The 144,179-nt window shown below is 33.4% G+C and overlaps 9 protein-coding genes and 1 pseudogene across 9 annotated transcripts; 7 read left to right on the top strand and 3 right to left on the bottom strand.

Moving 5' to 3' along the window:
* Positions 1-32,871: 32,871 nt before the first annotated feature.
* Positions 32,872-34,598, bottom strand: LOC145568540 (UDP-glycosyltransferase 89B2-like). Its single transcript, XM_081627961.1, has one exon. The coding sequence runs from the start codon at positions 34,464-34,466 to the stop codon at positions 32,979-32,981; it is 1,488 nt and encodes a 495-aa protein (XP_081484087.1). The 5' UTR covers positions 34,467-34,598; the 3' UTR covers positions 32,872-32,978.
* A 21,153-nt stretch (positions 34,599-55,751) lies between these two features.
* LOC145566262 (putative serine/threonine-protein kinase WNK4) lies at positions 55,752-56,942 on the top strand. Its single transcript, XM_081625734.1, has one exon. It carries the CDS (start codon positions 55,752-55,754, stop codon positions 56,940-56,942), a length of 1,191 nt encoding a protein of 396 aa, XP_081481860.1.
* A 1,824-nt stretch (positions 56,943-58,766) lies between these two features.
* LOC145566261 (putative serine/threonine-protein kinase WNK7) lies at positions 58,767-59,747 on the top strand. Its single transcript, XM_081625733.1, has 2 exons — positions 58,767-59,492; positions 59,607-59,747. Exons 1-2 carry the CDS (start codon positions 58,767-58,769, stop codon positions 59,745-59,747), a joined length of 867 nt encoding a protein of 288 aa, XP_081481859.1.
* Positions 59,748-61,117: 1,370 nt separating this feature from the next.
* LOC145566260 (putative F-box protein At3g24700) lies at positions 61,118-62,170 on the bottom strand. The gene has a single exon (XM_081625732.1). It carries the CDS (start codon positions 62,168-62,170, stop codon positions 61,118-61,120), a length of 1,053 nt encoding a protein of 350 aa, XP_081481858.1.
* A 947-nt stretch (positions 62,171-63,117) lies between these two features.
* On the top strand, positions 63,118-63,657 carry LOC145566259 (uncharacterized). The gene has a single exon (XM_081625731.1). The coding sequence runs from the start codon at positions 63,118-63,120 to the stop codon at positions 63,655-63,657; it is 540 nt and encodes a 179-aa protein (XP_081481857.1).
* Positions 63,658-63,750: 93 nt separating this feature from the next.
* Positions 63,751-66,368, top strand: LOC145566258 (uncharacterized). Its single transcript, XM_081625730.1, has 3 exons — positions 63,751-64,365; positions 64,558-65,964; positions 66,009-66,368. Exons 1-3 carry the CDS (start codon positions 63,751-63,753, stop codon positions 66,366-66,368), a joined length of 2,382 nt encoding a protein of 793 aa, XP_081481856.1.
* A 26,942-nt stretch (positions 66,369-93,310) lies between these two features.
* Positions 93,311-93,763, top strand: LOC145566256 (putative serine/threonine-protein kinase WNK6 pseudogene; annotated as a pseudogene).
* A 4,170-nt stretch (positions 93,764-97,933) lies between these two features.
* LOC145566255 (uncharacterized) lies at positions 97,934-98,335 on the bottom strand. The gene has a single exon (XM_081625729.1). It carries the CDS (start codon positions 98,333-98,335, stop codon positions 97,934-97,936), a length of 402 nt encoding a protein of 133 aa, XP_081481855.1.
* A 3,099-nt stretch (positions 98,336-101,434) lies between these two features.
* Positions 101,435-103,964, top strand: LOC145566254 (putative serine/threonine-protein kinase WNK11). Its single transcript, XM_081625728.1, has 3 exons — positions 101,435-101,466; positions 102,249-102,311; positions 103,028-103,964. The coding sequence occupies exons 1-3, from the start codon at positions 101,435-101,437 to the stop codon at positions 103,962-103,964; spliced, it is 1,032 nt and encodes a 343-aa protein (XP_081481854.1).
* A 13,058-nt stretch (positions 103,965-117,022) lies between these two features.
* Positions 117,023-122,745, top strand: LOC145566252 (transcription factor LHW-like). The gene is made up of 10 exons (XM_081625727.1): positions 117,023-117,358; positions 117,819-118,043; positions 118,830-118,917; positions 119,019-119,060; positions 119,517-119,576; positions 120,309-121,628; positions 121,709-121,810; positions 122,188-122,277; positions 122,400-122,522; positions 122,611-122,745. The coding sequence occupies exons 1-10, from the start codon at positions 117,258-117,260 to the stop codon at positions 122,704-122,706; spliced, it is 2,247 nt and encodes a 748-aa protein (XP_081481853.1). The 5' UTR covers positions 117,023-117,257; the 3' UTR covers positions 122,707-122,745.
* Positions 122,746-144,179: the final 21,434 nt, after the last annotated feature.

Genomic DNA, 144,179 nt, shown 5'->3' with positions numbered 1-144,179 from the left:
ACAACCTGAGGGTTTTGAAGATCCAGAAAATCCTAGAAAGGTATGCAAGCTTGAGAAATCCATTTATGGATTGAAGCAGGCATCCAGGAGTTGGAATCTTCGTTTTGATGAAGCAATCAAAAGGTTTGATTTTGTCAAGAGCGAAGAGGAACCTTGTGTATACAAGAAGTCTAGTGGGAGCAGCGTGGTTTTCTTAGTCTTGTATGTGGATGACATAAATCTCATGGGAAATGACATACCAATGCTTGAGTCAGTCAAGGAATGGTTGAAGAGTTGTTTTTCCATGAAAGACTTAGGTGAAGCCGAGTACATTTTGGGAATCAAGATCCATAGAGACAGGTCTCGAAGGATGATTGGACTAAGTCAAGAGACTTATATTGATAAGGTTCTTGACAGGTTTGAGATGACAAACTCCAAGAGAGGTTTTCTCCCCATGTCCCATGGCATTACGCTCAGTAAATCTCAATGACCGGTTATGCCAGATGAGATGAGACGTATGGCTATCATTCCTTATGCTTCTGCAATAGGATCGATTATGTATGCCATGATTTGTACAAGGCCGGATGTTGCATATGCTCTAAGCATGTGCAGCAGGTTTCAAGCAAATCCAGGTGAAGCACACTGGACAGCTGCCAAGAACATCCTTAAGTACTTGAGAAGGACGAAAGGAATTTTTCTAGTATATGGTGGCGAAGATGAGTTGGTTGTCAAAGGTTATACGGATGCGAGTTTCCAAACAGACAGGGATGACTTCAGATCTCAATCTGGATACATTTTCTGTCTGAATGGAGGAGCAGTGAGCTGGAAGAGTTCGAAGCAAAGCACTGTCGCAGACTCTACGACAGAATCAGAGTATTTGGCTGTTATTGAAGCAGCTAAGGAAGCTGTTTGGATAAAGAAGTTCCTAACTGAGCTGGATATCGTACCAAGTGCTCAAAAGGGAATCGAGGTATACTGTGACAATAATGGAGCCATTGCTCAATCGAAGGAAGCTAGGTCACACTTCAAATCCAAACATGTTGAGAGGAAGTTTCACCTCATTCGAGAGATCGTTGACAGAGGAGATGTCAAGATGAGCAAAATTCACACGGATGAGAACATCGCTGATCCACTTACTAAACCCCTTCCAATGCCTAAGCATAAGAAGCATACTAGTGCAACTGGATTGAAGCGAATGGTGTAATTAGGAGTTGTTATTTGTTTTGAGAAAATAAATTACATATGTAATACATTCATTTGCAGAATTATGTTTAATCAGAAATTATCATTTCTCTTATTTAATTGTGGTTTCAATATTAAATAAAATGTCCAAAATAATTATGAATTGATGGGCTCACTAGGTTAATGACCTTTTGAATGAAACCCCACAGGTGAACAAAATTCATATATTATTAAGTTCCTAGTTCGGAATCATTAAAGTGGACATAAATGATTTCTTAAACTGGACTAGCATGTTAAGATTTATTGGATAGCGCAGCTTCATGGGCTATAGGAGCGTAGTGATGCTCGGTCAATCACATGGATATGCATGAATGATGCATGATCGAACTATAGACCAACTTTGAAGTTCAAGTATAGAGCTTCCGGATATATTAGTGGATTCCTTTGACATGAGTGGAACATTGGTCTCATTCAATGGATGATATAACTGTGGTACATTCAAACGTCTTCCCGTAACTGGAGATTATAAAGGGTGTTTCCTGGTTATTTCAGAAGTTGAGTGGGAGCTTTGGTTGCCACAGGATTGGATAGAGTCTTCCTATTTATTTAGGAGTGTGTCATGTTTTGGCCTCTTGAAGAGGGAGAATTCAGAAAATGCATGGCCGTGGTCAAATGTGTTACATAGTAACCATTTGTTTTGTAATTCTAACTCAGATTTCAAGAAATGATTTGAAGATTAATATTGATTACATAAGATGCAATCATATTATCAAATCGACACAAAATGACTTAAGGAATTTGGATATTGCGCACTTGTCTCAGACAAGTGGGAGATTGAAGGAATTGTGTCTTCGATAAGTGCAATTACTAGATATATCAAGGATCACTATTATGGAGATAATAAGTTCATTCTATTGGGGCGTCATCCTCTGTTGCTAGGCTATGAGAGATGATCTTTGGGCTAGTCAAATAGCCCAAAGCCCTTTAGAATGGATCCTATATTGGTCACACACAAGGGTAATGGGTTAAGCAAGTTAGAGGCCCATTAATGGGCTTCATGAGCAATTAATTAGTCATAAGTATGATTGGGCTAAGTATAGTTTGAGTGGGATTAGGAATTGGGCTTGGATTTGGACTTGGATTATTATTTAGAGATATGATCTATAAATAATAGTCATGCCTAGGGTTGATGATTAAGACACAATTAACATACAGTGAATTGTGAATCTAGCAACCACCATCCAAAAGCCCTCACCCTCTCTCTCTCACACGCACGCCCCTCACTCTCCCCTCTCACTCACGGCCGGCCACCTCTAGTGGCCACGTGGTGTTGCGCGGTGGTTCTTGGCTAGTTGACCGTTCGTTCATCTCCGTAGAAGGTCGATAGAAGGGTTCTTTCGCGACTAACTAGCATTAGTGGAGGTCTTAATCTGTGCCCGTGGACCAAGTAGAGGAATCACGTTTGAGGTTCTTTATCTCCCCATTGTTCTTGCTCGATCACCGTGGAATCACGCTTCAAAGGTATAATTCTTACTTCTTTATGTGTTATGCATGAGATCCTTGGTTTGGTGCTATGTGAATATGATTCATGTTATTTCCGCATTTAGTACCTATAATCTCCTGCATCAAAAACACCAGAAGTGCGCGAAAACTAGCTTCAAAGGTATACGGGATAATATTTGTATGAAAAGAGTAGAAGAAAAGTATGAAAAGGTTTAGGGAAAAGAAGAATAAGAGAGAAGAAGAGAATTGGGTTTTTGGTGTGAAGAATGTGAGCGGTATGAAGGGGTATTTATAGGCTAGCTCATGTAAGAATTATGGCAAGTAGGGTTTAAGGGATTACTTGGAGAAGTGAGTAAAAGAATTAAGGAAGGTTTTGATATTAAGGTGATTGTGTATAATTAAATATGGAAGGTATGTTTGTCATGAAAAATAATAAGGAAATTGGAATTACTTGGGGGATAATTAAGAAGAATAAAAGGCAAAAAAAATTTGATGATCAAATATTAAAAAGATGGAGAAATAGAATTAAGGAAAATAAGAGATTTTGGGAGATAATTAAAAATACAATTTTACCAAAATAAATTCCCCTAAAATAATTAGAGAGGGCTGAAAATCTTAAGCTTCCCATAGCTCAGATTTTCGGATTTCTCTAGGATTATTTAGGAAGATTTTGCTCGGTTTTAAGGAATAAAATAATTGAATAAATTATATAGAATAAATAATTGAATAATTAATTAATTAAATACCAATTATTCACCAATAAATAACCAAGAAAAATTAGATTTTCCATACATGGAAAATCCGAAATCCCTAGCTAAATATTGGGAATTTTCGGCCATCTAAAATAATTAATAAAATATTATTTTGCTTTAATTAAAATATCCAAAATATATAAATAATCCGGTTTTTAAAATAAGATAAATGGATAATAAATCTTATCCAAAATAATAATTAGATTTCAAAATACTTTTGGCGCTAAAATTCAAATATCATTTTGGCTCTAAATAATAAATTTACTAAAATACCCTTTTATAAAATAATTCCTAATTAATTAATTAGAAAATACGTTTCAAAAATATTGGGTATTACACTAATTGTCGAATCCAAGCAACAAAAGTGTGGAGATGCGTTCTCCAACATATACAAGGGAGTTGGTTCTTGCCAACAATAGTAGGGGTGGAAGGTTAAGGTCGCGTTGGGTTTGCGACGGCGATAGGGGTGGGGGATGGGAGGGGACGAAAATAGGGGTGGATTCGGGGAGAGGGGTGATTTCGATGAGTAGGTAGTGGGGAAGGGGATTCTAGTTGTGGGGGATGAAGAGAAGGGATGCCAGAAGGTGAGGGGATATAAAGGGGCCTCCTGGAAAATGGGGAAGGGGGGGTGGTGGTAGGTTTGTCGTGGTTGAGGGTGGGATAGGATGACTTGTTTTTTTTAAAAAAGTTTTTTAATTATTTTTTATTTTTTCAACCAATCACGGCGTGACACGTATACCTTAAACAAAAATAATTACCTCTATAGCAGGTTACCGGTCATTAGGGACCGTTACAAGTTAATGACCCTCAAAGTTCGGATTATTAATTATAATAGCCAGTGGCGGATATTGAAATTTTTTCTTTTCGGGGCCGATCAAAACTAAACATGTTACATATAAATACAAAGTGTAGAATTTGAGTAATAAAAACAAATAATATTAATATTATCAAATATATTAAAAAATCGCTATAATTATTAAATTAAAAGGTAATTAAATAAGATAAAAATCCCTAAATAACAAGTATCTCAATCCCATTCTCAAACCAACAACTAAAGTAATGCATGTCGCGCTTTTTATAATCTAAAATCATCAATAATAGACTTTGTACTTAATACATCATAAAAAATCATCAATAATAGAAATTGCAAATATCAATATATTAATAAAAAAAAGCACATTATGCATGCACACATAAATAAAACACTTAAATTTACCTTTGGTCTTTGGAGTCTTAGTTTATTTAGTGCGTAAATGCAACGTAGCCTTATAACTGCTCATCAAATCCCAATAATCAAATTGATGATAGTTATAGTTTGCAAGTTTAATTTGTTATTGTACTTCCTATAGATTACAGAGTAATAAGGTTTATTTAAAAAATTAGGGAAAAAAAAATAAGCCTCTAGGGAAGGAATCTAGGAGGGTAGGAGATAAAGTAGGTAGAAAGTCAGTAATAATAGGGAGTAGATATTTCCAATTACACGGTTAAAGGCTTAAAGCAATATACAATTTGGGCCTACATCTATTACTGCTCATTGATAATAGTACGCAAGTGTCAATATGTTATCCTTTTCAAATGGATTTATAAAAAAATGGACATTATGCATAAAACTACCTTTTAATTTTATTTTTTATTTTTTTATTTTTTTGCATATAACTACCTTTAAAAAAAATTGTTGCAAAAGAACACTACTTTTAAACATGTTGTTGCAACTCATATATTAGATTGTAAAATTAATACGAGAAACAAAATATGATAATTATGATTATTTTATCGATACGCATATTTACACATACATATAGTTTTATGTAATTTGTTAATTATATTAATAATTTTAATATAATCAATTAACTATTACTAAAATATAATATGCTGAGTATATATATATATATATATTTGTACAATGTGCATAATTCTTAAATAGATTTTGTATAAAGCATCACACGAGTTCTAACCTAGTTTTTTAATATTATACGACAAACCAAGATTTTTCTTTTAAGAAAAATTGTCAAAAATAATACAAACTTTGAGCGGTCCGTTAAAAATAAGTCAATCTTTTAATTATTTCTAAATAATACAAACTTTGAAAGATATCCGCCTTAAACAAGCTATTTTACCTACGACTTATTTAGTTGGTTAATTTTTTTATTTATCTAATGCAGATGTTTAATAATTTTTAAAAAATAGTACAATGTCACGTGTTCCATATAACCTGTTCATGAGGTAACTAATCGGTTTAACTTGTTTAAAGCAGATACTCTCAAAGTTTGTATTATTCATAAATAATTAAAAGTTTAACTTGTTTTTGACGGATTACTCAAAATTTGTATTATTTTTGACAAATTTTCCATTCTTTTATTTGAATATGGGAACTTTGGTAGCAACAGTTTATCATGACATTTTATGTATTGTTCTGGCTGAAAATGACGGTCAAGAGGGTGTTGGACAAGTAACAAATTATGCTTCTTGGGAATTATGGGTCAGTTCATCCAACACTGGATTTAAGTTTGTATCTGAAATCGAATTAGGTGATGGACAAAACATCTAAACAATTTATTTCTCATTTTCCTATTTACTAACATAGTTAAGAAACTGAAGTGAAGCCACTTGTACTGTTTGAAAATGCAAGTGTGAAAGAATTTGGGTAAGATTATTTTTTATTTTATTTTTTTATTTTTTTACCAGCATTTGTGTTTTTGTAAGTCCTCCCTAATTTGGTAACAAACTAAAAATTTTCTATGTTTTGATTAATATAGGATCGAAATGTCGTCACCTTAAATGAAAAAAACTTTGAATCAAAGGAAAAAGAGTACATTTATCAGGAAACTTAAAAATTTCTGTACATGAGCAATACGATTATTTTATCGATACATATAATTACATATACATATAGTTTCACGTAATTTGTTAATTATATTAATAATAAATATAATTTTTTCATGTTAATTGAACCCACTAATAAAAAATGGTAGTAGCTCAGCTCATATCATCGATTTTCTGTTATACAACTATTCTTAATAATTTAGAACCTCAAATCATAAGTGCAACTCCTATCCTTGATTTTACGGCTTACAATTGTGAAAAATATTTCTACCCACGATCAACCAATTTGTACCGAATTTGGTTGATTGGAGGAATTTCGATGCGGTCGAAAATCGTGTTCAATAAGGTGGAATCCATGAGAGTGAGGCTTCATAAACAATGTTGAAATTTTTTTACTTATTATTTTCATTTTATTTTTCACCGAATATTTACATGTTTTATTTATTTATTTATTTTTTTTTACAGATGATTGCTGTGTTATAGTTCCTTTTCATAACCTCCAAACATATAATAAATTAATCAACACAGTTTTTGGAGAGGATCTCGAAAATCTCATGTGATCATCAGACAAATTTTTAGGAAATTTTGCCAACAACTACCAGTCTACCATTTAAATGACCATTTCTAAGAACAAATACCATTTAAAATTTTCTTTTAAAAAAACTACCACAAAGTCATAAAAACTTTAAGTAGCACTACCACGTTTAATTTTTCAGTAAAAATTTCCGATTGAGAGAGTCTAGTTTATTAATTTCAATCAATTGTGGTATATAAAACAAGAGATTTCGATAATCAAACACAATAATAGGTCAATTATTTTTAATTTCGCATTATAGTTGATTTAATTTCTCAATTAAATCTTAAAATTAGGGTTTATGGTCAAAAAATTGAATTAAGGGCTTCACAAAATTGGAGAATTTGACACAATTGAAGTGTATTATCCAATTTAGAGTTAATGTAGAGAAATTTTGTCATTTAATTTGGGTTTTTAGAGGGAAATTTTATAAAATATGCCCCCAAAACGGAAATTCTTGCCGAAAACAATAAATGTGGTAGTGCTACTCAAATTTTTTGTGTTTTTGTGGTAGTTTTTTCAAAAAAAAATAAAAAATTAATGGTAGTTTTTCTCAAAAGTGGTCATTTAAATGGTAGCTGTTGGCAAAATTTTCAAATTTTTATGATGCTAAAAAACACATTGGATGCTTGTCTACCTATGCTTTACAATATTGCATGAAAAAGAGGTTTTTAGCCCTAGATATATAAGTGATAATTTTAAGTCAATAGGTGAAAAAATACCATTCTCTAGATATATAAAGGTTCATGCTCAGGACATCACAGCATCATGTTATAGTGGAATATATAGGGGTTGGGGAAAATTTCCTCAATTATGAGGGGGTATGATTTTGTTTTCTTTGTTTTATAAAAAATAATTCCTATAAATTTTTATTTTTATTTGGATTTTACATTTTGCATATGTAGGGGGTTCACATAGTATTGGGTGCGGCAAGCCGCACCCAATGTTTCATCAGTCGAGACTCAAGAAAGTAACAGATCATCGTCATCTTCTTGAGATGAAGAATAAGTTTCCAATCGATGACAAGTTGGTGGTGGTTATGGTGAAGAAGAGGAACGAGGTCATCCATGATGGAAGAGAGAGAAAGCTTGAGATTCTCGAATTTTTTGAAAAATGCCCAAAAATCGAATTGGGGCTTTCTTATGTGATGTATAATTGTTGAAATTGATTGTCCCATATGATTGTATGTTGAATTGTGAGCATTTTGATAACATATGCATGTATTTTGGTTGAGAAATGAGCAAGTTATGTTATACCCATGACCTTTAGTACGGGCACTTCAATGGAATTTCCACCATTGTTATACATATTATCATACAAATTATACATATCCTCAAACAAGTTATACATATCCTCAATTGGCTGGATGATATTCTATATTAGCTATATGATATCATTTATGATTGTGTCTATGATATCCTTTGTTGGTTGGATGATATCCTCTATTAGCTATATGATATCATTTATGATTGTGTCTATGATATCCTTTGTTGGTTGGATGATATCCTTTGTTGGCTATATGATATCATCCAGCCATGATATCATATAGCCAATAGAGGATATCATCTAGCTATTAGAAATATCATCCAGCCAATAAAGGATATTATATAGCTAATAGAGGATATCATCCAACCAATAGAGGATATCATCTAGCAAGTAGAAATATCATCCAGCCAATAGAGGATAACATATAGCCAATAAAGGATATCATCCAGTTAGTAGAGGATATCATCCAGCCAATAAAGGATATTATCCTGCCAATAGAGGATATCATCCCGCAAATTGAGGATATCAAAATCTGCATTTTGTCAATCCGGATTGACACAATACCTTCTCATAGGGGTTATACCATGGGGAGGAAAAAATATTACAGTACTACATTATCACTCTTTTAATTGCATTGTTTATGGTGATGACTATTTTCTCTTACAAAATAGTTGGGGAAATGATTGGGGTGAGGATGGGTGCATTAAAGTTTCAAGAGAAGGACTTTATGCTATTTAGAAATTACATTCCTCATATGATTAATCACGCAACTCTTTTCAATGAATATTTGGCAAACACTTCACAAATTATCTCTGATTTAATCATTTATACAATCTAACTTAATAATTTAGATATTTATTGGGATGAAATTTGGGGTGGAAGATCTCGGTTCATTTTTTCCTACCGATCGAGATTTCGTTGCCAAGAATTATCACGCTTATTCGAAAGAATATCTTAAGTATTTTTATTCATTTTAGAATTCCATCTTTGAGAATTTGGGACCAATTTTGACAATTTGTTTTTCTGTAGCTATTATAAGATACCGCAATGAGGTTCAGATTAATGATTTTGGTGATACAAGGAGGACAAGACACTTTGGTGACAATACTATATTTAGTAAAATTGTGATCCTGTAAAATAAAAGAAAAAGAAGTAAAATTGTAGTTGGTATAATGGCCTCAAATCGGTGACAAGGTTTTTTTTTTTTTTTTTTTCTCTCTCGAGAATTAACATTGTAATGTAATTTTCATATTTTAAAAAAATTTAACTAAATTTTGGTTTATAATAAAAAATGATTGGTTGTGATTCAATGTGTTAAAAATTACCGGTGTGGATTAGATTTAGTTAACATAGCTATAATTTTATCGTAGCTATTGCAAAATTTTCCTTAATGGAAGAAAATGTAAATGAAAGAACATAGTGAATTCATTTCATACAAAACTAGATCTGAATTGGATTTTCGTGTTCCAAAAATAAACTCTATTCCAATCTAATCAAAATCCTAATTGCTAGCTTGGACAAGATCAAATAATAAATACTTAATGGCTGGTTTTAAATAACTCATCCCTCTATTGTCTCGTTAACATAACATACATCAACTGTCAACGTAAAAATTTGTTTGATGTTCAATACAACTATAGATAAAAAAAAAGCTAGACAAGGATCTAGCAAAATTATTGTGGGATTTAAACTCAAAGCATCACATGTATACACAACCACATAGGTTTCCTACATAAAACAATACAAAAAGAACGGTAATTAAGCAATGATGGAAGATTGCGAGGTAAGTTGGACCCAAACGAACTCTCCTTTGGAAGGTGGATTTCCTTCACAAGAGTCTACATAGGTGTACACCACAATTGTAGCCCAATCCAGCGAGTTGACATCCAAAATTTGTTATCAGCTAAAACTAGATTGTTGGAAAAAAAAATATTGTCTAAGCATGAGAATTTCTTGGCTAGTTAAAGGTGAATGTCATCAAACCTGTAATACAAATTTTGTTGTGCCACCACAGGAAGAGCACTTTGGTATATCTTCTTTAGATGGCTGGCCACTTGATGTAGGCCACAAAGGCTTGGTCGCTTCATCTCTAGAGTATCGATCTATTTTTCAGCAAACAGATGAGAATAAAAACATCTGAATGAAAATTCTATAGTGGTCGTAGAAAATATTGTTAAGATATATATGTAAATATATTTATGTTATGTTAAGTAAATATTCATGTATAGCTTTTCCTAATTAATAGCCTTAGGTTATGCCTTATATATGTATATCTTTTCCAAATTTATGGCCTTAGCTTTTCCTAATTCAGGCGGTGGATCCAGCGGCGTAGGATGCGGTTCCGGCGGCGACAAAGCTGGTCAGGGGACCGGTGGTGCAGGTCGTGGTTCAGCCGGGCAGCAGTCTCCACCCCAATTCTGGCAGCAGCAGTATTCGCCTTGGGGGTGGATGCCTCAAGGGTGGCCCATTCCACCATGCCCTTATCCAACTCAGGGATGGGCCAGGCCTTCTTTTGGGTAGCAAAGGTAGCTAGGATTCTTGGGCCCACGTTCACAACAAAGTCAGCCGACCTATGCAGCTTCCTCTACTGGCCGGGCAGCCCGGGTCTTATTCTCCTTATGTTCCAACATATATCGAGTCTGCAATGCATACTATGACTCTTTCTCAACCCGATCCGTCGTGGTACATGGACACTGGAGCAACTTCTCATATGACCTCCTCTCCCGGTAATTTCTCGTCTTATTTTAATTTGAGCACTCATCCTAATAATGGCATTGTTGTTGGTAATGGAAATATTATTCCTATACTCGGTTATGGTGACACTGATTTGCTTTCCCCTACTACTCCCCTTGCTTTGAAAAATGTTCTTCATGCTCCTAAAATCATCAAAAATCTCATTTCTGTTAGAAAATTTACCACCGATAATTCTGTGACAGTTGAGTTTGATCCTTTTGGGTTTTCTGTGAAGGATTTTCGGACGGGGATGCCCATCATGAGGTGTGATAGCCATGGGGACCTTTATCCTTTTACCAACAATCAAGCTTATTCTTCTACCTTCGCCGCCATCTCTCCTTAGTTTTGGCATGATCGGTTGGGTCATCCGGGTGCTCCTATCTTAGATGTTCTTAGGCATAATAAAAGCATTGATTGTAATAAACATTCTAATTCTGATTTGCGATTCTTGTGTTTATGGCAAACATGTTAAATTGTCTTTCGTTTCATCTACTTCCAACACTCTTATGCCATTTGATATTATTCATAGTGACTTATGGACATCATTATTACATTGTATTATTGGATGATTTTTTGAAATATTTATAGACTTTTCCTATAGCCAAGAAATCGGATATTTATGACACTTTTTTAGCTTTTAAAGCCCATATCCTTACACAATTTGAACGAAACATAAAATATTCAATGTGATAATGGGAGAGAGTTTGATAATGGTTCATTTTGGGATTTTTGCAAACGTAATGGCCTATCTTTTCGTCTTTCTTGTCCCCATACTTCTCAAAATGGGAAAGCTGAACGAAAAATTAGAACTATTAATAATGTCACTAGAACCCTTCTTGCTCATGCATCCCTACCACCTTCTTTTTGGCATCATGCTTTGTAAATGGCCACATACCTCCTTAATATTCTTTCGAGTAAGTTGTTGGGTAATAAGTCTCCTTTAGAGATCCTTTATCAACGGGTTCCCTCTTTTTTGCACTTACGGGTTTTTAAGTGTCTATGCTATTGTAGGTGTCGCTCGAAATGCGCCTACCTTAAAGCATGTTGTGAATATGCTTGGCACTCATAGGAAGTGGGAATTGACATTATACGATTAGGGACTAATAAAGTAGGGAGCCGCCAACAAGTTTTTAAGGAACTTGTAAACCGTTCACGGATCATAAAAGGCAACCACGATAAGGGACAACGATAGGCAACAACGATTGAACCGTGAAGGTTACACCCCATTCATAATCTATGAGATTACTATATCCATATGGTTCAGAACCACGAAAGGAGGATCGGGGATGATGGTACGAAGTGAGTCATGGAGTCACGTTCGCCCGTATTGGCCTCTACTCGATTCTTATAGTGAAAAGTGATTCCTGCAATCTCAAAGGCAAGCAAACAAAGATTCAATTTGCTCCAAACTATAATTAGGCTAAATTGGTTGAATATTAATGCAACACATAATCCTAAAATATTTGTGATCACTTGAATTAATAACAAGATTAAAAAGGAACCTAAATAGGTCGTCTAAATTATCTTATTAGGCGTGATTTTCAATTACATATTCCCTTTAACATGCAATATGGTGATTAGAAATAATAATAGAACAAACATTAATATTTGAAGCAATTTAACAATAATAGCATTAGTCAAATCGAATATAAAATAACCTAATCATGATACTAGCAATATTAAAATAAAATAGGAGTAGCTAAATTAATTAATTACTCACATTCCGCGCGTTCCTTTAAATTGCTACATCATGAATAAACTGTTAGTAACTTCAATAAATAATAAATCAAATGGAAATTAAATTAAATAAATGTAGATTTGAATTTGTCCAAACCCTCAGTTATTTGTACCTTTCACGCCTTGGTTTAAGGACGGAACCTCGGGTTAAGTATGGACTTCTTGGAGTGCTTAAGGGAAGAATGATGTAATTAGGAATATAGGTTTAAGGCTTAGAATATGGGAGAGAGAGAATAGAATGATTTTTGGTGTAAAAGAGAGGAAGAGAGAATGATTTTTTGCCCTGAACTGCAGAAAGGAGGGGGGTATTTATAGGGAAAATGAGTAGAGGGAACACACGGAACCCTAAAAAGATAAAAACCCTAAAAAATAACACCGTGACACGGTAGTGAACACCGTGACATGGCGCCAGGCACCGTCAGACGGGGGAAAATCCCGTGACGCGGGAAAAATTGGAGTGACGCGAGACATATTTGACCTACGGGAAGTGAAAACGCGTGAAGGGTTTACGCGAAAAAGACACGAGAAAATTTCGTGACACGGCACACGTACCGTGACACGGCAGTGTCCACCGTGGCATGGTACAGTACACCATGTCACGGTATGGGAAAACGCGAAAATTACACGGAAAAAGCACCGTGACACGGTGAGAAATACCGTGTCACGGCAACAGGTATCGTGTAACGGCGTCAGGTACCGTGCCACGGTGGATTTTCACGCGAAAAAGCTTCGAAAATAGCACCGTGACACGATGTAAACTACAGTGTCATGGCACCAGGCATCGTGCCACGTCAGCAGGCGCCGTGACACGGTGCTTTTACACCGTGCGTGGTAATTCCAGTTTTTTACACGTTTTTAAAATCATCATAACTTTTGATCCGTAACTCGGAATAAAGCATATAATATATCATTGGAAAGATTATCAAGTCTACGTTCCAACCAAATTAGAATCAGGTCAAAATGATTTGTAAATTTTAATATATGGCCGTTTTAGTGGAAGGGTGTCGGTTTTGGGCCGAGTTTAGTGTTTTGCTCATATCTTTTTCGTTATAGCTCGGAATTGGGATTATGATATATGGTTGGAAAGATTATTTCAAGGTCTATCCAACCAAGTAATAATTTTATCAAAATTATAAGACCAAAAAATCAGTTTCTCTCGGTTTTGCGATGTGGACACGAAAAGAGGAAAACAAGTTATGATTTAGGGAAATGAGCTAGGAAATGAATTGGTTTATGAAATGTATTGAATAGAACATGGATTTAAGCACTCCAAAGATTAAATACTCAACCCAACCAATAATGGCGGTGAAAGGTGTTCATCATCGGGTTTGGTTTTGGGGAGACATTTTTAGGTGTCTACAGTTATCCTCTTATTCCATCCACCACCATTAATAAGTTACAACCAAGGTCTACTCCTTGTGTGTTTTTGGGTTTTCCTCCGAATCATCGTGGCTACAAATGTTTTGATTTATCGTCTAATAAAATCATTATTTGTCGCCATGTCTTGTTTAATGAGAATGTGTTCCCTTTTGCTAAATTTCATACTCCAACTACTACCTCGTATGATTTTTTGAGTGATGGATTGCATCCTTCTGTTATTCAGCACTTAACCCAAGCATGTAATACACTTCCTCGGGCCCAGCCCAATTCTCTTCCTCCCTCACCTTTGGCCCAACCCTACTGCCCACCCTCACCTGCTGCCAATTCTCCTTTGGGTACTCAAGAGGCGTATGGGCCACCTTCTCCCTCGGCCCAGCTACAAAACAACCCACCTGCGCCTACTCCTACCCACATTCAAATCTAACATCCTACCATTGTGACTCGTAGTCAGAATGACATTTTTAAGCCAAATAAAATTTTTTTTTTCCAATGTTGCTGTCACGAGGTCTCCTTTACCTCGTAATCCGGTCGCGGCTTTACGTGATCCTAATTGAAAAATGGCCATGGATGATGAATATAATGCTCTTATTAAAAATAAGACGTGGGAGTTGGTGCCCTGTCCGCCTGATGTGAATGTTATTAGATCTATGTGGATTTTTACTCATAAAGTCAAGTCTAACGGTGATTTTGAGAGGCATAAAGCCCGTCTTGTAGGTGATGGTAAAACTCAGCAGGTTGACATTGATTGTGGCGAGACATTTAGTCTGGTTGTAAAACCAGCTACGATTCGTACTGTTCTTACTCTTTTATTATCGAAGGCATGGCCTATCCACCAGTTGGATGTCAAAAATACTTTCTTACATGGTGAGCTGCAGGAAACAGTTTATATGCATCAACCACTTGGTTATAGAGATCGGGTTCATCCAGATTATGTTTGTCTATTGCGTAAGTCACTTTATGGACTTAGCAGGCACCTCGGGCTTGGTATAAGCGCTTTGCTGATTATGTGTTGTCTCTTGGATTTACTAACAGCGGGATGGATAACTCTTTGTTTATCTACCGCAAAGGGTCTGATATGGATGGCTTATATTTTATTATATGTTGATGATATTATTCTGACAGCCTCTTTTGATGCTCTCTGACACTCTATCATGTCTCTTCTTAGCTCTAAGTTTGCTATAAAGGACCTTGGTCCTCTGAATTATTTTTTGGGTATTGTTGTGACTCGACATAAGGGTGGATTGTTTCTCTCACAGCGCAAATATGCCGAGGAAATAATTGAACGTGCAGGGATGGCATCGTGTAAACCGTCTCAGACACCGGTTGACACGAAGTCCAAGGTAGACGCTACTACTAGTGCTAATTTTTATGACCCATCTTTGTATAGGATCCTTACATGGGCTCTACAATATCTTACATTCACCAGACCAGATATTTCTTATGCTGTTCAGTAGATTTGTCTTCATATGCACGACCCCAGAGTTGATCATATGTCTGCTCTCAAACGGATTATTCGGTATGTACAGGGTACTCTTGATTATGGCCTGCATTTATATCCTACTTCTATTTCTTCTCTAGTCGCATATACTGATGCAGATTGGGGGGGTAGGGTGCCTTGATACAAGACGCTCGACGTCTGGTTATTGTGTTTTTTTGGGTGATAATTTGATCTCTTGGTCATCCAAACGCCAACCCACATTGTCAAAATCTAGTGCAGAGGACGAATATCGTGGGGTGGCAAATGTTGTCTCCGAATCATGTTGGATTCAAAATCTTCTCTTGGAGTTACATTGTCCGATTAAAAAGGCTACAATTGTTTATTGTGACAATGTTAGTGCTATTTATTTATCAGGAAATCCGATTCAATATCAACGTACAAAACACATCGAAATGGATATTCATTTTGTCCGAGAGAAGGTTGCACGTGGAGAAGTTCGAGTTCTACATGTGCCTTCTAGATATCAGATGGCGGAAATCTTTACTAAGGGTCTTTTGCGAGTTTTGTTTGAGGATTTTCGGGACAGTCTTAGCGTACGTGGACCTCTCGCTTCGACTGTGGGGGTGTGTTAAGATATATATGTAAATATATTTCTATTATGTTAAGTAAATATTCATGTATAGCTTTTCCTAATTTATAGCCTTAGGTTATGCCTTGTATATGGTTATATATACTGTACACAGTGAATGAAAATCTTTTGAGGAAAATATTCCATAAACTCTTTCAAATATAACTATCATAATATTTTAATGACTATATAGTTCATAATTAACGTATTTTTATGAATTTAACTTAACGTGATAACATTGATGATAAAAACACGGTAATTAGAGTCGCACCACCAAGAAGGCATTTGAATTCTAGACCTCTAGCTAGATCTGTATGTAATAGGGTGTCAATCGTTGTTGTCAATTTTTTATCTCAACACTTCCATTTAACTACTCATTATTCTCATTTTGTTTGTTATGTGAACATTTTGGACATTAAAATGCGAAAAGACACGTAAAAATGTCTCATAAACTGTTGGATTACGGGAAAATTCCTCAGATTGGAGTGTGTACCATTGAATAATATATATAGTGTTACAACGCTAGGCCTAATCTTGTTAGGAAACCTAGTACGATAAGAATACAAACTATATCACACAAATATACAAATATATCCTAGCTCTGCGAAAAATATTATTGTATTCCGATAATATCTATCACACCCCCGCAGTCGTAGCGGGAGGAGGTCGAACGCTAAGATTGGACCTAAAATCCAGAAATAATTCTCGTGGAAGGCATTTTGTGAAAATGTCCGCAAACTGATATCTAGAAGGAACATGCAACAGCCGAACTTGACCCAAAGCAACCTTTTCTCGAACAAAATGAATATCCATCTCTACATGTTTGGTGCGTTGGTGTTTAACCGGGTTGCCAGAGAGGCAGATAACACTGACATTATCATAATAAACAATAGTAGCCTGCCTTAGAGGGCAATGTAACTCAAGTAAAAGATTACGGAGCCAACACGCCTCAGAGACAACATTTGCGACGCCTCGATATTCTGCTTCTGCACTCGATTTGGATAAAGTAGGTTGACGCTTGGATGACCAAGACACGAGGTTGTCCCCAAGGAAACAACAATAGCCCGATGTAGATCGTCGGGTGTCGGGACAACCTCCCCAGTCAGCGTCGGTGTAAGTAATCAATCGATGAGAAACAGTCGGATATAAATGTAAGCCGTGATCAATGGTACCCTGAACATAACGCAGAATGCGTTTCAATGCCTCACAATGAGGTTCCCGTGGATCATGCATAAATAAACATACCTCTTGTACCACATAGGCAATATCTGGCCTGGTGAAAGTGAGATACTGAAGAGCACCTGCTAAACTACGATACAAAGTAGGATCCCGAAAAGGTGGTCCTGCATCTGCACTAAGCTTGAACTTAGTGTCAACTGGAGTAGATGCAGGTTTACAAGAGGCCATACCCGCTCGCTCTAAAATCTCCTTTGCATACTTTTCCTGTGAAAGTAGCAAATAAGAAGGAGTACGGGTTACCGCAATCCCTAAGAAATAACTAAGAGGCCCTAAATCAGACATAGGAAATTCAGTTTGTAACTGAGAGATGATCCCTGTACGCAACCAGTCAGATGAGGTAGTTAGAATAATATCATCAACATATAGAAGTAAATATGCCATATCATCACCCTGCCGGAAGGTAAAAAGAGAGGTGTCACTTTTAGCAATGAATAAACCCAATTTAATCAGAAAATTTGCAAAACGCTGGTACCAAGCTCTGGGAGCTTGTTTTAAACCATATAGGGCCTTTCGAAGCCTGCAAACATGTAAGGGAACTTTCCGATCAATAAAGCCCGGGGGTTGATGCATATAAACAGTTTCCTGCAAATCACCATGTAAAAAGGCATTTTTCACATCTAATTGATGAATCGACCACGTTTTATCCATGGCTAAACTGAGAACAGTACGAATAGTGGCCGGTTTAACTACCGGACTGAAAGACTCATCACAGTCCACACCGATTTCCTACGACCTGCCATAACATACAAGACGAGCTTTGTGCCTTTCAAGGTCACCATTAGACTTGTATTTATGCTTAAACAACCACATACAATTAACAATATTCACCCCCGCAGGCCTAGGCACCAATTCCCATGTCCCTATTTTAATTAAAGTACTATACTCATCATGCATCGCCGCATTCCAATTATGGTCATTTAAAGCTTGTTTATATGATTTTGGAAGAGGTGACTTTAGGTGAGGTGGACCCAAGTATTGAACGGTGAGGTTACAATACTTGGGATTAGGCTTAAAAACACCCCGTTGACTACGGGTGACTCGGGGAGAGGGAGGTGGTGGACGAGTGGGCTGCAGTGGGGGGATTCCACGCAAAGGTGGTGGTGTGTAAGGTGGTGTGTTTGGGCTGTGAGGCTAGGCGGGCAGGGGGGTCCGTGGGCTGCCTGTGGCTGGGATAGGAGTACCACAGGTGGGGTGAGGTGAGGCGTGGCCTGCCTGGGCTGCTGGAGAATCAGCGCACGCTTGCCCAGCTAGCTGGTCCGTGTGGGCTTGCGAGTTTAGGAAAGTTGTGTTTAGTGTTGGATTTGTGAGGTGATTTCGAAGGTAGGGATGGGTAAGCAATGGAGATTGGTCATCAAAGCCTAAGAAATCATAATCTGAGAGTTTGTATTTAGTCAAATTTTTATATGGGAAAGTTGACTCATCGAACACCACATGGCTAGAAAGAATAACTTTATTAGTGGTAAAATCTAGACACTTATAGCCACGGTGATTGGAAGGATAGCCTAGGAAGACACATGGAGTGGATTTAGGAGCTAGCTTATGAGGAGCGGTAGCGGCTAAATTTGGGAAACAAAGACAACCAAAAACTCTTAAGTGATCATAAGATGGGTTTTTGCGAAAGAGAGCTTGAGCTGGGGTCAAATTGTTTTAGGACTTGGTTGGCAAAATATTAAGAAGATATGTAGCGGTTTCTAAAGCATGAGCCCAAAAGATCGGGGGAAGAGAGGCATGGAATAGTAAAGTGCATTTGACATTATTTATGCGAATCATACGTTCGGCTTTGCCATTTTGGGAAGAAGTGTGAGGGCAAGAAAATCTAAACACCATTCCATTATCTAGACAAAATTTTTTCAACGGATCATTGTCAAATTCACGACCATGATCACTTTGAAAGCATTTAACGGGTCTTTCAAATTGAGTTTGCACATATTGTCTAAAATGAAGGAAAGATTGGAAGGCTTGAGATTTAGAAGCTAAAGGAATTGCCCAAACATAATGAGTAAAATCATCAAGAAGAACCAAATAATATTTGTGACCATTACTACTACGAATAGGAGATGTCCACAAATCGGCATGAACAATATCAAAAGCACAAAAATTTTAATATTCGAATTATAAAAAGGAAGTCTAACATGTTTCCCTATTGAACAAGAATTACAAAAATCGGAGTGATGCGCCTTATTGTAATTAATGAAATTATTGCTCCTAAGAAAGCTTAAAGAAGGTGCTCCTGGATGTCCTAGGCGATCATGCCAAGTGGCGGAAGCGACTGTGGTGAGAGATGTGGCAAGGCAAGCACTCGGATCATTGGTGGTGATAGGATAGAGGTCCCCGGAACTATTGCATCTGGTGATTACCCTCCCCGTTTGTAGGTCCTTCACAGAAAAACCATTAGGGTCAAACTCAATAGAAACCATATTGTCAGAAGTAAATTTACGAACAGAAATAAGGTTATTAATGATTTGAGGGGCGAGGTGTACATCTTTTAGAGCTAAAGGTTTGTTCGGGAATTTAGTGTGACCATAACCAGTGATTGGAATACGATGACCATTGCCAACTAAAATATGATTATTAGTGCTTAAATTAAATAGGGGAAGAAGATTACCGGAAGTATGAGTCATGTGAGAGGTGGCTCCCGAATCCATATACCATCCATTATCCGGTGTAGAAAGCCCCGGTGAAGAATAAGCACTGCCAAGTTCCGTTGGAGCCATGGGCGGACCATGCATTGGTGATCCAATGTAATAGGACTGCTGTTGTGGACTTGGTGCAGTGGGCCGCTGCTGAAATTGGCCTGAAATAGGGAATGGTGCTGGTGGGACAACCCATTGATTTGGCCAATAGAATTGTTGTTGGGGCCAGACCCAATTCTGGCCAATTGGGCCATGTTGTTGCTGAGGAGCTGAAACTTGCGAAGGGGCCTGCTGCTGGGATGATTTGCCTCAGCCTTGAGCTTGGCCACCACGACCTTGGCCTTTCCCTCTGCCACGGCCACCCTTCCCACCACCGCGGCCGCGACCTAACCCACTACCTCGACCACCGCCAGTGACTGGCGATTGTTCGGCCGGCGTTGGGGTGCCTTGTTGTGCGACGAACGAAGAGGGAGGGGTGGTGTTTTCGGCGTTGCGCCGAGACTCCTCTAGAAGAAGCCTTGACCGAGCAGTATTGAAGGAGGGCAGGGGGTCTGTTTGGGCGATCATTGTTGCGACGGTATCGTAATCAGTTTTGTAGAGTCCGGCCACCATACGAAGGACTAACTTTTGATCGGAGATAGGTTGGTCGACGTTCGGAAGTTGATCAGCAATGCTTTTGAGTTGTTGGCAGAATGCGGTGACGTTCTGGAAGCCGTCGAGGTGAATTGCATTCAATTGAGTTTCAAGATATACCACCCTCGTGCTTTTGTTATCTTGAAAGATGTCCTTGATACGGTCCCAAGTCTCTTGAGCAGTAGACTTTGTACCAAGAATAGTTTCAAGAAGGTCCTTTGATATGGTGCCATAGATCCATTGTTTGACGATTACGTCAAGGCGATTCCACAAGGTGTCCGAAATATAGGCAGGACGTGGAGTTTTAGGGCCAATGTGATCTAAGACGTCATAGGCGCAAACGTGATTCTCAAATAATTTGACCCAGTTCGAATATTGAACTTTCTCATAATCAAGGGTAAGGGGGATTGGATTTTTGATGTTTGTCACGGTGAGTGCGGGGTGAAACTCAGGTGTAAGAGGTGGAGGAGGTGGTGTGTCATCATCCTTAGCCATTAGAGAAGGTTGTTGACAGAATTAGGGGAAATCGGAAGCAACAAAAAAAGGAATAATTTTTAGAGAAAAAATTAATCAAGATCTAAAACCTAAAGCTGTGATACCATGTTGGATTACGGAAAAACTCCTCAAATTGGAGTGTGTACCATTGAATAATATATATGGTGTTACAACGCTAGGCCTAATCTTATTAGAAAACCTAGTACGATAAGAATACAACCTATATCACATAAATATACAAATATATCCTATCTCTGCGACAAATATTATCGTATTCCGATAACATCTATCATAAACCAATTTAATTGCCTTTGTCCTAGCCTCTCACAACTTGGTAGTATCTAAGTTTATGATGGTATAATCTATGGTCTTTATCATAAAATTATTTATATATACCCTATTTCATATGGTCTATGGATTAGTGTATATGTGTCTGTCTTGGAAACTTATCATCCACATGCGGCAAAATTTTAAGTAGTATTTTTAATTAAGGGTGAAGTTTATTACTAGTAACTAGCCTTTTGGTCCGTTCAATGCACGGGTTCTTATCTAGGTTATTTCATATGTAGGTATTTTTTCAATAGTTGAAACTTTTGATATGAAATACGAAGTAATTGTTTCATTGCTAAAACTTAAAAGGAAAAAAAAGAATGAGGATAGAACTGTGGAAAAAGATAAAAAAATTTATTAGATACATATATATACATGAAGATTTTAGGATATAAAATGACATATTGGTTTAAGTTATATTTTAAGTCTATTAGTTGAAAAGACAACTTTTATATAATTCAATTCATATGTTTATGTGATGTATATTAATTGGTTCAACTTTATTTTATTATGATGGAAATGAAACACTTCATTTTCTTAATTGAATTTACAAGTTATAGAATGTATAAAGACTTAAACAAAAAGATCAAAAGGGGTGACATGTGTCATATGTGGTAGTGAGTGACTTGTAATGACATGTGTCATATGAAAAATTATGGTTTGTGTTTTTAAATACTAAGTATAGAAGTATAGATTAGTATAATCATTTGACTGTTAGTGTTAGAAATAAGACGAATAGAAACCGACTAATCTTGAACAGTTGTTTACACAATTCTCTAAAAGTACCCACTGCTTTCATGTTGGATTGCTCGTCCTCGTGTTCTTAGCTAACCTAATTTAGTTAGTAACTATAACTAAATTAGTATGCTTAGTACTCTGTTTTGATTATGCTTCTTTATATTTTTATACTTAATATAATATTTTATACAGTAATATTGACTTTTAATTTGACAATATATAGATTATGGTTTTGTTGTTTTGCTAAAATTAAAGACGAAATACAAATTATTATTATTTTCTTGTAATTATGATAAATGTAATAATTTTTTTTAGAGTCATATTCACTAGGGCAAGTGAATGAGTTATTAGAATCGATCACATAATCACCTGAAATCGAAAACTGCTACTACAAATTATTATGGTTTTGTTGTTTTGCTAAAATTAAAGACGGAATACAAATTATTATTATTTTCTTGTAATTATGATAAATGTAATAATTTTTTTTAGAGTCACAATATTCACCAGGGCAAGTGAATGAGTTATTAGAATCGATCACATAATCACCTGAAATCAGAAACTGCTACTACTAACGATGATCTTGTAGTATGAAAAATTAGTAAAATAATCGAGATAGTGGCAAATTGACCAAACTAAGGTTTCTATTCTAATATATGCTTTTCATGTTTTATAACATGTTTTTTGCTGCCGCATCTTCCCCCTCCTTTCGCCAGAGAGGCAAATCCCCAAGTTTGTTTTTATTACTTTATTTTTTCAGATATTTTCTTTTTGTTGCGGCATAATTGTATATAATTAATTATTTTAAATACGTACCGTAGTACTAGTTTAAATATCATTATGATAATTGAGAATTTGAGTATTTGAGAATATTGATAGTACTATAAGGGCTGTAACCACTTACAACTATACGTACAAGCTCGTTTAGGGTTTATCTAAAACTAGTTAACTGATTCGTAATAGGTTGAATTAATAGGTCGAAAAGAAATGATTTTACATGTGTCCATAGTAAATAATCTAAATATACTCCGTACTTGTTAAAGACATATAAATGTGATGAGTGATTCCTAAAAATAAAAATACAACTTCATATATGTGATGAGTGAAGTACTAAAATGTAGGTAGGTGTGTGTTTTTGAGCTACAAACTTTATCTTTATATACTGAGTTTTTATTTTTCATAAAATAAGTAAAAATAAGATGAACAAATCATGGCCTTAATATAGCCCTTTTTTTTGTGACAAATAAAGCCTTAATATAGCCTTAACGAAGGTATATCGATAATTATTAATTAGGTCACACTTTCCTAAGCATACATTATGTTCTTGCAATCTTGCATGAGATCAAGATTAGTTCCTCTTGTGAAATTATATGATTAGTTCCCAACTAAGCAAATCATGTGCATACATGATATACCTAATAAGTACATACTAAATTAAAGAATTTGCCGTGAAATATATATATTGATTACCCATTTACATAATTTACCTGCATGTATGGATCATTATTATTAGACCTTATTAGAATTATTTAAGTTATAAATTGAGCTTGGTGACCCTCATATATAATTAATCTTATTAGAATAGTTTTTTCACCATATACCCCCGAGTTTTTTGTTTATTCATCATATACCCTTGAACTTTTTTTAATTCATCATATACCTCTGAGTTTCACAAAAATACACCATATACCTTTGATGACTAATGATTGTCAACTTCGTCAGTTATTATGATTAATTATGACCCGAAACCATCCTAAATACATTCCCCTACCCCCTTAAACCACCCACATTACTTTTTACCACCCACAAAACCACCTCAAATTTCATTTTCTCATCCACTAAATCAATCATACTCACAAATTTGGAGTGGTTTTGGGGGTTAAAAAAAGGAGAAGCGTGGTTTTGGAGATGGGGGAGAGATCTAAGGTATTTTCAATGTATAATTAAACAAATTTCACTCATATTGCTGTCATTAGGAGCATATAGTGAATTTTTGTAACAACTCAAGTATATATGGTGAATTTGAAAAATTTTAGGGGTATATAGTTAATAAACAAAAAACTCAGGGGTATGTGGTGAAGAAACCGTTATTAGAACTATTTTTGCTAAAATATGTGAAAATTAAGTTAACAAAACTGAGACTTATTTTATGGAGTACAAATAGTCTAATATGCAATTCTCTTATGTGCCTTTTTTTTTTTAGGGTTCTAATGTATTCTAATTAAGCAATAAGCATAATACTCACATAATTTAAAGGGTTAATCATGGACCAATGATTATATGCCAAGATGATAATTGTCTCTTCCTTGAACGCCAATCACAATATGCCAGAATATTCAGCATTAATCAGATTTTAAACTGACCATTTTGTCAGAAAATCAGGTTTTTTGCATGTACAAAATTGTTTGTGATTTATGAATAAAGAGCCATATGCCAAACCTAATCTGATTTTTTTCAAGTACTGACCTTATTTCGGCAAATTGGTTTGTTATACAACAATAATTTTTTTTTTTTTTTTTTTTTGAATAAACAACAATTATTTATTATTTTATTAGTAGAACTCTTTCACCAATAACTTTTTTTAAACTCGATCACTTGTAATTGTTGGTGTCACATGCTTTGAAGCATGCAATGTGGACATGTTACCCTTAGTCAAACAGTAAATGTTTTGGTAAATTAGTCAAATAATAGTGTTAAGTAAAGATGGTAAAAGAAGCAATTCCAAAGTTATTACAACCTAAAAGTGGGCTTCTTGTTTCACACTTCAAAAGTAAAATTGAACTTTTTCACTATATGGTTTGATCTTCCAACTTAGTTCATGCTTTCAAGTTTCCATACAATTTATGTTCACAAAGTTTGAACTTGTAGTTAGGCCTCTTTAATTAGGAAATATTTGAGCTTGTAACTTTGTAAGAGTGATTTTTTTAATCCTCTTGCATTGTTGCATAATTGAGCATGAATCTAGACGTATATATACACACTCATGTATAATAATGAATCATTATTCTTAACATTGTCTTAATAATATTCATAGTATGTATAGTAACATCTAGTTAATTACGACATTTATATCCATTCTTTAAATTATTATAATTATGGTTGCTTGGATTTTAACATAGAGGTTGGTAGAGGGGCAATAACATGGAGCATGCATAAAAAATGACAATTCAAAGTATGGACAACTCAATGATATAACAAAGTACATTTACAAGACATGACATTATATATAACACTATCATATGAGACATACACGTTACCATATATCAATATCTCATCTTACAGTATAACCTTCACGTTTTGTCGAATCTTGTATGACTTCAAAACACAATTCTGCGCTCTGAATAATTTGTTGACCAATATAGGAATATAGGATGTGAATGGAACTACAAAAGTGTACATCTATGGTCAAAGCTTGGCTACCCAAAAACATACCCTACGAACTCTTTCACCTCGGAGCATGCATGACGGAAAGCAAACAAGTGCAAAAGTGAAAACAACCCCGTATCTTCCGTTCCACGCTGTTATTAACATTTTAAAACCCCATTATATTACTAATTCTCATTTCACCACCATTAGACAAAGCTTTGATTTCTGAGCTATACATGCATAAATTACTGATACATGTTAAGCATATAATAACCACCATATTATTATTTTATAGTAACATAGTAACAACTAGTTTATATAATTTATCAACTGAAACTGACCAATTATCCTTGGAATTGCAGCTTTGACTTACATTATTTCTGTTTGATCGATCACTTCAAATAGTTTAATCATCCTATATGTATAAATTAAAGCCCTAATACATAACTTCTTTCACTTGAAAGCTTATTACTTCATTCCTCTTTCTTGTGTAATTTTCCCTATCAAATTAAATTTAAGCAAGAAAAGAACAACTAACTAATAACACAAAGTAGAAATACAAGACAAATAATGGTTCCCATAAGGTTGAGTTGCTTTATATTTATGCTCATGTTTACTTTGCTTGAAGCTAGAGACTCCATTTTTAAGCACCACCCTCTTTTTCATCAAGGTATGTATGTCACTTAATTATTGCTTTGTTTTCTCGAGGATCTTCGATCTTTAATCTCAAATTATGATATTAATTCATCATTTTTAATTACATATTTAATTTTGCAGTGATCTTGGAGGCGAAAATTACAAGAAATGAAATTGTAGAAGCTAAAGAGAGTCATCAAACCATAGCCACCAAGGTAGAAATTTACCTCTATATATACATACTCATAATTAATAAATCTCCTATATCATCACATCATTAAGTAGTCATAGTTAATCTCCAAGATTTGTGAATAGTTCAAATCATACCCCCCACAAAAATCTCCCAAAACCCTTTTTTCAACCTCTCCAAAACCCCCTATCAATTTAGAAAATTTACATGAAATGCCACTGAAATATAACACTATAACGACTATATTGACAAAATTAATCTTAATCTCTTGATTTTTCACTCGAATTTTTTGGAAGTAAGCTCTCTTAAATTAATTGCCAATTCTACATTTTTTGCAAGTAATCTTAATCATCACATCATATAACACTTGTCTTGTTAAATTAATTGTCAATTCTACATTTCTAATTCAGTCCCCCCATATTTTTTTTTGAATAGGTAAGAAAAAATTAGAAACCCACGAGGAGAAATCTAATTCCCTTAATTGCATTGTCAATAATTGTTTTAGTATTACCTAATTTATATCATTTATACTTAGTGAAAACATCGTTTCATATATTTTGAACTAAAATTATGTACAACTTCCAGGAAATCAAGCCCAGACCTATCATTCCAGAGGAAGAAGGCAATAAAATGGTGTCAAATGGAAGGAAATTGGCGTCGAAAGATGAGGTCGAGAAAGAGAAGGCGAACACGAAAGAAAAGGAGCTAGCTAAGATGGCAATGGATAGTAGGAGTTCAAAGATCTCAGGTGCAACACCTTCTTCATGGAAATCATCATGTAACAATAAAGGGAAGAAGAGAAGGAAAATGGATGTAATATGTAATCAAAGTGTTAGAAATATTCCTAAGAAGAAGGCCAAGTTTCCTGCTGGTTTTGTAGCATTAAGTGCTGATTATCACTTTCCAAATTCTCATCCACCTAGGCATAATTGAGATTAGTGTTACTATCATTAAGAAGTTAGCAAACTTATATTTGCTACTTCAAATTTTGTCCAAAAAAAAAAACAAATTTTTCATAGGCTTCGGTAGAAAAAAATGTTAGTTAGAGCAGATAGATTCTCATACAAATTGTATTTATTCATTACAATATAGAGATTCATTAATGTTCAAAGGAATTTTTCATTTTTTTTTTCATATATATATGATATTGGAGCAAATATTATACATGTAAATACTTGCAAATTTTCAATTCATTATTATTTCTAGTGTGTTATGACTTGTATTTGCCTATTCTTAATCCATTTATTTGTTACTTATTTGCTTGGAATTTACATGCAAACTAAGTTAAGAATTGAAGAAATGTTTTATGGATCAATTAAACTTCTCATTGTTTTGTTTCAGGAAGGAACATCAGTCCATCTAGAAGCCCAGAACAAAAACTTGAGGTACATAACTATCCCCTTGTTTTGTGAGGGCAATTATCAATGGTCACGTAATAGATTCTATTATACACCCGATTGTACATAAAAAGAGCGTGGTACACTCCTAGTTTATGTTTTTGCTCATTTGAACTAGATTATTTGATTACTTCCCAGCATGTTTCTGTTGAAACAGTACAAAAATTCCAAGGAGGTAATAGATGAAGAGATAAGCAATACTCGGAAACAAAAAGGAAAAAGTGTAGGAACAACAAATGAAAGCTTTCAGAAGCTAAAATCCCATGACCTTGAAGCTGCTAATGAGGATTGGACGACTTTGATGAACAAAGACTACCCCGGAAACGGTGGCGGTCGCCGTAACCCTCCCACCAACAACCGTTAGTTTCTGAGTTTTGCAACTTATAGGACCGGGGAGTATATGATCAAGATATACTTATATATATACCATAATTTTTCAATTTTATTTTTATCTAGGCAGTTTTGAGTTTAGTAGTGTCTGCTTTTTTTTGGCTCAAATTTTGTTCTTGTATAAGCATGGCCTGGAAAAATGAGAGTGATACACACAATGGGAAGTTTTTCAAGGTTGGATTTTATATTGCTTACATAGTTACATGGTATGTTGCCTATATAGTATGTATGCTCTTTACAATATACATTCATCCATTAAAAATTAGATGACACATTTTGCTAAGTTAATAGGTTGGATGTTATATCACTTATATGCTTCTTTGTATGTAGTATGCACGCTCTTTACAAATACAACGTACTTCATGCATCCAAATTAGATGACATATTTTATATAAATTTCACCATAGGTATCTCTAATTATTAATAAATAAAAACTATATATATAAAAAATATTAATCTGTTCTATAGAAGCCATCTAGGGCCTGGCCTAGTACAAGCCCAAGTAAATTTTTACATTTATTACTCAGTAAAGTCAGCCCAAAGTAAATGCTTAAAAAGAATATGATAGCCCAGATGAGTTCGCAAGGGCCACATCTCTTTCATTATTTTGATTTTATTTTTATTTTTTTTCTTTTATCTGATTTTTTGGCATTTAAGGTTTAAATAACGGCCCACATCATAATATCAATATTTATTTTATTTTTTTGGAAACTTCATGACATCAAGCTACGAAAATACTTTGAAAGTTGTATGAAGTATAACCTAATAATCTATTATATAGTACATACTAACATACCAATATACCATTATATAACAAAATACCATTACATATTCAAAACTTGCTTCATCTTCCTTGTAATCAACAAAATAATAGCTAATTGTCCCAAAGTAGAATAATACAATACAAAAAAAAAAATGATGTCCTTAAGGCTAAGTAGTCTTATCTTTGTGCTCATGTTTACTTTGCTTGAAGCTAGAGACTCCATTTTTAAGCACCATCACCCTCTTTATCATCAAGGTATTTATCCACACTTATTTGTATTGCTTTAATTTGTTTTTTCGATCTTTGATCTTTAATCTTTCTGGAATTATTTGTGAATTTTCTTTACCTATATTGCAGGGACTTTGGAAGCAAAATTCCATCCGCGATATGAGACTATAGAAGCTAAAGGCATTCATCAAACCATAACTCCCAAGGTAGAACTTAAAATTACTTCTAACACACTCACTAAAACTCTTGCATCATCACATCACGAAATAGTCTTTGTTAGTTTTGGAGACTTGTAAATATGTATTTCGAATCATACCTCACATACATGTCCAAATTCCACTTATAAGTTTGGAATATTAACCAAAATTCCACTGAAATATAACAATATAATGACTATTTCTGTATCGTTCCAATTTTATCAGATGTCTCTGAAGAGACACAATATAATGACTATTTTGACAAATCTAACTTCTCATTTTTCACTTCGAGTTTATGATATAAAAAAAAAAAAAAAAAATGATGAGTTTAAGACAATTGATTTAGTTTTTTTGGAGTGTGGTTGTGTTCTCTGATCAGATCTAAAAATCTGATATATTTTAGTTTAATAAGATTTGATCGGTTTTTTAGATTGGACTATTGGTGCATTATGTTTTGAAAAAAAAAAAAAAACTGTAACAATTATCAAATGAAATGTCATTAAGTTGGTATTAATTTTACTAGTGAATTTCCATATGAAGATCTTATCTTTGGTTGAAAGTTTGAAACAATCAAACAAGTAGAATAAGTTGAAATTCATAGAAGTTTTAATTTTCCTGTGTATTTTTCCTGTGTACTTTTGTTACAGGGTAAAAAAGGCAAGGAGGTGACTTGGTTAAGCAATGCCAAGAAACAGAAAGTAAAAAGTGTAGGAACAACGATTGATAGCATTCATAAGCTAAAATCCTATGACAATGAAGCTGCTAATAATGAGGATTGGTTTACTTTGATGCACAAGGACTACTCTGGAAGCGGTCGCCATCGCCCTCCTGTTTAAGTAAAGTTCGCCGAGGCAGTGACGCCTGGGTCGATCAAGTGCGCAATGTCACGCTCAATCGCTCGAGGCTTGCCCCGTGGACTAGGCGCCGATGGAGTCTAATATTAGTTGTAACTTTGGATAATATTTATGAGAGATAAAATATTTCATAGTTACAACTAATATGTAACAGAGGTATTATATCATTGCTTGATTATGGAGGGTTTCAAGAAGCCTCTACATCGATCTCCATCACAATTTATGTATTGATGCATTTCTCTTTTTTCTCTGTAATATGTTACGTACGACTTTTTTTGGGATGATTATTCGATTAATGTTCATATGAACAACAGTTGTCTCCATGTTTTCTCTAACCAACCCTATATTGTAGGGGGTGTTTGCAAATAGCTTTTGGGCAATTTTTTTCATTAATTTTTGGCTTTTTATTTTGGTTAAATAAAAAGAAAAAAGTGTTTGATAAATGACTTTTTAGTCCGCTGAGAAACCGACTTGGCTTTTCCAACACAAATTAAAAGTTGGTCTTACACTAGCTTTTTTAATATTGTGTTTTGATTTTTCACCTTTGAAGTAGTTTTCTTTCCTTAATTTTCACTAATTATGAATAATTAATGGAGTATTTAATAATTATTAATTAATAATCAATTATGCATAATCAATAATCAATAATAATTAATGATCAATAATTCATAATTAACAATTTAATAATTTTTTTATACTATTCACATGATCCAGGAGGATCAAGTTGATGATTTATACATAAGAAAAAGTATAGTCATGTGGGCATTTGTACGTTATACTATATACTTACCTCCGTTTTTTATTAGTTGACACGTATTCCTTTTTAGGAAGTTTTTTTAGTTGACACGTTTTCTTTTTGGGTAAGTTTTATACCTTGCTTTTTAAGTGTACCCCACTTGCTTTATCATTCTCTCTCACTCTCTCTTCTCTCCTTAATATGTGTGCCTAAATTGAACGTGTCAACTAAATAGAAACGGAGGAAGTACTTATTTAGAGTTCAATAAAAGGTTTCAAAATATAAATGCATTATGCTTGTGAAGATTAAGGATGTAAAAGTATATACTCCTTTCGTCCCTTATTGATAGTCTCTTTTGGCTAAATTTTAGTCCCAAAATGATAGTCTCATTTGTTTTTTCTAACAACCATTAATATTGATTTTTTTTACCAAAATTCCCTTCAATTTGCAACAATATTTGTGCAAATGTAACTTTTCAATGTAAATTTTGTTTTTCCATGTACTTTTATTACTTTCTCTTTCTATTTTTTTACATACTCAATGTAAATTTATCTTTCCAATGTATTGTACTACTTTTTATATATTTACGTTTATTAATTCCTGTGAAAATTGCCCATAAGGGACTATCAATAAGGGACGGAAGGAGTATAAATAAAAGGGTTATGTATACCATTAAAAACACTCTTGAAAAATTGTATAAAATTAGGAATTCATGACAAAAACATGTGTAGATCAGTGCAATTAGTGTGTTTTTGTCATGATTTTCTAAATTTAAACAATTTTCAAGAGTGTTTTTTAATGCTTATATGTAGCCTAAGGGTTATGTATAACATTTTCCATAAATAAATAAGAAAATCCTTCTTTTTCTAATAACAATAACAACAACAACAACAACAATTATTATTATTATTATAAAATATACTATTTATTATAAAATAATAAAATATATCAATGTCTTTAAAGGTCATTTTTGTATAAAATAGCTAGCAGCCAATATTGGAACCAAACTCCCACCTAAGATTGCATTTGTGTGTGGAGTGTCATGTTAATATTAGAGAACTAATACAATATAGCTCCCTAATTGCACCAAGTATAATCGTATTCAAGTCAATGCCTCAATGTTCCTTCATTCAATTTATTGTTCATAATTTTTTCGTATTGTTAATATTGTATCCTTGTAAACACCTTCCACCAACATTGTTGGTTTTCTTGGTTTATACGAGTTTCAATAATAGAGAAACTAGGAATATTTAGTAGTTAGTACTATATGTCTATATGAGATATTTAGTAGTTAGTACTAGGAGGGAGTATTATGTATTAGATTAATCATATTAGTATTACATGTATACATTAGAAATTACATGGAGTACTACTAAAATACAATCAAATATATTAGTACTCAAAAAAAAAAACAATCAAATTCATTAAAGAAATTAAAATTACCATAAAAATTGTTAAATTCAATAAATTTAATGTGAATCCGCCTTTTACAAGTCTTTATGAAAGTCTTCTCAAATAAGGACATAAAAAAACGTAATGTTATTTGAAAGAATGAACATCCAAAACATTGAATGTTGACTGTTCAATAGATTGAATTTCTTGGATGTTTACTGTTTAGGGCCCAACAGATCTTATACTACTAGTAGGGTCCAACAAGAAAAACGACCAGCCACTGCATTTTTCAAGCACATAGATTTATTAACGTTTTAAATTTTGCTAGGGTTTTTTTTCTTTGTTTTTTTAATTGACTTTTGTATCATTATCATTACAATAAAAAATAAATAAAGACCAAATGAATAGTCTAGAAAGTCAATAGACTAACACATACCTAATTAAAATATAATGTTTATAATCATCGTTTCAGTACATAAAATATTTTGTTAAATTTATCTCTAACGCCAACAACTTTGAATAAAATGAATAGGATTATCTTATACGAGTAGCTTTTTTTTTTTTCTTTTTTTTTGGGGGGGGGGGGAGGAAGAAAAGAAATAAGATTATTTCACCAAAAAAAAATTGTCAATTAAAAAATTATTATATAAAGTAATTTATTATTAATTTTTTTTACGTATGATTATGAATCTAAATGCATAACTTCAACCAACTAACTTACATCATCACATAAATATAAAATACATAATACAACCATTAAGCATTCAAATCATTCAACGAGATTGTTATGAGAAATGATGTGACTTTTAGGCCTAGTCTTTAGCTCACATAACTTGTTAACAAACCTAGATAAGGCTTTGGAAGAACTTCCAGTCTCACTTAAAGCCTCTAATGCATTATTTTGTAATTTGATGATCTTTTGTCTACTAGCTTCATCTTGATTAGCCGAGTTGGCTAAGATTTGAGCCAAGTCACATGGATTAGGAATCGTGTTAGATCCCTCACAAACTCTAACACCAACTTTCAAGTAGTCCACTAGCAATGTTGCATTTGAAAATTGATCGGCACCAAATGGCCAAGCAAGCAACATTACACTAGCCATGATCCCCTCAAGGATCGAGTTCCACCCACAATGAGTTAAGAATGTGCCAACTGCTGGATGCCTTAAAATCAGAACTTGTGGAGCCCACCCTCTTATGACAATCCCTCGGCCTGCCATACGTTCCTCAAAACCGGTCATGACCGTCTCACAGTCTACTTCCATTTGCTTAGCCGTGATATGGTCCCTTATTGGCCAAATAAATCTAACACCACTTCTTTCTAGTCCTTCAGCGATCACCTCAATTTGTTGACTTGTTAGTATAGCCTGGGTTCCAAACGATACATACACCACCTCATTATCTCGACACGTGTCAAGCCAAGCCAACATCTTATCCACCTCAATCGAACTAGCTCCACCTCGATCCTTGTACCCCTTAGCGGGAACCAACGGGCCCACATCCCAAACCCGATCATCATAACCCATACTACCTCTCAAATGGTCCAAATAAACTCTTTCCAACCCATCAAAAGAGTTAACCACAATCCCCCAACTAGCAATATTATCCCAAAACCCATCCTTAATCAACTCCGAATCCGGGTCCCCTTCCACGTAAGACCTATAAACCGGGGACAGCTGCCACCAAGGGTATTTCGGACAATTCGGCACATCCTCAAACAAAACGTCACCGTTTTGATCCCCTCCTTTAGGCATATTCTTCCAAAGGGAGTAAATCACGGATAAAGCCATACCCCCAGAAGGAGAAAAAACGACGCGTTTAACCCCCATTTCAACCGCAAAACGATGCGTCCAACCAAGAAACATATCCGAAATAATCGCAACAGGAGGACTCGGATGGGATTTGAACCAGTGACCTAACGGATCCCGCAATCTCGCCAGAGCGGGTATAATCTGCCGGAAACTCGCCGGCGGCAAGTCCTTGGTATTCTCTTTACCGGCGGGAATTCCGGGAGCCGAAGGAAAGGGTAATACAAGAGGGGTAATATTAGAAGGAAAAAGAGTAAGCAGAGGAGACAAAAGAGGAAGGTTCATAGGGGTGGTTACGACGGTGATGGTAAGGCGGCGCGTGGATAGAAGGTGGTGCGTGAGATCTAACAATGGTATCATATGACCTTGTGCTGGGTATGGGATCACTAAGATATGAGTTGTTTCAGTTTCGGTATCGGTTTCGGTTCCGGTTACGATTTCGGGTGCCATTTGATGGTTACGTAATAGAGGAAAATGGGAGAGGAATGAATGAATAATAATGGTGAATAGAAAATAGGTGATTGAGTGAATGAATGGTGGGTATTTTTGTAGGGTAGCAGAAGAATAATAATGAATGAATGAATGGATGAATATAAAGCGTTTCAAAAAAGGTTGGAAAGTTTGATGAAAATGATGAATTATTGGTTGAAATGGATCGTGATTCATGAATGGTGTTTAATAGTCAGTCAGTGGTTATTCCAAATAAAATAAAGTGAATGATGTACGTAATAAAGTTCGTACTGTAGTAGTCTATCTAGTAGACGTCTTTTTATATGTGGGATCCGTTGATTATGGTCGTCTATGAAAATCTTAGTTTAACTTAGAAATTATAGATTTTGTTGAGCGGTATATTTGAATAATTTAGAGTATAATCATAGATTAAGATACCACCAGTCCACCACTTTCACCGAGCAATTTGATGGAGTTGGTGATGTGATGGTTTAGTATGGATTTTTATCTTATTACTCCCTAAAAAGAAAAAAAAAAATGACACTTTTTTTTTCGTATTTAAATAATACTTTGTATAGTTTTATTTGTCTTTTATAGAAGTACAATTTTAATATGTTTCCTTCGTTCTTTTTTATTGCCCCACGAGGGATTTCACGCTTGCCAATGCATTACTTTAGTTATCAATATCTTCAATTATATTTTTGTAAAAATTATAAAAATTTGATATTTGAAAAGTAGAGTTCGATACGAATCTAACTAGATCTTACATGACTATATTTTTCCTAATGTATAAATCACAAATGATGGTCAAAGAACATTAAGTGAATAATGTAAAAGTGCTAATGGTGCAATAAAATAAAAAAGGAGGAAGTAGTTTAAAAAAAGGGATTTGATTGATTAATTAAATTTTAATACTTCGTATAAATATAAAATGAACTGGTATGAGTTAGTGCTAATGTATGGAATTGCCAACCATATTGTTAATTCTATCACCCTTAGAGCCTGTTCACTTCACTTTAATTTCAGTTCAGTTCACTTTAGCTCCAATCAGTTCAGTTTAATTCAGTTCAGCTTAATTCAGCAAATGTGAACAAGCTCTTAGAGCAATAATGAAGAATTGGATTTTTCTATTATTTTATTTTCTATTGATGATCTGACAAAAAGGACAATGATATGAGAATTTCATTTTGATTTTATTATTGTATCCATTCTAATGAAGGAAATCTACATCATTATTTTAGATAAGAAAAGCTATATTATGCATAGAAATATATACTTTGTTGTTTGTTAGACTTGTTTAAAATTTGGAGTGGTTAACCTACAATTTAAAATTTGTTTGTTAGACTTGTTCCACTATATGTATTGTGCTTAATAAGTTGTAAATTAAACCAATTGAAAATAATAATAATAATAATAATAATAATATAATAATAATAATAATAATTTATTATTATTATTATAATATAATAATAATAATAAAATTATTATTGTTATTATTATTATATTATTATTATTTTGACGCACAATTGAAAATAATAATTATTTTTGCTCACAATTTTTAGCATCTACTAATAAGGTCTTGGTTTAGTTTAAGAATAAGGCCCAACTTACAATATGTTGAATTTGCGCTCCTTTGTAATTTGTACTAGATGAAACCCGTGCGATGCACAGTTTGTTTGAATTTTTTTAAATATTATATATATATATATATATATATATATATATATATATAGAAATGGGATCATATGATACCACATCCCTTATGTGAGAACCCTATTATATGTGAGGACTCATTATAACCGTTGGACCAATTACATCCAACGGCCGCAATTAAATCCTGGTCAAACAAAACTCCTGCGTTTTTTCTCTCTCCTCCTTCCTCTTTCACGCGCTATTTTCTCTCTCCTCACTCAATTTCTCTGTTTTGTACTCTCTTTCTCTCTGCTATTCTCTCTGATTTTTCATCACTACTTCTTCAATCTTCATCAATTCTTTGTCAAGGTGAGTTTATTGTTTATATTTTTCTGTTTTTCAATTAATTTTAGGTCACATTCAGTTACATTCATCATTGATTTTCGTTTTGATTTTCGTTTGATTTTCGCTGATTTCAGCTCACATTGTTTAACAATTTGTGTCGATAATGTTTTACTTTGTTTTTTTCATTGATTTTAGTTTTATTTTCGTTTTTTTTGAGTAGTTATCAAGTTGATTTTGCCTTATTTTCGTTATTGTCCAGTTTTTTCGTTTTTTTGGAAACCTAGAAATCACTGATAATTTGTGCTATTATGTTGATTTTAGCTTGATTTTAGGTATTTTAATTATTTTGTGTATTTTAATTTGATTTTCGGTTTACTTTAATTCTCAATTATGTTTTATTTTCTGGTTTTATCTTATTTTTTGTTTGATTATAGCTTTATTTGAGTAATTATTAGTTGATTTTAGTTTTAATTTTGCTTCATTTGAGTAATTATCTTACATTTTCTTTGTTTTTTTTTTGGAAACCTAAAAGTAATTGCTATGGATTCTGCAAATGCAAATGTTCCTCAAGAAAATACAATGTATGTGTTTCTACTCATTTTATTTTTATTATTTGAGTTATTATTATTTTTGTTGTTGTTGTAGATTAGTTGATGAGTTGTATTACTTGTATGGGAGTTCTTGTAGATTAGTTGATAACTTGTTCATTTTATGTTTTGTTGTTCATTTATGAAATATTAGCTTTTTAATTGACAATTTACTGTGTGCTTTAATGGTGATGGCATCACATCATCTATTTACATTGTGTATACATTGAAGGCGCGTTTATATAGAGATAATATAAGATTCCTTTTCTTGATAAGATGTTTGTAGATGTTGGTTAATTGATTGCTGTTAATGCTGGTGTTTGCAGACATTTCTCAAAAGAGCACATTCACTTAGTTTATAACATGGTAAGTGTGACACAGTACTTCTTATTTGGTGTATAGTGTGTTTATTAATTGATGTTTACCAGAAGGCATGGTCATTAGTTTATAACATAATAATTTAAAGTGTACCACTGTAAAGAATAACAATTTTATATAAGAGAAATTTCCACTAGCACAAGAATTCTTTGAAGTTTTGGCTCAAGAGAGTATTGAAAGAAGGTGCTACGACACTGTTTCAGGAAAATAGATTATTGAGTCTAATTTGTAAGAGTACCTCCGAAATTTCCACAACTTACAAGCAATAAAAAGTTGTAGATTATGTTGGGAAGTAATTTTCAATACATCTAAAACTGCCACAGGTTAATACTTGTATGTGAAAGAAAATAGGAAAAAAACTATTTAAGATGGGAGTACAGGGCTCTCATCTCTTTTGTTTGTCTTAGAAATTCTCACAATCAAAATTCCCTGTGCAATGTTATTACTATAGTCACCACAAAGCTACCAACTTCGTCCTGTACTTAGTTCAGCTTTTCACATCAGAAGCCAAGAAGCTGATAGTTTGAAGGCGTTTTACTGTTCGGCTTTTCACATCAGAAGCCTAGAAGTTAGTTCATTATGTTGCACATCAGGTCTTAAAGTAGATATCAGTGAGAAAGAATTTGAGTTTAAGAACAAGTTCTCTAACTTCTTCACAGCTTTAAAAGTAGTTGATAACTTGTTCATTTTAGCACTAAGTATTTGCTCATTTGACAAATGAGCATTTAACTATTTGCTTATTTGAGAAATGAGCAATTAACTATTTGCTCATTTGAGAAATGAGCATTTAAGTTTTTGTTCATTTTGTTAAATTAGTAGCTAAGTATTTTCTCATTTGACATCAAGGATACCTATTTTGTTGAGCAGGACATCTGTTGAGACAGATTCTGCTGTTAATGTTGGTGAGCAAGATGCAGCAGGGGCAGGACAGTTAGGAGTTATTGGTGGTGACCAAGATGCAGCAGGGGCAGCACAGTTAAGAGTTGGTGGTGACCAAGATGCAGCAGGGGCATCACAATTAGGAGTTGTTGGTGGTGACGAAGATGCAGCAAGGGCAGCCGTTGTTGGTGGTGACCAAGATGCAGCAGGGCCAGCACAATTAGGAGTTGTTGGTGGTTCTACACAGCCACAATTTAAAGGAAGGAGTTTCAAGACAAGATCTTCTAATGACAAAGGAAAAAGGGTTTTAAAGGACACATTAAAGAAAGAAAAACAGATGATTAAGGTAGTGGAGATGAAATCCAGCAATGAATTGCAAGGTTTGAAGTCAGGCAATGAAGTGGAAGGTTTGAAGTCTCATATTCATGGGACATTGCATAGTCGGATGTCACCCTCATCCATTGTTCAAGTTATGGAATTAGTTTTACTTTCACAAAATCAGTTGAAAGCAGTTAGAGATATAGGATTTGGGTCGATGGAGTTTTTGAAGTGACCCAACTGCCTTTGCGGTTGGGTTTATGGTTGGTGCAACACTTTGATGCTAAGACGTGCTCATTAAATATTCCTGATTCTGATCCTTTCCGTATTACTGAAGACCATGTGCATGAAGTTCTTGGGTTGCCAATAGGGGGCATAGAGATTGATAAAAATAATTTTTCCAGAAATAAAAAAGTCATTCAGCAATGAAAAAAGCAATTCCAAAGCAACTCACTCTCTATCAAAATAGGGGAGCTTAAAGAGTTTTTGAAGAAGCATAAGTCAGCTAGTGCTATGTTCAAACGGAACTTTGTAGTTCTTTGTGTGTCTACACTGATGGATGGTAGTCTTCTTATTTTTATTATGCTCATTTTACTTTCAATTTGCTCATTTTCAATTTAGTTTGCTCATTTCTATTTTATTTTGCTCATTTAAATTTCTATTTGCTCATTTCTCTTTTGTTTTGCTCATTTTTTGTCAGGGAAACAAAACATGAATATTAATTCTGATATTCTTACATTTCTTTCTGATGTTGATAAAATCAAGGACTTGAATTGGTCAAAGTATATCCTTGATTCTGTCGTGAAGGGCAAGCTTTTCTGGGAAGAACGTCCAACTCGTTCTTTTCCTGGGTCTTTATTGTTTCTTATGGTATTACTATAATTTTTGTTTATTTTTAATGTAGTATTTCTTACTTATTTGTTGATTTTTAATTTACTAATTTTTCTTTTCTTACTTGTTTGTAGTTATTATATGTTGATCTTTGTACTTGAGGAAGTTCGAGCTGCACGTGAAATTCCAATTTTGAAAGGGTGGACAACAGCTATGTTGTCAACACGTGAGAAATTGGAACTCTTTAAATGGAGGCTTGGAAATATTCGTGCTAAAAAGCTTGATGCTGGTTCTTCTAGCATGACACAGCCTAAAATGGTGTTTAACTATAATTTTCTGTTTTATTCTTTTCCTTTTTATCCTACATTTTTAACTTTTTTGTTTTTTATTTAGGAAAAATTCATTCCTTCTGAAGTGGAAACTCAAGTAGTTGCCAATAAGGTAATCATATATACTGTAATATTCTTTGTTCTTTTTGGAAATGACCAACTAATTTTTGCTCATTTGTCTAATGAGCAAGCAATTACTTGCTCATTTTTTAAATGAGCAAATAATTTTTTGCTCATTTGACAGATGAGCAAATTATGCAATTGGTTATGTGTTATAAGTAAGCTTGGTTTATATTTGTTAGGATATTTGCTTTCAACTTGTTCTAACTTTCTTTTTCTTTTTTTTTTTGTTTTGTTTTTGTTTGATTTTAGGAACAATCTGATCTAATTCGTACAAAAAATGAAGAAAGTGAACAAGATCCAAAGAAGGTATTTATATGAGTTTTCTGGAAACCAATATTAATTCTTTGTTCATTTTTAGACATTGTTTGAACAAGAGTATTGATCCCTTCTAATTCTGCACTCTCCCCCTCCTCCACCTCTTAAACACACACACAAACACACACAATTATTCTTGTTTATTTGTCATTCTTCAATCATAATCTGAATCAATTTTTTGCTCATTTGTGAAATGAGCAATTAATTTTTTGCTCTTGGACCGGCCGTGGAATGTGAAGAGCACATAAAGCCTGAGAATAAAAAAAAAAGAATTGAAAAATTAAATTTTAAAGAAAAAAAGAAGCCAGATCTAATAAAAAGGGAACATATTATATTCTTGAAATTACCATCAACAACAGAAAGAAGCAAGTGAGAAAAAAAATGAAGAAGTGGAAGGATTAATACTTTTTTCTGCTCTAGTACTATTGCTTCTAGTTATTTTGTATCAGCTTTATTGTCTTCTTAGATCTTAGTGCATGGTCATTAGGCAACTTCTACCCGAATTCCTGTTTCTTGGTGCTGTCAGCCTAGTAGTCTGTCAAGGTCATCCTGCTTTCTCTGTTTTGTTTGTTTGGTTTTTTTTTTTTATATATATTTTAAACCTCTGCTTTCTCTGTTGATTATGTTTGACCTAATTTCAACACATATAGGTTATATGGCTGTGTTAACACTCTGAACTCCATCTGACTTTCTTAACGGCCTAGGGAACACAATATACTAGTTTATGTGCATATAGTGTGAAGCAGTTAGTTTTTGTGGGAACACATTATCGTAAAGGGAGCTTTGACGAGGGTAATGTGTTTCTTCTCATCAGTTTGCAAGACTCATTAATTGAAGTGGAGTTGTAGTATGTTGAGCAGATCTTAGTTTCAAGTTTTGGGAAGAGGAATGGGGTGACTTGGCATTGTAGTTTGTAGAGTTCTTCTCAGTATGATGCATAGAGGCAAGTGGCCATATGTGTGCTTTTGCATTACTCATATGCATCTCATGAATATAGAAAAAGTATTTTATGTAAATGTTGGTCTTTGGTTACTGCAATCTTGTGAAACTCATTTATGATAAATATGTGGATATTTCTTGTAAGCAGGAGCATTATAGTTCTTAATTTTTTTGCTCATTTGTCAAATGAGCAATTAATTTTTTGCTCATTTGTCAAATGAGCAAAAACTTCAATGCTCATATAAAGTTCAATTTGCTCATTTTTATATGACTTTGCTCATTTCATATCCACTTTGCTCATTTCATATTTACTCTTCTCATTTATATTTATCTTATTTATGTTTTTTTTATACATAAATGCCTTATGGAGCTTGCAACAGCATCTACAAACCTGGTCTTGGCATACATGGATTTCAGTCAAAAACATGAAGCTGCCATCAAGTATTTTCCAAACAACGAGAAGATACAAAAGTTGAAGGAAGATGCCATGGGCATTTGTGATGAGCATAAGATGAGCTCCAAAACTTTGATTGAAGATAATACTCTTTCATTTAGCCAAGATGAAGAGTATTGGCAAGATCCGGCAGTAATTGAAGCTTGGGATAGGTTTTCTAAGATTTCAAGCAACAAAAAGCATGCTGAATCTTTAATCAATGCAATGGTTGTTCATCCAAATGAATCGGAACCCATTGATGTTACTAAGATTGCTTCTGAAAGTGTTCAGATAGCAAGTTGTATTCCTGATGTTGGATGTTCAGATAGGGATGCTAAAAATGTGTTCAAAAAACTTGGAGATTCAAGTTTAAATCTGCTTCAGGATGTTCACTTGCCAAAGGATCTGGAACTCCTACATTCAATTTAGGAGTCTTTTCTCAAGAAACTGATTCTCCCCCTAGTAATACGCCTACTTAACCTGTAGTTGCTTCTGTCAGTGCACAAGTTGGTGTTTCTGTTGCTGATGCTTCTCAAGCTGTTGGTGATGCTCTGAATGCTAATCCTCAAGATCTCATTTCTGATGCTCAAGAAGCTGTAATTGTGCATAAGAGAAAAGGTGATACTGAAAAGAAGAGTTTTATTCCAAAGAAACGCAAACCTCAGCCATCAGTGCTTCTTAGATCACCTTTTAAGTCCCGCATTATGATAATTTACAATCCATTATCACCAGTTCAGATGAGCGTCTTGAGAGCAATGTTTGCTGATGATAAAAATCGTTTGTAAGTATTTTTTTTTATCTATAGAATTTATTATCTTGTACATTAACTTCCATTTGTTTTAGTCATACTAACTTTCTTTATTCTTTTTATGCAGTGAACCAGTATTTAATGGAGAGAATGGTCTTGAAATTTTGAGATGACATCTTGAGAAGCTTTATAATAAAAATAAAGTTGATACAAAGATCATTAATGCTTGGTGTAGCATTCTGAATTATAATGAGCATTTTAGAGATCCAAATTCTCCTGCTCGTTTCTTTTTTGACCTTAGTGCTACTGTAAGTTCAAATTCTTTCATTTATTTTGTTTTATTGAATTATTTTTTTTTTTGTTGTAATTAATTTTTTTTCTTTAACATGTAGGACTGTTTATTCACTATGAGATAGATTCTGTTGCCCATCGAAATAAGATGTTTTTTGAGGTTGCTGAGAATTTGTACATGAAATCAGTTGTACCACACAAGGATATTCAGCTTTTTTTCTTCCCAGTTTATGAAGAAGATCATTACTATTTGGTATGTTTTAACACTACCACACTGAATGGTAATATCGAGCTTTTTGATTATAACGAAGATGCTGGAGATCATAAACAGCTTTTAAAACATTTGGTATGGCTTAAAAGTTAATCTCTATTCACATTATGTTTGTTTCTTTTACTTGAATTATCAGATTTTATTATGTTTGCTTATTTGATGTTTTTATTTTTAGAGAACTGCTTTTTCAAACTTTATTCAATGTGAAGGAAATGTACAAAGTTCTATTTTGGCAAATGATATCAAGCGGATGGAAATTTCTGTGATTAATGGTTCATGGAAGTCTTCGGATAAAAATCATTTGCATTGTGGAGTTGCAGTGATGAGACTCATGGAAACATACATGGGTTGTGCAAAGTGGGATCCTGGTTTGAAGAAAAATAATGTAAGTCTTTCAGATTAGTCTCATTAATAATAAGATGTTTTGGTCTATTTGCTTACTTGTTCATTTCATAAATGAACAAAGAAATGTTTGCTCATTTCACAAATGAGCAACTAATTCTTTGCTCATTTAAGAAATGAGCAATTAACTTTTTGATTATTTGCTAAATGAGCAAGAAATTACTTGCTCATTTATCAAATGAGCAAAGAAATGTTTGCTCATTTGACAAATGAGCAAGGATTTACTTGTTCATTTCATAAATGAGCAAGGATTCCTATCAAATGTTTACTTTAATTTTGAGGTCTATGGTCCATTAATCTAGCAATACCTTAGGCCATTGCCTTACAAGTTACAACTGCAACTTGTGGTGTTACTTTTACTGGTCACTGAGGAAACTTGTGATTAGGTTGTTGGACCTTACGCAGTTACGCAACTTGATTGATTTTAAATACTTAACGGGTTCATATTTCTGCTATTGTATATGGTTTGGCTCATCAGAGAATGATGATTTACATCTGAATTATGGAAAACTTGATGCTTTATTGCTCGAGGGTGTTGTTTGTTAGTGACATTAATGGTTTGGGCATGCACTTTTGTAGAAAAACTTGAACCCCTTTGCACTGTAGTTTCTGGAGAAGTTTTTCTTGCCCAGAAAACAGTTTTGCAATAGATTGCAAAACAGAACCTATTTTCATAGTTTTTGACTTCAGTGCCTTCAAATAACTAACAAAATCTTTGTACTCCGACTCATTAAGTTTCTGTTGGACCTGCAAGGTCAAGAAAAAGCATTTGCAGTGAGCATTTATTCCATCTTACATTTCTTTCTGATGTTGATAAAATCAAGGGCTTGAATTGGTCAAAGTATATCCTTGATTCTGTCGTGAAGGGCAAGCTTTTCTGGGAAGAACATCCAACTCGTTCTTTTCCTGGGTCTTTATTGTTTCTTATGGTATTACTATAATTTTTGTTTATTTTTAATGTAGTATTTCTTACTTATTTGTTGATTTTTAATTTACTAATTTTTCTTTTCTTACTTGTTTGTAGTTATTATATGTTGATCTTTGTACTTGAGGAAGTTCGAGCTGCACGTGAAATTCCAATTTTGAAAGGGTGGACAACAGCTATGTTGTCAACACGTGAGAAATTGGAACTCTTTAAATGGAGGCTTGGAAATATTCGTGCTAAAAAGCTTGATGCTGGTTCTTCTAGCATGACACAGCCTAAAATGGTGTTTAACTATAATTTTCTGTTTTATTCTTTTCCTTTTTATCCTACATTTTTAACTTTTTTGTTTTTTATTTAGGAAAAATTCATTCCTTCTGAAGTGGAAACTCAAGTAGTTGCCAATAAGGTAATCATATATACTGTAATATTCTTTGTTCTTTTTGGAAATGACCAACTAATTTTTGCTCATTTGTCTAATGAGCAAGCAATTACTTGCTCATTTTTTAAATGAGCAAATAATTTTTTGCTCATTTGACAGATGAGCAAATTATGCAATTGGTTATGTGTTATAAGTAAGCTTGGTTTATATTTGTTAGGATATTTGCTTTCAACTTGTTCTAACTTTCTTTTTCTTTTTTTTTTTGTTTTGTTTTTGTTTGATTTTAGGAACAATCTGATCTAATTCGTACAAAAAATGAAGAAAGTGAACAAGATCCAAAGAAGGTATTTATATGAGTTTTCTGGAAACCAATATTAATTCTTTGTTCATTTTTAGACATTGTTTGAACAAGAGTATTGATCCCTTCTAATTCTGCACTCTCCCCCTCCTCCACCTCTTAAACACACACACAAACACACACAATTATTCTTGTTTATTTGTCATTCTTCAATCATAATCTGAATCAATTTTTTGCTCATTTGTGAAATGAGCAATTAATTTTTTGCTCTTGGACCGGCCGTGGAATGTGAAGAGCACATAAAGCCTGAGAATAAAAAAAAAAGAATTGAAAAATTAAATTTTAAAGAAAAAAAGAAGCCAGATCTAATAAAAAGGGAACATATTATATTCTTGAAATTACCATCAACAACAGAAAGAAGCAAGTGAGAAAAAAAATGAAGAAGTGGAAGGATTAATACTTTTTTCTGCTCTAGTACTATTGCTTCTAGTTATTTTGTATCAGCTTTATTGTCTTCTTAGATCTTAGTGCATGGTCATTAGGCAACTTCTACCCGAATTCCTGTTTCTTGGTGCTGTCAGCCTAGTAGTCTGTCAAGGTCATCCTGCTTTCTCTGTTTTGTTTGTTTGGTTTTTTTTTTTATATATATTTTAAACCTCTGCTTTCTCTGTTGATTATGTTTGACCTAATTTCAACACATATAGGTTATATGGCTGTGTTAACACTCTGAACTCCATCTGACTTTCTTAACGGCCTAGGGAACACAATATACTAGTTTATGTGCATATAGTGTGAAGCAGTTAGTTTTTGTGGGAACACATTATCGTAAAGGGAGCTTTGACGAGGGTAATGTGTTTCTTCTCATCAGTTTGCAAGACTCATTAATTGAAGTGGAGTTGTAGTATGTTGAGCAGATCTTAGTTTCAAGTTTTGGGAAGAGGAATGGGGTGACTTGGCATTGTAGTTTGTAGAGTTCTTCTCAGTATGATGCATAGAGGCAAGTGGCCATATGTGTGCTTTTGCATTACTCATATGCATCTCATGAATATAGAAAAAGTATTTTATGTAAATGTTGGTCTTTGGTTACTGCAATCTTGTGAAACTCATTTATGATAAATATGTGGATATTTCTTGTAAGCAGGAGCATTATAGTTCTTAATTTTTTTGCTCATTTGTCAAATGAGCAATTAATTTTTTGCTCATTTGTCAAATGAGAAAAAACTTCAGTGCTCATATAAAGTTCAATTTGCTCATTTTTATATGACTTTGCTCATTCCATATCCACTTTGCTCATTTCATATCCACTTTGCTCATTTCATATTTACTCTTCTCATTTATATTTATCTTATTTATGTTTTTTTTATACATAAATGCCTTATGGAGCTTGCAACAGCATCTACAAACCTGGTCTTGGCATACATGGATTTCAGTCAAAAACATGAAGCTGCCATCAAGTATTTTCCAAACAACGAGAAGATACAAAAGTTGAAGGAAGATGCCATGGGCATTTGTGATGAGCATAAGATGAGCTCCAAAACTTTGATTGAAGATAATACTCTTTCATTTAGCCAAGATGAAGAGTATTGGCAAGATCCGGCAGTAATTGAAGCTTGGGATAGGTTTTCTAAGATTTCAAGCAACAAAAAGCATGCTGAATCTTTAATCAATGCAATGGTTGTTCATCCAAATGAATCGGAACCCATTGATGTTACTAAGATTGCTTCTGAAAGTGTTCAGATAGCAAGTTGTATTCCTGATGTTGGATGTTCAGATAGGGATGCTAAAAATGTGTTCAAAAAACTTGGAGATTCAAGTTTAAATCTGCTTCAGGATGTTCACTTGCCAAAGGATCTGGAACTCCTACATTCAATTTAGGAGTCTTTTCTCAAGAAACTGATTCTCCCCCTAGTAATACGCCTACTTAACCTGTAGTTGCTTCTGTCAGTGCACAAGTTGGTGTTTCTGTTGCTGATGCTTCTCAAGCTGTTGGTGATGCTCTGAATGCTAATCCTCAAGATCTCATTTCTGATGCTCAAGAAGCTGTAATTGTGCATAAGAGAAAAGGTGATACTGAAAAGAAGAGTTTTATTCCAAAGAAACGCAAACCTCAGCCATCAGTGCTTCTTAGATCACCTTTTAAGTCCCGCATTATGATAATTTACAATCCATTATCACCAGTTCAGATGAGCGTCTTGAGAGCAATGTTTGCTGATGATAAAAATCGTTTGTAAGTATTTTTTTTTATCTATAGAATTTATTATCTTGTACATTAACTTCCATTTGTTTTAGTCATACTAACTTTCTTTATTCTTTTTATGCAGTGAACCAGTATTTAATGGAGAGAATGGTCTTGAAATTTTGAGATGACATCTTGAGAAGCTTTATAATAAAAATAAAGTTGATACAAAGATCATTAATGCTTGGTGTAGCATTCTGAATTATAATGAGCATTTTAGAGATCCAAATTCTCCTGCTCGTTTCTTTTTTGACCTTAGTGCTACTGTAAGTTCAAATTCTTTCATTTATTTTGTTTTATTGAATTATTTTTTTTTTTGTTGTAATTAATTTTTTTTCTTTAACATGTAGGACTGTTTATTCACTATGAGATAGATTCTGTTGCCCATCGAAATAAGATGTTTTTTGAGGTTGCTGAGAATTTGTACATGAAATCAGTTGTACCACACAAGGATATTCAGCTTTTTTTCTTCCCAGTTTATGAAGAAGATCATTACTATTTGGTATGTTTTAACACTACCACACTGAATGGTAATATCGAGCTTTTTGATTATAACGAAGATGCTGGAGATCATAAACAGCTTTTAAAACATTTGGTATGGCTTAAAAGTTAATCTCTATTCACATTATGTTTGTTTCTTTTACTTGAATTATCAGATTTTATTATGTTTGCTTATTTGATGTTTTTATTTTTAGAGAACTGCTTTTTCAAACTTTATTCAATGTGAAGGAAATGTACAAAGTTCTATTTTGGCAAATGATATCAAGCGGATGGAAATTTCTGTGATTAATGGTTCATGGAAGTCTTCGGATAAAAATCATTTGCATTGTGGAGTTGCAGTGATGAGACTCATGGAAACATACATGGGTTGTGCAAAGTGGGATCCTGGTTTGAAGAAAAATAATGTAAGTCTTTCAGATTAGTCTCATTAATAATAAGATGTTTTGGTCTATTTGCTTACTTGTTCATTTCATAAATGAACAAAGAAATGTTTGCTCATTTCACAAATGAGCAACTAATTCTTTGCTCATTTAAGAAATGAGCAATTAACTTTTTGATTATTTGCTAAATGAGCAAGAAATTACTTGCTCATTTATCAAATGAGCAAAGAAATGTTTGCTCATTTGACAAATGAGCAAGGATTTACTTGTTCATTTCATAAATGAGCAAGGATTCCTATCAAATGTTTACTTTAATTTTGAGGTCTATGGTCCATTAATCTAGCAATACCTTAGGCCATTGCCTTACAAGTTACAACTGCAACTTGTGGTGTTACTTTTACTGGTCACTGAGGAAACTTGTGATTAGGTTGTTGGACCTTACGCAGTTACGCAACTTGATTGATTTTAAATACTTAACGGGTTCATATTTCTGCTATTGTATATGGTTTGGCTCATCAGAGAATGATGATTTACATCTGAATTATGGAAAACTTGATGCTTTATTGCTCGAGGGTGTTGTTTGTTAGTGACATTAATGGTTTGGGCATGCACTTTTGTAGAAAAACTTGAACCCCTTTGCACTGTAGTTTCTGGAGAAGTTTTTCTTGCCCAGAAAACAGTTTTGCAATAGATTGCAAAACAGAACCTATTTTCATAGTTTTTGACTTCAGTGCCTTCAAATAACTAACAAAATCTTTGTACTCCGACTCATTAAGTTTCTGTTGGACCTGCAAGGTCAAGAGAAAGCATTTGCAGTGAGCATTTATTCCATCTTAGATCATAAACCAAATTGCTCTGGGCCCATTTGTTGTGTAGAGAAAACATGAGAATTCCTGGATATTACCAATGGTTAGCTTGGCCTGCAATAAAGCATGATAAACGATACAAAGCAAACAGGAAATCATCCTTTTCATTGCTGAACTTTCAAAATGCAAGCCTAAAAAACTACACTATTGCTCATTGTTGTGGGTTAATTGAAATTAGTTTGAGCCCTTAATCCTTTCAGTTACTGTCTTATAAATGTTAATTGAAATAAATGTTTGCTCATGTTATTGAAATCTCCTTAATTGTATAGGGTGATTATGTTATTTGTTTTGCAGCTGATAATCTTGGCTAAACTTCGTGAAAAGTACATCCTGGGAATAATTACAAGTGAAGTGAACACTATTCAATCTGTTAAAGAAATTCCTCAGAAGAAGAAAAAGCAAAGTAAAGTTTCTGTTGCTGACAAAGAAGAAAATGCTGAAAAAGAAGAGCTTGAAGAAGAAAAAGTTCAAGCAAGAAAGAGCAAAAGAATGAAGAAAGCCGAATGTTAGGGAATTAAATAGTTAGTAGTGATGATTTGTCTTTTTTGGTTTAGGGAATTGGGTAAATTAAGATTTTATCTACTTTTAAGTAGTCTTTGAATGATGTAAAACCGATTTATAAACAGATTTTACCAACAGAAGCCTACCTTTTTTTTTATTATAGTGATGATTATATTTGAATTAAAATTCAATCTTTTATTTGTTTTTACTTCACATACCTTGTTATATACAGCCAGTGTTCATTTGAAATATTCGTTCATTTGTTAAATGAGCAAACAGATGCTTGCTCATTAAATGATAGATCAATGAATTCTTGCTCATTTGATAAATGTTCAAAGAATTTCTTGCTCATTTGATAAATGAGTAAAGAAATGTTTGCTCATTTCACAAATAAGCAACTATTTTTGCTCATTTAAGAAATGAGCATTTACCTTTTTGATTATTTGCTAAATGAGCAAGGAATTACTTGCTCGTTTGATGATTGAGAAAAGATATGTTTGCTCATTTGACTTGAGGAGAGCTGATTTTGGACTGGGAGATGAAACAGGAGTGCAATTGTTCCAAGTTCATATAATAGCTAATTTGCTCACTTGCCAAATGAGCAAATAATTATTTGCTCACTTTCCAAATGAGCAAATAATTATTTGCTCATTTGACAAAATGAGTAGTTAACTATTTGCTCATTTGATAAATGAGCAAGGAATTATTGCTCATTTGAGAAATGAACAAATATTTAGTCACTCATTTGAATATGTTCTATTTTCAATTCAACAATATTTGCAAAGCATTAAACTATGATTAGTACAAAATTAATAATATATTATTAAATATAAAAATTCAACAAAATCTTATATGTATATAAAAGTACCATTACACTTTTTTTTGGACAATTTCTAATATCATGATGACTCAATTCACCACAACCTCTACATAATCTCTTCTTTTTTTGGTTTTGTTCTACAACTTTTTCTTTTTCTCCCTTAAGCCTTTTTGCACTTCTACCTCTTGTTTCAACATTTGACACATCAATCTCAGTCGCTTTCTTTTTTGAAGTCTCTTCATTTGATACATGAACTCCAGTCCCTTTATTCTTTGAAACTTTTGGAGGTTTGACAATTATTTCAGTTGGCACACTAGCTCCAATCAATAGCTCAATGTCTCGCTCTTTGTTTTTTGCACTTCCAGTTGTTGTTTCATTATTTCTTGCAATCCTCTTTGCTTCCAAATCCTTTCTTATTCCTTGAAGATTTATCACAAGGTCTTGAATATCTTCATCTTTGCCTTCTGCCAAACTTACACAAGTGTGTATCTCTGACCATAAATCATTTAACAATTTTTTCTTGTCTATTATATTAGCACATTGCTCCAACAGGTTTCCTCCCAAGTCAAAAATTGGTTTCTTTAATGCCATAGTAGTCCACTTGTGTAGCATATACTGCTCAGGAATGGTTTCAAACCTTTTTGCTTTTCAAACCCAAATCATATGTCTACATGGAATTCCTTGCCTATAAAATAGCTTGCAAGAACATGTGGTGTCATAGTTAGTTGGATTAAACACAACATCAAATGTTCTAGTCCGATTTCCTTCACTTACTGTTGCAACTTCCAATTCATTTTCTTTCTTCAATTCATCAACACCACAAGAAAAACAAGCAATTTCAACCTCGTATTGAAATTCATAAAAGACAGAGTTAGTATATAAATGTGAGGCATGCTTTTCTATCCCTAGTGGTGTTTTGCACTCAGGATATTTGTGCTTTGAATCATTATCATTCTGACCTTGAGTGTGTCTCTGGGCATCAATTGCAGCTTCATATCTCAAGTAAAACTCAACAAGTGACACATGAGGATTGATAAAGGAGCAGAAAAAGTTGTTTTCACTTTCGGATCTTGATGTTGTACGCATTATTCCTTTAAGGAACACATCTCTGAAATAGGCCGGAATCCACTTGTCTCTTATCTTGTATATATAACCTAACCACTCATGTTGTTCCAAGTGGTATTCAATCATCACCTTGTTCCACCTTTCTTCAAACTCAGCGGGTTCAATTTCAAGGTGCCAAACGCAAGCACATAATTTTTTTAGGAAACCAGTTTCTTCTTGCATGATTGATTTCTCCACCTTATCTGGTAACTTTTCATTATGTGCCACATACAGAACCGATGTTCAGTCTTCTTAAACACACTTCTAACAGCAATTTTCATTGCTGGATCCTGATTTGTGATCATACAATTAGGTTCATTCCCACCCATTGCCTTGAGGAATGATCTGAACAGCCATTCAAATGACACGATATCTTCCTTTGCTATGAAACCAACAGCAAAATTAATGCAATTCTTATGATGGTCAACCCCTGTAAATGGAGTAAACACCATGCTGTACCTGTTTACACAAACAAAATAAAGTTTAAATGAGCAAATAATTTAATACACATTTGAAAAATTATCAAATAATCGATTGCTCATTTGTCAAATGAGCAAATAACTCAATGCTTATTTGTGAAATAAGCAAACAATTCTTTGCTCTTTTGTCAAATGTGCAAATAATTGAATGCTAATTTGTCATATGAGCAAATAACTCAATGCTCATTTGTGAAATGAGCAAACAATTCAATGCTCATTTATCAAATGAGCAAATAATTCAATGCTCATTTGTCAAATGAACATGCAATTCAATGCCCATATACATACTCTTATCAAAGAATATTAGAATTATGGGGATATTTAATTTTCACATAGAAGTAATGAGCAATTAAAACTAATTTTATTTAAAACAAAGTCATTAATTTAAGCCATAGCTAGTAATAACACATAAATGAATTACCTATTGGTTTGGTATGTGGTATCAAAGGATACCATATCACCAAATAGAGCATAACTTTTTTTACAAAGGGGGTCTGCCCACAATGCTCTACAAAGGCAATAATCTTCATCCATCTCAAAATCACAGAAAAAAGTGCTCCACATTAGCTTTTTGTTGGTAAAATTATCCACGAACATTTGAGCATCGCTTCCTTGAATGTATGCTTTTAAATCTCTATGAAATTTTTTGAAATCTTCCTTAGATGCACCAATGTTTTCATATCCTCCAACAATTTCCTTCATCATTCGAAAAGTTGTAACAGGACCAATATTCACCTATTTAAAGAACAAAACAGTTTGTCACATGAGCAAATAATTCAATGCTCATTTTTAAAATGAGCAAACAATTTAATGCTCATTTGTCAAATGAGAAAAAAATTATTTGCCCATTTGTCAAATGAGCAAACAACTTTTATTAGAACATACAGAGAATTCATGAAACACAAGATAATTTGAAACATAAGAGAATTCATGAAACAATTCAATGCTCATTTGGCAAATGAGCAAAAAATTATTTGCTCATTTGTCAAATGAGCAAACAACTTTTATTAGAACATACATAGAATTCATGAAACATAAGAGAATTTGAAAGTGTTACCTTAGAATTATTCACAATTATTTTTTTGTGTAAAATGTTCATTTTCCTTCCTTCTTTTTGGAATAGATTGCAGCTAGGTGTATAAAGTGCATGAGTATGTCCCTCATGAAATTGTGTCACTATGAATGTGTTATCATCACAATGCTTTAGGACAATATGTGCCTTGCACCCAACACGAGTAACGAGTCTCTTCCTTTTGATTGAAGCTTTTTCTTCATTGTTTTCCCCTTCCTTGTTATTTAAATCTTTTTCTACAGTAGTCTTTCTTTTCTCTTTGTATCCTTCCTTATTGCACAAGATATACTGATATTTCAATTCTTTGCTTCTTCTTTGTCTTTTAGTTGTAGACTTCCTTGTATTGAAACCAGAAGCAAATGCATAGCCTTTATAAAATTCAAGGCCCTCTTCAAGATTATTAAACTTCATCCCTATAGCTGGTTTCAACTCATTGGGGCATATTGGATGCCATTCTTTTGTTCCTCCAGGAGTGATAAAAGGTGCTACTTTAGGAGAAACTACTATTGTAGGAGTAGTTGGCACATTTGTGATGGTACTTGATTGACTCTCAACTTGTTCGTTGTTGCTCATCATTTGTGAATATGCACCTCCTTAAACACACTTAAACACACACACACACACATACACTCTCAATAATTAGAACTGAAATCAGATTCTTAAACAAACTTACACACACACAGACATAGATACACACTTACACACACACACAAACACACACACACACACATACACACACACACAATAATTTCAGAATCTATAATTAGAACTGAAATCAGTTTCTGAAATCAGAATTGCAAGCAGAAAGAGGAGGGGGCAGGGGGGGATAGGTTTGCTCATTTGTCAAATGAACATGCAATTCAATGCCCACATACATAAACTCTTACACTCACTCACACTCACACTCACACTCACACACAGACACACTGTTACACTCACTCACACTCACACACACTCACACACACACACATACATACACAATTCTGTATACTGAGTGTTTTTACCCGAAACACTGAGTACTTATAGATCCTTGAATTACTTATGAATGTCATTAATATTTGCTCATTTTCATTGTAGTTACCTCATTTTAAATGTTCTATTATACATATTTAGGTTTGTTCATTTTAATTTATTTGCTCATTTTAAATTTGATTGAAAATAAGAACATAATAACAGCATTCAATTGAAAATAAAAACCTACTAACAACATAATAAGAGCATTCAATTGGAAATTTCAGAACATTTTTTATCATAAGTTTAATATGACGTCATTACAATCACTATCAAGTTTAATCTGATATTATTAAAATCTCTATCAAATTAATCAAACCTAAATAATTGATTCAATTCAATCAAATAATTGATGCAATTAAACAGTCAATTCGATTAATGTAATTCGAAAATTAACATGTAATTCAATTCGAAAATTAACATGCAATTCCAAAATTTTCAGAGATGTAAAATCAAAATATTTTGAACATTCAGATTAACATGCAATTCAAAATTAAAAGTACGAACAAACCTCAATGATGGATGAAATTGCGACCGTTGAAATTTGCAAAAAGTAACCGTTGAAATTTGCAGAAAGAAACCGTTGAAATTTGCCGAAAGAAGAGCATACTCAGTGAATCGCCATTGATAAGTAAATCGCCATTGATGAGCTTTGATTTGTAGACAGAATAAAGGAGAGAGATAAAGTAGAGGCTGAAGGTTAGTTTGTTAGGCAGGCTTATAATCTCAGCGGTTGGATTTCATCTAATCTAGCGGCTGAGATTTGTCCTCACATAAGGTGTGGGTTCTCACATAAAAGGTGATTCTCACCGGATCCTGACCCTATATATATATATATGCTAAAATTTGTTATATATTTAGATAAAATTCCTGATATCAAAAGATAATATTTTATATTTAATTAGTTTAAACTAAAAAATCTCATTCGCCAATTTTGCTTACGTGTCATTTAAATTATTTAATTGGCTACCACTAAAGTTTATTATCCTATGTGGCGCGCTGAAAAAATTAAATTCTATATGGCTCTCTAAAAACTCAGGAAAAAACTCTACCTTATATATATATATATATATATATATATATATATATATATATATATATATATATATATATATATATATATATATATATATATATATATATATATATATATATATTAGATTGTCCTTGTGTTTTAATCGGACAAAATACAATTTTAAATATCTATTATTATTATACGTTCTCCATTCCCTTTAAATTGTAACACTTTGTTTTTACGTTTATTTTATCAATGCATAATATCAACCTATTTTATTTAGGGGGTGTTTGCGGTTTGGTTAGAGGCATAACTCAAATCAAATCATAAAAATACAGTTGACATTTTCTCGAACCAACCCAAACGGTATAAACGTCAAACTGGACAATCTTCTCTGTAAAGAGCATCTCAACTTGTTGGATAGTACATATTCAAAGAAAAAAGAAATATCATACTTATAGAGTTATAGGCTTCAATTAAACAAAGTAGTAGAGGCATCATTTTTTTTAGATATTAGTAGAGGCATCATAATAAAGATTCATTTCATCATAATTAAAAAATCATAATCAAGAAAGGGCATTTTCTATTTCTTGATCTTGATAACTAACTTAACTAACTACAACAAATGGATAAATTGAATATTAATCAGTTTGTATATATTATGGTTTGGTTATAAGTAACAACCAAATACTAACCATTATAAATACCCTTTTACACAACCATTCTAATTCATTTCATCATCAACTCATTCAATTTCCACGTACTACTCCAAATATTCCTTCTGTTTTTTCCTTCAAACACAACAAAAAATTCCATCCATTAGAATCAACTTGATTCACCAACTTAAGTTCTGTTTTGCTGTTGTTATTAACTAGTAATGGCGGCTTCGAGTTCACATGGAGACGATGGTACGATAAGGCAATACACAAAGTACGATAACACCATTGAAGAAGACGTATCAAAAGTGGTTTACAAGGGGTTAGACAGAGTTAATAACAGAGTTATTGCTTGGATTAAGAAGAATATAACAGAGGAAAATTATGATGGTTTGATGGATGAAGCTCAAGATTTGATGGATTCTGACCATTCTAGTATACTGAAATGCTACGATTATTGGGTTGATCCAAACTCGAACACGGTTGACATGATTACTGAGTTATATTCTTGTAATTTGAGAGTTTTTATCAGGAATAATCGCTTGATTTTGGACAGTACTGCATTGCCTACAATCAAGATTTGGTGTCGACAGATTCTTGAAGGGTTACATTATCTTCACGAACGAAATCCGGCGATTATTCATCATAGTATCAGGTGTGAAAACATTGTTGTTGGAGAAACAGGTGCAGTTAAGATAAGAGATCTGAATGAAGCCGCGATTATGGGTTGGGATGCACCACTTACTCCTGAAGCTAGTGCTGATCTTTTTGATGTTTCGCGGTCTGAGATATACTATTTTGGGATGACCGTGTTACAGATGTTGACTAAGGAAGATGTGGAGAGGAGACCGGTAGGGCCGTGTGTAATGCCTGCTGAACTAAAAAGAGTGAAAGATCAGCAGCTTAAGAAGTTCATTCGGAGGTGTCTGATTCCTACAACTGTTGTGACTACTGTAACTGATCTCTTGAATGATCCGTTTCTTGCACCGAGTGATCCGAATGTGAGTGTTCCTGTGGATGATCAGATGGATGTATTGCTGCTGCCGTCTGCTAGGGACATTGACAGAGGGCGTGGGAGATTCACATTAGGAGGACAAATAGTGGGACTAAGGGGCGGTGCAATGATAGTTGGGTTTGTTACGATAAGGTATATTAGTGATAATTTTGTGTTTACAGTCAATCATGATACAGTTCAGCGAGTCATGGAGGTTTTAAGACGAGCACTTAATCTGTCTGATGTAGAGGCCGCATCGATTTCTGAGAGTATGGAGCTACTGATAGCAAAACTTGTGGCTGAATATGATGGCAATGACAGTTACATGGTTTATATCTTTGACAGTGTTTCATCTCTTCGGATTTCATCTACTGAGAGAATTGTTGTGAATCATCAGGCAGTGCTCCCCCTTTCATAATGCCACACAACCAAGACGCGGAGCAGGAACAGCAGCAGCAGCAGCAGCAACAGCATGAGCATGAGCATGAGCATGGAATGCCTGACAACAATAATGTAGCTGCATCTGATGAAGTGGTCCAACAGAACCAAGACGCACAGCAGGATCAGCAACAGCAGCAGCAGGAGCATGGAATGCCTGAGTCGCCTGACAGCTAATGCAGTGGGTCTGGAAAATCCGGAAACACTCGCAAGGTGAATCGTCTGAATGGTCTGGTCGAAGTAGTTACAAGGGAGAAAGGCACAATATGTAGTTGCATCAGAAGGCTGTTATTTCTTGGCAGTAGCTTATTCTAGGCTCATCAGTTTAATTGATTTTTTAGTACACAATTAGACTTTGGTTTATGTCATAGTACAGAAATTTTCTGAATAATTTTAGGAATTTTAGTGATACTTTAGGGAGTCAATAATAAGTATGATTTCTCTGTTTTAGGTCAAACTGAGATTTATATCTTTCGTATGTTCATTGTCATTTGTTGGTATGTGATTTAAATATATGAACATTGGTGTGTTAGTTATAAGATTTTAATAAAATGTGAGACTATGCAATTTGATTTTCTTACTGTGTAATTAGTCATTGGTGTCTTTCCACATACAATTTCCTTACTTTTCAATCCTCTCATCTCGTTACTCTATAACTTAATTACTATTTAAGTGTCTTAAGCAAGGGCAAAAAAATTTCATCACTAGAGGTCTCAAATAAAGTGTTCAATTCTTGAGCCAGATAAGTTAGTATGACAATTAGAGCTGACTAGTGCATGGTATAATCGTGTAGGGTCTTTAATGAGGCTAACTAAATCATTTATCTCTAGCTAGCTAAGTAAATTTTTGTCTATTTCAGTATAACCTGTACTTAGCTTCAAAATAATACTTCATATAAGATAAATGCGACTAATGAACAATATGTGAATCACTAATAATATTTCTAACCCCCACCATTTTAGACTACTACAGTACTACTACTATATAGGTAGGGCATAGAGCCACTTTAATTTGAAACAAATGTTTTTAACTAGACCCACCAATAGTTTAGTTGAATAATGCTTACTCGGAGTAAAATATTAAAATCACCTGTTATTGTAACGCTTCGATACTTTAACGATCAAGGAATAAAAATTCATTTAATATTTTTACCCGTCATCAACAAAATGTGAAATTATGAACACCAATTTTATTAAATAATAAAATAAAATTATTGATTAATAGACAATTTAAAAAATTAAAGAATTTTTTTTTATTATAATTTGAAAATAAATTGAGTGTTTTATTAGCTTTCTCTCTAAAGATTCTGATTAAACAATAATTATAATCATACTCGTAATACGTAGTATAAGTGTTCACCAAAAAACGATTTTGTTACTAGTAGACTAGTAGTACTGTAGTAGCAGTTACTATTCACTTTTAAGAAATAGGATAAGATATATCTCTTACATAAAATTAAAAAGAATATAATATTAAAAAAAAGGGGAAATTAAAGATTTTTTTTTAAACAACAATAAATAAATCAAGAAAGGGTATTTTCTAATTCTTGATCTTGATAACCGACTTAACTAACTACAACTGGATAAAATCGGTTTGGATATAAGTAACAACCTAAACACTTGCCATTATAAATACCATTCTAAATTTCTAATTCATTTCATCATCAACCCATTATTTCAAACATTCTGTTTTTTCTCCTAATAACCCAACAAAAATTCCATTAATCCGTAGAAATCAACTTCATTAGCTTGATTCCATTGCAAATCTTTCTTTAGTTCTGTTTTGCTGTTATTCTTAACTAGTAATGGCGGGTTCGAGTTCAAGCGGAGGAGACGAAGATTATACGGTTATGGAGACGGATCCTACAGGGCAATACACAAGGTACAGTAAGCTGATTGATGAAGGCGATCTTAAAAAAGTTTATTTGGGATATGATGAGACTAATGGCAGAGAAGTAGCTTGGTGTAAGAAATTTGTATTACTTAATAATCTTGTTGATTTGCTGAGAGAAGCTATGTCTTTAAAGAGATTTGATCATGAAAATGTAATCAAATGCTACCATTATTGGCCTTTTGGATTAGGAAACAAAGTTGAGTTTAACATGATTACTGAGCTTTATTCTGGGAATTTGAAGGATTACACTCAGAAACATCAGGTTAAAGAAAACAGTCCAGTAATCAAGAAATGGTGTCAACAGATTCTGTCAGGGCTTGGTTTTCTTCACAGTCAAGATGAATCGATTATTCACGATGATTTAAAGTGCAAAAACATCTTTGTTGTTGGAAACTCAGGCAAGATTAAGCTAGGAGATTTGAGTGTCGCGACGACTGTTGATAGTCCTGAGTATAATGCTGTTATTACTCGAAGGATAGAGCGGTCTGAAATATACTGTGTTGGGTTGTGTGCGCTACAGATGGTGAATAAGGATGCTGCAGACAGCACATCGCGAAAAATGGATTTTAGCCTGTTAAAAAAAGTACAAGACCAAGGGCTTAAGAGCTTCATTCAGATGTGTGTGTTTCCTGAAGATGTCGGAACTACAATAACTCAACTCCTGGAACACCCATTTCTTGCACCGAGGACTGCGCCTTCTGGCAGCACATCAGTACTATATCCCTGGCCCTTGCCTACAATTCAACTGTAGCCTGCCACCATCACTAGTGCAGCTGCAGAGCCTGAGGGTGATGTCGACGACAGTAACACAGCTGCTGCTTCTGAAAATGCCCCACTGATGGCAGAAACACTCGCAGGGCGGGAAGGTGAAATGTCTAATGGGAGTGATTAAGATGAGGAAAGTGGCAACATACAGGAAGACAGAGTATAGTTGCTTCAGAATTCTGTTATTTCTTGGCATGTCAGTAGCTGAATTCTAGACTCATTAGTTTGATTGTTTAGTATAAAATTAGACTTTGGTTTAAGTCATAGTACAGAAATGTTCTGAATAATTCTTGGTATGTTAGTGTGTCAATAAGTATGATTTCTCAGTATTAGGTCCAACTGAGATTTATTGTTTCGTTTCTTGATTAATTTTCATTGACATTTGAACATTGTTACATTGGTGTGTTAGTTATAAGATCTTAATAAAAACAGAGGCTGCAATTTGTTTTTCTTTCTTTATAATTAGTAGCTTCTATCTCCATTTTCTTCTACTTTTCAACCTTCCATCTCTTTACTACTATAAACACGGCCGGCTAAAAATTTATGTCACTAGATTACTTTAAATAAAGTGTTCAACTTGAAGACGGATCAAGTTAGTATGACCAATTAAAGTTAATTGAAGAATTCTTTGATCAAAGTGTTCAACTTAAGCCGGATCAAGTAGAGTTAGTCAAGAAGTGTCATATCGTATCATCTTGAGTATAATTAATGTATGATGTATCTTAACCTGCAACACACAACACTACAAATAAAATCGATATTATATCAGATCAACTGAATCAATTGGACTTAATGGTGCTTTTACTTTTGGTTTTTATACAAATTTAAATTATTGTGTTTTGTGATGTACTTCTAATGGCTTGATTTTTACTAATTAAACTGAATTAGTTTTACTATATTAAAATTAAATTATTTTGCGAAGAAATATTATTTTACTTCAAATAAAAAGAACATGGCCTAAGCCCTAAGGTGACATGATGAGTAACCATGCTTTTGGGTAAAAAATAATCTTTATAATTTGCTATGACTTTGTTCCACTAGTAATTTGTAATGGCACATATTGACATTAGACAAGCCGTTTGATTATCAAATATTCATTTGCTTCAAAATAATCACATTAGTAGGTGTTTTATCTTATGTATATGTAAATTGGTGAACTAACATTAACATGAGAATCAAGGACGAATTAGATTTATAATAAATTAAACATACATCAATTTCATGTTCCTATGAGGCTATGACAGAACCATTATTCTTCAAAGTAAAGACGATGAACAAGCAACATAACACTTCACATTAAGTCGTGAATTAACATTAGTATGAAAATTAAGGGTGAAATAGATTTAAACCATGTTAAACATGCAGCAATTTCGTATTACATAACCATTACTTAAAGTAAAGATGAAGAACAAGCAACATAAAACTTAACAGTTCACACTCATCCATCCTCTTTTCTAATAACACATGAAACTTCTTCAAGAAAACATCAACAAAATTTTACGGATCTTCTTCAATATTCAGCCGTCTTGTCAAAACCCTTATTTTTTTATGCAGTACTAAACTCTCTTTAAAAGTCACAAAAAATTTACGACCATCATTATAATTTTCCACATGTTGTATGTGGTGACTTTTATAATTATAAGAATACAATCTCTCATCATCAAATACGAAAAATGTATTCTTCTCAACATTGAAAATCCCCGTACAAATACTTCTTGTAAGAAACCCAAGAGCTTTTACATCCCATATGGAGGTACAATCCGAAGACATACCAAAAACTGCTATAGACTCACCGAGGACAAAACTAATTTTAATAACGAGCCCCGTTTGTTTAAGAGCATCAGGCAAATCCACTAAGTTAAATTCCTCGGAATCAAAATCGAACCACCCAAGCTGAGTATGTAAGCCACGAGGTTTGTCCGGATCATATCCAAACCAATACACACCACCCTTAACATAAAATTTATCTCCATCTTTAAAACTAAGGCCTCGAACGTGTGCATCCGACCTATCTTCGATCCTCCAACGGCGATCATTTAATGAATAAACCGCGATTGAAAACTCGGGAAACTTAGGACTAACACACCCGTAAGCAAGCAACTTATAATCCTTACTAGACGGAGCAAAACCAAGCCAATAACCTATTCTATATCCCATCGAAATAAAAGGACAAGGTGGAATAACAACGGACTTTCGAATGCAAGGATTATAAATCATCATCTGAATGTTTTTATACGCTAAGGAATACATCAAAACCAATCCATTACAGCTCCCTATAACAGCGCAACTATCAGGAGTTTTGGAAAAAACATCAATTTTCATGAATGTATCGATACTATAAATGCTATATTCACCGAGTTTTCTTGCTATCACATACATGTGTTTGTTGTTGTTGTAAATTTGATGATGCAAAAGAATGAAATCAGAAGAATCAATTAAAGAACACCAGGTTTTACTAACGCACCTGAATCTCATTAGGGTTTTCGCGGGCAGCCTTGCTAAGATCTCCGTCCACAAATCCATGGATAAATCCGGCAATTTGTCCGCCATTGTATAAGAACAGGATTTGAAGGGAGAAATTGGAACTTAAATTATAATAGGGTTTACAAATTACTAATCGCATGTATTTGTACTAGATTTAAGGGTCTTCATGTATATCTTATACTCGATAATATTCAAAATTTATTGGTTTATCTTATAAATATTAACTAGGTTAATTTTCAATGACCATTATTAATTAAGCTTATCATTATAATTAGTTTCTTTATAAAAATATTAGAGTCAGTTTGGTGTATTTATGTTAATATTGTATTTATGTTGAGTTTATCTTGTTAGGAGTTTTAGGCAAGTTAGGTTTCATATTGTATTTTACATATATATGTGGTTATTATCAATACAAAGCTTAAGCTGTTTTCTCCACAATATTATTGAGTTTAACATGGTATCAGGCCTCTCTAATTTCTAGAGATTTAATTCGATCTTGGTTACTTCTTGTTTTAATTTCGTGATTTAATTATTTGTTTGTGAGATTTAGGCTTCAATTTTTTTTTTTTAATCACACAAATTTTGTTTGATGGAAATTAGGGCTCACAAACCCTAATTTATTTTTTGATTTGGTCCGATTTTTTTTCTAGTTTATGCGCATCTCTTGTGCGTACTGAGTTATGGTGCTTCGAGTGAGGTGTTGTGGTTGTGCGTGTTGTGTAGTTGGTGTGGTGCGCTGCCCAGGGTTGTGTGCTGGTTTGTGGTGCTCGGTGCTATGCGCATAGTGTGTGTGTGTGGCAGTGTGTGGGTGCTGAGTGTGTGTGGTGTGGTGCGCGCAAGTGTGTGTGTGCTGCTGTGTTAAGAGTGTTGTGGTGTGGCGCAGTGCGAGTGTGTTGTGTGTGTGGCGACAACAAGGCAGCAAGGTGTGGTGTGCTTGTTTTGTTGTTGCTTGTGTTGCGGTGCTAGTGTAGTGTGCCGTGTTTGTTAGTTTGTTGTACTCGTGATTTGGTGCGATGGCTGGCGACGATAACACTCCTCCTCCTCCTCCTCCAAAGTACGAGCCTTTCACTGATTATTACCTTCATCCGAGTGAAGGTTCTCAGTTGGTGATTTGTCTTGTGTTGCTTACCGTCGACAACTATAAAGAGTGGTCGAGATCGATTCGCAACAATCTTCGGTCTAAGAGCAAGCTCGGGTTTGTTGATGGTTCTATTGTTCAACCCGATCCCAAGCACGCGGATTATCGTCAGTGGGGTATTGTTAATTCTACTGTTGTTTCTTGGATTTATAATACTCTTGATGTTAGTATTCGTTCTACTGTTATTATTCCTAATGATGCTAAAACTTTGTGGGATGATTTGCGTGATCATTATTCTCTTGGTAACGGTCCTCGTATTTTTGAATTGAAACATGATATCGCTGATTGTAAGCAAAGGGGTCGTTCTGTTGCATTTTATTATGGTGAATTGAATAAATTGCAGAATTTGTTGTCTAATTATGTGAAATTGCCTGCTTGTACTTGTTCCGCTGCGAAAGAATATGCTAGTGCATGAGAATGAGTTGTTGCATCAGTTTTGTCTTGGTTTGGAACCTAAGAAGTTTGGTTCTGTTGTCTCTAATTGTTGATGAAGGATCCTTAGCCTTTTATGAATGCTGCTTATGCTAAAGTTGTTGCTGAGGAGCGTAAGCAAACTGTGTCTGAGGCACATGAGACCTCTTCTTCTTCTGCGACTGTTGGTTTTAATGCAACAGGTACGGATTCCGGTCGGACTTCCGAACGGATAGAGTGCACTTATTGTAAGAAGTCTGGTCATGATAAGGACCATTGTTATGAGCTTCATGGCTTCCCGGGTGGGGGGCGTGGAGGTCGAGATGGTCATGGAGGTCGGGGTGGTCGGTCGTCTGGTAAAGGCAAGGGTGAGTTTGCTGATGCTGCTGGTAGCTCTCATGGTAATAATGAGCTGGTTTCTAATTCTGATCGTGGGAGTGTTCCTACGATTTCTGATGCTCAATGGAAGGAACTCATTTCTGCTGTAAAGGGTGCCAAGTTTGGTTCTTCGTCAGATGGCAACAAACTTGGTACGTATAATTCCATTGATTGGCTTATTGACACTGGAGCTTCAAATCATATGTCTGGTAATATTGATCTTTTCACTGATTTACATGACATCTATTCGCCTGTTGGTTTGCCCAATGGGAAGAGCACGACAGCAACGAAGGAAGGAAGAGTTATTTTGTCTAATAATTTAACTCTTGATAATGTTTTATATGTTCTTGCTCTTAAATGAAACTTGTTATCTGTGTCTCAATTGTTAGAAAAACAATGCTATTTTATTATGTTCACTGACAAGCTATGCATTATTCATGACCACAGTTTGAGGAACCTGATTGGAGCGGGGGTCCAATGTGATGGGGTCTATATTTTTCGTCCAGTTCGTGCTTAGAATTTGCAGGCGAACAAAGTGGATATTTCAGATGCAAGTTTGTTGTGGCATAGGCGTCTCGGGCATCCGTCAATGCAAGTTGTGAACTCTCTTCCGGGAGTTTCTAGTAGTCGTAGTACTCATAGTAGCAACTCTGTTTGTTCTTTTGATTGTTCTATTGGTTTTATGGGGAAGCAACCCCGAAACTCTTTTCCGTTAAGTATGAATAAAGCATCTGGAATTTTTGATTTAGTTCATTGTGATATTTGGGGTCCGAATAAGATTGTTTCTAGTTGTGATGCTCGTTATTTCCTAACCATTGTTGATGATTTTTCACGTGCAACTTGGGTGTTTTTGATGGTTGGTAAATATCAGGCTTCTCAGTTGGTTCGTGAATTCTGTGCTATGGTTAAGACTCAATTTGGTCGAAAGGTGAAGGTGGTTCGTAGTGACAATGGTCAAAAGTTTCTCAGTTTGGGGTCGTTCTTTGCGAAGAAGGGCATTCTGCATCAAACATCGTGTGTTAACACGGCTCAGCAGAATGGTAGAGTTGAATGTAAACATCGTCACATTTTAAATGTGGCTCGTGCTCTTCGATTTCAGGCAAAGTTGCCTAAGTATTTTTGGGGTGAGTGTGTTATGACTGCGGTGCATCTCATTAATCGCACTCCTAATCCAGTTTTGAAAGGTAAAACCCCTCATGATCTTTTATTTGGTCAGTCACCTTCATATGATAGTTTGCGGGTCTTTGGTTCTCTTGCTTATGCTGCGAATCGTCCTCGAGTTAAGGACAAGTTTGATTCTCGAAGTCGGAGGTGTATTTTTGTTGGTTATCCTCATGGAAAGAAAGGTTGGCGTCTTTATGATTTAGAGACGAATGAATTTTTTGTAAGTCGGGATGTTCAGTTTTTTGAAGATAAATTCCTGTATCTTGAGTCTCTTTCGGATGAACGGCGATTATTGTGGGAAAAATATTTTTCGAATCTACCAGTTTGGGATGAGGATACCGAATTTTTTGGGGAATTGTTTGATGTGCAAGGGGGAGGAGCCGCGGCCGAAACAACCCGCACCGGAACCCTGCCGCGGCAGCTGCTGCCCAGCCACAGCCAGGCTGCGGCACAGCCTGTTCGCACCCAGTTGCCCCCCCACTTTTCTGCTCAACCCGATGGAAATCCATTGGGTGATGGCATCTTGGCTGGGCATCACAGCCAGCAAGCTGCCCAGCCCGATGGAAATCCCTCGGGCGCTGGCCTGCAGCAGCAAGGCAAAAGACAGAAGCGGCAGGGCAGCAACAGCAAGGCCACTACCCAGCAACAGCGAGGCCTCACGCCACGCCCTGCCCAGCAGCAGCTGCGGCAGCCTGTACCGCCACCTACACATTCATCTCGGGTGGCTGCCTCGCCGGAACAGTCGTCTATCTCACCGGAAAAAATTCCGGTAAGGTTGGTGATCATGGTTTTAGCTCGGGAGTTGTTCTATAGCGTGAATTGGACGGTGAAAATATTTTTATTTCGCTGGATTACTTGAGGGGGAGTTCGTCGGATAATTTGGGTCGCGGTCATTGTGAAAAACGACTTCCTTCGTGGCATCGAAATTATGTTACTCATACAATCATCACTGAAAATATAGACCCCGCTACATCAGTTGTCGACCCTCCTCAATCACATTCCTCGGGTAAACCTTTCCCTATAGCTTGTCATGTTGAATATAATAGTTTTTCTATGAGACACATGTGTTTTTTGGCGACAATCACTAAGGGAAATGAACCGTCTTCATTCAAAGAGGCGGTTAAAGACGTCGGTTGGCGTAAGGCTATGCAAGATGAGATTGATGCTCTATAACGCAATGGCACATGGACCGTTGAGGATCTTCCTCCCGACAAAAGAGCGATTGGTAGCGGTTGGGTATACAAAATCAAGTACACCGACATGTCAAAGGTGGAACGTCTCAAGGCTCATTTGGTTGTTCATGGTAACCGTCAGGTTGAAGGTGTTGATTACAATGAGACGTTCACTCCTGTTGCAAAGATGGGTACGATACGTATTTTATTAGCTGTTGTTGTGTCATTAAATTGGGAGTTACATCAGATGGATGTTCATAATGCATTTCTTCATGGTGATTTGGATGAAGAAGTGTATATGTAGTTTCCTCTAGGGTACGGTACTCCGACACCTGGCAAAGTTTGCAGGTTGTGGAAGTCTTTATATGGCTTGAAACAAGCCCCGAGACAGTGGTTTTCAAAGTTGTTCAGTGCTTTGCGAGGTTTTGGGTTTAAGAACACATATGCTGATTACTCTCTTTTTAGCTATGTACAAGGCAGTGTCTCTTTGCATGTTCTTGTCTATGTCGATGATTTGATTATTGCAGGCTCTTCTCATGATGCTATTGTTCGATTTAAAGCCTATTTGTGCAAATGCTTCTATATGAAGGATTTGGGTCTGCTTAAGTATTTCTTAGGTATTGAGGTTGCTCGGAGTTCGGAGGGCATCTTTCTTTCACAATGAAAGTATGCTCTAGATATTTTGACTGAGGCAGGAATGTTGGGTTGTAAACCCATTGACACTCCGATGGAACAGAATCATCGTCTTGCACATGCTTCCGGTGAGCCGTTTGCTCAACCGGAACAGTATCGTCGTTTGGTTGGATAGTTGGTCTATTTGTCGATCACTCGACCAGAGTTGAGTTATTCAATGCATGTTTTGGCATAGTTTTTGAGTGTTCCACGGGTTTCTCATTAGGATGCGGTGTAACACTCCCAAAATTTGAACTCTTTTTATAATAACTAAAACCATATTTTTATTGGAAATCGTCATTTAAACTATGGGAGTGTTACTAAGAGGCATATGAAAGTTTGATAAAAATAAACATTAAACTATTATACCATAGCTAGGTGGTCTAAAACAAGTATAACTTATTACAACCCAAAACTTAACATAAAACTTAAACCAAAAGTATATTAAGTGACGACAAAGACAAATATTGTTATTCTATGATACGTCCTCACTCAAACCAACCCGTCTTACCAACCTGCAAAATAAATAGGAAACACAAGTAGAAACTTCAAAATCAGATAAACTGAGTAATTACGACTCCATCTCGTAAAATAAATAATTTGGTTTTGAAACATTTTTGTACATGAAATAATAAAATAAAGTAATATAATCAAGTTAAGCACTCGCACAGGTAACAAATGACATAACCACGCAAATTTACTTATAACTTATATTTAAGAAAGGGAAAGAGAACGCTAGTAGGCCAGGACTAATCCCAGAGTAATCACCTACTTACAAGGGTTGCGCATCACCCTGTGTTGGCCAAGTATATGTCAACATAATGTCCCTAGTGTGCACACCCCTCACTAATCTAATGGGTAATCACAATTTACCGCGCACCAAAAGTATTAGGAGGAAGACTCATGAAAGGTAAGCGATAGAAAGTGTAGTACCAAACCTACTAGAAGCCTATTGGGTATCCACATATGTGCACCAATAGAACAACATCTAGTAGGGAAGCCTATTATTCACCCTTTTGGGGGTTTCATTTCCCTTCTTAAAATTATTATATTTTAAATTCTTGCAAATAAACACTTAGTCATAAAATTCACTTATAATCCAAGATTATACTTATAAAAAAAATTATCGTGCCCAAGTCACTTTTAAAAGAAATCAAATATCATCGTATATTGTATAAAATCGTCGCATCAAACATCATATTCGAAACAACATTCTCAAAGTATCAATACCAAAAAGAAATCAATATTATCATAAACGTATATACTACTAGTAGTAAAAGTATAATCATTCACTTTAATGAAAACCATTTATAAAGTTTATAGAATAAACTACATACTCATAATTTATTCATGGAACACGTCTACCACATAATCACATCAAAACGGTTTCCTAACGGGATTCTAAGTTCTTGATGGACATCGAAAATTACCTTGATAGCACGTAATTTCGTTCTACTAATTTCCCGAGCGATCACCTATGTAGCCTTCGTCTATCAACAAGCGGATATATGAAAAAAACCTAAGTTAGTATGACCAATATATTAGCTCGATCTTATACACAATCTTAATGCAAAGGTAAGGAAAAGTAGGATGATGATAATAATAATAATAATAATAATAATAATAATAATAATAATACTAATAATAATAATAATAATAATAATAATAATAATAAAAATAAAAATAAAAATAAAAATAAAAATAAAAAAGAAGAAGGAAACAAGTACGTACAAGTTCTCAAAGCCAAAGAAAAAGAAAGAACAAAAATAGAAAAAAAAACAAAAGAGGAGCTTTTATACTCCATTTTCACGAAAAAAATTAGAGCACTTAACCCAAAGTTTTTTTTTATTATTTTTTTAACAAAATAAAAAGATACATAATAAAATCCCATGAAAACTTTGAGTTGCAGACTTAATTGAGAAAGAAGAGGAGTATGGAGAAAGAATTAGAAGAACAATAACAATAGCTTCAACAATGGATATGGCGACCTCGCAGAATTACGGCTCCAATGTCAACCTTTTCCTTAATTAATTTTTTTTTATTCGAATTTTAGGCTGAAAGTAGGAAGGACTGATAGATTCTTACCAAGAATACGAGATCAGAACCCAGAATTGGGAGAAATTGAAAGTTTGATGTTGATGATAGAATAGGGGAGTATATATATATATATCAATGTAGAGGGGTTAGTGAAGAGTTTAGAGTTAATGCTTGCTAATTTGATACATTGTAACTGATGAATGTAAAGAGTCATTCCTTCATAGGGGTGATTGAATTGTTAACAATCACTTGATGAGGGGAATAGCAAAGGTTGAGGATGATGACCGTAATTTTTATTTATTTTTTTATTGTTATTATTTTTTTTAATAATAAGTGTTAAAAACATGTAAGAGATAATATTAATAAAATCAGCTTAAGAAATAACTTTAAAGGCAAAGATAATAGTATTATTGATAGTACTTATGTCGTATGAAATGTCTTGTTATGAACACAAAATACATATATGTAAATAATTTTTAAAATAATATATGTATATATATATATATATATATATATATATATATATATATATATATATATATATATATATATATATATATATATATATATATATATATATATATATATATATATATATATATATATATATATATATATATATATATATATATATATATATATATATATATATATATATATATATATATATATATATATATATATTACATGCGGCCATTCGTGTCTTGCGCTATCTTAAGGGTAGTCCGGGACAAGGTATTTTGTTGCGACCTATGAAGTATTTACGCTTGACGGCGTTTTGTGACAGTGATTGGACGGCATGCCCGTTGACTCGGCGTTCCTTGACAGGTTATTTTGTGTTCTTAGGTCGCTCCCCTGTTTCTTGGAAGACTAAGAAACAGCCTACCGTATCCACATCCTCACCAGAAGCCGAATATCGGTTTATGGCTTTCACTACATGAGAGTTGAAATGGTTGAAGCAGTTGTTGTTTGTTCTTGGTGTTAAGCATTCAAAGCCTATGCATTTATTTTGTGATAGTCAGTCAGCTTTGCATATTGCTAAGAATCCGGTGTTTCATGAACGTACGAAACATATAGAGGTAGATTGTCATTTTGGTCGTGATGAGTTGTTAAATGGTAATATTTCTACCTCATATGTTACGACTGGTCATCAGTTGGCAGATATTCTCACCAAGGCTCTTAGACGTCAACATTTTGGTTTTCTATTACGCAAGTTGGGCATTCGCGATTTGCATGCTCCAACTTGAGGGGGAGTATTAGAGTCGGTTTGTTGTATTTATGTTAATATTGTATTTATGTTAAGTTTATCTTGTTAGGAGTTTTAGGTAAGTTAGGTTTCATATTGTATTGTGTATATATATGTGGTTATTATCAATAGAAAGCTTAAGCCGTTTTCTCCACAATATTATTGAGTTTAACAAAAAAGCCGTTTTCTCCACAATATTATTGAGTTTAACAAAAAAAAAAAAAAGGTATAATTGACAAATTTTATCAAAATAAAAGATTACAAAATATATGTTAGATATAAAATGATTTTATCAAAATTATGTTATGAATGTTTCTTTATAAATCTATTAAATATTTGTGTTAAAGATATGTCAAATTCTTTTTATTTTAAGTAATCATATGATGAATTTGTCAACAACTACATTTTAAATTACCATTTTTCTATCAACAACTACCTTTTACTTTATCTTTGCGAATAACTACCTTATATTGAGTTTTGTTTTGGTAGCACTAGCATTTGATGGATTCCATCAAAATTTCCGTTAGTGGAACCTACGTTCAATGATTTCAAACAAAATCAACCCTAAATACATAGATTAGATCCTATTACAACCTATTTTAAGTCTAAACAAATTTGTCTATAATATATTTGTTTATTTGACATTATACATGTCATACCAATGTATAATTTCTGTTAATATTATTGTATTAGTAATAAGTTGATATTATATACTTGCTCTTTTTAAATACTTGCAATGATTCTCTTATATGAAAATGTCACAATACTTGCACCACGCTATAATCGAAAAGATTTTTGTTTTTAATGTTGTATATTACTCTTCTTTGAAGCTCATGACCCAATATTATACTCCTAACAGTCTCTCACCCCCCATTATAAGTGTATAATAAATCATGTGAGACCCAGTTATCTTATATACCAAGAAAAAATATGTTTTGCAATTATTAAAAGAAACATAGGAAGTATAATCTCAATCTACTATGCTTGAATTAATTGGTCATTTAACAATTATATATGTAAAAATATTAGTTATATGATAAAAAAAAAAAATATGCCACCATTATTAATATTATGATCGACAAATGATGATATAAAATATCAAAATGATATTAGATTGTGAAGTATATTATTTCAATCGATTAAAATATTTATAAATGGATGTTGTTTTTTTAAAAAAATAAATGTAGATACCTAATAAACAATATATAAATGTTGTTTTGAACTACCTCCTTCGCTCCCAAACAAAATTGCAACACTTTTGCTAAAAATGTGATAGATTTTTTGGAAAAATGTAGCAATATTTATGAATCTGAGAAAGTACTATACATTTTAAAAATACTTTACTGATGCAAAAACAACAAATTAATAAGATATTAATAATTGAAAGTTTATCGAAAATAGATGTAAAAATGTCTCGAGCCCTGGCTAATTATACGACTTAAGTTTTGTAGTATATTGACTTGACTAATCGTACAACTTTATGTTTTTAATAATGATTGAAATATTTTTTTTTTAAGTCGCTTATTAAAATAAATTCATAAATGGATTTATTTTGAATTAAAGAATATTATGATACGGAGTAAAAAATAATAAATTTATAATTATTGATAGAATTCAATACTAGTTTTGTGTCTCGTGTGATGCCCGGATTGTTTATTAAATTTTAAGATAAGTTTTTGATCCATACGCCAAATTTTTAAATATATCATTGATACAAATTAGTTAGGAATTGATGTGATTTTGTGACAATTTAAACTATATATGTAGTAGGCATGTAATGACTAATAATAATATTTGTGAAAATGTTATACATTAAAAAAAAATAGCAAAGTAAGCATGAAATATTAGAAATTTCTAAAAATTAGAAAAATAAAGTAAATATGTAATACTCCGTATTTTTATTATACTTTTATACATAGAAATTAATTATTTTATTTAATTAATTTATTAAAATGATTTAATTCATTTTAAAAAGAAATTATTTATTTAAATAAATTATAAGTGTGTACAAATAAAATGGATCATGAATTGAGGCAACAAAAGTATTTTTAATTTGGTCAATCCTATTGAAATGAGTAGACCAACTTATTGGGAATTTAGGGGCCCTATAAGTTGGCCCAAGTGAGAATTTGAAGGGGAGTAGGAATTAGTAATGGCAAAGTTGTAAATATGAGTTTTATTTTTAAAAGGAGAGTATAAATAATTTAAAAGCTAAAGATTTTCCACACAAGTTCATAATTATCAGATTTCACAAAAATTCAAAGGTTTTCTCTTTATTTTCTCTCTCTCTTCTTTTTCCCTTATTTTTCTTTTCCTTTTCTTCTTCTTTTCCTTCCCTTATTTAAAATCTAAACACGCCTCTCTCTCTCTCTCTCTCTCTCTCTCTCTCTCTCTCTCTCTCTCTCTCTCTCTCTCTCTCCTTCTCCCTCCTTTTGCGTGGCCAACACACCGGTGCCACCACCACCACCACCACCGTCGGCAGCCAGCCGGCCGACGCACTCCCTCTCCTCCTTCTCTCCTCTTTTCGGTTGTGTGTAAAAAAAATTATCTTTTAATTTTAAAATTAATTCTATTGATTGATTGTTTTAAAGGCATGTTTTTTTTTTATATTATGATTTGGTATTGATTTTGGGATTTTAATGTTGCTAATTTATTAACATAAATTTCAGATTTTTATTTAATTAAAAACCCCAAATTATAAAACCTAGAAATTGGGGGTTTTGTATAATTGATTAGGAATTGAGGCTAGGTTGTTGTTATTGATTAATTCATGGTCTAATAATGTTTTTTTAATGAGTTTAAAGCCTTCAATTTAATGCTGGAATTTATTTATACACACTACTTTTTTATTATTGAGTTAGGGTTTGATTACCCATGAAAGGGAAAAAGGTTTTAATGATTTATATATGATTTCCTAGTTTAAAAGTGATGTTTTATAATAAATAAGTATGCTGGAATTTTATTTAAGTCATGAAAATCAAGTCTTTTTGAAACGATTTAAAGTACCCACTTACAGAAAAGGTTCTATGGCTTTATTGTCATTAAAAGGGGTTGATTAGTATGATTTATATAATATTATAGTTGCTGGAAATTTGTGAGAATAGTGGATTAATTATGGTTATGTAATTTAATTTTAGGAAGTTTCGAGCTAAGTGATTTCTAGCGAGTGTGTTCGATTTATTAAGGCGTTATTCAAGGTACGTATGTGCACAAGAATATTTGTGTATGCGTAGTATCATTCTAGGATTGTGAATTATAATTGAAGTGATGAATTAGAAGCATGTTTGGTTGATTATATGTTTGGAATTAATGTTGGTTGAACATAAATTATTATGCAAGCATGTGAATATGATATTTGAAGCATGATACAAGTTGAATATATGTGAATCATGGAAGTATGTTTTATTTTTGAGTATCAAGGAAGCATGAAATTAATAAGCAAGAGTTATATATGTTTAAAAGAGCTATAATTAGAATTATTGAACATGATTCATGAATTTTATTCTCACCCATTTATTATTGGTGTTGAGTCAAGGAAGTTAGTTTATTTAATTGTTCACTCAAGTAAATTGAGATTGAGTCAAGGAAGTTTATTAGTGCATTCTATGCACCAAGGTAGTAATCGTGCAATTTTGTGCACAAAACTAGGCAAGGAACCTTAATTAAAATAAATAGTATGTGCTCACTAGTTAATTCAAGAATTAATTGGAAGGGAGTGTTGATTATTGTTATGTTTATTCTTGATTGATTGGTCGGAGTCTTCACATGTTAAATTGATAAATCACGTAAAGTGTAAAAGGATACAGACCAAAACTCTTGGAACGTATATACCTTGAGTATGAACATATAGGGGGAGTTATGGGGTTTTATATTTAACCATAACTTCTACAGGGGTACATGACGCTGTACGTTCTTTTATTATTATTTATGCGTTGGAATTGCGTCACCAAGGTGTGACATAGTAGGTGCCAATTGGGGTAGCTCCCTGATTGGAAGCTCCATTTTAATGGCTATATTGTTAAGGAAGGAAACCCATTCGATGCGTAATCCAAAGCTATTATTTACTAACTAATATTACTAGTTATGAGTCAAAGGTAATTTGATTGTGATTATATGGCAAGTATGTTTTATTATTATTTTTATTGATAGGATATTCATGCTAGTGTGGTGTATATTTACTCAGCTTTTGCTGATTCGTAATTTTATGTTTGTGTTTGGCTTTCCTTTGGTTGGCCCTACTATGACCCATTTGTATGGTGAGTAGAGGGTTGAAATAAAAAGGTGTTCATTTTAAGTTGGAATTTTACAAAGGGCCATGTTTGGATTGGTTCCAACTTGTGATTTAATTATTTCTATTTTGTTTTGAGATTGTGAACTCAAGTTTTATTTTGAAAGTTGGTTTTTATTTTAGACTTCCGCTGTGTGACTTTGAAAAATAGCCTTAGCAGTTATCACGGTGGCGGTAATATTTTGGATATTTCCTTAAAATAGTTTTAATTAGAGTAAAAAGAGTATTTTAAAATAAGGGAATTTCCGGGGTATTACAAAATCAAAATTCGAAATGACTCGTGATCCAACTCGATTGGCATTCATAAAATCACATTATATTGTGAATTATATTATTTTAATCGATTAGAATATATTATAAAGGGATGTTTTACGTTTTGAACTATTTCTTTCGCTAAAAAAAATAATGATATAAAAAAAATTTATATAATAATTATTTTGAGTTATAATCTAAAATTTATAAAATAAAATTATTATTCAATTTGTACATATGAAACATTGGTATTTTATCATAGATAACACTCAACTAACAATTTTATCCTAAAATTCTATCCTATTCAAATTTGATTGAAAATAAAATTCTAAACTAACTTTTTTATCATACGAGGTCTATGTAAATCTATTTAACATGGCGCGACACTTGGCGAAAATTTGAAATGCCAAGTGTCGATGTCTCATGGCCTGGCTAAAAGTTTAGCATTATTTATTAGTTACTAGTTTTATGCCCGGGCGATGTCCCGGATTGTTCGTAAAATTTTAGGATAAACTTTTTTTACTTGAATGTTAATACGGTCATCTAATCCCTTTTGATAATGCAGAATAATTAGACATATGATATCATATCACTTATTTATATAATAATGTACTTTTATAGTTTTTTTTTGTAAATAAATATCTACTTTGTATGTTATTATTATTGAACTTAAATTATTTAAAGTGAACATAAAGTATTTTTACCAAACAAACTAAAATTAATTTTACTGGTCAAAACTTATTTTCATTAATTCTCTATTTTTTTAATAAATTAAATATATTATAAATAGTTCTTATTTTAAAGAACTTTTTAAAACTAATTTTATGATGGAAATAGATCGAATTATATGATATTTATTAAGAGTTATGATAAATTTTGTATATATGAAATATTAGAAGTATATCGATAATAATACTCTATACAACATTTTATCTCAAAAAATCTATCCAAAATTTGCTTATTTGACATCATATATATGTGTCACAATAATACCTATTTGTCACATACATACGTAGCTCGACACTTAGTGAAAAACTGAAATGTTAAGTGTTGTTGTCTTATGGTATGGTTGCGAAAGGCTTCGGAATCGACTTTATTTTTTAGTGATATGATATGGTAGTGACAAAGTAAATAAGATAAGTTCAACATTGCCTTTAAAAAAAACAATCCAAAGCAAATACAATCATCATTTGTAATGAAAAATTAATCACACATTAGATGTGGGTTATTATAGGGAAGCATATCTTTGATATCTTGATAGATAATAATCTAGGAGGATAATATTTTTGAAATTATTATAATGTGATTTAGGAGGATATATATCATTTACATAATAACTTTTTAATCTTAAAAAAAATCTATCTAAAATTCATTTACATGTCATAAAAATATCTATTTGTCGCCTATGCGTGGCAAGACACTTGGCAAAAAACTGAAATGCCAAGTGTCGATGTTTTGTGGCCAGCTTTATATATTAGCAACCTCTAAGGGACTAATTTGATTTACTGAATTGAGCTGAACTAAACTGATTAGAGCTGAAATGAACTGCACTGAACAGAACTGAATATTTTATGAGAGAAGGAAATTAGGAGCTGAATTAAACTGAGCTGAACTAATTTGAACTGATTGGAGCTGAACTAAACTAAAATTAAGCTGAAAAGAGCAGGCCCTAACACCAACTAAGTAACCATATCTATAACACTGACCAAGTAACCCCTATAGCAATAACGAAGTAACTCTTGTAATAGTTGGTGACATGGTTTGGCCAACTACGTATAAAAGTTTGTGATTAAATATATTATAAATGGATCTTATTTTAATAAACTTTTTAAAACGAATTTGATGATGGAAATAGAGCGGATTTATAGGATATTTATAAAAAATTTTGATTAATTTTGTATACATGAAATATTACTGTGGAATTATATCGATGATAAAACTCTATACAATAATCTATACTTAGTATTTAAAAAAGCAAACCAAAAAAGACATATGTCATCATTCTATTACACTTCCCTATCTTCTTCTTCAACTCAATGTGCCACATGTCGTTTTATATTTTTAATTTTTAATTATACAATTCTTCTTAACTCTTTCATTAAACACTTTATCTTAATCTCCCCTCTTTAATTCAACATTTTATTTTCTCTCTTTCATTTTAGTCCCTCCATCTTCTTTCTATTAAGTCTCATTTCAAACTAAAGTCCTAAAATTTTTATTTCTTTAATAATGTTTTCAGTTACATATTACACTCATAATTATTTATTGGTATTTCCTCACTCATCTCTCAATGCAGTTTTCTATGAACAAGCCGTGCATTGCACGGGCCAGAAGGCTAGTTTTATCTTAAAAAATCTATCCAAAAATCGCTTACTTAGTAATATATGTTTTAAAATATATAATACCTATTTTCGCCTACGTGGCGCGACACTTGGCAAAAAACTGGAATGTCAAGTGTCGTTATCTCGTGGCCTGGCTGCGAGACCGACTTTATGTATTTAGTGATATAACTAGCCTTTTGGCCCTTTCGATGCATGGGTTGTTACTTGGATTAATTATTTTCATATATAGGTATGCTTTTCAAAAGTTGAAACCTTTGATATAATATACGAAGTAATTGTTGCATTGCTAAAACTTAAAAGATAAAAAAAAGTCAGAATAGAACTGTGAAAGAAGACGAAGAAATTTGGTTAGGTTTACCGTAAACACATGAAGATTGTGGGATATGAAATAATATATTAACTTAAGTTATACTTTCCTCTGTTTTTTTAGTTGACACCTTTCTATTATCACACTTGCCAATGCATGTTTTTGACGATTAATATCTCTAATATCAACATTGTAAAATTATAAAAAGTGGATATTAATAAAATATACATTGAAGCGATTCAAACAAGATCCCACATAAATATGTTTTATCGTATATATAAACAACAAGTCAAAGCATGTTGTGTGAATAGTGTAAAAGTCAAATAGTGTCAACTAAAAAAACGGAGGAAGTATTTTAAGTCTAGGAGATGAAAAGACAATTTTTATTAATTAATTTATATGTTTATGTAATGTGTACTTATTATGGTGGAAATGAAAACTTCATTTTCTTCCTTGAATTTGCAAGTTATAGAATGCATAAAGACTTAAACAAAAATAATAAGGGAGGTGAAATGTGGGATATGGGGTAATGAGTGACTTGTGATGACATGTGTCATGTGAAAAATTTGTGGTTTGTGTTTTTAAATACTAAGTATAGTCGTATAGATAAGATTTTTGGATACATTTATAATTTAATTTCTACACATGAAATATTGGTATTTTATTGAAAATAAAATTCTAAATCAACACTTTTTTCCTAAATATATATCCTAATTTTATTGAAAACAAAATTCCAAAGTAACTTTTTTATTCTACCAAATCTATCCAAATCTACCCAACTTTTTTTATCTTACAAAAAATCAATTATTGTTGCTTATATTACGCGACACTTGGTGAAAAATTAGTATTCTAAGTGTCGTTGTCTCGTGCCCTGACTAAAAGTTTAGCTTTATATATTAGTTATATGATATGAAGGTTTGATTATAAGTAATAACCAAACACTAACCATTATAAATACCCTTCTACACTACCATTCTAATTTGTTTCATCATCAACCCATTATTTCAAACAATTTTTTTTTCTACTAATAACCCAACAAAAATTAGCTTGTTATTCCATTGCATATCTTTCTTTAGTTTTGTATTGTTGTATTTATTAACTAGTAATGGCGTCGGTATGCTAAGATTATTGAAAAATTACCCTCAAAATTAGTTTATTGTGGGTTTGATAGACAAAAGGATGAGGAAATTGCCTGGATTAAGTCATTAACCAGTAAAGGCGTCGGTATGCTAAGATTATTGAAAACTATTAGTAAAAAAAAGGTTTAATGTTTTGACAATCGAATCCATTATGCTATCAAGATTCAATTTTGATCATATACTAAAAAAGATTAAATCTTGGATTGATTTACCTAACGGGGTTGCCACACTTAATGTGATTACTGAGTTTTACTTTGATAATTTGGCTGGGTACTGTAAGAATCATCAGATGCAGGAAAAAAGAAATTTTATTGCACATTAGGCTAAACTTTTTTTTTGGTGTTTAGAGAGCCACAAGGCGGATGATGAGAATCGTTTCTAGGATCTTGAGGTATTAGTTTTAAGGTTTTTGCACTCCCAAGATCCTGAAACTGTCCACTATAACCTTAGTATTGAGAACATAACCATCATGGGACCTTCAACTGTTATTAAGATAGCAAATTTGACTTTTGTAAAGTTTTTTTCTAAGTGTGATGGTCAACTAGAGAATGATATTGAAATCAGAAAATGTTAGATTTTGGGAAAACACCTCAAATTGGATTATGTGCCACTGCTCAATATACATAGCGTTTACAATATTAGATCTAAATACGTTACGATGAGGATACAAAATATGCACAAAATCTATCCTAATCCGCAAAAAATATTTTCGTAAATATAATATCTATCACACACTGCAAGAAAACACGACATTTTCGATGGAATCATTTCGATGGCCACCTAAAACCGTCGGAAAATACATATTTTCCGATGGTTTTATAAGCCATCGGAAATTTCCGATGGTGTAGACATCTACTTTTGGCCTCTTGTCCCGACCGGAAGTGCTATAACAATAAATAAAACTTCTTTGTGTTGGATCAACGTGAAGAATGCTTATGGACAACTCATTAAGCCACGAGAATACAAAACAACTAGCCTAACCCAAAACAAAATGAATTAAATTCCAATTAACTAAGCCCGATCAATAATTAGGCTTAAACCCGAAGTTAAAACCTAATTTTGACGGACTTAGAGGCGCCTAGGTTAAAAACTAAAGCTGCCGCAGGAAAACCTACACACATCTCAATGAGTCGCGCTGGTCTGGCGCGCGCAACTCACAAGGTTGCGTGTGAGACCCAGCGCAACCTCTAGTGATGCGCTCGCGGAAGATTCAGAATTTCATGAGAATATAAAATCGAATCTTACCATAATGTCGTGCGCAAGACATTCAGTTACGTTGCCCATAGCAGCGCACTTAAATCACTTGCACTGAGCAGGCGCCCACAACTCATTCAGATGTGCGCGACACTTGTTGCGGCAGAATACTCAAAACCCTAAATGCATCCATTCCCTATAAATAGGGGCTTAATACGAAGCTTAAACACACAGAAATTAACCCGAAATACTGACAAAAACTTTGTGAACTTGTGTACTATCAACCCTCTTGTCCTAAACACTCACCCCTCTTATTACTTGTTACTACGGTGGAGGTTCCCGAACAAGAAGGAGTCCATAAGTGTTCTAAACGAAGATCTAGCAAGGAAAAGTGGTAAATTCTCGAGTACTTAGATCAATCACCTTTTCTTTTCTTGTTTAAACATCCTTTAATCGATTAATTAGTGTTGTTTGATCACCTAAAATAAAATTTTAATTAATTAATTCCACATAGTATTCTTTCGTTAATCAAAGACTAGGAATTGAATAATTAATTGTTGTTTGATCACTTAAGTCAAGCCAAATCTTGTTTATTTATTGTTCTTTTCACGAATTTGATTAAATAAGAATAACGATTTTGCAATGTAATTCCTACGTGATCAATGCTTGTAAATGTAGACACCCAAATGTGTCTCCCCAAAACCAAACCCAGTGATGAATACCTTTCACGTCTCTTGATTATCGAATGAAATGAAAGTGTGAAAAGTCTTGTGATGTGGTTGTTTTTAGTAAAAATGCTTCTTTCTGTTTTTGAAAATATTCCTTTTCGTACCCTATTTATGAAAAACGTCCAATCCATTTTAGTTTGGTTTATGATAAGGGTCCAATAATGGTGTAGTTGGATGGGGCTTGAAAAGTCCTTTCCAACGATATATTATAAGCCCAATTCCGATGAATAATGAGGAAGTTATGGCCAAAATATTAAACTGGCACTAGTAGAAAAAACCAATTGGGCAGCCATAAATTGGAAGCGGTTAATGAAATCCGCTTCTAAAAACCCACCTTAGCAAAAGAATTAAATGAAAGGGGCAAATGGCCAGCGTTTTAGAGACGGAACCGCTTCCCTTTTTTTATTTTTTTGTTTTTATTTTTATTTTCTCACATGGGTACCCTCACACACTCTCTTGCATCCTCTCTCTCCTCATTTCATTCTGTTCTCTTGACTCCCTGCTCCCTTACCCACTCATCCTCTCTCTATCTCTTTGCTCCCATAACTCTCTATCTCTCATTCTCTTTCATTCTGAACTTAACCACTGCATTCTTCACCGCTGGCCCACTCTCACCTTTCTTCTCTCTCCTTATTCACCAGTGGTTACGATGGCTACAATGGTCCTTCGATTTTTAGGGTTGCAGTTTATTTTTCTTGGGTATGATGAGTTTATTCAAATACCCATCCTTTTTTTATTATATATGCAATATTTAGATCTTAGTTGCCTTTTTTTTGGGTTCATCCAAGTATACGAGTTGTGAAGAGTGTGGATCTGGGCTTGCACAGTTGCTCCTCCTCCAACAGTAGCGGCGACTTCCACTCCTCCAACAGAAGCAGTGCCTACCACCTCCTCCTACAACCGCAGCGCTTCCACCTCCTCCAATCGCGGCTTACCTCCCTCTAATTTCGTTTGAGCATTTGTGCATGCTAAGGTTAGAGATTCAGTGTTTTTTACCCAAATTATTTTTACCTAATTTAGTGATTTATAAATTTTAGGTTTTTTAATACGAAGTAATTGATTTATTCTTAACTAGAGTACTTAATTTCTGATTGTATTTTCTGTGTTCCATAAATTGGGTTTATAAGATTTGAGGAATACCCAGTTCAATATTTGATGATTTACACTGTTTTTTGATGCTCAATTAATGGACTTTTCCGTCGCCTAGGGTATGGGTTCAATTAGTTGGGAATAGAAGATCAGAGACCCAAATTACTTGGGAATTGAAGATCAGCAAATATCGACAAGTTCAGTAAGTTCAATAATCAATTTCATAAGTTGTTTGATGAGATCAAACTCTCCAAGGTGTTTCTTTCACCTTTTCAATTTGCCGCATATATGCTCGTTGTTATATATTCTAATTTTTTGTTTAGTTTTCGGATTTGGGTTTGATATTCGGAATAAATTTGGCCTTCCTGTTAGTTATTTGATTCAATTTATGTGTTTTAGGTTTATAATTATCTTTGAGTTTTATGGTAGTATAATTATTACGAGTAGGTATTGTGGATCAAATGGGAAGCAGGGAAACTTAGAAATGTTGGAAATTATGCTATCATTGACCATGTTAGATATCCGAGGACTCTAATATGTCATTTTCTATTAGTGTAGAATAAGTGGTTTGTTTGGTCAGGAAACTAATGCAGTACATCCGTACTTTTGGAAAATGATCTAGAAAATAATCAACTTCAAGAATGAAGTTATAATGTAAATTTTATGAAGAATGTAAATGTTAATTGATTATTAGAAGTCGGTTTTAATTAATAAAAATCAGTTGTGATTCATTATAAAAATCTGAACATATAACTATGCATCAGTTTTGTTCTGTAAGTGAAACAAACATAACCTTACGAGTTGCCATAACATTGCTCAAACAACACTTGAAGTATCTGATTATTTATAGTGTGTGATTAAGTTTTTCGTAGTCAATATATAATTCCCTTGATTAATAACAGGAAAATGCTCATAGATACATAGGTGAATATTGCATTGGATGGGTTATAGTTTATTTTTTTCTCTTAGATAAAATGAAATCTTATTGGACAAATGGAGTTTTTCTATGTGTGAATTTAGTACTGGTTGGGAAGTTGTATAACTGACTTTGAAATGAGCATAATTAAGGCAACTTGACTTAGGATGACGGGTTGTTCAAGTCTTGGTTAAAGGCAAATGATTTATATTTAGTTGGAAATGATTTTGTTTTAGATGCTCCATTTTAAGTTCTCTGCTTAATAATTTTGCTAGTTTGTTTAGAAGTCAAATTTACCTGCTCTTTTCTGTTTATGAAGGTACAAAAGGAGATTACAAGTGAAGTTCATTATGCAATCGATGCATTTCGGGGATTTTTTATAAGGTATCTACCCAGTTATTTCAAGTTGCTACTTATCTAGCTTTGGTTGCCATAGCTGCTGCGCTAACAGGACATGTGGTCAACAAGCTAATAACGTCAATGGGAGAGCGTCAATAATACAATGGGTAGGCATTCAAACTCCGGCCTTCAGAGGTATTCAACCTCCATTCTTGTACAATAATCTTCAATAATTTTCATTTTCGTATAATAATCATCAATAACACATTTTTTATATATGCACCCTTGCAGTTTGTACAATGTTGCTGCTCTATAATGCTACTGCTGCTCTACAATGCAACTGTTGCGTTACAATGTTGATACTGCTGTTATGCTGCCACTACAACTTATTATTATTTTTTTAATTATTTTTTGTAGTATGATTGTACTGTATCATTTCATTACTTTTTTTAAAAAAAAATGATTTAAGAATGTATTATTTCATTACTTTTATTAATGGAAAATTTTGACATTTATATATGCAAGTCTTTGTGTACCAATTTAAGTAATAATAATGCAAAAAAAAAAAAAAAAAAAAAAAAAAAAAAAAAAAAAAGAGGCATAAAGGGCAGCGGTTCAATGGGCCAAACCGCTGCCCATTACATATGATAATAACCCTTCAAATGCAAATAGGAAGCGGTTTGGAGCCAAAACCGCTTCCCATTTTAAAGGGCAATGGGAAGCCCCTTAAGCCCAAGCGGTTCAAAACCGCTTTCCATTAGGGGTTTTGAACCGTTTCCCAATTGCTTTTTTCTACTAGTGTGGGCTCAAACCGGATTTTACCTACGACCCAATGATCATGTGGAGAGTCCAAAGGTTTAATCCCATTCCTAAACTAATTAGGATTTATTAGAAGCTTCTATGAGTTTCTAAAAGATCTTAATTATCCTTTTTGAAAAGATAAGATCAAAAAGTTTGAAATTGAATAAAAACTTTCCTTTTTTAAGTCCTAATTCTATTCGAATTTAAAGATGTTCAAAGACAATCAGATATTATTTTCGTACCTAATAATGGTTGGATAGATCTTGAAATTATCTTTCCAATGATATATTATAATATTAATTCCGAGCTATAAAGAAAAAGATATGAAAGGAACACGAAACTCTATCCAAAACTGACACCCTTCTACTATTTCGGTCATATCTTTTTATCTACAAAATATTTTAATCTGATTCCAATTGGGTTGCAAATTAGACTTTAAGAGATTTCCAACTACATATTATATGACTTATTTGGACTTCTGGATCAAAATATATGATAAAAACAAAATCCACAAAAACTGTCTTGCAGCGCCGGACGACAGGCCCGTCGCGTGGTGCTGCACTCTGTCGCGCGGCGACAGGGGCTATTATGGCGACAACGTCGTGTTTTATTCCTTTTCGAACTCTGATTTGTATTATCAATTCTGGACTATTTTATTATAAATAGGGTCCTTAGACCTCCGTTTTCGATCATCAAAAAAACCAACTCTCATCAAGAATTTCTTGATACTCTCTCTCTCTCTCTCTTTCTAAACCAACTTTTCACAAACAAAATTCCACATTCATTAGCACTAGACACACCTAGCCAAGTTCGAAGTTGCCTTCGCCCTAGACGTGAAAGGTTATAATTTCTGAGGGTTTGGTCCCAAATCTCTATTTCAATTATTTAATTTAATTGTTTGTTTTATATTTTCCTTGAAGTTACTAACGTGTGTATTTTGTTATTATAAAGAGATACAAGGCATCCAAGTAAGTACTTTAATTGTTTCATTGATCTTATGATATATAAATCATGTTAAGATTGTTATTTTGGTTCCTAGTATCATGTTAGGATGCTTTCCTTAGTATGATATTTAGGGTGATTTGCTTATATCAATTATGATTTCTAGGATGCTTCATATTTTCTTTCCTAATAGCATGTTAGTATCATGTTAGGGCTAAAGCTTTGATCTTTGATCTTTAGTGACATGTTAGGGTTTGTTATTAATCTTGTTAGTATTATGCCTAGGATCTTGCGATTAATATTATGCTTTAACATGATTATGATAATTATGATTATTATGATTGTTATTATGATTATAATTATGATAATTATTTATTATGTTGCTTGATTATTATTATTGTTGTTGCTTGATCATGCCCTCTCTTGCATGTTTAAAAGGAATTGGTACTTGTAATCACGCTTAATAAGATAATTAATAATCTTATTTAGGGTTAATTTGATTATAATTCAAGTGATCGCCAATAATAGTTTTATTTGTGCATTAATATTCAACCAACATAGATAAATAGGTTTAGGGTTAACCTATTGATTGCATGTTAGTCAGAAAGCGCACATGAATACGAGAAGAATAAAGTAGAGGCCTATTTTATTAGGGCAGATTCAATCTCTTTTATATTGGATTTGTACCTTCATCCCCCAACTTCGAGTCATGGTTCCAGACCTATTGGAGTTAACGATCTCCTGGATCGTTAAGGGGTGTAACCTTCACCCTGTCAATGGTTTACAAGTTCCTAAAAATTGTTGGCGACTCTTTTGCTCTAGCTTCCTTCCCTTTGGACGCCACCATGCTTAAGTGTATGATCACAGTGGGGTTCAAGTTTGGGGTAATGCTTGAATTATTCCCTACAGTAAATAAAATCAACTAACTTAAGTTTAGGTATCACGTTGCATATATTATTTTGTGATGAAATTGTGAAAAAAGAAAGAGTTAGTAGAGGCCGCACTAGGGCTAGAATAGCGATTCCCCCCTAAAAGGAACGTTATTTTACCCTCGCTCCTGAACTCATTTTTGGTACAAGTAGACCAATTTGGGCATGGGTAAACTTATGATTCATGCTAAATATCCCTTGAACCCTACTTGGGAGAAAGGCATGAGCGAGGTTTATGAGTTTTCCTAAAACTCATTGGCGACTCCTTACTAGTTTCTTACAAAAATGCATAATGATAGGATCAACTCTAATTCAAGGTCCCCCAAACAGTCAGGAATTCAAATGCTAATACACCATACAAGTGTAAAGTCCTAGGTTTTTAAAGGGCCATGGCCATAAAGGAGAAGGATCCCCTACGATGGGCGCACCCTCCTTACAGATGGTTTAATAATTTTTCGATGGATCAAGCCATTAGAAATTTTCAGTGGTTTTAAAAGCCATAGGAAATTTCTGATGGTCAAAAACCGTCAAAAAATGGATAATTTCCGATGGTTTTAAAAACCATCGGAAACTATAGAGAGAAAAAAAAACCCTAAGGGCTTAAGAGCCAAATGTCGCCCCCACCTCTTCTCATTTCCTTTTCTCTCTCCTCTCTGTTCTCCTTCTTCTTGTTTCCTTTATCTCTCCTCTTCTCCTCATTTCCCCCTTCTGACTTCCTCTTCTCACTTCTCTTCTTTTCTCACTCCTCTCCCCATTTCCCCCATTTCGGCACCGTTCTCCTCTCATTTCTCTCTCCTCTTCTTCTCACTTTTCTTCTTTTCTTTCTTCTCTATCTCTCTTTTTTTGGCCAAATTTGCTAGAGTTCATCGCTTTATTTTGAGCAAACACTACAAGAATTGTATTTAAGCAATGTTGGTAGGTTATTTTAGGTTTTTTGGCCAAATTCAACCATGAAAATTCCAGATCCGGAGTTTTCGTGGTTGAATTTGACCATATAAACCCATTTTTCTTGAAATTATGAAGGTTAGATTTTTTATTTCTTTCCTTTTTTTCATTTTCTTGCGTTTTTTATTGGTGTTTTTTATTTTTTTCGAGTGTTTTGGGCGGCCGGTGGTTGTAGCGGTGGTTAGTGGTGGTAGCAATGGGTGTGGTTAGGGTTTTTTGGAGTACATGTGAGTGGGGTTAAGGTGGTTGCAAAGTTGGATTGGGGACGGATTAAATGAGGTGGTGTGTGGCTGGGGTGGTTTAGTGTAGGTATCGGTATGGGTTTAAGTGGTTTGGGTAGGCGGGTAATATGAGTGGTTTGGATCGGTGTAGGTTTGGTCGTTAGGATTGTGGGCAAGGGTGGTTTAGGGTTAGGGTGGGTGGTTTAGGGGGAAGGGATTTTTAAAAAAAATCTTTGCTTTAATTTCCAATGGCCTAGCCATCGGAAATCTCCAACGGTTTAGCCACCCATCGGAAGTTTCCGATGGCAAAGTCATTGGAAATTTCCGATGGTTTTTGCCATAGGTTTTTTCCGTTGTTTTAAAATCCATCAAAAAAGTCATTTTCGATGGTTTTTCCGTCGGAAAAGTGCAAATTTCCGAAAAAGGACTTTCTGACAACACTTTTTTGACGGAAAACCATTGGAAATCACTTTTTCGACCGTTTTTTTTATGGTATTTCCGATGGATTTAAACCATCAAAAATAGCCTTTTTCTTGTAGTGACACCCCCCGCAGTCATAGCGTGAGGACGTCATACGCTAAGACTGAATTTAAAATCCAAAAATAGTCTCGTGGAAGGCTTTTTGTGAAAATGTCCGCAAACTGATATCTAGTTGAAACATTTACAACTCGAATGTGATCTAATGCAACCTTTTCTCGAACAAAATGAATATCCATCCACACATGTTTAGTGCGTTGGTGTTGAACCAGGTTGCTAAAAAGGTAGATAACACTTACATTATCACAATGAGAGAAAAAAATAATTTGATAAATCTGCAATCAATATGAGAATTAGATCAAAATACTTAGTGGATAGATGCACAATCAATACAAGTGGTGGTCATTGGATTGTTCATCATTGATCGCTAAGATAAATTATTAAAGGCACTATAGAGGTATGTCCACATATTCCTTTCTCCATAATCAACTATGTTTTGTTTTTAAACTTAACTTTGGCATGTGAGGGTTATAATTCTATGAGTGTATAGAATTTTGTAGTAGGAATTTAGTCCTTATATGCCCTATGTGAAAGGAGTAGAGTTTACCATGTCTAATTTCAATACTTAGTTGAAATAATAATCATTGATCGTTCATTGTGGGGGAAAAGTGTAATATGAGAATAAGTGTTGAACTCAAAGTCTTGGTTTGTTTGATGTCTTGAACTGTTTTTGCTTTTTAAGCAACTGATTATATGCTCCATAACTTTGTATGTGATGTTGGATTATTGGATTATCTCCATGCATCACAATATTGGATTATTGTATGTGATTGTTGGCCGGATTGTTGAATTATCTCCATGTACCACAATATTTGGCATCATTTACCATAATAATTCGTTTTTAGCATTTTTATGCATTATGTCATGTTTAAGTGACAAGTGATTGACTATGCATATTGGAATTCCCATGTCTCTTTATTGCTATTTTCCCATCTATGTATTTTCTTTGTGAACAAGTTGATTATAAGAGGAATAAGAGGCACTAATATTAGATCTCTCTATTATTTGATGCAAAGCATGAACATGACTAGCTATGCTAAAGACTATAATTTGTTTGCCTTGATTTGTTGTTATGACATCTCTATGTTTGAAGAGTGTTTCCTTAACTTAATATGAATTGATGACGTGAGTGATTGTTTACCTTGGAAGAAGTTATTGAGGATAAGTAAGATCATTTCTAACATGGTTGGAGTTCTCCTATCCTTTTTAATATGGAGTGTGTTTCCTAATGTTTCTTCTAAAGTTTTTCTAATGTCAATTCACTTAGTGTTGTTGGAAGTGTTCAAGGCTAAACTTGTGAGTAAAGGTTACTTTGTTTTTCTTGTCTTAATGGAACAATGTAGATCTCACTTAGATGACTTAATTATTTCGGATCTTGATCCTTGATGATAAGTTTAATTTCCCTCTAGTGGTTGAAGTTTATTATGCCTTCTAAGTGGTGACTTAAGTGAGTCGGTTGGGGAGTTTCATGGTGAAGATAAGAAATGTGAGTTGAAAGCTCAAATGTGAGTTGAAAGCTCAAGTGTGAGTTGACTTGAAATAATTATCTAGGACGTGGTACAAGAGTTTGGTTAGTACCTTGTAAGAATCTAATACTTGAGATTAAGTTTGCTTCTCACTAGTTGCTTCAAGGTAATATATTTTTTTGTGTTATTTCTACCATGTGAGTGTGGTGGTGTTGAGAATCACATGTGATGTGATTGTAGTTAATAACTTTCTTGAACTTCTTAATCTTTCTAATTTGTTAAGCTTTTTCATGAATTTGAATATGACATGTGTTTTATTATTTTGAGAATAATAATATCATTATGAGTTTTTGGTTTTTCCAAAGTGTCATACATGTTTCGTGATTAGAAAGTTTTTGCGATGATATGATATTTGTTGTTCATGTCATCATTTGAGTGGAATATGACTAGCATGAATTATGTGTACTTTAAAGAGGTCTTAAAGTATGTCTTGAGTGGAGCATGCTAATATAATTAGCAATATGATAGGGACATGCATTGCATCTTATTTTAACATAGCATATATTTGTGAAATAGTTGTTGTAGTGCAATATTTTACAAATTTTAATAGTGGATGACTAACGTTGTTGTTTAAACTTACTTCATCTTTTACTAAGTATCTTTTTACGTACGAAGGTTACTAGCCTCCGGGAAAAGTGGTTCAAAAATTTTCGGAAATCAAGTGTTGGAGATTGGTGGTTGCTGAAGTACGTTCACTAATGAGGCGGCTATGTTATTTTCAAGGATTGGACTTGATTGAGTAAAGTGTTGAAATTTCAAGTTTTGAGTTGTATTGTTACTTTATTTACATCATGGTGAATGTGACATATTTTTTAGCCATTTGTGCAAATTAAGTTGATGTTGGTAACATGCTAGTTTTCCTTATTTGGAAAATATTCTAGCAAAATAATTTTGCACTATGGTAAGAAAATTTGGGACATGTAACAATCCTTGATAATTATTTGTGGAAATGTCGAGAGGGATAGGCCTTAAGCCCATATGGAAAAGCATTACTACATTCCTATCCCTATGACATGTGTTGTAATGCTTGATTGAGGTTGAACTCTTTTAAGTTCTTAATGGATCAATAAACCATTTAGGTTGGTGCTATTTGAGACGCACTTGATTGATCCACCTTTTGAGGTTGAGTCTTTTGACTCTTAATGAATCCAAATGTTTGAGTGGACGCACTAAAGCTTTGGAATCACCGTTATTTATGATTGTTGTGAGGTTGAGCATTAAGCTCTTAATGAATCCATGGTTTATGGGGGTTAATGGCTACAATGTAGCATTTGTTGAGGAACATGTTTTAACCTTATTGACTAAGTGCTTTTGAGAAGTGCTTGTGATTCACCTATGTGGTTGTGAAGACTAGTCATCTTCTACGGAAAACTTGGGTAGATTTCCTAGAGCTTCCACTAGACCTAAGGTGAATATGCTTGGCTATAAAAAAAGCATATCTCTTCGCGGAGTTCAAGTAAATTTTGGAGAAAGGTATGTGATGTGGGGTTTTTGAATTAAATCTTGGAGTTTCAAGGTTAGTTCACTCCTTGATCAAGAGTCTAAGGGTTTTAAGGTTTGTCCACCCTTATACTTGTAATTCATTATCTCATTTCACTAAGCACTAGATTTCAAATTACTTATGTAATATCTAAGTGTTATGTATTGATCTCCTCTTATGTCCAATATGTTGCTTCTCAATTCATTGTTGTCTTATTCCATCCCTTTAGTGGGGGATTGTTGGAATAAAGGGAGGAAAAAGAGTTATCGCATTGTGCATCCGCCCGATCGGGCTAGCTATGCTCGATCGAGCGCGGGGAATAATAACGGATATGCTAGAATCCTCGTCGCCCGGTCGGGCGCGAGTGAAAGTCTGGAAACAGACCTTCGCTCGCCCAAGCGGGCGAGTCATGCCCAGTCGGGCACAAGGAACTTCGAAATTTGTCATATTGTTCTTGGATGCTCACCTGTTCGGGCGAAGTCTTGCCCGATCGGGCGCGATAGTATCCGTTGGAATTCCAACGGGTTTTTTCCATTGGATTCTTCTTTGATCTCTTGATGATCCTTTGAAACCCCCTCATTAAAGAAGATGTTTATGGTGATTAAGTCATATTCTTTATTCTTATTTAATCACCCTTTTCATGTCTAGATTCATTCTTTTCATCTTACTTTCTTGATTATAAAAAGCTTGTTCATTATCTGAAATATACATACTTGAACATAACCTTCAAACACAAGCTTGCTTAAACACATACTTTATATTGGGCATATGTTACTTGGCTCCAACCTTCCACCCAAAAGTGGCTTTGTGTAGAAGTGGTGTGTTACCCTTAGGGAACGTGCCGGCGAGTGCAATTGTGCACCTCGGTTGCGCCGGAATTTCGTTTTCAAGTCAGTGAATTTGCTTCACGACACACTGTACTCTTTCTATTGTCATAAGATCATCTCTTTGATCTTATTGTTTTAACTTCATTGTAGCCTTGAAAATCCCTCTTTATTTTACAACATTCTAGACTTTTAGTCATTAGAGTAACATGATAAGCTTGAGCTAGATTGTGGTATTACGACAATTAGATTGAGTTAGTCGCATTGTGTAATCTTTAGTAAAGTCTGATTATTAGATAGGTGGGCTATGCAAGTGATTCAGATGACCCATTTAGCCGCCAGTTTGTACCATTGTACATATAAACTCTTGGTGTTGGCAAGTTCATTGGCCTTACTTACATGTTACACAACGTGGTTAAAGTGGCCTAGGTATGTTGCTTTCTTAAATTAACTTGTGTTCATAGCTTGTCCTTTCATTTTAATTATTATTTTTACTATTACGGGGTACAAAACAAAATATTTATGACTGGCAGGTCGCATCACTCTCACTAAATCTACCATCACCACCTTAGCAAATTACTCGATGCAAATGGCGAATATACCTCGTTCCATTTGTGATGAGACTAACAAAAAAATCTCGGTGTTTTATATATGGGAGTTCAGCAGAAGAACAAATCATTTACTCTCCTGAGATATTCTAAAACCTTTAAGAGATAAAGGTGGTTTAAGACTTTGTTCGACACGTCAGGACAACTCAGCTTCCCTAACTAAACTTGGATGGAGAGTTCTCACTGAACCTAATGCTTTATTTAGAATTACGAATACCATTTTATTAAATAGTGGAAAATTTCTTAAATTAAAGAAAATTTATGTCATAAATTGAGTGTTTTAAACTTCTTTAGATTGGCCTGCACAACCAAAGTTTTCTCTCTAATGATTCTAATTAAAAATCGTAATTAAGTATTTATCAAAAAGCGATTTTTGTTAGTTACTAATCACTTTTATGAAATGTCTCTTAAATAAATAAAAAATCTTTATTGAGTAAGGGCAAGTTAAAGGAATTTAATTATTGAATAAAGAAATTTACACAAATTGCATGTCACGTGTCATGCATAACACATTTTTTTTTTCAATGTTTTCTATCAAACGAATTTAGTTAGGTATTAACTAGTCACTTGATAAAATTAGAAGAGAAAAAAAAAATCAAGAAAGGGCATTAACTAATTCTTGATCTTGATAACAGATTGAACTAACTACAATTGGATAGATTGAAGATTTCTAGCCTTGGATAACGACACTGGAAACTACTCACCCTACAAAGACAAGTTAGAGGCATCATTTCAAGTCCTAAATACTACTTGTGATCTTCCCCTGGCTTGCTCTGCCTATGGAATTTGCACATTTTCTAGGACATGTTCGTGTATATGAATGTTAGCAAGGGACCAAGATAGTTCAAACGACGATAGATTGCAATGAAGAGTTTATCACAGGAAAGATGAGGTATGGATCATGCTTGAGTTAAAAGATGCTGATAGTTTACTAAAAAAAAGCTACCTCAATGAGTAATAGTAGCAAAACTAGATGCGCTTAAATGACTGTACTTGTGCAGCTGCATTGTACTCATCGCGCACTAAGGAATGCATGTTCTTTGATGTGGTTAGAGGTGTTAAACAGGTTAATCGAGGAAGCGGGTTGAGTTACATGTTTGGACATAATTAACAACTAAACAATTACCATTATAAATATGTTATTTCGAATGTATACTCACAAGTCACATTTTTCAATATTTTCCACAAACGATTTTTTTTGGTAGTTATCAACTAGTCGTTTAAAAATAAAACCTGTTAATCAAAATAAATCTTTCTTGAATATAGGGCTAATTAAAGTTTTTTTTTTTAAAAAAAAAAAATCAAGAAAGGGCATTTTCTAAATCTTGATTTTGATAACCGACTTAACTAACTATGACAACTGAAGATTAGTCGGTTTGTATATAAGTAACAACCCAAACACTTACCCTTATAAATACCCTTCTACATTACCATTATAATTCATTTCATCTTCAACCCTTTATTGCAAACATTCTGTTTTTTCTCCTAAAAATTCTATCCATCTATAGAAATCAACTTCATTAGCTTGATTCCATTACAAATCTTTCTTTAGTTCTGTTTTGCTGTTGTTATTAACTAGTAATGGCGGCTTTGAGTTCAAGCGGAGGAGACGACGATTATACGGTTATGGAGAAAGATCCTACAGGGCAATACACAAGGTACAGTAATTTGATTGATGAAGGCGATCATAAAGAAGTTTATTTGGGATATGACAACAATAATGGCAGAGAAGTTGCTTGGTGTAAGAAATTTCTTAAACATAATGATCTTCTTACTTTGGTTAGAGAAGCTAAGTTGTTGAAGAGTTTTAATCATCAGAATATAATCAAATGCTACCATTATTGGGTTGACGCAGAAACCAAAGTTGAGTTCAACATGATTACTGAGCTTTATTCTGGGAATTTGAAGGATTACACTCAGAAACATCAGATTAAAGAAAACAGTCCTGAAATCAAGAAATGGTGTCAACAGATTCTGACAGGGCTTGATTTTCTTCACAGTCAAAATGAACCGATTATTCACAATGATCTCTGATGACAATGGTCATAGAGAGATCTGATAGAATAGAGAGGGAAGCACTGATTCTCATTAATTTAGAGAGCTCTGCAAAGCAGCTTACATTATATATACAATGATGCTCAACGGTAACAAAACACTAAGGACAAAGGAATAATAAAAAAGGACAGCCCACCATTCTAAATGGCAGCTGGTACAGTGCTCACACCAAGACAAGAAAAGAGAATAAAAGAAATAGCTAGGAAACTTCCTCTCATCACTCCCCCTCAAGCTTGGTGTGGAAAATCAGTAACTCCAAGTTTGTTCAACAGATATTGATGTTGTTGCACTGGCAGGATCTTTGTTAAGATATCAGCAAGTTGCTCTGAGCTGCAGACATAGGTGGGCTTCACTGAACCATCTTGAACTCTTTCTCTCACAAAGTGTTGATCAATTTCAACATGCTTGGTTTTCTCATGCAGCACTGGGTTTGAAGCTATGGATATGGCTGCTTTGTTGTCACATCTCAAGATAGCTGGCCCAAGGTTTTTGATCCCCAAGTCCTTAACCAAAGCATTTAACCAAGTTACCTCACAGATTGTGAGAGCCATTGCCTTGTACTCTGCCTCAGCTGAGGATCTGGCCACCAAGGATTGCTTCTTAGCCTTCCAAGACACTGGTGAATCTCCCAAGAGAATGCAGTAACCTGTTGTAGACTTTCTAGTGATAGGACATCCAGCCCAGTCACTATCACAGTAGGCAGTGAGTATGGCTGCTGACTCACTAGCTAACAGAATGCCTTTGTCTGGGGAACTTAAGAGATATCTCGAGACTCTCTTAGCTGCCTGCAGATGCACAGTTGTAGGAGCTTGCATGAACTGAGCTAGCACTTGAACAGAGAAGCTTATATCAGGTCTCGTGATGGTGAGATACAACAGTTTTCCCACCAACCTCTGATAAACTTCAGCATCTGGTAAAGAATCTCCCAGCTCAGGTGTGAGTTTAATGTGTGTATCCATAGGGATCTTCACTGGTCTTGATTTTGTCATTCCAAATTCTTTGATCACATCTAGAGCATATTTCTTCTGAGATATGAATATTCCTGAGTGTGAATGTTCAATCTCCAGACCCAAGAAGTATCTTAATTTGCCAAGATCTTTCATTTTAAATTTCTTGGACAGAAGATCTTTCAAGTTATCTATTTCTTGTTGATTGTTCCCTGCAGTCAGCAGATCATCAACATAAATAAGGACAGCAACAAATCTGCTTCCTGACTATCTGGTGAAGAGAGAGTAATCTGCTCTAGACTGAATGTAGCCAAAGGATTTTAGAGCTTCAGTCAGCTTGGAAAACCATTGCCTGGGTGCTTGCTTGAGTCCATACAAGGATTTCTTCAATTTCAACACTTGATTTCCTGCAAGCTCCCCCTGATTTGGATTGATAGGCAGCCCAGGTCCCACATATCCTTTTGGAATTTTCATGTACACATTCTCACTCAATTCTCCATGAAGAAATGCATTCTTCACATCCATCTGGGTTGTAATCCAACCCTGCATAGCTGCAACAGCTAGCAATGACCTTACAGTGGTCATCTTTGTAACTGGTGCAAAGGTTTGATCACAGTCAATCCCTGGTCTTTGTCTGCAACCCAAGATCACCAGTCTAGCTTTCTTTCTCTCCACAGTTCCATCTGGATTCAACTTAGTTTTGAAAATCCACTTGCTTCCTATGGCCCTTTTACCAACAGGTAAAGTTATATGTTCCTAAGTTTCATTTTCTTCAAGGGCCAGCAGTTCTTCATTCATAGCTGTTATCCAAGTTGGATCATTTTTTGCTTCATTGAATGAGATTGGATCAGCTTCCTTGGTCACACTTGCCAGAAAGCAATAGAATTCTGAGGACACACCAACATCACTATCTTTGGCTACACATACAGGTTCAAGCTCGGCATTGAGTGCCACTTTCTTGTAATCCTTCATCCAGAAGGGTTCCTGTCTTGGTCTGGTAGATTTTCTGATCTCAGGCTGGTGAGTTTGTGGTTCTATGTGTTCTGATCTATTTTGTGAAGGTGATGATGGCGGGTTGACAGCAGGAGAGCTAGGAACTTCATCAGTATTCTGTGTGACATTATCAGAAGCAAGATGTATAGGTGACAAGTCTTCATACTGCAAAGGAGAGGGTGTTTGTGGTGTATCTGTGGGAACAGGCTGAAGAATGCTTTTGAGAGTGGCATTGTTGTAAGGAAAGATATGTTCATGGAATTTTACATCCCTTGAAACAAATCTCTTTTGAGTGAGAAGATTCATGAGCACAAAACCTTTGGTATTGGGTGGATATCCTAAGAAAATACAGGGCACACCCCTAGGATTAAGTTTGTCAGGTTTTAGTGTGGGATTATAGGCAAAAGCCAAACATCCAAACACTCTTATTTCATCATAAGCTGGGGGTTTTTGGTGAAGCTTTTGGAAAGGAGTCTGATTAGCTAGGATAGGTGTAGGTATTCTGTTAATTATGTAAGCAACCACAAGAACACAGTCACCCCAAAAACTCAAGGGAAGACCAGATTGAAACCTAATTGCCCTGGTAATTTCCAGCAAGTGCTTGTGTTTTCTTTCTGCTCTTCCATTTTGTTGAGGTCTCTCAACACATGAAGTTTGATGCACAATACCATATGCAGCAAATAGAGGGTTTGCCTTGGTGTCATCCAACTCAAGGGCATTATCAGACCTAACAGTCTTCACCTTCCTACCAACTGAGTTTTTGCATAATTCACAAAAGTTTCAAGAATGTTCAAAGCCTGAGATTTCTCTTACAGAAGATATATCCATGTATATCTACTATGATCATCTACTATAGTTAGGAAAAACCTGAATTTTCCCTTGAAATTCACCTTGTAGGGACCCTATATGTCAATGTGAATAATCTCAAATGGAGATTTTGCCACTAACTTGCTCAACTGAAAAGGCTGTTTGACAAATCTAGCCATAGGGCAGGCTGTACAAGTGCAGTCATATGACCCCACCTGATCAGCTAAGACTGGAATCAATTTCAGCTTGGGTGTGGGAGCATGCCCAAGTCTGTTGTGCCAGAGTGTGAACAGTTCTACACTGGTCTGAGCTTTACTAGAGGTTGCTTTACCACCAAAAGCAGTGCAAAGAGCATTCAATTTCACACAATCAGCAGGACTGTCTATGAGATAGTACAACCCATTATGAAGTTTTCCCAGACCCATAATTTTTTGGTCACTATTACCCCTTATCACACAAAAACCAGAATGAAACATCACATTACAATCATTATCTCTATTTAGTTTATTTACAAAGAGAAGATTATGTTTGAATGTGGGCACTCCAAGAACACCTTTCAACAACAGACCATCAGCAAGTTTTATGTCACCAATATGAGATATTTTAGACACAGCACCATTAGGCAAGTTAATGCTAGGGATATTGTTAACCAAAACAGAGTTTTTCATTGCATCAATTTTATATGTCATATGGTCAGAGGCTCCCGAGTTTATAATCCACACATTTCCATCAATAGCAGCATTGCAACATGTCACCATACCACCAAATATATGTTCTAACTCATCATCAGTTTCAACTACAGCAGAGGATGAGTTAGCATTCATACCAGAGAATTTCTTCAGAAATTGGTTGAATTGAGTTGCTGTAAAGGTTACTGATCCAGCATCTGAGGAGCTTTCTGAGTCTATCTGTCCCATTGCAGCTACTTTGGTTTCTGTTTTGGGCTTGCCCTTCCCTTGCTGCTGTTTTCTGGACTTTGGATGCCATCTTGGGTATCCTACCACCTCAAAGCATTTTTTGGCGTAGTGTCCTTTCCCACCACACACATTGCAGACAACTTCAGAGGTTTTGCTAAACATAGCTGCTGTTTCTACCTCAGGTTTCACAGATTTGAGCACTTCTCTCTGCGATTCCTCTTGTTGTATGGCAGAGCAGGCCGTTTCAACAGTTGGAAGAGGAACCATTAGCAGGAGCTGACTTCTCTGAGGCCCGTAATCTTCATCCAGTCCATTTAGGAACTGGAACAAGCGACTCTCCTCCTGCTGCCTTTCCATAGCCCGCAGGAAAGCAGTAATGTATGTACCAGTTGTGGTTATAGTTGGCAGAGCACTCATCGCTTCCAGCTCCTGCCAGAGACTCCGCATGTTGGTGTAGTACTCGTGCACCAGCGCACCACCTTGCTTCAACCCATACAGATCTCTGCTGATCTTGTATTTGCGTGACCCATTTGGAGAGAAAACTGCTTCTCAAGGTGTGACCATATCATCCTTGCTGTGCTCAGGAACAGTATTGAGCTTTTGATAGAGTCCGACACCGAAGCATGAATCCACCCTATAACGGTGGAGTTGCAGGTGTCCCACAACTCCGCCTTGACAGAGTCATCAATTGGGCGGCTTATGCTCCCTGTCACAAACCCGAGTTTGCGCTTTGAGGACAGAGCGATTTCCATCGATCTTTTCCAGGTCCGATAATTGCCAGATCCAGTGAGCTTGGAAACGGCAATGGTATGAGTACCATCAGAGGGATGCAGATAGAGTGGATTTGTGAAGTCCAAAGAAACATTAACGTTTGTTTCTCCGGCCATTTGGATATTAGGGAAGATGATTTCAGCAAATCTAGGTCAAAATCAATTTGGGAATTTCAATTGAAAATTTGTGAAATTGCTCTTCGAATACAGCAAGGCTTCCTACAATCTACAGCTCTCAATATCTGATTTCAAAGCAACCTATCTCTGATACCATGATGACAATGGTCATAGAGAGATCTGATAGAATAGAGAAGGAAGCACTGATTCTCATTAATTCAGAGAGCTCTGCAAAGCAGCTTACATTATATATACAATGATGCTCAACGGTAACAAAACACTAAGGACAAAGGAATAATCAAAAAGGACAGCCCACCATTCTAAATGGCAGCTGGTACAGTGCTCACACCAAGACAAGAAAAGAGAATAAAAGAAATAGCTAGGAAACTTCCTCTCATCACAAGTGCGAAAACATCTTTGTTGTTGGAAATTCAGGCACAATTAAGCTAGGAGATTTGATTGTCACGACAATTCTTGCACCCAAGACTAGTCCAAAGTATGATGCTGTTATTACTCGAATGATAGAGCGGTCTGAGATATACTGTGTTGGGTTGTGCGCACTACAGATGGTGAATAAGGATGCTGCAGACAGCACATCGCGAATAATGGATATGAGGCTTTGGAAAAAGGTACAAGACAAAGGGCTTAAGAGCTTCATTGAGGTGTGTGTGTTTCCTGCAGATGTCGGGACTACAATAACTCAACTCCTGAAACACCCGTTTCTTGTGCCGAGGAATGCGCCTTCTGGCAGCACATCAGTACCATCTGCTGGGCCCTGGTCTACAATTCAACTGCAGCCTGCTACCATCACTAGTGCAGCTGCAGAGTCTGAAGGTGCTATCGACGACAGTAACACTCGCGAGGCAGCAAGGTGAAATGTCTGATGGGAGTGATTAACATGAAATGTCTGTTCGTTTGCTACAGAATATAGTTGCTTCAGAAATCTGTTATTTCTTGGCATGTCAGTAGCTTATTTCTTGGCTTACTAGTTTGATTTTTTAGTACAAAATTAGACTCGTTTATGTCATAAATGTTCTGAATAATTCTAGGTATGTTAGTGATACTAGTGTGTCAATGAGTATGATTTCTCAGTATTAGGTCCAACTGAGATTTATTGTTTCGTTTCTTGATTAATTTTCATTGACATATGAACATTGTTACATTGGTGTGTTAGTTATATGATCCTAATAAAAACAGAGACTGCAATTTGTTTTTTCTTTCTTTATAATTAGTAGCTTCTATGTCCATTTTCTTTTACTTTTTAATCCTTTTATCTCTTCACTACTTAAGCACGGGCTATAAATTTATGTCACCAGAATTCTTTAAATAAAGTGTTCAATTAAAGCAGATCAAGCTAGTATGACTAATTACAGTAAGTTGACTAGAACTCTTTGATTAAAGTAGTGTTCAACTTGAGTTAGCCGGGTCAAGTTAATAGGAATAATTAGGGTCAAATCGTAAAACTAAGTATGGTTTGACATTTCTCGAACCAAATCAAATCGTAAAAATACAGTTTGACATTTCTCGAACCAAACCAAAGCATAAAAATATGGTTTGATATTTCTCGAACCAAAATGTAAAAATACGGTTAGACATTTCTCAAACTAAACCAAACCATATTAATGTCAAATCGGACAATCTTCTCTCTAAAGAACATCTCAATAAGTACCCTATTCCAATTTCCAGATGATGACAAACGTATAGTTTTATTAGTTGATCATAATTCTTATTTACATGAAAGTATCGCTCAAATTCAGGTTTTTAATTCTTATTTACACAAACTTACAAAGTCTATCACTATAAGATATGAAGTACTCAAGTACTCGTAGTATAGACGGATACTTGTAGAGGCTTCAATAATAATTAAAACAAAAGTAGCGGCATAATAATAAAAACTATTTCATCATAATTAAAAAATTAAAATCAAGAAAAGGCATTTTCTATTTCTTGATCTTGATAACCGACTTAACTAACTACAACAAATGGATAAATCAAAGATTAATCGGTTTGTATAGTATGGAACTTTGGATATAAAGTAACAAATAAACACATACCATTATAAATACCCTTTCACACTAACATTCTAATTCATTTCATCATCAACTCATTCAATTTCCACGTACTACATACTCCAAAAGTCCAAATTTCCTTCTGTTTTTCCTTCAATCACAACAAAAAAAAACATTCCATCCATTTGAATCAACTTGATTCCACAACTTTAGTTCTGTTTTGCTGTTGTTATTAACTAGTAATGGTGGGTTCGAGTTCACATGAAGCCGCGTCTATGGGTTGGGAAACACCACTTACTCCTGATGCTAGTGCTGATCTTTTTTATATTTTGCGGTCTGAGATATACTATTTTGGGATGACCGTGTTACAGATGTTGACTAAGGAAGATGTACAGAGGAGACCGGTTGATTCGCGTGGAATGCCTGCTGAACTAAAAAGAGTGAAAGATCAGCAGCTTAAGAAGTTCATTCGGAGGTGTCTGATTCCTACAACTGTTGTGACTACTGTAACTGATCTCTTGAATGATCCGTTTCTTGCACCGAGTGATCCGAATGTGAGTGTTCCTGTGGATGATCAGAGGGATGTATTGCTTCTGCCGTCTGCTAGGGAAATCAACAGAGGGCGTGAATATGATAGCAAAACTTGTGGCTGAATATGATAGCAATGAGGGCAGTGACAGTAACATGGTTTTAATCTTTGACAGTGTTTCATCTCTTCGGATTTCATCTACTGAGAGAACTGTTGTGAATCATCAGACAAGTGCTCCCCCAATAATAATGCCACACAACCAAGATGCGCAACAGGATCAGCAACAACAACAACATCAGCATGGAATGCCTGATGACAATAATGCAGCCGCATCTGATGAAGAGGTCCAACAGAACCAAGACGCGCAGCAGGATCAGCAGCAGCAGCAGCAGCAGCATGGAATGCCTGTGTTGCATAACATCGATGCATCTGATGATGTTGAAGAGGGAATGCCTGTCTTGCCTGACATCAATGCATCTGCTGATGAAGAGGGAATGCCTGTCTTGCCTAACATCAATCGGCACATCTGATGATGAAGAGGCCCGACTGACAGCTAATGCAATGGGTCTGCCAAATCAGGAAACACTTGCAAGGTGAATCGTCTGATCGGAGTAGATACAATGAGGGAAGTGGCAACAGGAGGACACAATATATAGTTCCATCAGAAGGCTGTTATTTCTTGGCAGTAGCTTATTCTAGGCTCATCAGTTTAATTGATTCTTTAGTACAAATTAGACTTTGGTTTGTGTCATAGTACAGGAATTTTCTGAATAATTCTAGGTATTTAGTGATACTTTAGTGTTTCAATAAGTATGATTTCTTAGTTTTAGGTCCAACTGAGATTAAAATCTTTCGTTCATTGTCATTTGTTAATGTGTATGAATTAATTATATGAACATTGGTGTGTTAGTTATAAGATTTAAATAAAATGTGAGACTATGCAATTTGATTTTCTTATTGTGTAATTAGTGTCTTTCCACATACAATTTCTTTACTTTTCAATCCTCTCATCTCGTTACTCTATAATTTTTTTTATTTTTTTTTTTTGAAAGGACTCAATAACTTAATTACTATTAAGTGTCTTAAGCACGAGCAATAATTTTCCATCACTAGAGATCTTAAATAAAGTGTTCAATTCGTGAGCTGGATCAAGTTAGTATCACAATTAGAGCTGGCTAGAGCATAGTATTATCGTGTCATCTCTACTAATAGGGTCTTTGTTGAGGCTAATAGTACAGAAATGTAATTAGTGTCACAACATTGGTGTGTTAGTTATAAGATTTTAATAAAACTTGAGGCTATGCAATTTGTTTTTCTTTCTTTATAGTTAGTGTCTTTATTATCGTGTCATCTCTAGCTAGTTCTCTACTAATAGGGTCTTGGTTGATGATGAGGGTGACTTTGACTATGTTTATGCAACCTCTACTACTCTGATGAGGTGAGCAGGGCAAAGCCAGGCCATTTGTCCTCTAAAATTAAAATTAAACAAACGAATTTAGTTAGGTAGTCACTTAATAAAATTAGAAGAAAAAAAAATAAACAAAAAATCAAGAAAGGGCATTTTCTGATTCTTGATCTTGATAACAGATTTAACTAACTACAAGTGGATAGATTGAAGATTAGTCGGGTTTGTTTATATTATGGTTTGTACATAATTAACAGCGAAATATTTACCATTATAAATACAGTATGTTATTTCGTATGTATACTCACAAGTCACATTTTTCAATATTTTCCACAAACGATTATTTTTGGTAGTAATCAACTAGTCATTTAAAAATAAAACCTGTTAATCAAAATAAATCTTTCTTGAATATAGGGCTAATTAAAGATTTTTTTTTTTTAAAAAAAAAAAAAAAATCAAGAAAGGGCATTTTCTAAATCTTGATCTTGATAACTGACTTAACTAACTACTACAACTGAAGATTAGTCGGTTTGGATATAAGTAACAACCCAAACACTTGCCATTATAAATACCCTTTTACTCTATCATTCTAATTCATTTCATCTTCAACCCCATTATTCAATTCAAATATTCTGTTTTTTCTCCTAATAATCCTACGAAAATTCCATCCATCTATAGAAACCAACTTCATTAGCTAGATTCCATTACAAATCTTTCTTTAGTTCTGTTTTGCTGTTGTTATTAACTAGTATGGCAGCTTCGAGTTCAAGCGGAGGAAACGACGATTATACGGTTATGGAGACAGATCCTACAGGGCATTACACAAGGTACAGTAAGCTGATTGATGAAGGCGATCATAAAGAAGTTTATTTGGGATATGACAACAATAATGGCAGAGAAGTTGCTTGGTGTAAGAAATTTCTTAAACGGAATGATATTCTTACTTTGGTTAGAGAAGCTAAGTTGTTGAAGAATTTTAATCATCAGAACATAATAAAATGCTACCATTATTGGGTTGACGCAGAAACCAAAGTTGAGTTCAACATGATTACTGAGCTTTATTCTGGGAATTTGAAGAATTACACTCAGAAACATCAGGTTAAAGAAAACAGTTTTGCAATCAAGAAATGGTGTCAACAGATTCTGTCAGGGCTTGATTTTCTTCACAGTCAAAATGAACCTATTATTCACAATGATCTCAAGTGTGAAAACATCTTTGTTGTTGGAAATTCAGGCACGATTAAGCTAGGAGATTTGAGTGTCGCGAAGATTCTTGCACCCAAGAGTAGTCCTCAGTATAAGATTGATTATACTCGTAGGATGGAATGGTCTGAGATAAACTGTGTTGGGTTGTGCGCACTACAGATGGTGAATAAGGATGCTGCAGACAGCACATCACGAACAATGGATATGAGGCTATTGAAAAAGGTACAAGACCGAGGGCTTAAGAGCTTCATTCAGGTGTGTGTGTTTCATGCTGATGTTGGAACTACAATAACTGATCTCCTGAAAGACCCGTTTCTTAGATCGAGGACTGCGCCTTCTAGCAGCACATCAGTACCATCTGCTGGGCCTGTATTTCAACTGCAGCGTTCTTTCAACACTAATGCAGCTGCAGCTGCTTCTGAAAATGCCCGACTGATGGCGCAAAGACTCGCAAGGCAGCAAAGTGATCGAAAAGTCTGATGGGAGTGCTTAAGATAAGGGAAGTGGCAACAGGAAGACAGAGTATAGTTGCTTCAGAAATCTGTTATATCTTGGCATGTCAGTAGCTTATTTCTAGATTCATCAGTTTTAGTCATAGTACAGAAATGTTCTGAATAATTCTAGGTATGTTAGTGATACTTAGTGTGTCAATAAGTATGATTTCTCAGTTTTAGGTCCAACTGGGATTGAATTGTTTCGTTTCTTGATTAATTTTCATTGTAATTGTGTGATTTAGACAAATGAACATTGGTGTGTTAGTTATAAGATTTTAATAAAAGCAGAGACACTGCAATTTGATTTTCTTTCTTTATAATTAGTAGCTTCATTCTATGTCTTTTTTTTTTTTTATAAAAAAAATTTTCAATCCTTTCATCTCTTTACTATAATTAAGCACGGGCTATAAATTTATGTCACTAGAATTCTTTAAATAAAGTGTTCAACTAAAGCGGATCAAGTTAGTATGACACTATGACCAATTAGAGTTAATTGAATAGAATTCTTTGATGATTAAAGTGTTCAACTTAATCCGGATTAAGTTAATAGGATCAATTAGAAGTAGTCAAGTAGTGTTGTGTTATGTCAACTTGGGAATTAAGGGTGAATTTGATTTAAACCAAATTAAACCTAGAGCTGTCAATTTGGGTAAACGGGTCGGGTTTAGGTTGGGTTAGTGTGGGTCGGGTTAACTTGGGTCGGGTCAATACGGGTTAATGTCGTAACCTATGCGGGTCGGGTTCGGGTTGGGTCATGCTTGAGTCGGGTCATACATTTTACCGGGTTTGGGTCGGGTTAATAAAAGGTCGGGTTACATTCGGTTCGGGTGAATAATAGGTCGGGTTAAATTCGGGTTTTTACGGGTTAAAACGAGTTAGGATCGTTCACAGGTTTGAGTCGGGTTTGGTTCAAGTCAATTATTTGCGGGTTATAATCAGGTAGGGTCATTCTCGGGTTCGGTTCAAGTCAATAATTTGCGGGTTATAATCAAGTTTGGTCATTTTCAAGTTGGGTCATTCTCAGGTTCATGTCGGGTTCGGTTCAAGTCAATAACTTGCGGGTTATAATCAGATCGGGTCATTTCCAAGTCGGGTCATTCTCGGGTTGCGGGTTATAATCAGGTCGGGTCATTTTCAAGTCAAGTCATTCTCGGGTTCAAGTCAGCAAGTCAATAATTTGCAGGTTAAATCAGGTCGGGTCATTTGCAAGTGGGTTCATTCTCGGATTCAAGTTGGCAAGTCAATGATTTGCGAGTTATAATCAGGTCGGGTCATTTCCAAGTCGAGTCGTTCTCGGGTTCAAGTCAGCAAGTCAATACTTTGCGGGTTATAATCGTGTCGGGTCATTTGCAAGTCGGGTCATTCTCGGGTTCAAGTCGGCAAGTCAATAATTTGTGGGTTCTAATCATGTCGTCATTTCCAAGTCGGGTCATTATCGGGTTGAGTTTTGGGTCAGGTTAGTAATATATCGGGTAAAATTCGGGTCGTGTCAATAGCAAGTCGAGTTGAATTTGGGTTGGGTCAATAACCAGTCGGGTTGATTTCGAGTCGGGTTTGTATTAGGTCGGGTTGAATTTCGAGTCGGGTTAGTAACAGGTCGGGTTAAATTCGGGTTGGTTTAGGAATAGGTCATGTTGAATTCAGGTCGGCTTAAATTCGAATTTTGACGGTTTAAAACGGGTTTGGTTCAATTTCGGTTCAGATCAGGTTTGGTTCAGGTCAATAATTTACGGAATACATTTGGGTCGGGTCATCTCTAGGTCGGTTCATGTTCAGGTTCGGGTCTCAAATATTCGGGTCAACTCGGGTCTAGGGTTGGTTTCAGGTCGGGTTAGGTCAGTTCGGGTCACCATATTTTCGGGTTTAGACGAGTCGGTTAATAATCGGATTCGAGTCGGTATTTCGAGTCGGGTCAACTTTTGATAGCTCTAATTAAACCTACGTCAATTTCATGTTCCTACAAAGGAAACCATGTTAAACATACAGCAATTTCGTATCGCAGAACCATTACTTAAAGTAAAGATGAAGAACAAGCAACATAACACTTCGCAGTTCACACTCATCCATCCTCTTTTCTTATAACACATGAAGCTTTTTCAAGAAAACATGAACAAACTTTTACAGATCTTCTTCGATATTCAGCCGTCTTGTCAAAACCCTTGGTTATTTTTATACAGTACTAAACTCTCCTTAAAAGTCACAAAAAATTTATGTATTTTCCACATGTTGTGTGTGGTGACTTTTATAATTATAAGAATACAGTCTATCATTATCAAATTCAAAAAATGTAATCTTCTCAACATTGAAAATCCCCGTACAAATACTTCTCGTAAGAAACCAAAAGGCTTTTGAATTTGCATCTCCGGTATACCACAGCCGCCATGATTTATTCCCACCATCCTCGACCAAAACCCATATGAAGGTACAATCCAAAGACATACCGAAAATTACTATAGATTCACCGAGGAAAAAATTAATTTTGACGAGACTTGTTTGTTTAAGAGCATCAAATCCAAACCAGTACAAACCACCCTTACAATAAAATTTATCCCCACCTATAAAACTAAGGCCTCGAATGTGTGCATTCGACCTATCTTTAAATTACATTCCTACTTCAATTCTATCATTTATTCCTCACATAATAGAGAGAAGTAGAAATGTAATTTAGGGACGGAGGGAGTATCATACAAAAAAAGACGCAAAAATTAGAGTTTTTCCTATACTTTTTTCGAGTTTTTCATAATATAATTAAAAATTTAGCATTTTTAAAATAAAACTCTAAAATTGGTCCAAAGCGGTCCGGTCCGGGTTCGGTCCTAACTTAACCGGTCCGGTCTTCGATTCTTGAAATTAAAATTTTCGGTCTTCGTTTTGGTACGGGTCGGCCCGGTCTTGAACTGATGAACAGCCCTAGATTTAGATAGATTTTGTAGGATAAAAAAGTTAGTTAGAGTTTTATTTTCAATGTTAAATTAGTTTTGTGCCTCGTGCGATGTCCGGGTTGTTTATTGAATTTTAAGATAAATTTAGGGCTTTTTGTCAAAAACTACCTAATAAAACCCATATTTTGCGAGAAACTACCTAATAAAAAAAATGTTGTAATAAACTACCTAATAAAAGTAAAATGTTGTAAAAAAACTACCTAACAAAAAATAAAATGTTGTAAAACACTACCTATACTGAATTTTCACTGTTGATCGACCTCAAAACACTCCCAAAACCACCGCTTTCATTCCCAAAATTAACACAACTTGCTTGAACTCATCTCCACCACATGTAAACCACCTTTCAACCCCAAAACCACCACCTCTAACCCTAAAAACCACCATCCCGAAACACTAATCTACCCTCACCAACTCGGAATATCCTTCAACCACCCCGAAAATAACCTTACCACCTTGAAAACTAACCCTCACGGTGGTTTTGGGGGTGTTCTAAGGTGGATCAACATCCTAAAATTAAGTCAACGATGGAATTTCAGTCAAAGGTAGTATATTACAACATTTTATCTTTTATTAGGTAGTTTCTTACAACATTTTTTTTATTAGGTAGTTTCTCACAAAATTTAGGCTTTATTAGGTAGTTTCTCCCAAAATGTCCATGAATTTATAATCTATATGTCAAAATTTAAAATATATCAATAATACAGAATTAGTTAAGAAATTATGTGTTTTTCTGACGATTTGTTATCTAGTAGGCATGTAATTACTAATAATAATGTTGGTGAAAATGTTCGCTTTAATAAATTTAAAAAAAATTTAAAAAAATTAGCAAAAAATGAACTAAATAAAATAAATGTTCAAAGCACGTTGATTGACCCGAACCCAAAACTTTGGGCAAGGGTTGAATATTTCTTGACTAGTAACCTAAAATGACCCAATCCGAAATGTTTCATGACCCAACCCTAAGGTATCCATTCTATTAGATTGTGAAGTATATATATATATATGCAAAAGACACTACTAGAAAACAGGCCATTTCCGATGGAATTTAAACCCTGAAATCCGTCGGAAAAGACGTTTCCGACGGAATTCCGTCAGAACTGATCGTCGGAAAAGGAGTTGTATGAAAATTGACCTTTTCCGACGGAATTTTTGTCAAAAGCGGTTTTTCTGGTACCGAAAATATCCGTCGTAAATTTCCAACGGATTTAAATCCATCGGAAAATTACGATGGAGGAAAATGCTGCAAAAAAAATTTAAAAAAAAAACACGCCGCACCACCACCGTTGCGGCGTATCACCACCTCCAACCACCTAAAAACCCGAATGATCCACCACCCCTTCCCACCACCACCACAATATATAAAACCCTCAAATAAAACAGCTCCCACCACCCCTGTCCACCTCCCACCGCCACCACCACTCACCATGCCACCCCCAACCCAGATCTGCCTACAAATCCCACCACCACAACCCTACCCTAACCCAAATTCTCCACAATCACCCACTGCGCTACCACAACACTAACCCTAACCAGATTTACAACCCCAAACCCACCTAAACTAATAAACCCAGATCTACAACCCTAACCAATCCGACCAAACAGCCCATCATAAGCGAAACACTCCACCACCCACCCTAACCGAACCAGACCTCCACCCACCTAAAACCAGCCACCACAATCGCCGAAAACCATAACCACATCCTAAAACTTAACCAAAAAAAAAAGAAAATTAAAACAAGAAAACATACCTTTTAAATCGAAATCGACTTTAAATTTAACCTCAAACATGGTTAATAAGGCCAAATTCGACCAAGAAAACTCTTGATCTAGGGTTTTCTTGGTCGAAATTGGCCTTAAAAACCTTAAAAATTGAAATGGCGTAGAAGCTAGGAGCAGCGGCGTTTGGCGGTGACAAAAGGAAGAGGAGAAGAAAAAGATCGAGAAAAGGAGGAGTAATATGGAGAAGCAGAAGACAGAAGAAATGAGGAGGAGAAGGAGAAGAACAAGATCGAAGAGAGAAGGAAAAGAGCAGGGAAGGAGAAGAGAGAGAATCTGAGAATGAGAGGTGTGAGAAAAGAAAGTGAAAATGAAGGGGAAAAGGGGGCAGGTGATGCCGTAGGGTTTCGGGTTTTATTTAATATATATATATATATATATATATATATATATATATATATATATATATATATATATATATACATACATACATACATAAAGTGAAATCCGTCGGAACTAGTTAAAATTCCGTTGGAAATTTTACGACGGAATTTGATTCCGTAGGAAATTTCCGACAGAATTTAATTCTGTCGGAAATTAATTGTTTTCCGACGGAATTTCCGTAGGAAACTAAGTTTTTTTCGACAGATTTAAATTCTGTCAGAAATTTACGAAGGAAAATCTAAAGTCGTCGGAAATTTTCGACGGAATTTAAATTCGTCGGAAATTTTGACTTTTTCGACAGATTTTGGTATCCGTCGAAAATTGAGCTTTTTCTAGTAGTGAGATTTTCACAAAAAACGTATTTTATATTGTGTATTTAGAAAAATTGAACAAAGATTAAGTAAATATTAAATTAATAATTTTATCGTAAATTCCTACCCCCTCGTTTCATAATAATTGCAACACTTTTTTTTTTCATCTGTTTCATATTAATTGCAACACTTCTTTATTTGATAAGAACCCACAACTTTATATATATATATATATATTTCTCTCTCCTACCAACCCCACTTACACTACTTCCTTTTTTTTTTTTTTTTTGAAGAAACTTACACTACTTTTTTATTATTTATCTCTCCTACAAACAATTAAATATATCCCACTTACTATACTATATGTTAAAAAAATTCTCCTTTTGGTCCCGACCTTATAATTTTTCTAAACTTTGTGTCAACCTTACTGTGTCCAATTATTATGAAACGGATGGAGTATAATATTATCATTTTTTTTTTTTCTGTTTTTGTTTTTTCCTACTTTACTACTGTTTGCAATAAAGTTTATTTCAATTTTTAAAAAAAACATTTTGATAACATATATATGTACATGTATATCCTTTATTTTACACTTAAAAGTAATATTAATAATAGCACGGGTATTAAACTAGATTTTAATTTTATTTTTTAATATAAAAATCATATATACCTAGTTTATTTATTTTTTTATAAATAAAGTATAATACTTTAGTGTTTCAAAAAAAAAAGTATAATACTTTAGTAATAACCTTGACATTCGTATAAGTATAAAATAATAATGATGGAATTAGTATTGCAATTTTTTACAATATACTTGGAAAATTTAGTAATTACCGTGCAGTACTTCATCTAAGTAGTAACTAACTAAGGGTCTGTTCACATTTACTTAATTTCAGTTCAGTTCAGCTCCAATCAGTTCACTTCAATTCAGTTCAATTCAACTCCTAATTTCCCTCTCTCATAAAATATTCATTTTAGCTCATTTCAGCTCTAATCAGTTCAGTTCAGCTCCAATCAGTTCAGTTCAGTTCAGTTCAGCGTAATTCAGTAAATATAAACAGACCCTAAATGATAAAATAAAGGTGAATCAATTTGAATATATCTTGGTTTGCATGTAACAACCAAACCCTACCATTATAAAATAGCTATCTTTATTACCATCAATTTGAATATATCTTGGTCTAGATCCAATTATTCTGTTTTTCTTCAAACCCTAAAAAAATCTCAACCTATTATATAGAAATCAACTTGATCCAATTACAAATCTTTCTTTAGTTCTATTTTGCTGGAACCCGCCATTAGTAGTTGAGCCACACACAAGAATTACGAATGATTTTTAAAAAAAAATTGTACTGAAACAAAATGAAAAAATCATTAGACTCTACCATTAATACACCAAGGTTCAAATGACTGCAATAAAATCATCTCAAACAATTTTAAACTACAGTAGTATTACAAAAAATGACACCCATTTTGTCTTATCTCCTAATACACCCTCTATTTCCAATACACCTCCTTCCATTTTCCTTTCCCTTCAATTACTCCAATCCTTCATCTTAAATCTAGATCGATTGCACGCAACAACCAATGAATTATTTTTCTTAATTATTCGAAAGGCTTTACAATGGTTGCATCTTACATTATATCACTTGAAGACCATTTCCATAATAGTAAGAATCATCTTATTTGCACCCTCTACTTTATTTATTTACTAGATTAACTTCGTGCGATGCACAGTTTTAAAATAAGAATTGAATTATAGACTTTTTAACACGTACTGAAAGAAAATAACTTCCTCATTTTTCCTAACTAATTTCTAATTAAATATGAATATACAATTCCCGAAAGTGCATAATTTTCATATTTAATTAAGAAATTTCAATTAAATTATATTACTCCGTATTAACTATTGTTAACAACTCATAAATAACCAAATAGCATAACATTTGTAGAAAACCCAAAATTTAAAATTTAAAAATTCAAATGGAATATATTTTCCAAGTTATGTTAAATAGGGTAGCTTAAAAAGCAAAAATAATATGACATCATCCTTGCATTTTGGAGGGAAAAAATTAAATAAAAAAGTGACACATAGGCAATGGTGACATCAACGGTTATTATTATTATATATATATATATACACACACTAGGTTAAGTCCCGTGCCATGCACGGTCATAATTAAACTTTACAACAAAAATTATAAATGATGGTGTTAATTATTCAACAATATTTTATCCAAAAAAAAAAAAAAATTGTAACAAAATAACTTGAATTTTAATTTATACCAATTAATACCAAATTCATAAAGGTTATTGAATTGAATTTTATTAAAAAAATAAATAATATAGTAATAGAAATTTAGAAGCTATAAGGTTTTACATAAGAAAATGAAAATATTAGCTTATATTTGTTCACACACTTTGACCCATATGTGAACTCATGTACATTTGTCCTTATAATTTGTTAACACACTTTGACCGGCATAATATAAAAATTTAGTTGATTTTATATTACTTTATGATAATTAGTATTATGTAATTAACTTTTTTTAAATATATATTTTTAGTGAGTAGTATGGGTTTTACATTGCATAAATGCATAGATCAGAGTAATTAGATTGTAGAAAAGTGTTTGGTAAATAGCTGATTGTTTAAAGCTAATTGATTATGTGAAATGACCAATAAACCAATTGTAAGGTAGGTAGTTCATATTAGAAATTTTAATTAAATGGGGGTATAAGTGTCATTTCAATATAAGAATTGAATAGGCTAATTGAAAAAGCTCCCAAAAGGAGCTTTTTGAAAAAGAGCTTATTTAGTGGAATAAGCTCTTTAAACAAGCTACTTACCAAACACCTTGAATTGACCTATTTAATAGTCAATAAGCTAATGTAGGTCAAATAAGCTAGTTACCAAACACATCCTATGTTGTTGGATTATTGTCATAATGTTTGCTTTTATAATTTTTTATTTCCATAATTTTAATAATATTTAATTAAAAATATAGATGGTCAAAGTTGTGTCTCGATAATTCTAGCTTATAAAAAATGGAGGGAGTATAATATAATAGAATGATTTTATGATTTTGTTCAGTTGTTCTTGTAAACATTAGATATAATTTTAAGATTTATTCAAAGTATGCTACCAAATTATTTTTCTATTTTTAATTTAAATAAATTAGATTGTCAAATAGAAAAAAAATTGATAATATTATAATAATCTTAGATAATGATGTATTTCAATACCTTATTTTTAATCTATAGTATATTTCAATATTTGTAATTAATAGATATCTCGTATATAGAAAGAATATGTGTTAAAAAAAATTAATTGAGTATGATTGGATTAAATGTGCTATCAAAATGGAAATAAGAATTATTTGTATGTTATAAAATGGAAGTCATTAAATTTCAACAACAAACACACAAAAAAAAAAAAAAAAAAAACAAAACAAACAAAAAAACAAAACAAAACAAAACAAAACAAAACAAAAAAAAAAAAAAAAAAAAAAAGGAAAGTAAAAAAGGCGGGAAATTTTGTAATGACACCGTGACAAGTGTCACTTTAGGTTTGCTTTTAGTATAGGTTAATTGATTGATTATTCATAAGATTATAGATTCTTGTTTGACATAGGCTATATTTTTTTTTAAATGGTAAGATAAAAAATTATTAGGAAGCCCTCCTCACGAAGGGTATTCCTAATGTGTCAGTCGAAAAAATAAAATACAAAATAGAATTATTACAAACATTAATATCCATATTATCATAAATTAAATACCCCACGTTAGCAATTCAATCCACTGCGTGATTTGCCTCTCGATAGATATGCTGGATAGTCAATTATTATAGATTCTTGTTTGACATAGGCTATATGCGTGCCTTTATATTCTTAGAGATTCCGTATATACTACATCTCGTTAGTGGTCAATTAACGGATACAATTAAGTGATTCTGGCTATCGTGCATGGTTGGTGACCACATAATACACTTTTATATAATAATTAAGTGATTTCATGATTGGTTAACTTAGTCAAACTTGTTATAATAATATTGTCTAGCAGAATTAATTGAATTACTGATCAGTATCAGTTTGGACAGTTTCTAGTGAATTAATATATAAATAAAGAATATTTCAGAAGTATCCGGTGAATTAGTGATCTAAGGAAAAAATTATTATCAAGTTGACATTACGCATACTTAATAGTTTAAGTTTATACTCCTTCTGTTCTCTTATTATTGTCTCATTCTGACATTTTATTTGAAATCGTACCAAATAGTACTCCCTCAATTCTCTTATGTATAGTTATGTACAGTTCATTTCCATTTGACACAAACACAAGCTAGAATTGAGAACTGGAAGGAGAAAGTACATAAAAAGAGTGGAATGTACAAGATATATGAGCGAACCACAAATTAAATAATATATACATGAAAAAAATTGTAGCTATAAAGTATAAAGTATATGCTCAAGGGTAAGGGTAGTATAAATAGTTAGAGAAAATGTTGTAGCTGAGTGAATTAAAAAAATATGAAGGTAATTTGCTATTTTCATAGTGTCTAAAAATGCTAATATATAAAATGGGAACAACTTTTTGAGAGGCCTCAAAACAAAAATAAGAACTATATTTGGAGGGAGTAATTGCCTAATTGGTTAGATTATAAGATTTGTACTTATATCTCGGCTATCAAATTCCCATTAGAGTAATTTGGAATTTGGAAGTTCAGATTTTCTTATACTTCCCTTCTAATTTTTATGGGGTTTGCCCACTTATACCAACCTGGGCTGATATGTGCGAGACTCTTCAATTAATATGTGAGTGGTCTCAATTTTGAACTCAGTTAATGTCTTGGTTTATTACTCGGAATACAATAATTGTGTATGAAACTAATTACACCGATTTGTACGTGATATATACATGTGTTTTTAAATTTATACATACCAAATTAAAAATATATATATATATATATATATATATATATATATAATGCTTATTTTTAGTTATAAGGGCTACATATAATTTTACCCTTATACGAGTAATAATGTCTATACTTTTAAGTATGTGTTTTAGCTGCAATCTAATAATACGGGGTATATCAAAATTGCATATTAGCATGAAACTGGTGTATGTTCTAATTTGCTGGTCTAATGTTAGTTTAAAACCGAAACATTGCTTACATATATAGGTTTTTTTATTAATTTTTTTTTTTAAAGACTCTGATCAATCCAAACATCAATTCTTACATAAAACACTTGAAAATAAGGAAAATACGTGAATGAATGGAATCCTTCACCTTCAAATCTCATCAATAACATTATAATTTAAGACGAGAATAACCAAATCAGCCAAGCATTAACTTCGGAGTATAAAACATGAAATGGTACTCCGTAGTAGGTTGATATCTTCTCAGCTTCCATATTGAAAAATACAATACTCTATTACAAAATCAACCAAAGACAATACTCTGATTATACAAATTCAACAAAGGACAAAAAGTAAGTGGACACATTAAGTGTACCACAGCTCATCACTAAATTAAAAAACCTTAATAGATCTGTCAAGTCTACGTCACACCAAATTATTAATTATATTAAACCCCAAAACAGAAAAATTAATACAAATAAGCGGCGACTTGCAACCGAGATACCTCTATTAGTAAATCAAAAACATTATTTCTCTTTATAAATCCACCAAATATATTTCATCAATTTATTCAACTTCTAATCTCTAATTTTCCCTCTCTAAATTGATCGAGATTTTTCTTTTTTAATTTCTAGAAATCGAATTCAAATCTTTGTGGAATAAATTGAAGATGAAGGGCTATTGACTAACAACATTTATGCATGTCGTTGATATTCAGACATCTAGCTTCTCCAAGCCCGGTAATATTTCTGTTCTCGACCATCCCCTTGTTTAAGCGTTTGTTATTTGCATATAATCATATATTACGTTATATAAACATTAAATATATTTCTTAAAGTTGTACTATATGAATATTTGAAACTATATATGCTGTCTTTGGTTGTTAATTGTTTATTTATTTATTTATTTTTCTTTTTTACTTTACTTTCATATATAGACTATGCATGTTTAACTAACATTTTCAATAATGTTTAACTATATATGATGAGTACATCCTAGTTTTATTCAGCTCGCTTTGCCTTAATTAGTTATGTTTTAAGGTAGTTTGTTGTAATAAAGGGTAAGTTTTTGTATGTTTTTGGTGTTTAGAGAGCCACAAGGGGCGTGGGTGAGAATCAATCTCAGGACCTCCTAGAATCAGGAGGAAAACTCTAACCACTTGAATTATCCCTCACTCTCAAGTTTTTGTATGTAAGCTAAGGGAGAAGTTGTAAGAGACTTGCTTTTATGACAAAAATTGATAGATTGATGTTGAATTGTTGATTTTGTATCTAAATCAAATAAGTATATACTTGTAATCTTTTGATGTATTAAAATCAAAGTCAAAGATTGATGAAAAACTTTGCAAACTTCAACCTTAGAAAAAAGTAATACGACATCTACAATAAAAAAATAATAATAATAATAATAATAAAATAAAAATTCAGGGTATAATATAAATCATGTAAGATTTTAATTGGCAAAATCATAATCATTGTGTATGAGATCTGAATGTAATTTTTATCTTTACTATTGCATTACTTCAACCAATAATAATTAGTAATCCAATTGTTGATGAACGTAGTTTTTATAATTTACTATTGTATTAGAATTGAAGATGAAATTGTTGATGTAAGATAATAAAATTAACTCACCACATATTACACTTCTTTCTCTATCCTTTCTTTTTCGACCCGCTAGGGGCTTTTGTTTTTTTTACGAGTAAATGACACATGACTTAATATACTACACTTGTTATTTTAGTTGACACATCTTGACTTTAGCACTATTTACACACTCTTCTTTGATCATATTTAGTGTTTTATGCACAATAAAAAAATATACTCATGTGAGATCTTGTTAGATTTGTCAGAATATATATTTTCAAAATATCCACTTTTTATAGTTTTTTATTATCGATAATTACATATATCAATCGTTGAATTTGTACACTGGCATACATGACTAATAAAACAAATCAACTAAAAAAATGGAGAAAGTATATCTTATACAGATGAGACTAATTGGTGTATATTCTCTATAATAATTTGATTGTGTAGCTGATGAGATCTATATTTGAAGTCAAAGTTATGCGTTGACTAGTTTCATACAAGATTGTTGCAATTATTAATGAAAGAGTGTAGTATTGAGTACCATTGCATTGCATTAATTTTCATCTTTATGCTTTAATTTTTCAAAAAAACAAAGTAACAAATCTAAAATTTACTATCATGTTACATATTCATCAATTCATGCATAATATCCTTCAGGCCATTTTTGGGCCCATATTATCACAGGGTACTAGCACATGAGCAAAGAAATTATTAATTAATAACCTTAAATGTAGCATGTACAAGTTACAAGTCTTACAACTGAACGTGCATGGAAAATTGCCTTTAGGTGCTAATTGTTGTCACGATCTTGTTTGCGCAGATCATTTTGCGAGTAAAGATTGTTGCATGTGGTACGTATAACATTGGACCGATCGAGTTTTTATGAACAACAATTTAAATGGCAAATTGCTTCATGAAAAAAGTGAGTTAAACTTAGCAATGTGCTGGTTGCTTCTTGGGATGTGGCCATTGCTAAAAAGAAGGGCAAGTTTTCGAGTTCGACAAGCCGGAGGAGCTTCATACAGTGGTAGCTAACGAAGATTATATAACTTAGAAAGTGTTGCAATATATTGGTTAGTTCAGTTTTGGTTTTAAAAAAATCATAACTTTTATAATACTAATCTTGGCTGATGGAAACTGTTGCCTTAAGGCAATTGCTTAAAAATCTCTGCACTAGTTCTCAATGGAGCTATGCTGTGTTTTGGAAGCTTCAACAAGTAGAAAACTACAAGTAAGATATTCTTTCGTTTTTGGTCATATAATACTATTATATTAATCCCGGCCTCTAATTAATCACTTGATGTTCTAAAAAAGTTGTCATTTTCTCAAAAATTAACTATGTACGCTATATAATGGTAATGTGACGATTTTAGAAGGGATATAACGTAGCATTGTTACATATGCTTAATTTTATATACTACTTATGTTATATATTATTTATGTACAACGTGTAAGTTTTAAGTATTATTTGTGAGATATTAAATTTTCAAAAGTTACACATAATATGTGATGGAGGTAGTATGTAGAATTGAGACCTTTAGAAAGGTCAATAGACATTAAGACTACTACACGTATCAAATTGAATATATGGAATCGTCCTTGCTAAATGTTTGATAGCAGGTTGTAATGATTGTTGGATATAAACCCAGTTGTTCACCATGTATGCACTAAAACTTGATTATTTTCATTAGGGTATTGACCTGTGAAGATGTGTATTGCGACTCCGATAGGTCGTTACAGCAACCATGTCAAAGCCTATCAAGCAATCCTAATAACTCATCAAGTCAAGAAGACATACAAAGTTTTGGATATGAAGCAATAAACATTTGTGATGGTGTACAATCCTTGGGAGTATGCTATCCTATTGAATTTGCACTTGCTGATATGTCATGTTGTCAATATTTGCTAGGAGATGGGTATGATCTCTCTTACACTATTTAATTTATTTCGGAAGAATGGAATAATTATGAATTTATGATGGGGTGTTTGTTAGTTTGAATATGGAGATCAACTATTCAACTGGACTAAACATAGAGTTAGCCAAGCAACAACTTTAGTAATTACTCAACTTAATAGTGAGGTTTGTACTTACTAGTTACTAATTAAAAATTGTTTATCAAGCTCAGTTTGAGTTTAAGTTTAATTTGAGGGACTATATAATAAGATTCGCAATCAGGTTGAAGATGGTGAAATTAGGGTTTAAGAAAAGGGAATTGGGGGTGGGTTGGGGATAAAAATAAAATAAAATGAATTTTAAGTGGTCACGTGCACGCGACTGTTTTTTTTTTTTGCTGGAAAACAATCAATGGCCAAAATCTGATCAAAAGACCATTGCCACAAGTCCACAACCCAAATTTGATAAAAGAATCCACCTTCTTTAATAAAAAAGACCTTTACAACAAAAAAATCTACATAAAAGGACCTTTTAGACTGATCCTCCTATTAATAATGGTGTTAAAATATTTTTTCCATAATGTCCACACATGTATATTGAACAATAAAATGATGAATAGCTAGTAACACAATAATTTAAGTTTCCAATCACAAATTATAACACAACACTCTCAAATACATACATTCTCTGATTCAAAAACTTCCAATCCCACGTACCAATCTCAACGCTGTGAAGAATTTATTTTAATTGATGTAATTTATAAGTACAACTTGACAAAAATTGTAATTCGCTTGAATCTATTAATCAGGATGGTGGGAAGAGTGGCATTCGCAGAGAGTGATTTCTGGATCTATTCAGATGACATTGAATCAATTCAGCTCATTTCCAACTTAGGGGCCGGGGTGAGTTTGACCTTATGTTTTAATTTGCATGATAAATTTAATTTTCCTAAACTAATGCTTTTTTTTTTTTTTTTTTTTTTTTTTGGGGAAAGCAGTACGCTGATGATTGGCTTCTTCCCATTGCAGCAGGAATCAAGGTGAGTTGATTCCATCATACAAAAATGATGTTATAATATCCATCTCACAAATAGAGTATAAGAGTAATTATCAAGCTCACATTCAATTGTGCTTGAATTAAACTTGTTAATCTGATTTTGACTCAAGTTGAAATTAACCCAAATTTGATTTCATATTACAAATATATCAAATTAAATCTCAACAATAACAAATAATGAAAATTTTGAATACCCATTGCACGAGTACACGACCCTTCAATTTTATATGACCTGAACTAAACTGAATTCATTCATCCCGTGGCATGACTCATCAATTCTTTTTTTTTTTTTTTTTTTTTTTTTTTTGCAAATGAGGGGCACCCATCAATTCTATATGACCTGAACTAATTTGAGCCAACATTAACAACCTGCTTGCCAAGGTGCATCAATTATCTTGGAGACATTATTTGGCTCACTTGTTTGCTTATTTTTGTGCAGACAACATTACTAGCACCTTTGTTATCATATGGAGTTTTGCAATTGGGCTCATTTGAAAAGGTGACTGATCAAAAACCTTGTTAAATGTCAAAATTTTTCGCATTAGGTATATAATATTGGGACAATATTGCTCCTATTACAAGTTAAATAAAGGTACTAATAAATGCATATGTTGAAGAATAAATAGTGCTTATGTATCTATACGACTATACGATTATACATGCATACATATATGAATCACTTTAGTACTCCGTAGTTTGCATGTGTTGAAAAACAAATGGGCTTTTATGGGATGCTATGCAATTCAATTACAGTTCACATGTAACTTGTGTTTGAAACCGATCGAACAACACAAACCTCTAGATGAACAAAAAAAAAAAATACACAAATAATATCCTTTTTAAGCCCATATTTACTTGTCACATCGTCTCAATCTCCTATAAAGGCTATATTTAGGATATTACATAATATCCTTCATGCTTTAAATGTCCAAAAAAGTAGATTCAAAAATGTTTGTTTGCTGATATAATTGGCTTAGCTTACTTGATTAATGGTCATGTTTCGTCTAGATACTAACTCTGCAACAACCTGGTGTGTACAGTGTATTTCTTATATTGCTTTCTCTGCTACTAGTGTGAACTGTGGTATATATGACAGTGGCAATTTATGATATCTCATTGGCAGATTTTGATTCAAACTTGTTTTTTGTAATTTAGATTTTAGTATCCTTGTTCACCAATCACTTGTACGAAAGTATGAAGCTTATACCTTTTGTTTCTAATAACTGATTAGGTTGATGAAAATCTAGCCGTATGTGCTGATGTTAGAGATAGATTCTTCTCTCATACCTATATGACAACCATCGCGTTACCTGGTTATGTTGATGGTCCTCTTCTTTGCTCGTCGATTCTGATGGATGAACCAGAAAGCAACGATGAATCATCTTTCACTTACACCAACCTGCAAAGTATGGAATATGAGGATACAAATATAATTCATGATGCAGAATTCATAGAAAACGATTTCCCAGCCACTTATGATCAACTTGTTCCTTTAATGGAGGATAATTTTCTCGAGCTTGAGGAAATTTCCTGTATTATTGATGATCAGAACATGTTTTATCCATACTTGAATACCAATATTGAACCAATTACAAGCGAACTTCTCAGTATTGATACACCATCTGCAACAACAATGTGGATGTTTTCTTGCCATGAAGAAGATTTCAATGATGCTAGAGTCTCTGAAGACTCATCTGGTGGTATATGTTCTGATTCTGTTGTCAAACAAGTGAATTGTTCACCTGCAGCTGGATTTGCAGTAAATCACACTAACAGCAGAAATCTCGACGATTTCCCTACAGATTGTTTGTCAGAAGAGGCAGCAGAAATGTGGATGTTTCCTAGACATGAAGAATTTGATGGTGCTAGGGTCTCAGCAGAAACATGTACTGAGAGATGTTCTGATCCGGTTCCCAGAGAAGTGAAATTTCCTCTGACAATTGAATCAGGAGTAGGCCTAAATAGCAGCAGGAATCTCAGTGATTTTCCTAGAGACTGTGAGCTACAAGCAGCACTTCTTCAGCCAGTTTTCAGAATGTACAAAGACAGGCACTTGGAATGCACTTACAAGGAAAATGTGTACTGTCATGACGGATTTTGTTTTCCAGCAGTGGAATCGTGTGGACTAGTTGATGAATGTGGTAAACAAGAACATCTTTTGGCGGATGTGGTTGCTACTTCAGTTAATAATTCCTATGACAGTACTAGTTTCAATCGCTGTGAAACTAGCAAATCATCTGTAACCTCATTGGCAGAGACAACTGATACTATCTCAGCACCAGAGGAGTGCAACACTATGTCAGACAACCAAACCATGTTTGGTATGACTTCAGCCCCCTCATTGGAGAGCTTAGAAAGTGCAGCAATTGCAGATAAGCAAGGACTCGAACGCGCTTCTAAGTTGCTTGAACATAAGAATCTCAAGAAGCCCAAACATAGCAGGGGCAAGCAGGAGAAACCAAAGAGTAATGATAGACCGAGGCCAAGAGATAGACAACTTATTCAAGATCGACTCAAGGTGTTGCGCAAATTAGTCCCAGATGGTGCAAATGTTAGTAGTTCTAGTAAAATAACTTACTACTTTTTTCTGATTTGTCCTGTAAAATTCAATATAGTTTTTTTGCTTCACAGAGTAGCATTGATGGACTGCTAGATCAAACTGCAAAGCATATGATGTTCTTAAAAAGCGTGACAGAACGAGCAGAGAAAATGAAACAATTCAGAAGTCAAGAGGTACATGAACTCTTAAAACTACTACTACTAGTCTACTACTATATATGCTTTTTGATTTCAAGAAAATCCTATTTGTATGTATCTTCGAAACTTCTGTAACACTTTGAGCAGGGTACAGAAACTACCATACTCACATGTGTTACAATTAGCAAGTTTTGTTATCCTTCAAAGCAACGATTGCTCGTGACAAGTGGAATTTTAATTTGGAATCGGATGAAGAGGCCGGAGGAGTGATGCTTGATTCAAGGCTAAAAAATCTACCTGCTGAGGCTGCTATCCTCCTGATTTCGCAAATATAAGCTTCTTCTCTTGGCCCTGTATCCTTCAAAGAACATGAAATTTCCAACAATATAATGACATTTTTTAACTTTCTGCAGGATAATGTTTCTGTAGAAGGTGGAAATGACTTTAAAGCATGCCCTATTATTGTAAAAGATTTGGAACATCCTAGTCAATTTCAGATACAGGTAAATGCATGTTATCATCTTTTACTGAACTTCGAATCATCAAAAAAAAAAAAATAAAAAAAATGGTATGAATTAGAAATTTACTAAACTAAATTGGCTTTTCTATATACCTTGTTGAACAGATGGTCTGCAATGATGAAGGAGCCTTCTTTGAAATAGCAGAAGTAATGCACAAATTAAAACTAACCATCTTGAAAGGGGCTATGGAAGATCGTCGTAACAAGTGGGCAAGCTTCATAGTTGAAGTATTATACGTTACTCCATAGTTGTTATATTATGCATCAATTACTCACAATCTTTTCTCACTAAACATTCGCGGTATATTGGTTACAGGCTTCAAAGGGGTTTAACAAATTGGACATATTCTGGCCTCTAATGCGAATAATACAACAAAATGGTAACTGGATGACAGACCAACTGTGTCCTTAAATATGTATTCCTTTTCGGCGTTGGCTAAGAAGTGGCAATGAATGATATCTATGTTATTTACAAGAACGTAAACTTCGTGATCAACAGTGAAAGAAAGTTGTTATTATGTACAATAAGTTAATAAGTTTGTATCTAGCAAGCTATGTTTTGAGGTCTTAATACAACATTTTCACTCAGCTTGATTAATTGGATGCATAATCGTCGTTTGTTTGTTTAGTTATTCGTCTTTTGGGTTAAGTAGTCGATAATTAGTGTGTCAATGCTTAGGCTGAAGGTGTAGTTAGCAAGGAGCAAGATTGTATAAACGTCTGGCATGTCTAAATTTCAAGCCAAATGTATTACACTATTACTCCGTATTAGCCGCAATTGAAATATATATATATATATATATATATATATATATATATATATATATATATATATATATATATATATATATATATATATTTGAAAATAAATATATATATATATATATTTTTGAAACAATTTGATATATACTTTGAACATAGGATTTACATTTGTACATTTTTATTTTATTTTTTTTATTTTTTTTTTGAAAGACATCTCTACATTTAGTAATCTCGAAAATTAGTAAACAATTTGGGACGTAAGTGTAAGATAGTTGAACAAGTAGAAAATATAAGGCTTGTTCATTATATTTCCAAATATTGTTTTCAAAGATAAAAAAAAAATTAAAAAAAAAATAGAGTTTTAAGTTAAATATTTTTATAAAGGATTATGAAATATATATATAGTTAGTACTACATATAAACAATTGATGAGTTGGTCAAACAACCAAAATTTTTTAACACAAACAGGCGAACTATATTACATTAGGCTCCGTAAGAATTCAAAGGACCACATGAGTATTTTCATTTTGCATCAGTGGATTTCCAGCCAAATCAGAGCTAATGATGAAGTTTTTATTAAGGCAATTGTTGATCGAATCAACAATGTATTTAGTTTTAAAGTGTTATATACTTGTATTGAAATTCTTGATTTCTTAAGAATTATATGTAAGTGTCGTGTTTTCTGCTATATTTTATTAATTAAATCCCTTTTTTCTTGTAAAATAATAAAAAAATATTATATTAGGCTATGGTCAAACAACCAAAATAAGTTTTGCCTCAAATGAAAAGCTACTAAGAGTAGCTTTTTGGGTCTCGAGTGTAAGTGTGTAACTTTTACGCTATGTCGCTATGTTTGGATAGAGAGAAATTGAGGGAAAGGAAGAGAAGAGAAATGGAGGGGTACATCCTCCCATGTTTGGATACCTAATGTAAGGAGGATAGGGGAGGGATCCATTTTCCTTCCACTTTTAATAAATCAAATCCCTCCATTATTAGAGAGATTTGGAAGGAAAATGGAGGTCTCCTTCTCCCTCCCCTCGCCACCCTTTTCCTTCCCTCTTTTTTCCTTCACTATTGTTATCCAAACATAGTAATTAATTTAATTAATACGAAGTTGGTGATCAAGTGACATATGTCACGTAGGTCAATGCCGAATCTGAGATTAGGTCCTACTGCTTAAAAAAAAAATTTAAAAATTGTTATGTTCTTACAAGTAATTAGTACTTGTAATTAAAAAATAAAATAAAATAAATAAATAAATAAATTTGTTATGTTCTTACAAGTAATTAGTACTTGTAATTAAGAGTAACTCTAATAGTTGTAGCTATATATTAGCTAAGAACTAGTTTGCAAGTTTTTAAAATTACAAGTAATTAGTACTTGTAATTAAGAGTAACTCTAATAGTTGTAGCTATATATTAGCTAAGGATTAGTTTGCAAGTTTTTAAAAGACCCTAGCTATTAACTTGACCATTGGATCTAAAAAATAAAACTAACTTAGACAAGATATTTTGCTTGAGAAAAAACTTCGAAAAAAAAAAAAAGTGGGCTCATGGTGAAAAAAAATGGAACAGAGGTCAGAAGGAATAATTAGTAATTAATAATAAATATTAGTAGTTATTACTCATTTACTCGTATTAGTTAAATGTTAATTACTTGTAAATAACATGTCTTTAAGAGTCTTTTTGTTAGAGCTGATCATATTAGGCTCGACCCAATTTTGGTTGGTAGAAATTTTTTACCTAATGTTTGGTGAGGCTCAACTCAACCCTTTTTTTTCTTCAAAAAAAAAAAAAAAAAAAAATCTCATAGGCCTTGGACATGCATTTCTACGTCTTTTATTTTATTTGGCTTGGCCCAAAAAATCCTAGTAGCCTTGATCCAATTTTGCGGGTTTTGGGCAAGCATTTTTTACTCGAACCTTGGCGCTACCCGGCCCGACCAAGTGAGTTGAATTTTTTACCCTCGACCCACCCCAACCCACCATTTGATCGCCTCTACATTTTGCATACCTATAGTCAACAACTAAAAACTAATTTTACCAAGCTTATTTAAAATTGAACAATATTCAAACAACCAGTAGACACAGTCAATGCAAACAATCAGTCAAACTAAAAGCTAACAACCAATAGTCAATTACTAGTCAAAATCACGTATCGATTAGTGTAATTAATGTTTAATTTCACTAAATATTTTCACTTTCAAATTTTTGTATGCAACCTTTAGGGTTGTATTACTTATATATATCATTTTCGTTTTTTAAAATTAATAAAATTATGTAGTAAATAATTTATAAAATATCTATAAATTAGAATAGATAATTATATTCTTTATAGATTCCAATTCAAATAAAATACTGTATAATATTAAATCAATACATATATACTTTAGAAAAAACTCAGTAACTTATAATATTTTGTTTGCTTCATATGCATAAAAAATTACATTAACATTGTGCAAAAGAAAAATGAAAAGAAATTGTACAAAAAGAGTATACAAAAAACGAAAATCAAATTGAATCCTAACAATGAAATCAAACAAGACTAGATGTTTCTATTGTACATTGGTCAAAGCAATAATCAAACATATCACGTTCAACTAACTAATTAACTTTCATATGAATGAAAGACACAAAACGAGAGGAGAGCTGTTGTAAGGACAAAAAACCTCCAAGATTCAGTGTTTCCCTTCAACTTCATTAGGTGGGCCTCTCCATGGATCCCTTCTATACTATGATTACTACTTTACTGGCTAAGAGAATAAGGGCGTATTCGGCGTTAGCGTTTGAATAGCTTTTAGCTAGCTCAAGTCAAACCACTACTTAACAAAAAATGTGAGTGTTTGGCAAATTAGTGGTTAGGGTAGCTTTTAGTGGTGAAGGTAGCTTTTATGAAAAGTTAGAAATATTAGCTTTTGAAAGTAGAGGTAGTTGTTGAAAATTTAATCTATAGTTTTAAATACAAAATATTGATTTTTATATGTAACAGCTAGTCAACCGCTAATTTACCGAACACTCATACTTAAATTATCTATCTTCACAACTATTGCTTGTTGACAGCTAAAAGCTACCTACACAGCCAATGACTACATTCACAGCTAACAACTACCTTGACAACTATATTTTGCAGAACACGCCCTAAGACCTAATCCCTCTTTATTCAAAAGTTTTCCTATTACTTATAACTTTGTATGTTTGTCGATGTACAAATATTTAACTTTTAATAGCTCTAATTATTTATTACTACCTCCGTTAACGGTTATCTGTAACTTTGGAGTATTGTTACAGATAACCATTAACGGAGATAATATTAAAAGAAATTTGATGCATTCTTAATTCAATCAATGAGATTAGGGGTTAGGAATGTGTCAAGGGGGTTCTAAAACTGGAATATGTTAAGAGCTTACAGATTTTAGTTTCAAATTATAATACATGTAACATGTCTCATCGTGTATCGATATGAGTCCTCAATCTTTTGAAATTGAAACTTGTTGGCCATCAAGTAATGACTAATTCAATATCATGCTCTAGAATTTAATTGGAACCATATCCAGATAATGATTGTACGAAAAATAAGTTCAGAGAGTAATATTTCTTCCATTTCAAATTAATTAAAATATTTCTTTAATCACGTTTGTTAATGTATAAATTCAATTCCAAATGTAATGTTAGTACAGTAGCATTCATGCATTGCAATATTGCATCATTTGCATGGATACTAATTACTAAATACTATCTCCGTTTCATATTATTTGCAATTATTAGACATTTTTCCTCTCTATTTTATGTCAAATTATTGCAAATAATATGAAATAGTTGTAGTAATTGGTTGTGTATTATATGAAAGCCTTTGGAAATATAATGGGCCAGGTAAGAGTAACCCCAATTCGAATAGCCTAACAAGTAGTGTAACAAGTCCACTTCAAGTTCACGGACTTCGTTCTCATTGAAAGTGATTTTGGGCGGGGACAGCGAACTTAAACTCGAAATTTGCGCCTAAACTTGACTTGTAAATATGTGCTCACGTGTTTATTAACCTTTTTTTTTTTTTTTTTTTTTTTTTTTTTTTTTTTTTTTTTGTGGATACTAGAGCACGGAAGTGTCAATTCGGACATTCAGATAGTATTTAATATGGTCGGATTTGGTCAAATTTTAAAGTTAAGTCATGTTAATTTATTGTGTCCACACAAGTCCAAATTTGAATCAGATATTTTTCAAGTTGGTTTTGAATCGGGTCAGATCGGGTGTAGTTTTAAACCTCTACAGTAGAGCATACTCATTTATTTTTTTGGTGAACAAATTAAAACATAGTCATGTTAATTTTAATACACAGGTTCTGTTTACCTCATATATTTGTCATAAGTCCGTTCCTAAAATTTTGGTGGCCTATTGGCAAAATAACAAATTGAGGCCCTAGAATAACGAGTTAAGTTAAAAAATAAAAAATACTAGATTAGGTCATGTACCATGCACTGTTATTACGCTGATTGTACTCGGTATAAGAAAAAAATTAGTATTAAAAATAACATAGATAAAATTCAACTATAACATACTTCATTCGCTCCAATATTTTTACAACAATTGGACTTTTGCACTATTCATCACTCTTGTTTGACCATATAATATGATTTATACGTTGATAAAAATATAGTCATGTACAATCTTGTTAGATTTGTTTAGTTAAATACTTTCACAATATCAACTTTTTATAATTTTTTACTCTTATACAATTATAGATATTTAACATATAAATTGTTCTTTGGGATGCGTAATTTTATAATTGTTTTTCACCAACTGTCGTCAAGAAACCGTTAACCGTTAATCTAACGGTGTTGAAAAAAATCTTCGATTTTCGTGCGCAAAACGTGTTCTTTACAAGTTTAGAGGGCATTTAGGCCCTATGGATCCAATTTGAGGTTAGAATTGACAACAAATTATCAGAAATGCCACGCAAATGGAGGTATTTTTTAATAGGTAAAAAGAACCATTTATGAATATTTTTTCAACTCTAACCTCAAATTGGACCCATAGGACCAAAATGCCTCCCAAAACCCCTAAAGAGCATGTTTTTGGCACGAAATTCGAAAAAATTTAAAAGTTACGTTAGGTTTACCAGATTTTTTGACGGCTAGTGGTAAAAAATAATTTTTAATTTTTTTTTGTGGTAAACTAAAAGTTATAGAATCTTTGGTGGTAATTTTTTTTTTTTTTTTTGTGGTAACGAAAAAGACAATTAGACATTAGCATCAATTTCTTTTTATTAACCAAATAAGTATTTTAAAATTATATATTACATGGTTAGTTACACATGATAGGCAGAAATAATAACCCTGATTTAATGATATTTGGTCAATTTTTTTCCTAAAATATGATAATATACGAAAGTATTGGAGTTACAAATACAAAAGAATAAAATTTTAATTAATCATTTTTCTTACATGATTAAATGCTTAGATAAAGTGTTTATAATGTTACGATATGCTCTTAAAATCCATTTATTTTGCTATGTTCTTCGTATTAGATTTAGGCGAGAAATCAATCAAAGTACTAAATAAATCAAAATTCCCATAATAATTTGTGTAGTGCGAATCTATTATTCAATAGATTCATCATTTTAAATAGGGGTTGTTAAATATCGCCCTCGAATATCTAACTAACGCCTGCAAAATATAATAAAATTACGTATTTATCCTTATAATAACGATTATAAAAATAATTAATTTTACCTCAATTTCACACTTTTACTGTACACAAAACTTTTTACCGTTCTCTCTAGTGGTCAACGGCCACTAACGCTCATCGAACAACCACCCCAACCACCGTGAGTTTCAAAATCAAACAAATTTTTTAAATTTTGCAAAATCAAATTCGTTAGATCTTATGGACAACGACGAAATACCAGAAACACAACCCTTAGACGCTCGCCAAAGGCTCGTCGAACCGTACGAAATCGATACGTCGCTATAATCTTTTTTAAAAAATTCGAAACCCAAGAAACGCCTAGAATTTTCGAATACCCTAGGCTGAAATGCCTAGTTTTTTCGAAACATCCTAGACTATTCGAAAAAACTAGGCGTTTCAGCCTATGGTATTCTAAAAAACTAGGCGTTTCACCTTAAACGCCCAGATTTCTCATACAACCACACGGTTGTTCACACGAACTAGGCGTTTGAGCCTAAGACGTGCGAAAAATCTAGGCGTTTGCCGCGAATTCAGAAAATAAAAAAAATAAAAAAAACAAACATTTTCTCCACCGGCAACTGACTTCCCTTTGTCCTTACTCGTCATTACCGCGTGAAATCGGAGGTAAGGAGTTGGTGGTTAAAAGAGGAGGAGGAGGTAGTGGTGGTGGTGGTGGTAGTGGTGGTTAGTATGAAGAGGTGGTAGTGGTGGGTAGTATGAAGAGGGGGGTAAATTGAGGGGGTAATTTTTTTGATTAAAAAAGGGTAAATTGGTAATTTTAGTTTATTTTGCGGGCGTTAGTTAGATATTCGATGGCGACGTTTAGCTTTCCACTTTAAATATTGTTACAAAATTATCTTATTTAAAATATATTAATCATTTAAAGGAGTAAAATATGATTTATTAAAGATATGACATATACAGCAATCATCAATAATCAATAACTATTTTTACTATCAAAATTATCTCCTGGTGTATTCTTAGGATTTTTTTTTTTTTTTTTTTTTTGAAAAATATTTTAAGTAAATTTCTAATGAGATTTTTTTGAATAAATTATCTTATTATTTATTAAGGAAAAAAAATTAAAGAAAAACATTTTGGCTACAAATCTTTTGTTGTGGACACAACACAAGTACTTTTGGGGATAATGTAGTGATTACTTTAGTACAAAGTATATTATATTGATTGATATGTATAATATCAGTTACCGCGTCCATTTTCTAATATTCAACTCGGTTATTAAATATCGAAGATGGTGAGTGTATGTAATTTAAAGTAGGATAAACTAAACGAGAATCTTAAAATGTGAGTGTGTCAATGAATATTATGGGGTTTAAGGGTAAGAAGATAAAGGGAATAGACTTAATCAAACGATTTTTGCACTTGACAACGTGATAAATTGGGGCACTTTCACTAGAGGTCCGGAGCCTATTGAAAACCTGAATTCATGAGCTAAAAATTGCAAGAGTCAATTCACACATTCAATTTTGATTAAGAAAAAAAGGTAAATTTCAAAAATTACCTCCAAAAACATGAAATTCAAGTCATCTACAACCATGATTAAAAATGAAAAGGAATATGATATATTGAAACTTTCCAATTTGAAAGTGATATGATTAGCAATGTCAATTCCATCAATTCTGAAATAAACAAACACCGCTATTTACTCTTATTCGGTGAATTTGTTGGATCGTAACATCAATTTTGCCTTTAAGTCGCAATATGCGATTGCCGAATAGGCTATTCAGCACCAACATCAATTGTTTGCCTATAAATGGAAATTAATCACTTTCCTATTTTTGTTCTATGTTTTTTTTTTTTTTTTTTATTCCGTGATTAGCGGTGTGAGTTTGTGACTAAAACCTTTTTTACTTTCATGTTTCCTTTAAATTCCACCCTTTTTTTAAACTAGCTTTTGGGGTCTCGGGTCATTACATGGGATATATCATTAGTAATTTAGTACATTGTATACATTTAGTCTCTAACCCAATCTTTTCAAGTTCTCATAAATAATTTGTTATTTATATTATCATTCACTATCAAAATGTTATAACGAATGCAAGAAAGCATAAGTATTGAAAGTAAAATTAACAAGAAAAAACACATATAGATTTATGTGGTTCACCACAACGGGTTGGCTACGTCCACAGATAGGTAAAAGTAATAGTTTTATTGATCTTGGAGAAAAATAGATTACATATTCGATTTGAGACCAATCACAAAAAAATAGATTGATTGTCTCTCGGAATTCTAATGTTATCTCTCTTCACTCTCAAACCTCATAGATGAGAAATAGACAAATGACTCTCGGAATTCTGAATTACCACTTAACTAATTATAATGTGTGGTTAGTGCACCCAAATGTACCATGCGTTTGGTGGTGCACCTAGAAAGAACATTGGGCATATTTTAAAGAATATGGACGAAAAAAGAACATTATAAACATTTATAAAGAACGCGAACATAATATCCTCTTTGACTTTGAAATATATGTTTTTTACATTTAGTATTTTGGCCATAACTTCCTCATTATTCATCGGAATTGGGCTTATAATATATCGTTGGAAAGCTCTTTTCGAGCCCAATCCAACTACACCATTATTGGACCCTTATCATGGACCAAACTAAAAAGGAATGGACGTTTTTCATAAATAGGGTACAAAAAGAAATATTTTCAAAAATAGAAAGAAATATTTTTGTTAAAACAGAAGCATTCACAAGTCTCTTTCACATTTCACCTTGTTCGATAATCAATGACGTGAAAGACATTCATCACTGGGTTTGGTTTATGGGGAGACACAATTAGGTGTCTACAGAAGCCCCCACTTTGACTGAGTTTGGAGAAACGCAAGTTTCGAAAACAAAAGTCAAAGTAACGATAGGGACGGAGAATGATTCAAAACGCTCTGCGATCCTAAATCATTCTTGTAACGCCGATACCTGCAAACTAACGTTAGTCAAACAGATAAAAGAGTTAAGAAATGCGTATCTTGCACTGTCGAGCACACGTCTCTGGGGTAACCGAATTTGTTGTTGTATTTGTGTTGTGACGACCTCCACAAGCTAGGGAACATCGTCAAAGATTGCCCCGCTTGCAGCTACCTTTTGTTGTTTTGTGACCATCTTCCGCAAGCTAGGAAACATAGTCGAAGGTGACTCTGCTTGTAGTCATCTTCAGTTTTGCTGTAACGTCCTTCCACGTCTCGGGAATTCTATCACGAACCACCACTCCTTGGGAATTCTACCGCGAACCACCACGTCTTGAGCGATTCATTGAATGACGGTCTTCCGCGCCTTGGGAATTCTTATTGTGAACCACTACGTCTCGAGCGATCCATTAGATGATGGTTTTCCACGCCTTATGAATTCTTATCATGAGCTTCTGCGCCTAGAGCAACTCACAAATGAATGATGACAAATTTCCTCGCCTCGAGCAACATGTTGTAGACTCCTTCGTCTTGAGTAGTCTTCTGAATGATGATTTTCCACGCCTTGGGAGGTCTAATAGTTTAACATTTTCCACGCCTTGAGAGTCCTGTCATGAGCCCCTACGCCTTGAGTAGCTCGCAAGTGAAATTCCACTAAGTACCCACGCCTTGGATGTATTGGTTCCATTCCTCTGTATTCTAATTGTTCCCCCGATAGGATGTATTGGTGGCCATCCAAGGATGGTAATTATAGTGTCAAATCGGGCTATTGGTTGTGCAAAAAAGATCCGAATGTTGCTCAAGGGACTGATATGACTAAGATGGCGCTTAATTTGGTCTCTTGGCTGTCCTCTTAAGCTAAAACACTTTCTATGGAGAGCTTGCAAAGGATTTTTAGCTGTGAAAGAGTACCTCTTTTATTGTCACATTACACCCAAAATGTCATGTTCTATTTGTAACGCTCAAGAGGGGACAATTCTTCACTCCACCTTTGAGTGTTCTACAGCAAAGGACATATGGGAAGCTAGTCCTTTTAGGGATCAGCTTGTTCTTGCCCCTGACAGCAGCTTTAGTGAGCGATTATTGTGGTTATCGAAGAATAGCTCGAAAGCTGATTTTATTACCCTGGCTGCTCTTGCGTGGGCAGCTTGGCATTGTAGGAACTCCCGTATTTTTGAGCAAATATCTTTCAATGATGTGGAGGTTGCAAGGGGGTGAGTGAATTTTGTGAAAGAAAGCAATGAATATGCTGCTAAGGTGATTAATCGTGTTGTACCTCAGGCTGGTGGGTCTGCGAGCTCGTGGCAGTGCCCAAATGTTGGTGTGGTGATGTAACACCCCAATAATTCTCTCTTAAAACCTGTAAATACCCTGAACAAAATCCAAGAGAATTACTGGCGTGCTATTGCCACGTGTTCAAACGTTAAGGCTATATCAAATATTAGCAGCGGAAAAACTAAATCAGTTATAAATAAGTTTCAAAACCAACAAATAATACCAAATTAATTGATACAAGCTGGAACCATTAAGGCCCTTATTCAAAACCCAACAAAAGTAGTAAATAAATAAAACCAGAGTTTAAATAAATTCAAACTTATGAAAAGAAATAAACTGCGAACAATAACCAACTCTCCACTCAAAATCCCACCACCTTGATGCAAGTCCAAACTATGTAAACACCTGTGATGAGTCTGCTCCCCAATATTACAAGTGTAAAGATTGGATCATTACAGGGTCATTGAAAAGCGAAGGCCATGACCCAAGAAAGACACACAAAAGCACGCAATCAGCAAAGCTGAGTACATGCAAGCTACGAAAAATAATAAGAAATTCCTAGCATGCTACTAACAATCAATCATCGAATACAATTTAATTATAAACTCAAACACATGACTCAATTGTTTACATTACTAATACTCCACTAATTAATAATAGGTAAATCACTTCATTTTATTCATTGGATTAAGCAATATACAAGGTTGTCCATCCCATGCTCCATTTGGAACATCAATAAAAGAAACCCCATGCCTCCTTTCGAAAACATCAATAAACATCCAACAACCACGGGCGCGACTCCGTGACCGTAGCTAGTATGAGATCTCATCTAACTCCTAGTTTTGAAAAGTATTTGAAATAAGAGACTCGTAGATCAGACGGCCTCGAGAAAAGTGCACGACTAATACCCCGTGTACCTCAACCCCTGATTGTCATTACTCTAGATGTGCACCAATCCAGATTTTTATTGCTCATCCATCTTGCACTTTACGTGATTTACAAGTTTAGACTTGGTGATGACTCATATGCAAGCAATACAATCAATCCAATATCCATTCAATCAAGTACACCAAATTTCCAATTCAATTCTTGATTAATTAGTGACAAGCAATGTTCATTATTGGTTCCTTTAACTACCTCGGTGTATAAACACCTTGAGTGCATAAGGCACCCCCAAAACCTTAACTTCGTCTCATAAGACTTGAATTCTTCCTTTACTCATTCTATTTCAATAATCATGAATGAGTAATAAACAAATCATTCCACATATTCACATACCTTTGCCTCTAAGCGCATTTTGAAAAGTTAATGCATAAATAATATTTACAAAGTAAAATAGTGCACATCCTACGGAAATCACAATGTATAACCAAACAATCATTCCCAGTCTTCTCTATACATGATACTAAGTTCGCGATACATCTCTAAACATGCTTCTAAAGGTAAGGTTTCGTAACTCGTATGTACCTTGAATATACGAGTTGGTATGCCACTTTACTATCTAGAAATCACCTTCTATAAAGTCCTCCCCTAAACAAAACAACAATAATTTAATAAATACCCAAGCAATTAAATTTACACCAATACTAACTTACTTAAAAACCTTCAAAATCCAATTAAACAACATTTAAAACCTTCCCTTTAGTTAAAATTAAAGGCTTATATATAGTTCTTTAAATTTTCTTCATAAAAACCTTAAAATATACTCTTATACATGAAATTACAGCAAGTTTAAAGTTTAATAAAAATCTGAAAATTATTTAAAAACCCCTAATAATCTCCCTTTTTAATGGGTGATTAAACCCTCTTTATAAAACATCAAAAGTAGTACTTAGAAACTATTTCCAGCACTTAAGATTAATTAAAAACCCTTCAAAACTTTATCAACACATCACTTTTATACTCAATTAAAAGTCTCCTAGGAAATAATCACTTCCTAAATAACAACCAACAATTAATATTACTAACCCAAGTAATTTCCAACAATATAATATGATGAAAAACCTCTTAAAACTTCAATAAAAACATATACTTATGCTTAATTAACTTTAAACATAATTAATTTTATTAATCAAACTCAAGGATAAAATTTTAAGCATAAAAAATTTCGTTAAAAATCAAAAACTGCCCGAAAATCGTATTTAGAGTCTGAATTTGGGCACGAGAGGGTGGTGCTCACCACCATAGGTGGTGAGTCTTTCTTAAAACGTTGTTTTCACATGGAAAACACTACTTTTTTTATCAGAATCGGATGAGTTCAGAACCTGATCGGGATTAAAACGGGATTAATATTAACGAACGGAATTCTAAAAATTAAAACACGAATTTACATGTTCAAAATAATCTGGAATTAAGTTAAACTAATCATTAGTTATAATCACCAAAATTTCAAAACATCATTACTATAAAAGCCCTAAATCAATTGTTCATAAAAACTCTAAAATCATGATTTTCAATAATTAAAAACCCTAGGTTATAAAATTTACAAAATCTGAAAATTATGACATTTATAAAATCTGAAATTATAAAGTTTAATCATCAAAATACAATTTGATACTATTAAATTAATTTCAAACAATAAAATCAAAACCCATAAATCAATAATTATAATTACACAAATTAATAAAACAAAGGAGAAAATAAGACTAACCTTTTTGTGTGGGAAATTTTTGGGGATTCATGGGGTATTTATAGGAGAGAATTGTAGGGTAGAATTAGGCCTGATGAAAATAATGGGCCAATTAAATAAACAAATGGGTTAGGCTTTGTTTTTATGATCATGGATTGTAGGATATAGGTTCAAAAAATTATTTGTGCTAAAATAGTTATTATTATTTTTTTGACCCAAATTAATAATTTGAAACTTTTAAAATTAAATTACGGAAAAATACAAATAAATATTATAAATAAAATAAAATTTTATTTATAAAATATTTAAAAATACGGGGGATTACAGGTGAAGATTAATTGTGACGCTCATACAGGTGCTGCTACGGGTCTTGGTGTGGTAATTTGAGATGAGTAGGGGACACTCCTTGTTGCTGCAGTTCGTAAAGAGGAGGCGGGGTGGTGTGCTGAAATTGCAGAGGTAGCGGCTTGTAGGTACGAGGTTCTCCTTGCGCAGAGGTTGGGCTACACTAAGGTGCACCTTGAAAGTGACGCTGAAAATGTTGTGCGAGCCATTAAAGCAAAGGCAGTGGGTTTCTCTCCTATTTTCCTGTTTTATGAGGATATTCATAGGTTGACTTCATATTTTAGTTTGTTTTCTATTTCTCATGTCAAGCGTGCGGGTAACACCCTAGCACATCATGTTGCTCGGTAGGATGCTAGAGGTAGTAATGAATTTGTATTTTTAGGTCATTTTCCCCAAAGCTTGATAACTTTGGCGGGGATTGATCTCATTTAATGAAATTTCGCAGCTTGGTTTCAAAAAAAAAAAGGGTTTTCTTCATCGAAGATACAATCGTTGAATAAATCTTGCACGGTAATACATCTCTCTCACACATACATCGCTGGAATAGACAACCTCTTCGGAGAAACGGACTAATATTTTGTTACAACCATAAGGATGATTTTCTTCTGATTGACTTGAACGCATGCTACGTTCCCGAACCATATGTGTGATTTTAGTCAACTGACCTACTTCCATTTCAGGTCGAGCCTCCTCTTCCCATCATCCCATTACCTTCAAACAATGACTAATTTGAAGAAGTCCATGAACCATAACAGATGTTAAGTTATTCAAGAATGACACGTGATGATTATAATGATTCTCTTATTATTAAAAAGAAATGATAAATAAAAATTAATGGGGCAAGCTAAGTCCTTGTTTTTCTAACAAACACTTGCATATGTGTGATCTTATATTGTATGATGTACTAATTATATTAATAAACTTCAATATTATACTTTCTGTCTACTTGATTTAGGTGAGATCTATTTTATAATCCTAATTTCCTAATAACAATTAATGGATATTTTATTAATATATATGAATAATGAATTGACTATGTATTGAGCTGGCAAAAAATAAATGACATCATGTTATTGAGATCTATTGGAGCCTAAAAACAAAATATATCATTATAAAAATAGAAAAAGTAAATGTGAATATTTTTGTTATCAAATATAATGCAAAGTTTAAAGATTCAATTTAGTCGAGAAAATAACTCATAGAATGACAAATCAAAATAATTTCTGTAAACATTGCTTGATCTATGCACCCGAGTATGGTGCACACCCAGTAAAAAACAATATACCCAATAATATAAAACATAAGGATTGTGCAACAAAAAAAGGCGTAAAGAACATAAAGTGTTTATTAAAAGAAGAACTCGATAAAATTTATTGATATTTCCAAAAAAAAAAAAAAAAAAAAAAAAAAAAAAAAAAAACTACACATTACTCGTAATTGATAAGATCTTTTCCAAAAATATCATTTCCCAAAATTTTCTGCCTCTCAAAAAATTTATCTTCCCATTATAATTTTAGTTTTCTCTCTCACTTTAAAATTATTATAAGCCATGAATAATTCTAATTTTCATTTTTAAATTTTAAAATTCAACATTCAAATAAAATTTAAAACTTCATTATAAAATTTCAATTTCCAAATTTGTTCATATTTTTTAGATAATTTTTTTAAAAAAATATTTAGTTATAATATTCATCTTAATGATTACTCCAATGATTGTAGTTAGGGATTTGCTTGTAATATTAAATAATTCCAGGCTATTAGCTTAACCATTGGAGCTTGAAAATGCAATTTGGTTGGCCAAGGCAATTAGCTTTGTCAAGCTAAGAGCAACTCCAATGGTTGTACCTAGGGACTTGCTTGCAATTTCATTAATTACCTAGCTACTAGCTTGACCATTGGAGCTAGAAAACTCAATTAGCTTGGTTAAGCAAATCAGCTTTGCCAAGCTAATTTGCTTGAGGATTAAACTTGCCAAAATAAAATGCTCATTGCACCAATTAAGCCATTTTCATGTATTTTCTATCCAACAATTACTATTAAGCTAATAGCTAGCCATTGGAGCAAAAAGTAGCTAAAATGATAATTAACTTAAAAGTTTATGTGGCATGGCAAGTTAATTGTCAAATTAGCTTGCCATTGGAGTTGCTCTAAAGCTAATTTGCTTGGAAAATAACTTGCTAAAATAAAATAAATTAGAATAAATAAAATGAAATTTATCAATATAAATTAAGGAGGTGTGGTCCATTTATTATAAGCTATTAGCTTGCCATTGAAGTTGCTTTTATGTGTATTTCTTGTGATATTCTTTATATGATTTAATAATGTTCATTGTCAATAAACATGATTAACTTTATATTTGTTTGTAATGTATTATTGAAACTATTTTGTTTTTCCATATGTCCATTACAATATCATGTAATTATCTTTATTAGATATTTTGATAAGCTATTTTTAATTTCCATGTATGTTTTAATTTTTTATTTTTTTATTTATTTTTAATCGTAAATGTAATTAACTTTTATTGTCTGATGATCCTTATTGTTTATTGTGAAATGTTCTTTGAAGTTTCTCTTTAGATCATGATGAGTATATATATAAATATTGTCCATTACATAATAATATCATTTTCTGCTTGAATATTACAGATGTTCTTTAGATATAAAATTCAATCATGGTCCTAGGCTAAAATAATATCGTCATCAACCTTAATGATTCATAGGAATTCTAGTAAAAAATAAATAAAAATCCATAAGAATTTATTTAAACCTCTTCGAACGAGCTTGAGATTTTATTTTTATGTATATAGGATATTTTTCCGGGGAGGTGTATAATTTGGTTGCTTCACATATGCACTATAAATGTTACCTACAAATAATTCAATTCCAGTCAAATAGGATATTGAAAATAAATTTCAATCGAAATCAGATTTGACGAGGGAATAGTAGTCTTAATATTTGAGAGCTTTTTAAGATCAAACTAGTTATTGGCCCGGCGATTCCTCGGATTATTATAAATTTATTACTTTAATCGAATTATACTTTGACCTTGTTTCTTACTAAGAGTTTATTAAGTATTTTATTTATTTTTTCTTTTTTTAAATTAGCTGTTTGTATGTAAAGGATAAATGATAAATCAAATCTTTATAATTTTGATATGAATATATATTACTAAATATTACTGTATAACTACAATTTTATGAATTAATGTACAAAAAAAAAAAAAAAGTAATAATTAATTTCTTACAAACTACATTGTGCTATTATTAAGATGTTATATTCCAATAGAAATTTAAATAGGATGATTATACATGTGAAGAGTTTTACAATTAAACTACACATTAAATTAATATATGGAGGTTAGACCAATGAAAAGTTTCCATGAAGACTAAACATTACTACAGTCCGATATGATTACGTGGCATGTTTCAAATATGATGTGGCGGAATAATAATATATGAAAAGTGACACATGACAATATGATACTTCTTGCCTTGGAGTTTTAATAATAAAAAATATAGATATAGATTTGGGGAAAAAAAAAATTTTTGATTTTTTTTTTTTTTTTTTTTTAGTACTTTTTTAAATCTTACTACGGAGTAGTTATTAGTTCTTATGACTGACTCAATTAACCCTTAAATAACAAGGTTCTTAAATTTAAAGGTACCTCAAATTAATTATATAATAAAATGAACGTCAATTTAGATGTTACTTTGAGAACCATCTTAACTTAACTTTCTTAAAAAAAAAATTAAAAAAAAAACTTAATTTAAGCCTTTAAATTTCCCTTTAAATCTTTTACGAAGGGCCTGTTCACATTTACTTAACTGAGCTGAACTGAACTGAACTGAATTGAACGAAATTGATTGGAGCTGAAATGAACTGAACTGAACTAAACTGATTGGAGCTGAATTGAACTGAATAGAGCTTAAATGAATTTTTTTATAAGAGAAGGAAATTAAGAGCTGAACTGAACTGAAATTAAGCTGAAGTGAACAGGCTCGAAGTGTGTATTACAGACTACAGAGTATTACCTTAATATCTTTTTTACTCCTAAATCTTAAAAAAAGTTACTCCTTTTTTTAAAAAAAAAAATCAATTCTTTAACTAATTAAATTAATTTTTAAAATAGTATATTCAATTTGTTATCTTCATATCCAAAAATTCAGTAAAAATAATTTAAATTAATAAATAGCTTCGATCAATTCAGTATAAATAAGTTCAATTCACTGAAAATAAATTTTAACTAGTAAAAATCAATAAATTTAAAGAGCATATAATAAGTAAAAATTATTTTTCAGTTTAAATAATTTCAATATAATAAATATAAGGTGAAGTAATAAATAAATTAAAGCCTTAATATTGGCACCTTATCAGTTTCAGCTATCACCTTTTTCATTTCATTTAACTTATCAGTTCCAACCTTAATTTAGTTAGTGTTATCGAACATAGCCAGTGCATATTATCAGTGTTAGTAAAACTATGATATATTTCTTATGGATATATAGTGGTTAGAATTATATTCTCAAACATTGTTTTCTATATAACAATTCAATACATTTTTGATGAATAATTAAGATTGTTGGGAGGTTTATTCATCTAAGTCAGAAGAAAATTCCATGGAGCTAGCATTTATTTAGGGTATTACTTCTCTTCTTGCATAGTGAGAGTTCGGGGGGTCTATGTGTTGATTTATTTTTAGTTAAATTGGGTTGTTTACAACAAATGCCAATTCTTCTTTAACATTCGATCACAACAAATCAAAGTAGGGGTGTCCATAATTCGGACCGAAATTCAATTCAATCCAAACCGAATTATCAATTTGGATCGTATCCAAACTTTAAATCAGATTTGATCGGATTGAGATTTTTTGAAAATTCGGATTTTCGGATTGGATCAGATTGACCCTAATTGGATCCAATCCAAACCGAAAACCGAATTGTAAAATTAAGCTTGTATAAATATGGATTTCTTTGTTTTTTGAAGTTTAGGCCAAATACTTACTACTACATAAAATAAATTAGGGAGACTTTAATTTGTATTAATTAATTAAAGACTTGACGTTGAAATATGTATTTTAATCATGATTTTGAAGACTTTTATATTAAAGCTTTATTTTTATAATCGTATTAGGCGCTAAAAAATAATGTATTATAATTCGGATTTTCGGATCGGATCCAAATAACCGAATTTTAAATCGGGTTGGATCGGATTGGATCAAGAGAGAAATTCGAATCGGATCGGATTGGAAAATTGAAAACCGAATTATATTTCGGATTGGATCGGATTTGGACTATCCAAACCGAAAATCGAACGATACCCCTAAATCAAAGTCTACCTCAAAAGTGAATTGTTAAAACACAATGGTAGTAGAAGGTTGTATTAAATAAAAACGATACAAAAGAAGATATGCAAAATTGTTAAGAATTTCACATATAACATGCGACATGCATGGTTCCTAGTTTGGAGTTTAAAACATACGAGTATATATTTGTTTTATTTTTTTACTTTTTGTGTAGCTTTCATATATCAAATTGAGTTGCTGATATGACTACTATAGGGCGACTATTATAATCTTTTTAATTGTGTATATCTCCTTTACTTGTCCAATTTCATCTGCTTACTAAAGTCTGACTCATTCGGAAAAAAAAGTCCAACTACACTCGATAGAAGCTAAGCTATGCTAACATGTGTTAATGCATTCTTACTAATTGTCATATTCTATTACCCGAGCCGTTGGATTAAGCTAGAAAATTCTCTTTAGGGCATGTTTGGATTGGAGGTAATACATTAAAGGGGTAATAAAAGTCAAACTAAGCAAAATGAATGTGAAAATAGGAAAAAAGGAGATAATGATGGTGTGATTGTAAGAAAATTATATAGTGATGCTATGGTGTGAGGTGAAGAAAGATGTTAACTTAGACGGAACACACAAGAGGGGGGGGGTTGAATTGTGTAGGAACTAGTGTTCCCAAATTTTGCGGAAATTAAAAACGTAGAACGAAATAAAGAGATGCAAAAAGATTTTTACGTGGAAACTCCTTGTGCCCAACAAGGAGAAAACCACGACCACTTAGGATTTTCGAAATGACTTCACTAAATAGGGCAACTACTCCGTTACAATCTATAAGGAACTCAACAAAACTTAAGTTCCAATTAGAACCTAAGCCAACCCCAAATGCTCACTCTAGCTTCTATTCCGAAGCCTACACTAAGACTTAACTCTAAGCCTTTACAAGGATCACTCAACCCTTTCCCAAATTACAACTCAGTAATTTGAACTCTACGTGTTTAGATATCTTACAATAGTTGGAACAAAGGAATACTCTCACTGACACAAATATATTTTTTCACTTAAATATTGTACGATTGTCAGGATGCCTTAAAACTGAAACTCAACTCCCTTTTTATATTGTTTCATCAACCCAACCACCTTCCCCACCTTCCCCACATTCTCCACTACTTAAGGTGGTGTTCCTAAACTTTAGGAACTAACACAAGCAATGTAGAGAAGTCAGGAAAGTCGTTCAATATAGAATGTGGGAAGAGGTTTGAATAAATCTTTTTCTTGTAGAGTAATTTAAGGAATCAATTAAAATCTTTTTAAAGAAGATATTTATTTTGTTAAAAAGAAAATATCAAAGAAATATCTTTTTACAATTTTAACCAAAACCAAAAATAAGATAAAATCCAATTCTATAAAACTGATCATTTCAATTTTAATTCCAATTAACTCTCATATGCCTTATGTTCCAACCAATCATAAAATATCAAACACTTGTATAAAGCCTAAAAATAATAACTCATACTTTTTAGTCTTCATGTAATACTCGTTGCTTTTTATGATATTTCAATTGGACCTTTGATAACTCTATCTTGCCAAATAGAACATCCAAGCATAAAACCTTTTTTGCTTTCTTCACTTCAAATTGTTGTGTATGCCATATGTAGATTAAGGACTTCTCTTTGTTCCAACCCCGGAACTTTATTCTTAATAAGAACTAGCCTAAATAACCTGCACACTTTTGCACCTTTATCAAATCGAGTTTGCTTGTCATCACCAAAACTAATCGAGGTCAACAAAAGAGGAATCAATACTCTCATTTTAATGGTAATTGTTACACTAGGGGGAGGGTGGGTAACTATTACCCTCATTGTGAGAGTAATAATTCCTCCATCTCTCTCTTTTCCTCATGACATAACTATCTTATTTTATTTGTAAACACTATGTCTTCTACAACAATACGTCTAGTTACTTTTGTTTTTTCAAGTTTGACTTTTATTACCCCCTTAATGTATTACCCCCAATCCAAGCATGCCCTTAATGTATTCATTCACCCGTTGATAAAACAACATTAAGTATAACTTACGTTTTAGACCATTATCAAATGACCTAAAATAAACATTTACATGGATTAAAAGTTGAAATTGACATAACCGACATCATAAATGAGAAATCTTACGGGAACCTAATTGAGGGTGATGTGTTGTTCCACTCCATTGTACGAACTCTATAACTCTTTTCTCCTTTGAATCTTATTATTATTATTTCAATTTTTCATAGATAAATGTCATATTCTTTCTGTCAATATATATATATATATATATATATATATATATATATATATATATATATATATATATATATATATATATATATATATATATATATACTTCTTCCGTTTTTTTTATTGCACCATAAGGGGTTTCACGCTTGTCAATGCATTACTTTGGCTATTAATATCTTTAATTATACTTTTGTAAAAATTATAAAAAAAAATTGGTATTTGAAAAGTAAATTTCGAGACGAATGTAACTAGATCCCACATGACTATGTTTTTCCTAATGGATAAATCACAAAAGATGGTCAAAGAAGATTAAGTGAATAGTGTAAAAGTCCATATGGTGCAAGAAAAGAAAAACGGAGGAAGTATATATATATATATATATATATATATAAAAGTAAAATTAAATTAAAAGTCATATTCTTAATCTCACTTTCTGAACATGGTGCAATTTGATGAATACGATTATTCAATGAGTGGTCTAGTCACACTCACTCCCTTACATTAATTTCTTAAATTGAAAGTGATAGTTTCTTACATAATTATTTAATTTCCTTAAAGTTAAATAAAAACAGTAATAAGTGGCACGTTTTCCCGGTTCATAAATAAACACTCACAATTTTCAAAATTTTATTTTCACAAAAAAGAGCTTGAAAGTAAGCACCAAGGACTTCTATTTTAAGAATTATTCTAATGCTTATTAGAA

The sequence above is a fragment of the Chenopodium album genome, chromosome 11 (assembly GCF_948465745.1).
Source record: "Chenopodium album chromosome 11, dcCheAlbu1.1, whole genome shotgun sequence".
In the NCBI taxonomy this organism is placed as follows: domain Eukaryota; kingdom Viridiplantae; phylum Streptophyta; class Magnoliopsida; order Caryophyllales; family Amaranthaceae; genus Chenopodium; species Chenopodium album.
The sequence above is the reverse complement of the archived record's forward strand: the minus strand, read 5'-3'. Positions and strand labels throughout refer to the sequence as shown.

What these genes read in the sequence shown, in the direction of transcription:
- LOC145568540 (XM_081627961.1), bottom strand. Translation starts at nt 34,466, where the DNA reads ATGGCACCCGAAATCGTAACCGGAACCGAAACCGATACCGAAACTGAA.
- LOC145566262 (XM_081625734.1), top strand. Translation starts at nt 55,752, where the DNA reads ATGGCGGCTTCGAGTTCACATGGAGACGATGGTACGATAAGGCAATAC.
- LOC145566261 (XM_081625733.1), top strand. Translation starts at nt 58,767, where the DNA reads ATGGCGGGTTCGAGTTCAAGCGGAGGAGACGAAGATTATACGGTTATG. An exon ending in TGTGTGTGTTTCCTGAAGAT is followed by an intron (nt 59,493 to 59,606) that starts GTCGGAACTACA and finishes ATTCAACTGTAG; the next exon opens with CCTGCCACCATCACTAGTGC.
- LOC145566260 (XM_081625732.1), bottom strand. Translation starts at nt 62,170, where the DNA reads ATGGCGGACAAATTGCCGGATTTATCCATGGATTTGTGGACGGAGATC.
- LOC145566259 (XM_081625731.1), top strand. Translation starts at nt 63,118, where the DNA reads ATGGCTGGCGACGATAACACTCCTCCTCCTCCTCCTCCAAAGTACGAG.
- LOC145566258 (XM_081625730.1), top strand. Translation starts at nt 63,751, where the DNA reads ATGAATGCTGCTTATGCTAAAGTTGTTGCTGAGGAGCGTAAGCAAACT. An exon ending in ATAATTTAACTCTTGATAAT is followed by an intron (nt 64,366 to 64,557) that starts GTTTTATATGTT and finishes TAGAATTTGCAG; the next exon opens with GCGAACAAAGTGGATATTTC. An exon ending in TCTCACCGGAAAAAATTCCG is followed by an intron (nt 65,965 to 66,008) that starts GTAAGGTTGGTG and finishes GTTGTTCTATAG; the next exon opens with CGTGAATTGGACGGTGAAAA.
- LOC145566255 (XM_081625729.1), bottom strand. Translation starts at nt 98,335, where the DNA reads ATGGCCGGAGAAACAAACGTTAATGTTTCTTTGGACTTCACAAATCCA.
- LOC145566254 (XM_081625728.1), top strand. Translation starts at nt 101,435, where the DNA reads ATGGGTCTGCCAAATCAGGAAACACTTGCAAG. An exon ending in AATCAGGAAACACTTGCAAG is followed by an intron (nt 101,467 to 102,248) that starts GTGAATCGTCTG and finishes CTCTACTAATAG; the next exon opens with GGTCTTGGTTGATGATGAGG. An exon ending in ACCTCTACTACTCTGATGAG is followed by an intron (nt 102,312 to 103,027) that starts GTGAGCAGGGCA and finishes GTTATTAACTAG; the next exon opens with TATGGCAGCTTCGAGTTCAA.
- LOC145566252 (XM_081625727.1), top strand. Translation starts at nt 117,258, where the DNA reads ATGGAAACTGTTGCCTTAAGGCAATTGCTTAAAAATCTCTGCACTAGT. An exon ending in CCATTGCAGCAGGAATCAAG is followed by an intron (nt 119,061 to 119,516) that starts GTGAGTTGATTC and finishes ATTTTTGTGCAG; the next exon opens with ACAACATTACTAGCACCTTT. An exon ending in GGGCAAGCTTCATAGTTGAA is followed by an intron (nt 122,523 to 122,610) that starts GTATTATACGTT and finishes TATTGGTTACAG; the next exon opens with GCTTCAAAGGGGTTTAACAA.